The 144179-nt window shown below is 43.1% G+C and overlaps 2 protein-coding genes across 2 annotated transcripts; both read left to right on the top strand.

Moving 5' to 3' along the window:
• Positions 1-6476: 6476 nt before the first annotated feature.
• LOC126419765 (uncharacterized) lies at positions 6477-21796 on the top strand. Its single transcript, XM_050086940.1, has 2 exons — positions 6477-7298; positions 21674-21796. The coding sequence occupies exons 1-2, from the start codon at positions 6924-6926 to the stop codon at positions 21701-21703; spliced, it is 405 nt and encodes a 134-aa protein (XP_049942897.1). The 5' UTR covers positions 6477-6923; the 3' UTR covers positions 21704-21796.
• Positions 21797-54144: 32348 nt separating this feature from the next.
• Positions 54145-126546, top strand: LOC126418865 (uncharacterized). Its single transcript, XM_050085863.1, has 2 exons — positions 54145-55037; positions 126358-126546. Exon 1 carries the CDS (start codon positions 54218-54220, stop codon positions 55028-55030), a length of 813 nt encoding a protein of 270 aa, XP_049941820.1. The 5' UTR covers positions 54145-54217; the 3' UTR covers positions 55031-55037; positions 126358-126546.
• Positions 126547-144179: the final 17633 nt, after the last annotated feature.

The raw sequence follows: 144179 nt of genomic DNA, 5'->3' as shown, positions 1-144179 counted from the left end.
AAGATCACTTGGCAGATGGAATGGTGCCTAGTGGTCGTATACCTGGTGAGCACTGTCTCTTATAAGGCATCCTTTCAAGACGCAATGGCCCCATCCGAGGCTTTATGGTTCGGGTGCGATAAGCTACAACTCTCGTTCACTTCTGGTATTTCTGGAGGAAACGCTAATCACCACGTGATAGGTGCAAAATGTTGTCAGTCTCGTTCTTTTGTCGTTCTTGCATCGGTAAGTTTATGAGTTGTTCCAAACGGCTAATGCTTGCCCAAACACTTCCCATGAAATTCACTGTGCTATGCAACACGTGCAGAAACCTCCCTGCTCAACATAATCTTCAGAAACTTCCTGGAATATTACAACTGTGTGTCGGACCGAGACTCGAACTCGGGACATTTGTCTTTCACGGGAAAGTGCTATACGAAGCAAGACTCACGCCCCGTCCTCACAGCTTCACTTGTGCCAGTACCTCGTCTCCTAGCTTCTAAACTTTACAAAGCTCTCCTGCGAACCTTTACAGAAGCTCTCCGCTGCAGAGTGAAAATCTCATTATGGAAACATCCCCCAGTCTGTGGCTAAGCCATGTCTCCGCAATATCCTTTCTTTCAGGAGTGCTAGTTCTGCAAGGTTCGCGGGAGAGCTTCTGTAAAGTTTGGAAGGTAGGAGACGAGTTACTGGTGGAAGTGAAACTGTGAAGACGGGGCGTGAGTCTTTCTTGTGTAGCTCAGTTGGTAGAGCACTTGACCGCGATAGGCAAAGGTCCCGAGTTCGAGTCTCGGTCCGGCACACAATTTTAATCTGCCAAGAAGTTTCATATCAGTGCACACTCCACTGCAAAGTGAAAATCTCATTCTGCAGACTTGTCTCCAGTCGAGTACGTCTGGGCTATGATGGAACAAGAAGTAGCTGGTGGAACTGGTGAGCTAACAACTCTTACAGATCTACGTGAAGCAAGACGCAAGACGCAAAAAAAAAAAAAAAAAAGAAAAAAAAAGAAAGTGTGTGAAATCTTATGGGACTAAACTGCTAAGGTCATCAGTCCCTAAGCTTACACACTACTTAACCTAAATTATACTAAGAACAAACACACACACCCATACCCGAGGGAGGACTCGAACCTCCGCCGGGACCAGCCGCACAGTCCATGACTGCAGCGCCAGAGACCGCTCGGCTAATCCCGCGTGGCAGCATGACGCATTCAAGGATCCTAGGACGGTAATCGCGGCTGCACGCAAGAATCAGCAACTGCTTTGCCATCCGTGGAAGCTACAGCACGTGCTGACTTAGGTATTTCAGCATGGATCAATACCTGGTACCTCAGAACTGCTTGTGCTATAGTGGTCGAGCGGTTCTAGGCGGTTCAGTAGCGAACCGTGCTGCTGCTACGGTCGCAGGTTCGAATCCTGCCTGGGGCATGGATATGTGTGATGTCCTTAGGTTAGTTAGGTTTCAGTAGTTCTAAGTCTAGGGGACTGATGACCTCAGATGCTAAGTCCCATAGTACTTAGAGCCATTTGTACCATGTACTCCGTATGCACTGTTGCATCAATAATAATTATTGGAAGCCTCTAAAGGGTGAACTAATGTTTTTATAGCAGTGTATATCATTATAAAGTTGTTGTACATCGCTTAGAAAAAGCGTGAATAATGCGGAGACCTGATACCACAAACGCTATTTGTCTGGTGATTGCCCTGTAGTTTCATAATTGCATCGATTTCAATAAGTCCTTACGCGGAAATCAGAAGAGCTTGGGTTTCATGAGATAGCGCAGTTTTGTTACTCTCGACTGATTTATGAATCTTAGTTATGTGCTTGAAGATGAATCTAACTTAGAAACTGGTAGTGTGTAAACAGGACACCTCAGCTGAAAAAATTAATCCTAATTACTGTTCCATTACACAATGGTTGATCAAACCGTGCGATAGAAGTGTGTTGCTCTGTAACGTAGAACGCCAAAATAAAATTAGTTATATTTAAGACAGATGCCAGACTTAGATTCATGAGAAGAATGCTACAGAAATTTAATTTTTTCACGAAGTTGTATGTTTATGGTCGATGGATTATCATTTAAGCAGTATTAGGTTGGATAAATAGAAGAAACAGAAAAGATCAGAAAACAGAATCTTTAGTCACATATTAGCTTTGTCATAGCGAGACACCCAGAGAGATGTTATTTACCACCAACAGAAAATCAAAGCGGGGATTCATGCTGAAATGTGTGTTCTTATAGGACAACTATCCAAGGACTTCCACCCAATAATATCCAAACAGCAGACTCTGCACACAATTTATTAAATTGCCAATACTAAACTCTTTTAAATAACAACAAATTCGTATAATTTACAAAACTTAACAAATGGTTAAAGAGCGAGCTTTAAAAAACAATAATGGTGGCTTGCCACAATACAATCAACAGCCTTTTACAATAGTGCTTTTAGAGTTTACTCAAAAGACAAAATCCAATAATAAGTTAGCTTGGCATTATAATTTAAAGTGATTTATATAAAAAACCAGTGTGGATCAGACCACTATCTAGTTAAAATGAGGTCTTTCTGGCATGGAAGAATGCAAGGAGTGATACAAGTAAAATAAATTAAACGAACCAGACTGAGAAAGATGAAAATTTACCTTTTAATATTGACAGCCTACAAGACGAAAGTATCAGAACACTCTTTGCGGCCAGGATGGAAAGGAAACTGGTTGAATCATTTGAAGGAAGTACAGAGGAATATATGACTACATAAAAGCTAATGTGAATATCATAGCAACAGAGGTGTTGGGTAAAAAAGATAGCAAGCACAACCGTGCAGCAGAGTGGTGGTTAGAGGAACCAGAGGTCCTCGTTAGAGAAAAACGAAATGCGTTCCTTCAGTGGTTGAATGAAGTGATGAAAAAAATAAGGATGGCAAAAAATGAAGCATGGGAAAGAACATGCGCCAAGGTGAATAGCAAATTAGGATTTGGGAGAGCAAAAGAAGCATGGTCAGTATTGAAAGGGCTTCGACAGGATACTAAAAGCAAAACTAATCTCCAACTGTTAACACAAATAGAATGGGAAGAGTATTTCCAAAAATTATTAAATGAGGACAGAGAAGAATATCTAGAAGAAGGAACAGGGGAAGATAAAGGACATGAAGATGATGAGATCCAGATTTTAGAAAGTGAAGCACTTCAGGCGCTGAGAACAGGATAGAATGGTAAATCACCGGGACCAGGCAATATCAGTCTGGAGTGTCTGAAATATGGTGGTGAGAAAATTGTGAAACTGATAACACAGCTCTTCAACAAAATGATACATGGAGATTCAATACCCAACGAGATGAAACTAGGTTACATTAATACAATACTTAAGAAAGAGGATCGCAAAATTTGTTCAAACTATCGAGGAATTTGTGTTACAAACACATTAATGAGAATTTTTGCGAAAGTAATTAAAAACAAACTGGAAAAAAATCTTATAACCCAAGAAGAACAATGAGGATTCACGGCTGGGAGATCATGTGTAGACCATATTTTCACATTACGACAGATTTCGGAGAAACATAGGGAAAAATCAAAAAATATAGGATTAATTTTCATAGCTCTAGAAAAAGCGTATGATACTGTTCCAAGAAAATTACTTTGGAGAGCCCTACATATGTAAAACGTAAACCCTTCCTTGATTAAAATAATACAACAGATGTATAAAGATAACATTTGGCAAATGAAAGTTGGTAATAAACTTTCACAGAAATTTAGAACAAGCAAAGGCCAATTACAGGGCTGCCCATGTAACCTACATTATTTAAAATCTATATAGATATTAGCCTTAGAACATGGTCTCGTAAATGTAATAGTATGGGATTAGAAATAAGAAATGGAGTTTACCTACATCATTTATTATTTGCTGATGATCAAGTAGTCGTAGCACAAGATGGGGAGGATGCTAACTATATGTGCAATCAACTAGCAGTCGCAAACAAAACTTGAACTTGGGGTTTGAAGATTAATTACCAAAAAACAGAATACTTGACTAATGATTCAGATGAGCTATACATTGAAGGAAAGAAAATCAAAAAGATAAGCACTTTCTGTTATTTGGGATCCATTTTAGAAATCGAGGGAAAATCAGAGTCAGAAATCAATAAAAGAATTAGTAGCGGATGGAGGGTCATTGGGATGCTTAACTCAGTCTTATGGAGCAGGAATGTAATGAGCAGAACTAAAAAATTAATATACAAATCCATATTAGAGAGTGTGGTTCTGTATGGAACGGAGACCTGGACAATTAACATGAAGCACATTAAAAAATTACAAGCTCTAGAGATGGACTTTTGGAGAAGATCGGCAAGAATCTCCAGGAAAGAAAAGATAAGGAACACCGAAGTAATAAGGAGAATGGAAATAAAAGAAAGAATATATGACGTAATGGATAGGAAGAAATTACAGAGGTACGGGCATGTACGACAAATGGAGAAAACCAGAATACCAAAATTGATACTGGAGTGGGAACCGATGGGGAGAAGAAGAAGAGGACGCCCTATGACCACCTGGCTCCAAAATGTACAGCACACAATGAGGAGAATGGGCGCAGAGGAAGAAGACACACAAGATCGAAACACCTGGAGGAATATTTTGAGAATATAGTTTAAGAACGTTTATTGTTTGTATTGTAATTTCCAAGTAAATTATTATGTTGGTGATAAGCCTCTGTAATGAGGAAAAGCTCAAAATAATAATAAATAATAAAATAAAAAAAAACTTTGAGAAAGATAATGGCGCTTGGCACCATAAAATGAAGGAAGCGCAACACACAACCAATAAATATAATAACAAAGTAATAATTTGATACAACCAAAGGGCGAGGGCAACTCCCAACGAATCACAGACGAGCGAGCTCTCAACATTTCCGAGCCTTCCCACTAGAAACGGTCCTCGAAATGAACCGCTGAGAGCTCCCCGACATGCCTCCCACAACTGCCCATCACTTACGCACTTTGGTTATGTTCTAACACATCGAATACCAAATGTACCATACATGAACGCAACTCAGGGCAGGACTACAGATGAGCAAACAAATTAGTACCAACACATATCGTAACGAGCCACACACACAGCAAAAAGTTCAAACAACACCGCCCCACATCAGAATGAAGTTCAGAAACCGCTGCTGGAGCTTCCAGGGGAAAATCTGAAGAGCCAACCGAGCCCACACCCTAACCTGGCAGACGACTCCAAAATTCAGCAACTAGTTGTCTCCGGGCCAGAGTATCACAGGACCCCATCGGACCTCCACATCAGACAGGCAGGAAGAACAAGTACGCCGACTTCAATTAATCACCACCGCATGGCCAGCACAGCGGCGAGTCGCCTCCGCCTCAGACCACTCTGCTCACATTGCGAGGCACAACAACCTTAGCGCTAGTCACTAGCAGGTCAGGCAGAGCGAACTTCACATTCGGTGCAATACCCGGAAAACCAACTACCCTCTCGCTTTCCGCCGGTCACCGCAAACACACGCCAGCAACGTCATAGCAAATCGCCACCGGAGCGCCACCCGCACCAGGACAGCAAACTGTAATCGATGACAGTGCGCGCTCTGAACAAGATCACAGGATAGCGGCGCGCGCCATATCGCATGTATTACGGAAATAACTGGTGTCAAAATTCCGAGATACATTTAAGGAGCCAGCCGGACTCGCCGAGCGTTTCTAGGCGCTACAGTCTGGAACCGCGTGACCACTACGGTCGCACGTTCGAATTCTGCCTCGGGCATGGGTGTGTGTGATGTACTTAGATCAGTTAGGTTTAAGTAGTTCTAAGGAACTGATGACCTCAGATGTTGTCCCATAGTGCTCAGAGCCATTTGAACCATTTTTGAACATTTAAGGAGAATGAGGATAAAATCAAATAAATTGTAGCTGACAGCATATCGAGAGGTGAGGGTGGCGTTGGGAGATAATAGCGGACTAAAGTGAACACTCGACAAAAGGTATGGTAACGGATTGATCCCTAGCATAGCCTGACAACATTTATTCCACGCTTAATACAAGTAACTGCGAACACAGGTAAAAAGTGCTTAGTGATTGATTTTGTCACCGTAGTTCCCAGTGCACCCTGCGGAATCAGCCAATGGTGGCCTGCGGTCGTTCCTTGGGGATTCTTGGGGAGTGATATCACTGAATTCACCCTGGAACAGTGTTACGCAATATTTTCAGCGAGCAGCAACACGTACTCACATGTCAGACACAAACAGTTGCAGAAAAAGGTCATGGGACGCCAGAAACGCTGGGACCTAGAGACAACATCCAAACGGGTCACAGCGGCCGCAGCAGCTGTGGTGACGCCAGATACACAAGAAACTGAGGCAGCGGACAAACTTAGAAATAAAAACTAGCACAGTGACGCACGGCCGTGACGTAGGGATGCTGCATTTTTAGCACAGTACTGGGCCCACTGTCTGAGGAGTGGGCAGCGCCAGAGTTCAGTGCGCCACGAAGAGCGCGGGCAGGGCTTGCAGCCTCCTGCTGCTGACGATGGCCGCAGTGTCCAGCGGCCGCAACGCTGGAGATTACTTCGAGGAGGAGCAGTTCCAGTAGTCTCCTTCTAGGGCCGAAGATGCCCTCGTGTTTTTCGTGGCCAATGTCCCGCCCTTCATTTGGGAGCCAGACAAGGATCACGAGTGCGCCTTGGAAGGCCTCTTAGAGGCCGGGTTTTGTCTCAGTCTGCCACGAGGGTACTCTCCCTACAAATGCTCGTTCGAAGGAAACGCAACGATAGACAGTAATTTTAACCTAATTCGAAAGAGTGCACCGCGTCTTTTCGATTTCAGCGAGGGACGTCGCGTAAATTTTATGGGATATAGCATGTACTGCACTAGTCATTCACCGTTACCAGACGAATATTTCCCTCTGAGAGTAAAGCGCCCTCATGAGGATCATCCAGTGAAATGTCTTCAGCATTACGACAGAGGAATACTGTACCTCAGTTTCCAGGATACCCGACCATCTTTTGCCAAATTTTTGCTGAAGGAGAGAGTTACCAATCTGACGGGCGTTATCATTTTAACCTGCCGGGTATCGCCGATAACCCACTCAAATGCGCGTTCCGTGTGTATTCAGAATTGCCTCTACCGGGCACGCACACAGGGGAACAGCTGTACCGCTGTCTGATTAGCGGACTCCCCGCTCGGGAGGATGGCACGAGCCCGCGTGCCGTATGCTCCCGCCAAGCTACGTCTAATGGAACGGCGCACTTTGAGCTGCTGTTGCTGAATGACGTCACTTACTACTGCAGTTACCCCGACGATGCTTCTCGCTATCCGGTAAGTGTGAGCCTTAATGTTTTTTTATTTTCGCTCTCTCCCCCCATTCTCTCTGAATTCTCACGTCGAGCAGCAGCTACATTGTGGAAGCAATACGCCAGTTTGAAAAAAACCGTCTCTGCATTTGCATTTATTCAGTTTGCGAATCAAATGGTTCAAATGGCTCTGAGCACTAAGGGACTTAATTTCTGAGGTCATCAGTCCCCTAGACTTAGAACTACTTAAACCTAACTAACCTAAGGACATCGTACACATCGATGCCCCAAGAAGGATTCGAGCCTGCGACCGTAGCAGTCGCGCGGTTCCAGACTGTGGCGCCTAGAACCGCTCGGCCACTCCAGACGGCGTTTGCGAATCGAATCCGGATATCATTCATTCCATAACCTGTCGCCATACCCATTTGGCTCTCGGAGCACGCCTACTTGATTGACATCAATTCTCACTGGCCATTACAGCGTTCCTTACCAGCGTCTGAAATACTGTGGGGACACATTTTCCCATCGCGGAAGCAGCCCCACTGCAAAGGAACGCTGGCAGCAGGGACCCGGAAATACTGTAGATACTTCTTGGAATGGAGCCCTTTCACCTAACACACGCTACTATTCGATCACATCCAATTAATACTTTTATTAGTATTAGTATCTAGTAATTTTTAATTACATTGTTATTGCTAACCACAAACTTTTGCCCACATGACTGATAAGACCGGTGTATTAGAGGCAACAAAAGATGAGCTCCACAAGCACATAGAACGCCGATTTGGACCAAGTTAACATAACCATTTGACTGTAATAACTTGCTTGCTTTACCCAAGATTCTAAACTATAGATTTCGAGAATCTCAGAGCTTGTGCTATGACAGCTTCTACAATAGGGCATTTACAAGCAACTAATTTTACTGCTACAGCCGGCACCAGCAGATGGTGAATTTTCTCTTCAAATGATACATGACTTTAGGAGTTGTTATTAGACTTTAGCACACATCAACCAAAAGGAGAATGGTGAAGCAGTCACCTTAATCCGTAGTATAATTCCTTAGCTCGTTGGGAACACGTGGAAGTGCTTATTCCGCTAGTCGTATAAGCTAGCTAACGAGTACCTGGTAATTCAAGCCACATTAGTGCCCTTCGAGCGTTTTTTTTTTTCAGGGCATATAAAGCGTTGTCATAGTCACTAACAGATTATCAGTGAAATGGCTGAATAAAATGTTGTTTCTGTGTGACTGTGCAGAGGAAGAATGCGTTAATTGAGATTTAGTTTACTTACTTTAGGTGACAGTTTCTGTTATACTCTTCAGTCTGAAGACCACTTTGATGCAGCTCGACATGCCAGTCCATCATGTGGGAGCCTATTCGCCACTGAATAACTACTGCAGAATATATTGGGGCATCTAGGATTGCCCAGTCTGGAAGTAGAAGTTCAAGCCATGCGGCTATGCCTTCAATAATAAAAATTGACATTAAAACAATAGTTTTTTTGGTTTCCAGAATGAGATTTTCACTCTGCAGCTGAGTGTGCGCTGATATGAAACTTCCTGGCAGATTAAAACTGTGTGCCGGACCGAGACTCGAACTCGGGACCTTTGCCTTTCGCGGACAAGTGCTCTACCGACTTTTTTTTTTTTTTTAATCTCGTTTTGTTCGCTTCTGTTCGTTGCATTTGCTCGGGGCGGACGTCGTAAGACATCCTTTTATGTTCGTTGTTGGTCGATTGACTCAGTTTTTTATTACAGAGGGACCGACTGAGCTACCCAAGCACGACTCACGCACCGTCCTCACAGCTTTACTTCTGCCAGTACCTCATTCCCTACCTTCCAAACTTTACAGAAGCTCTCTTGCTAAGCCATGTCTCCACAATATCCTTTCTTTCAGTAGTGCTAGTTCTGCAAGTTTCGCAGGAGAGCTTCTGTTAAGTTTGGAAGGTAGGAGACGAGGTACTGGCAGATGTAAAGGTATGAGGACGGGGCGTGAGTCGTTCTTGGGTAGCTCAGTCGTTAGAGCACTCGCCCGAGAAAGGCAAAGGTCCCGAGTTCGAGTCTCGGTCCGGCACACAGTTTTACTCTGCCAGGAAGTTTCAGCTTTTTGGTTGTCTTGTTTTTTTCTGCTTTTAAATGATTTAAAAAGACGTTGGCTCGATGATAATATATTTTTATTTTTTATTTATTTTTCATTTTTTTATTTTTATTTTTGTTTAAATTTTTTAATTTTTATTTTTTTTCTCCCATCCTCTCACACATTCACACGATATATACATTGTACACACTCATACATATTACAGTTAACACATTCTCACACTCATTCATTCACCTTTTATTTTAATAAAATAATCTGGTGGAGGCCAGGTAGTGCACCCTGTGTCCAAGTTCTTGTACAAGTTCGTTATCTGACTGTTGTGTGTTTTCGTAAAAGGTTTTGGCAGTGGTTCTGAATCGGTCCCTCAAATAGGGTACCCCTGCGAGTTGGTGAAGTTCGTTCGTTGGGAACCGGTATGGCAGGTGGAGTGCCCTTCTCAGAGCACGATTCTGAATTCTTTGCATCCGTTGTATGTGGGTTGGAGCAGCATGGCCCCACACAACAGCGGCGTAGTCCAAGACCGGTCGCACCAATGTCAGGTGCAATATCACCCCCAGTCTAGATGGTAGTGTTAACGATGGGTTTAATAGTGGGTAAAACTGTACCATTCTTCTCCTGGCTTTCTCTCGAATATTTTCTATGTGAGGTTGCCATGTCAACCACCTATCAAGGGTCACACCCAAGTATTTTGCTGTTTTTAACCGTGGGACTGGGGTGCTACTTATGTTAATGGGCTGGATGTTAGGCGGGAGTGGCCTTCTACAAATAGCTATTGCCTGCGTCTTCGTGTCGTTGAAAGACAATCGCCATTTTGTCGCCCAATCACTCAGCTTATTACATGCTTGTAGCAGTCTTGCCTGGAGGTGTGCAGCATTCATACTTCGGGAGTACATGGCTGTATCATCTGCATATAAAGATAGGTGTGTTCTGGCCGTCGATGGTAGGTCGGATGTATACAAGATGTATAACAGTGGTCCCAGTACACTGCCCTGAGGTAATCCTGCTTTGACGGGTCTGGTGGACGATATACCATCTTGAGTGCGGGCATGAAATGTCCGGTTTTCTAGATAGCCCTTCAGGAGTGTTGCATGTGACATGGGGACCCCTTTATCTAGGAGTTTATACAGGAGTCCCTCGTGCCATACGCAATCAAAGTCACGAGAGACAACCAGAAATAAAGCCCCGAAGAATTCCTTTCTTTCCATGGCGCCGAATGTTTCCTCAGCTAGGCGTAGTAGCTGCTGGGTGCTGGAGAGGCCACGGCGAAAGCCGAACTGGACGTCTGGTATCAGGTGCTCTGCTTCCACATGCTGCTGAACTCTCTTTATATATAAACGTTCGTAAAGTTTCGAATAGCAGGTAAAAGACTGGTCTGTAGCTAGCAGGTGATCGAGGGTCCTTTCCTGCCTACGGTATGGCGACGACCTCGGTATGTTTCCATGTTAGGGGGAAGTCGCCAGTTGCCAGGATCTCGTTGAAAGCGGCCGCTATTAGTGGTACTGCGGTAGGTGATAGTTGCTTCAACAGCTCATTTGTTAGGCGGTCTGGTCCTCCAGCCTTTTTTCCATTTAGTTCTTCGAGCTGTTTTGTAACTTCTGCTGTCGTGATAGGTTGAATATGGTCATCTTCGGCTCGATTGGCGAGGAATCTTGGAAGTCTCTCGCTGACTAGGCCAATGTGGGCTGCGTCGGCGGGGTCATTCATCGGCGTAAAGTTTTTTGCGAATACATCTACCAAAGCATTAGCTTTGGTATCTGGTTCGCTAATTATATTGTTGGCCACGTGTACTGGGGGTAGCTTCTGTCCGTTCCTCAGTAGAGACTTCGTCGTCTTCCAGGCTGATTGGTCTTGTAGCTGTAGCAGTGCAACCTTTACTGCCCAGACTTGATTCTTATGTTTTTCTACTTCTGCCTTTATTTCTCGTTGCAGTCGATTTACTAGGCGCTTTGTGGCTGGATTGCACGTTGCCTCCCATTCTCTGAATGCTCGTTTTTTTCCCCTGATGGCTGCTATGATAAGTGAAGGCAGTTGGTGTTTTTGGCCGTGTAGGCCGTCTCGGAGGCGTGCCTTCTGTTGCAGCGTCTAGTGCTTTAGATGTTAGGGATAATAGAGTGGCTTCTGCTCCTGCTGTCTCTGGGTCTGGTGTGTCCGGAAGGCCTCTTTCAAGCAGCTGGCGATATGTTTCTCAGCCGATTCCTCGAATATCAAGGTGGTGTGTTGCCGGTTTATTGATGCCGACGAGGTCGACATCAAAGATGACAGGTTCATGATCTGATGTAAGGGCCGTTCTGGTAGTGGCAGTAACATCATTGGGAAATCCCTTAATGATGGCTATATCCAGCACGTCACTCTGGCCTCTGTTCGGAAAGCATGTGGAGTCGTATGGTGCCACAATGATGGCGTGGTTTCTTTCTGCAACTCGTAGGAGACGGCGTCCACTGATGTTAGTGATGCGGCTGTTCCAGTTGGTATTTTTGGCATTAAGGTCGCCAGCAAGAAAAAATTTCCTTGTTGTGACAGTAACGCCTCAAAGTCTGCTTCTTCTAGATGGCCACGGGGGGTCCTGTACGCTTTAATGAATTGTTTGCAGCCTCTTAATGTTTGGACTGCAACCGATGTGGCTTCTACTGTGGATAACCCTGGGGGTGGCAGTTGGTGATGCATCAAGGAGTTTCTTACATATACTGCTGTTCCTCCACCAGCAGTCGGCCGGTCCGTCCGGAAACAGCTGTAGTTGGCGACTCGTACTTGGATGTCGGGTTTCAAGTGTGTCTCGATGACAAGGCACACGTCGATTCTTTCATCTTGGAGGAATTGACCGAACTCTCCTACTTGATTGCGAATTCCATTGGCGTTCCACGTGCACACAGTTAGTCCAGTAATAACTACTGCAACATACACCCTTTTTAACCTGCTTATTGTACTCATGCCTAGGCCTCCGTCTACAACCCCCTCCTCCCACTTCTCTCCCCCCCCCCCCCCGCCTTACCACACTTCCCACAATTACACAACTGACTATTGTTTGATGTATCGTATTAACCGAACCCTTCTTTTAGTCAAGTTGTGCTATAAATTTCTTTTCTTCCCGTTTCGGTTCAGTGACTCCTCATTAGTTCCTCCATCTTTTAATCTACTTTTGTTTGAACTGCTTACTGCCCACGTTCCACGTTTGAACAAAGCCATAAACTTTATAAATACCCTTAGAAGAACTTAGTAACCCATGGATGTTAGTGATTTCCTCTTTTTCGGAAATACTTGTCTTACTATAACAAACCTGCACTTCGTATCTGCTCCTCTTCTCTACTTCGCACGTCATTAGTTATTATGTTGCCTAAATACGAAGGTCGTTCAGTAAATAATGCAACACTTTCTTTTGAAAGTAGGTTGGTTTTGTGCAGGATTCCAATATACCTTATTATTGCCTACTCTTTTGGCTGTAACACCCTGTTTCTCAACATAATCTCCGTTCAGTACTACAGCCTTATGCCACCTTACCAGGAGGACCTGTATGCCAGCACTGTACCACCCTACTGGTCTACGTCGGAGCCAACGTCTTGCTGCATCAATAACCTCCCCATCATCACGTACTGCTTCCCGCAGTGTGCAACTCATTAGGCCAAACAGATGGAAGGTACGTAGTCGGTGGGGAATCCAGTGGGAGCACCTTTGAGTACTCCAACTGCTGAACGACTCTGTCTGTACTACCAACAAAGACAGCCAGTTGTGCGGTGAGGTGTTTAATTGTGTTGCATCCATCATCTCGAATAGGAAAGTCCGCACGTCACAAGATTCCTGGAACAACAGCTGTGTGCAGCCGGCGGGAGTGCAGGAGATGAGAAAGGTTTGCGCGATCTCGTTGCGACGATGAAAGACTACTCGTCCAACGACTCACCGTGCTTTTGTTCACTGTCAGGTGTCTGTAGACATCCTGCAAACGCCTACGAATGTCTGAGGTGCTCTGGGTTTCCTCTAAAAGAAACTAATGACGGCTCTTTGCTTGGAGCGCTTCTCTGCTATAGAAGGCAATTTGCAAGCTACATAAAGCCGCCACCTACCGGAACCTCATGAAACTATAGCGGCTGAAGGTGGAATATTCCACTATGTACCACCACAAACTCCGCCGCTTTGTAATCGAACCTGACCGAGAAAAAAAATTTTAGCATTACTTACTGCACGCCCCTCGTGAGTAAACTCATATACCATTCCTAATGCCGTACCTCATATAATTCCCTCAGCATCGCCTGATTTTCTTCGACTATATTCCGTTACCTTTGTTTTAGTTTTGGTAGTGTTCGTCATATAGTCTCATTTCAAGACACTATCCATTCCGTTCAACTGCTCTTCCAAGTCATTTGCAGTCTCTTACAGAACTACACTGCCCTCGGTAAACCTCGAAGTTTTCATTTCTTCTCCCTAAATTATAATTCCTTTGCCAATCTTTTCCATAGTTTCCTTTGCTGTTTGATTAATGCACAGATTAAATAAGATTGGGGATGGGCTGCAACCCTGTCTCCTGCTGTCAGTTATGTTCACTTTTCTTTCTGATAACCTGTCAAGCTGTCAAGTAATTAAATTTGGCAGACATTGTTATCGATATGTTAGAGTGTTGTACCTTGGAATACATTTCAGTTGTTTGCTTCTACACAGCCGTCTAATAGAAGTTTAGTGTATTTTCTGATTCAATTTATAAATGACGACACTCACTTTTTATGTGTTGCAGTCTTTTCCTGGAATTGCAAAAATTACTCCAGAAGAGTAAGGTTTATCTGTCAATGGAAAACATACAGTTTGGTCATGCACCTCAGAACAAATATTCTAATAACATTTAAAAGCATTGCAATCGAAAAAATCTTGTCTGTTCTGTATTTAGTCGTCTATCTGTTACATAATATCTCTACTACACATTAATAATCAATAACTGAAATGAATTCAGGAGAAGTATTATCAAAAACAATACAAATTAAAAATGTTGAAACTAAAGCCATTAGAAACTAAGATAAATTTTCATCTTCAAGAAAGATTAGATTGTTAGGACATTAACAAGAGGCTGTAATTTTGTAAATGTCACATGTTCAACAGTAAAAGAACTTCTTCAGTTTAATGGTACGAGATAGTGTATAATTGGCATTGTGTGACTTAACTGCCCACATACTATACAAGAAGTTCTAATAATATATAAAATTTTATTCTCTTTAAACTGTGTAACTGAAGAATTAGAAATATATTCCAAATAGCTTGAATGTACTATACATCACCTAAACTTGCAAAAGCGACCCAAAATCCAACCTGATGTATAGCAACAAAAAACCCAGTAGGAAGTGTCAGATTTGCTTATGATGGCCTCCAGTGTGCATTCCTTCATATGTTTCTAAAATCAGTCACTCGACTAAAGCACAATCTAAAAACATCATGTGTTGCTGGGTTCACTATTCTCTAGTTGCAGCTCTCTCGCCCTATGATAACAAAAACATTGTTTAATTAAAGCTCATATTAGAATATTTCAGAACTTTGAAAATCAACTATATATTATATTATCTCTCATAGACTTAAAAAACAAAAATGAAGAGATTGGAGCCAATAGAGTATCTATGCTAATGTTTTGTTGTGAATAAAACTGTCCACATTGCTTAATATTTTACTTCCATTATCACATATTGCTTCCTTTATCAGATCACAACTCAGAACGTGAACCATGTTGTTCTTTGACAATAAATAAAACACTTCCCTAAGTAGAATGTCAACTGTCAACTTCGTTCAAAAAAGTTTCAAAAGATACAAGCTATACTCGAGAGATAGTGCTAGACTGGAGACCTTTTTTTCTGTTCTTACTTGTAATGATAATGGTAACTCTATGAAATTGCCATCATTCAGTGTCAGTTTATAAAATTAAAATAGAATAAAATTACCATTGGAGGTAGCAAGACTATAATCACACAAAACTGTGGAACATGCTGCACTTCTGGACTGTGAGGTAACCAACTCTTGTAATTTTTTTTTGTTTATTTATAGACACAATCACATTCTTATGACACAGTTATAACTGGTTTCGGTCATACAATGACCATCTTCAGATTCTAAAGGCGTCATACACTGAACACAGGTTCAAGCATTGTCAATACATGAACCTGTTTGACAATGCATGTACCTGTGTTCAGTGTGTGCCGCCTTCAGAATCTGAAGATGGTCATTGTATGGCCGAAACAGGTTATGACTGTGTCATAAGAACGTGATTGCGTCTATCAATAAAAAAAATTTTTACAAAATAATCAATCACTCACTCCATTGACAAAATGTGGTTTTTTCCATTACCAAATTTTCTTTGTCAAAATAAGGGACGCTTTGACCCAACAAAATTAATAGGCTTAACACAATTTATTTAAACCTCAAAACTGGTTTATTGCATGGACCAACCAATAACTTATTCATAACAATTATAAGCTGAAGGTCTACACAATTTTTTACTTAAAATTATATTTGTTTACACTTTTGGCAGAAGTCTGAAGTTTGCGATCATTCTTTACAAATTGGACAAATTCGTCACATGCGGAACCAGGATTATCACTTTTTTTAGTTCAGCTTTATTTAAATCTAGATTGCAACGGTTTCTATCATCAGACCGTTTGTTGTTCACCAAAGAACAAATTTTTCTGTGTGAGAATTAGATGCCAGTATACTGAGAACATAGCCAAGAATCTTATTTATCTCCCTGGATTTAATTCTTTTGGTCAATGCCCCAGTCATCACAGATATCCACTTTTAAACTGTACTACCGTCAGTGGCAACTTTTGCATTTATTATTTTTTTCAAAGAACAAAATTGATTGTATATGTTATCCTTATTTTATGTCTACCTGAAAATGAGTAAGCATGTTCTGAAAATCATTAAAATTAACCGAATTCTTTAGGAACATTGCGGGCAAGGACTTAATTGTAGCATTGTCAGAAATTTTTACATTTTTTACAATATATGTGTGAAAGATATTATAAAGTTCAGCAAAATTATTTTGAATTCTCTTCTCATTGGCAGGATTTAATCTTTTTCAAATGTTGAGTCTATTGCTTCCAGAAAATGAGTCATCTTTTCTTTGCTAAAAGTTTCTTTGACAATGTCCCAATGGCACTACAGGTCTCCATTATAGTTAAATCTAAAATCTTGAGATGTTTTAATGTTTCCAAAATAAGATTTCCAATGTAGGAAAAAATTGAAGATATGCTTCGAGAATTAACATTTTGGTTGGGTCCTCCTCATTAAAATACAATTTGAAAGCCTTACAAGTTTCATTTGTGCTTTTAAAATAACATATTATTGGCCCCCAGTTCTTTATTAGCCTACCAACAGCTTGTGTGAGGGACAGCCACCTAGTAGGTACAGGCCCTAAAATTTCACACCAATCAGTACCAACAAAATTTAAAAAACGAACTTAATTCTTACCTGCGTTTTTATGACACTGAAAACTGTCAATAAATCTTAAGAACTATCATTTATATGTCTACATATGAGACATCAGAAGCATATTTAGTGCCATTAAGGCTTATGTGATTTGTGCAGTTTGCCTTAAATATTTTGTTATTTATCTCGCTCAGCATTTTCATCACAGATTTAGTTTTGCCATAGCTGACATTAGCATTATCGGCACTGTAAGATGAAATGCACACTCATCTACTTGTCCCACATAAATTAATAGTTTATTTCTGATGGCAACACAGGGTTCAAAGTACCTGATTACTACAGGAAAAGTTTTCCTGTTCTTGAAATGCAAAGCATCTGAAGCCACAGAAAAAAAGGTGCTACACTTCTCTGGTTCATTAAGCGCATCTAGGAAATCACTTACACTTCTGGGTGTTCATACGTTTTATGTAATAGATTCTGCTTTCCTCCTACCACAACGTAGTTTTTTGGCCACATCCGAAACCATAAATACGTTCTTTGTAAGTTTATTTGCGCAGTCCATGCTAATATTACTTATGTTGTCTTTCACTGTATGGTACACAACCGATAACGTACTGTTGCCCCTTTTGCGGATTCACCACTACTGGGACTATCACTTAGGCACTGAAAATATCCGGACATCTGAGATGTGTTACCATCCCTAACTCTGCTTTTGTGTCCTTCGGTGTTGGCGTGCTGCTGACAATCTCTATTACCACCAAGTGCTACGTTGAATTCACACTGGCAGAGGGTGCAATACACTTTAGAACTGTTTCCTTTTACGGGATTAATCCATAAATGAGCTTCTTCCCATTTCTTCTGATATGTACAGAAACACTTTCCTCTCTTTTTATGTGGAGTTTTGGTTTCTTCCATTTTGCGTAAATCGGATTAGGCGGAACGACAAAGAAACAAGATAATAGCAACGTGACTCGTGACACCGTGTTACGTTTTGTGCTTCCTTCATATCGATGTAATAACAGTATATAAAATACTACGTCGTATCGATTAATCGATGTTGTAGGGACCGTCCAGCATCAAGATTTGAAAAATATGCAGCAGGACTAAATCTTAATCGGTGTCATTTTCTCAAACACAGGAGATTGTATCTGCTGTATAAAATAAAAACGGTATTAGGCTTAAAAATTCAGAAGAATACGGGAGTTGCCGTGTAATACGGGAGAGTTGGCAAACCTACTTGACGGTAGTGTGGCTCTCTCCACACTAAGAAGACGTACTCTTTGCCTGCATTTTGAGCTTACGTAATAGTAAACGCGAGTAACTTAGTGTATCAATTGACGACTGCGCTAAACAGTTCGAAGGCGTTGAATGCACACACTTTTCATATTCTTGTATCATACCAACAATAAGTTAAGCGAATCCGTCTTTCATAGACTCATCACCTGCTTGGTCATTGTTGTTGTTGTGGTCTTCAGTCCTGAGACTGGTTTGATGCAACTCTCCATGCTACTCTATCCTGTGCAAGCTTCTTCATCTCCCAGTACCTACTGCAGCCTACATCCTTCTGAATCTGCTTAGTGTAGCCATCTCTTGGTCTCCCTCTTGCTCTTGCTCATTATCAGACACTAAAAGCAACGCCTTGATGATATAACCATCTTTCTATGTCCCTCGCGTCTTTAACATTTGGCTGCAGTTGTCCACTGATAACACTGTGTGATGCTGATGTTCGTGGCCAGCCTCATGATTTTTTCCCAGGATTTTTTTTCTAAGATGCCTTTTATGAAGTTGTTGTGTTAAACTAGGTGCCCAGATAATTGAGTTCTTACATACTTTTCAGGAGGTGGTCATTTACATACTGTAAAAATTGTGGAAAAAATCATGGTTGCACACAGCTGCGTTAATCATTTTATTGCATAACTAGTTTCAGTGACTACAGGCCACACCTAGTTGTCTGAATACAGCGAAACACAAAATTAAGTCACAATGAATCATTACAAAAACAACATAAATGTTATACTCAGCGTTTATAACCTGCTGACAACTTACACTGCGAAAATGTCGTCAGACATGCGGCAACTCATAACCAACTACAAGCCATCATGTATTAAGCCAACAGCTCCAATGAAATAAAAATCTGGACCACATGCAGTGTCCAGTAATACTGTCGTGAAGCATTTGAAATTATAAAACGTGGCATGGAATTCTCAGTAATGACAAAATGGTCGCAAGTGTCATACTGGCAGGAAGAGACGCTCACAGATCCAAAGACTCTTTTATACTTATAATTTAAAGGCGTCGCTGGATTTGTGGTACCTTACTATTGTTCACATAATGGCAAAATTAGAACGAGTAAGTGGAGACATGAAGGCAATCCGTTTTGCAAGTAACAAACGGTCACCCTAGATTACAGCTTTCCACAAAATAAAATGTTTAGGAGAAATGAACATACTCTGCGGGCGATAATCTATCATCCTTTTGTTAATAACTTTCTGAGCATTCATGTCATCTTATATCATTAGTCACATATTTATTAGGGTAGGTGGAAACATGAAGACTTTTTACATTAACATAATGGCTGAAATCCCATGTTGTCAAAACCTTAAAAATATTCTGCTTACAATCTACAGTCATAGCAGAATACAACAAAAATAAAATGTCAAGAAGAGCGAACACACCATATTGACAACCAAGTAACAAATTTAAGTAACCAACTTACAAAGCATTGTGTGTATTACTTCATGCTTTATGTTAAATACAATCACTCCTAAGTCAATGGTGATATTAAGTCACCTAAATTAACTTCAAGCTCTGAGGAGAATGAAACTTAATAGCCTTGCACTAAAAGTGAACCCAACATATGTATAGACCTTGTAATCATTCTGTGTTGACATTAGCACATAAGTTTAATATCGGAATCAGAGGAGTTGTCACACATCTGAATAAGATTTCTGAATGCACGTTGCCAATAGGTTATACATGTTGAGTACTATATTTATTATCGTTTTTTTTTAATGACTCGTTGTTCCTTATTTTAATTTTTCGTTGTATACAGACACCTGAAGATGGTCTGTTGATGATTGGGACTGGTTTTGCAACAATTTGATTACTACGCTATGTGCAACTATGATTTGTCGAGAATTTCGATCGATTCTCTGTACCATGTTTATCTGTGCATATTTTATAAAAAATATAAAGCAACTCTCGAAATCGCAATTTTTTTTCGGCCTACTGGATGTAATTTGTTTCGGTTGTAACAACCATCACCAGATTAAGATTCCAGATCACATGAAGATCTAGTGATCTGAGCCGCTTTGTGATGGATAATTTATGGTTTTATGTAGCATCCAGAGATAACCTCATTAGGCTTTCTCTCCTTAATTTCTTTTTGAATTTTTACTGTAATTTTTTTTTCACTCTAAAACACTTTTGTGCATCTTCTCCATCTCTAAATCTCTGTTGCTTCTAATTTTTCCTTTTCTGTTTCATCAGAATCCATACTTCATAATCATAGTTAAAATGCTCTAACAAAATCTCGCAATGAATTTCTTTGCTCGTCCTGTATAAAAGTGGGTATCTGTTGATAAATGACTTTCATTTCTAAGGCTTGCTTGAGCATTGCAAACCTTATTTTAAAATATATTATTTTTTGTTATCATCTGTTGTCATCCATATCTACATCTGTAGTCCATAAGGCACCTCAAGGTGTGTAGCGGAGGAAGAACGAGAAAACGGCGGAGGATGGAAACATGAACAGACTTTTTGTATCATTATTTGGTAAACATAATTGGAGCCGTAAGGACTAGCGGAAGCCCTCTTAAAACACAGCTGTGTTTATGTACAACAGTTGTCTGCAGTCCGTTGCAAGTGCACATTATTGGCCTTTGAGAGTTCTCAACGTGTCTCAAGCACTTCTTGTCAATATTTCATATGCACATTACAAAAAAAAAAAAAATTAAAAAAATTAGCTTCTGACAGGACGTGAAAATAAAAGGAGATGGTAATCTTTCGTTTGTAGATTCACGTATAGAACACTTCAATTTACTGTGTGTTGTTTGAATAGCCCCCCTAAAGTAGAATATTATCACTACAGGATTTATGTACTTTCCAGAGATTGACTGAAGTAATTTTTAACTCTTAAACGGTCTGTCATAGGGCGGAGGGTAGTTTCTGCCAACCTTATGATAGCATTGTGAAGAGTTTCTGAAACTGTGGTTAGCAGTGAGTAATGCTTAAAAGTTTAAGGTTGCAGTGAACAACTTAAATTCTACGTTGATCAGGTAACAGAACATTAAGTAAATATTAATATTTCAAATCGCAAAGATGCGAATATGTAAAGACAACAGCAGCTTTCAGAGAAACTGAGGAGATGGGATAATGCATAAGGTAAAGAAAAAGTGAATACATTAGCATGTACATAACTTTTAACAAAATACAAAAATTTTCAGTAATAGTTAAACCTTACTTAAGCTGATTGATTAACCAACGAACCAAGTTTTTAAAATTACAGAACAATGAAGAAAATAGGGACTATTACAAATAAATTTAAACAAGAATATAACGTATCTCATGTGACAACACATTCCTTGTTTTATCGTTAATAAAAAACGTTTAGATCAAATATTTAAACAATATATTTTTATTATTATAAGTTATATTATCATAGCCTTCTTCTCCATTATTAATAAAGAGAAATTAATAATAATAATTTATTTATACAATTTATACATTAACATATTACACTGATTACACAACGAAGCGAATTACATAATAACTATATTTAAAATAATAGAGCAACAAATTCGATGGCTTTTGCACCACCTCGAAGGGTCCAGCAGATTCAACCCCCAGTAACTTTTTACTTGTGTGACTTACCTGTGCTCTCTTACTTTGTAAGTTTGTTGTTTCTCTGTTGCAGCCCCAGCCAGAAAATACGCCACAAGACTGAAAGACAGGTCACTCATGAAGGCAGAAGACGACAAAGCAGGAACACTTAAGAAATTAAAATACTTTGTAGTATTACAATAAATATGAATAATTGATCTTCAGAGTTTGTGTTACGTAACTTTATTCCACCTTTAAAGTCCCTTCTGCGGTGTTAATTCCATAGTTGTACACTAATCAATACTCTTTCTAGAAATATATGATTCAGGTAAGTGCATTGCATAATTACAGGGAGCCAAGATAAATAAAATGGCTCTGCGCACTATGGGACTTAACATCGGAGGTCATCAGTCCCCTAGAACTTAGAACTTCTGAAACCTAACTAACCTAAGGACATCACACACATCCATGCCCGAGGCAGGATTCGAACCTGCGACCGTAGCAATCGCGCGGTTCCAGACTGAAGCGCCTAGAACCGCTCGGGCACAATGGCAGACGATAAATAAAATGCGAAATATGCAACTCCGATGACCAGCATTACCCAGAGGACAAATGTTTATTACAACTATTGTTTGCCTTCAGTATTTCACTGTTGATCGAAGGAAACGAAGGATGATTCGGACTTAACCTCTTGTCGTTGACATGATGTCAGAGACGGAGTGCAAGCAGTGTTTGGGGAACTGTAGGGACAGACGTTGGCCGTGCTGTTTCTCAGGGACCACCCTGACAAGTGTCTTAAACACTTCCGAGAAATGGCGGTGAACCTGAGTCAGCATGTCGTAAGGGGTTACAAACCAGCGTCCTCCAGCCTGCGAGTGCAGTGCTTCACACACTGAGTGGTGACTGCGGACCTCGCCCTTCGCCTACTCTATTATCAGCGACGCAATGTCTGCCTGCTGTCATCTCCATAACTCGTTTTCATCTTCCCCGTTTAATTACCTGTAATATCCTAGTCCTGTCATCGTATCCTCTCTTGACGTTTATTATCTGTTTCCATCTCTGTTTGAGAAATGGCGTTTGTGTTGTTAAGAATCTTTTATTTGCCCCAGATAAGAGAGAAATATTTAAATTCTGATGATAGTATGCTATGTATGAAGATAGGTTTGCTCCAGGAAAGAAACGCTACAAACGTGATGGCACATTGTGGTTAATAATAGGACACATATCGGCATACAACCGAAATTTCTACTGAACTGAATCAGCGTCATTCAAATATCTATGCCTCCGCGTATCTTGATCTTTTGAAGTATCAGCCTTGGTATCAGCCTTTGTGGCTACTGATATCATCATTGTTTGGAGGATCTTTGATCACATACATACAATACTATGAGGACATCCATGTAAAAAGTAGTGATAAATATTATTTCGGAGTTCGTAAAAATAGATTTGAAGATTCGACCTGATTCATCTACCTGAAACACACGAGATCATTAAATAAAATTAATATGATGATGAGAATAGTTTCTATAATAATTGCAGACACCAATAATCAAAGATAAGATTATTATTCCATGAACCAACACGTACTTCCTAATACATTGAGATTCACAAATGAGAAGCCAGAACAGTATGTCTTCGCTTCCTAAAGCGTCGTTTGTTTCCATAAAAAAAGATTTTTTGTTACACTTTCTGCATATTGTCTTCTATATTTGATATGCAGGTTGATGGTTTCTTCGAAGTAATAAAAAATAAAACCTCTTTTTCGTTTCCTCCACGCTTGTTAATATCCAGAACTGTACGTTCTGCGTGAGAATTATTAGGAGAACTTCTGATGAAGTGCGTTCGTAGTCATCAGTATTAAATATTCGTACACATTACATTCTGCGATGCTTCAACACACGTGCTTAGAGAGAGAGAAAGATGCTAAATTATACAGCAGATTGAGATTCCACTTTTATTCCTTTCCATGGTCCAATATTAATTAAGCTTGCATGCAGTTGCTTGAAATATGAATTTCAAGTCAATATCTTTTATAAATACAGGCAGTTCCTTAAAGCAGAACGAAAAACCAATCCAAGCTGAAAATTTTTACTTTTTATTCATTCGATGACTAATTTCGGGCCGAGACCCATTTTCAGAACATCATACCAAAGTCTAAAATGGGATTTCCGGAGATGTCAGAAACGTGCAATGAATATTTACAGCCCTTACAGTTATGTGTATCAACTGTAAATATTCATTGCACGTTTTTAACATGTTCAGAAATGCCATTTCCGACTTTGTTACGATGTTCTGAAAATGGATATCGGCCCGAAACTAGTCAGAGAATGAATAAAAAGGAAAAATTTTCAGCTTGGACTGCTCGTCGTTCTACTGATTAAAAGAAGTTCCTGGCCCAAGTTATTCCAGCATGCTGGAAGTTCGTAAATTCCTTAAAGCACAAACTTACAAATTGTTAAGAGCAAATAACAGTTGGTATGTTATTCGAATGTGTGTGGAGTAAATTGGAAGTGTATGTGTGTAAAGAATCTTTAATTTGTGGGTAATAATGATTAAGAGTGTGAAATGTTGCGCAGTAGTGAAATAATCACATATACAGAGTTAACTGAAAACTGCAGAACAATATGATAATTTTACCGGGAAAGGAGCATATTCACACCGTACCATCACTGAATATGTGCTTGGCAGAAGTTAATTTACCATTTAAAAGTTTTGAAGTTGATGCATTAATTTTTTCTGAAAGCTGTGCTGATATTCAAGACAATAAAAGCGGGTTAAAAGCTGTGAGCTATGTGGGGAAGTTAACCTTGCATTACTGAGCAACTACTTCACCAGGTATCCAGTCTAGCTTACCAAATTCCCAACCAGACTAACATTAATTATAATGTTTTAGTACTCATCTTACAATAACCGGTGATATATATATAAAAAGACAATTTAAATAAAAATAAATAAATCAGTTTATATTTGGACATTTGTTTTAACATTGATCATTGTTCCGTTAAAATGTCAGCATATTAAACTTGATTCATAACAAAACTGGTGCCTTATTTAGGATTGTGAAATTGTGAGTTTGTAATCTTACAGAACACATCAAATATGGAGCCAAGATTGGGAGACTGCATACAACACTGCATTCATAAAATAACACACGAAGAACGTTGAAACATATGCCAGAGGAAATTAACCACAACCAACCGATTCAATTTTCACCCAAAGAAGTTACGTTTGTAGCGCAATCCTGTCCGTCATGAAATTACCACACACTGGTATACTAAATTCATACTAACTCTCTGTGAAATCTTCCCGAAAAGAATAGCTGAGGGCTACTTTGATGATAACACTACATGCTTCACGTGGTCAACTTGGTTTACCCAAAGAGTGTAACTCCACAATAATTTTGATAATTAAAATAAATTACATCGAAACACAAATTACAAAAGAAAACCCTCGAACTGGTTACTATCGTCTTACTATTAACCTGATGGGTCAAACAATTGTATAAGCATGTGGTACTGGTCTTACAAAGTACACCGCACGTGGGTTGAACATAAAGAAAAGTTGCTATATTGAAAAATATTGTCAAGACGAGACGTTACAATCTCACGCACATTCGCATTTAAGATTGATGATTTTACTTAGAGTTGCGGATCACCACATGTGGTTCCACTTTACTCACAAAGTAGTGACAAAGCAACTACTGGAAGATATTCTGAACTTCATACTCGAATTACACTGCTTTGCAATTTAAGATAGCATTAGATATTTTAGATCTAAACCTGAAATAAAGGTGATTAAATTTTGAGTTAGGCTGAACTTAAGAAATCATTGTCCTACGAACTTAGCAGAGATGCGCTTAGCCGGAGATCTTACCACGCCAGACGCTCGCCGCGGAGAGACTGCCTCAGCCCCTACCGAGGATGCTTAACAGAAACAAACAGAAGTGACCAGAGAGGCAGCTTCCTATACCAACATGACAAGGGATGGACAGGACCATACTAAGCATAGAAACCTCTTTGCTTTTAGGAAGCGTAGCTACCTGTTCCGGCATTGGTCCTACTGTTCTCTAGCAGACAGGCTTGTCTGCTACCATCAAGCATGCTCATTCATCGTTTCACACATAAGGGAAGGGGGATGACAGTATCTTATCATATACAGCATATAAAAGAAAGTGGATGTAGGTTCTGTATGAGACTGTGTGGCATGAATTACATATAGGCTGTGTTTTAAAGTGTAGTAGTGTGACAGATCGTTCTTGTTTATGTGTAAAAGTAACACGTTCCACTATTCAGTCTCCTCCCAGATAGTCAGAAACGCCACAGTAAATTTAGAAGGGGAATTTATGCCGTAAATGACAACAGATTTAAGAAATTAAACATGAAAGGAATCCAAGAGAGACATTTCAAAATATATTTAGGTATTTATCATAAATTACATTCAGGAGGAATGATTACTCACTTAAATGTACTTGTATTTCCTTAATAATGTTGGAATAGGTATACATACCACATAACAGTGCTAGATTCAGCCGATCAGAGGCTCACACGGTCCCGTGTTCTGGAGCCAGGAGGTGTACTGCACGGGACACAGATGGTGCGTCGCGACTGAGTCACCAGCACGTGTATGTAGTGCCGTCTGTATGATGCTTGCTGTACTGCTTGAAGGCGTGATCATTGCGTGTGAAATTAGAGGTGATATATAATCAGATATCTTTGAAATGTACACCAGGGAATTGCACATTCTATTAGTGTAGGGACTTGTGAGTTGGTTATCCTTAACAATATGTGCCACTTATCTTCCCGACTTTCAGCTATTTCAGATTATGATGCAGTCTAAGGAAACATCCAATGTCTTCGTAGTTTTCTGCAGCTTTTTTTGGGTGAGTAGCATTGCGTGTCACCTAAAACAGATAACGAAACGTTTGGAGAATAAGGAAGTTTATATGCCCTGCTAAACCTGCAGGACAGGACAAGTAGTAGGAATTGTGGAAGGGGGGGCCAAAATGATCGATTGTCAGTTACATTCCAAACATAACACTTTATTTAGTTGTCCAAACATTACAGTGCAACTTCTAAACTTGACTGTCGACGTCATTAATGCTAAAATGGATGAAGGCCCATGAGTCAAATACAACAGCTAAATTTTATTTTATTTATTTATTTATTTATTTATTTGAGACAGAAGGCTCTAGGCTTTAACCTTCAATGGTCTTTAAGGCCAAGCGATGTAAGACTTGAGTAAACAGATTAAATTCTTAAAAGAGGCTGAAGGCCCATAAATTTAAAACAACGCAACTACAATAATCTTTCAATAGGCAGAAAGCCCAAGCTTTATGACCAATAAGAAACTTTACTTCAAATTTCTGAAGGCCTTTGTTTTTAAAAAAAAAACTGCAAGCAATTTTCCAAGGCAGAAGGCTTTTATCCTTTAAATAGTATATAAGCCCAAGTGATGTAAGACCTGATAACTAAGAATCCAAATATTTAAAGAGGCTGAAAGCCCATCATTTAAGAACAACACAACTACAATAAATTTTTAACAGGCAGAATGCCCCAGCTTTATGTTCAGACAACGTAAGATTTCCCCAGTTTAGAAGAACATACTTTTAAAAGGGCTGATGGCCTTTGTTTAAAAAAAAAAAAAAACACAGATTCCAACCATTGGCTATGAGCCATTAAAAATACACAATTAAACGCTAATAAGAATGCTTTATAGGCAACGGCGCTCAGAAGTTTTCAGGGGGGGTCTGCCCTTGAAATCTTAACGTTTGCTTAGGGGAGACAAGAAGTCGGCCCAACTATACTCGATCCGCCGGCAACACAACGGATAGACAGTCAGCGACCCACCGACAACACGACTTGCTAACCACCGACCACTATACGAGAATTCCAAAGCCTAAACGTTACAGACATAGCCGCTCACAATCAAAAATACATTAAGCGGTCAAAAACTGCACACCATGTTGGACAGCGATAACAGCTGAGGAAAGGACACTGCCTGAATCTACGTCAGCGAGCAGTGCAGGTAACCGGAACACTAACGGCCACAAGGCAGAAAATTCCACTTGTGCACTTGAATTTCAAACCGACAAATATAATTAATTCCACCTCATGGCGAATAAATCTTCACCAACTCGAACACTCGCTGTTGCTTCCAGGAATACCGCCAACAGCGAGCCACCAAACAAGGGGACAACCTGAACAGACGTGGCTTCGGTAATAAAATTACCACTCAACTTTCATGTCCTGGGTCGGTGAGCCATGAACCTTGTAACACTCGCAACAGCCCCCGCACTGCGTAGGGACCGCCAGCGTGGCCGGCCAACTGTGCCGCGTAGAGACTTGCTTCCTGATCTGCTCCAACCGACCGGCTCACTGCCAGTACGCCGGCAACATTTAAAACAAGTTGTCAGTCGAAATGACACCCGCTACACACACAGTTTCACAAACACTTGCACGAAGACTTGAACAACCCTCAGCAGTGACTGTGCAATCATGAAGACAAATCTGGAGTCGGTACACACACACAGCCAACCTATAAACGATCGGCTAGCCAATTCTCGTCGTCCAGTAGGACGACCGACCAACGATCCACGAAGACTGTCCCCGGCTCAAGTGATGCATGGCGGAAACTGTCGGGTGAGCCATGGACCTCCAGGCCTCACTGCTGCTACAGCCCGACTGAACTTGTGCCGTGTTACAACTCCACGACTGGCAGGTCCGAACTGCCCTCCTGCCACGTTCCAACTGACTCCACGACAGACGACAACCGGGAAGTAATAGCAGTGCAGCAAAGATAACACATGAGGGCTATATCGATAGGCGCTGCTGCTGCCAATGACGGACAGACAAAGCAGCAACTCAGTGACAACAGAAACTGAAACTAACATAACCGGGTGACAACACGAAAAAAACAGGATGTAAAATAAGAGATGGCACGAGCGTGAGCAACGCATGGCTCAAAGTGACTGAAACCTTTCTTGCAGAATTACAGCCAAGTATGGCATTTTCTACTAAGGAATAAAACTGTACAATAAATTACTAAAAGAGATTAACGAAATTAGGAAAATACACTTATTTAAAAAGACAGCCAAAAAGTACCTGTTATTCAATAAAATTTATACATTGAAGGATTACTTAGAGTAGGGATTTGACAAAACATGATATACAAATAAATAATAATACAATAATGATTATAAAATATCCAACATTCCACATAACACCATCGATTTATGTTTTTTCTTGTTTTTTTTTCATTCTAGAAATACTTACCCCCAAGCTATGCATGCCACAATACTAACACCTCGTCCTCTTTCTGAGCTCAACATCTCACTCATTATGGAGGGATGCTGACTCAGTTTTTCAGGATAGCAAATGGAAAGTTCCGTTACAGAAAATGGCCCAAAAATCACCAGTGTGTGTGTGTGTGTGTGTGTGTGTGTGTGTGTGTGTGTGTGTGTAGTGAGTGAAGTGTTATGAAACAATGTGTGTATAGTGTGTGCAGTGACTGATAGTGAGATATGGGTGAACAATGTGGCATTACATTATTTAATAAGTTATTTGTAAAAAAAGTGTAGTATAACAGGAGTAAATCTAATGATTGTCTTTAACTATAAGTCTGTAAATATTTGTGTATACAAATTAGCGTATTTTAAATTGGTCTAAATTTGTAAATACTTTGACATGACCTACATCCTTGCAAAAAGAGGTCTACGAGTGAATAAAGCTACTACTACTACTACTTTCACAATCGTACTCTGCACCTGCAGCTACAAAATTGCAAGAAATCCTGTTAGGTTTGTGGCAGCGTCGTGATATTCAAAATAACAGTCAGTCACAAATGTATTACTTGCGAATCCTGTATGGCCGGACTGGGACAAAACATCATCAGACTGTTTTCATCCATTTGTCCGTTGAAGTAACGTCCTGAGAACCGATGGTGATGTGGCGACATGGGACACGATCCCGATAACGGAAAGGAACATTTGTATAATGATTGCTGCTATGCAGTTCATTTAAACAGAACCGTTTCTCATGATAGGATAACCAGTTTTTTTTTTAATTTCGCTACATGTTCTTCAAATTCATAATAAAGCCTATGTGAATATTTTTTCGTTGACAGACGTGTGCCAAGTGAGAATGCCGTTAACAGACAAGCACACAAAAACCGACTGCAGGCAAATTTACCGATATAGACCGACGGTGGTACATTCTTAAATATAAAAATAAAACTAAATCTTTCTCATCATAAATGTATATGATAAAACAAGCACTAAGCATATGTATTACTTCACTATTTACTTACAACAATAGGTGGTTCTCCACTGGAGTCAGTAGTTAGTCTAGCGGTTTAGCACAGCACATCACCGCCTAGAGTCGTATTTAACCAAAGTGGGAAGTCCGTCTCATCGGCACAGAAGTATCTATAAAGAATACAATTACGTAAGTATCACTCAAAAAATAATTTCAAGATAAAGCATTTGTGGGACCCTTACACTGTCCCACTTCATTTAGTAGAATTTCAACATTAGGTTACATCCAGGTCTTAGTCTTAAAACGCCCAACAGAGTACTGTATGATGCACACACTGGTATGGATAATGTAACAGCAATGTAATCCCTCATCATGCTATTCAATCAATCGTTTGACAACAGCCATCCGAAAAAATTCATGCATTAGGCACTTAATGTGGTTCATTAACTTTATCTCTTCATCACCCTAATTGAGACTGACAAATTTTCCAATAACACTATACTGCAAACTGCTACTAAGTTAAAAGCAGTGTCAATAGCACGAATGAGTGACTTTTTTGCCTATGTTGCTCAACATTATTAAAGTGACCTGGACTGAAAGAGTATACCTGGGAAGAACTGTACAAACTATAAGCAGAAATGGTACCAAGATTCGTGAGCTAATTCATCCTGCAAGCTGATCAAACAAGTCTAGTGATCACAATTGCCCAGAACAAAGCTTCCATTTAGACACTGTCAAAATACAACAGATGTCTGCTTTGGTCCGAAAATTACGTATACACAATCTCTACAATCTGACTGACTCTGTTCGAACACTGCAACCCTTCCTCATTTCCATTCTTTTAATTTTAACTGGATCACTGGAAATAATTTATGTGAACAAATCAAAGACCATGAAAATTTCATGTTTCCTATACTTGGCAGCACGACACTGTGAATGGAGTAATACACATTGTACATATGATAATACTAGACAAAATATTATTTTATACAGTTTACATAAAGCTTTAGTTGGAATTAAAATACTAGGTGTTTACTACTAAACATCACATGTCACTCAACTCTGGCCAGAGGTAGTAATTCTTCATGAAATAAAATGAAATGTCGTGTGGCTAGGGCTTCCCATCGGGTGGACCGTTCGCCTGATGCAAGTCTTTTCTTCATGATACCAATCATTTAAATATGTTGCACAAGACATCAAGGCTCCTGCAGAAATTGTCTTCTTTACTTTGCACACGAATTTATTCTGCAACATCTATGGGCAATCTCCCCATTACTAAACTCAACAATTTTGATTTTATACATTATGCTGTGAGGCAAAGACGCTTCTGTGTTCGATTACATTTTTATTACTATAAGCCTATTTCGGCTTGATTAGCATTTTTAGGTTATATCAGGTGGTCTTGATATCCATATGATATCGCTGTTTTAGTTGCTGTCACTACAGTATAAGTTTGCTCCTTTGATGGTGGTGGAGGTATGGTAGGTTGTAACTGCAGCTGTATGTTGCTTCTGGAGTTTATCAATTATGAAAATTTATTTCATAATGATGTGAACTGACAGCTATATTGACAGTTGAGCCAGCAGTATCTGTAGCGACAGCAACTAAGAAGCGATATCATGTGGACATCAAGACAACCTGATATAGCCTGACGATGCCAATAGCGCCGAAATAATCCTATAGTAATAAAAATATAATGGAACACAGCAGCGCCTTGGTATCAAGCATAACGTATTATGTCCTTACGTGATATGTGTGATGCAGTTAGACAAGATGAGTGTAAAGTTAGATACTTCTTACAAAAATGGCTCACAATACTTAAGCAGATAACCAGACAAATTAGACTGAAAACCCTTTCCAGTTTCGAATGATATATCCTTTATTGCATATTAAGTAGTTCTGGGGAAGCTAGAGCTCCATCATCTGGTGCCACACCATGGTTTGTTAAGTCATGGGTGTGGTACTTGTGGGCAAGTTAATCACAAAAGATCAAACTTGCGTGTGTGCAACATTTAGAAGCAGCACAACAGAGAGGGGAGTGCATGCCTCACCGGTACATAAGGAACTAAATGTCCCAGACATTTCAATCTAATCAACAGCAAACACAATATATCTCCTTAAGCCAATTTACTGAAATAAATCATTACAGGGTTATACTCGATGGGGAGTACACATCAACATTTACCCTTCATCTGTATCTGGTCATATTGCTACAGGCAGAATGTCATGCAATTAAAAAAATCATACATACAACACTGAAAAAAATCCACTTGTCATGACAAACATGATAGGAACTGTCTGTCAGCATCTCATCTTCAATCAATTGTGTCCTGTTTAGTATCTTTCAGGTTAATTTCAGACACACACACACACACACACACACACACACACACACACACACACACACACACACACACACACTAAGTTTTGGTATTATTCCAAGTTTACCTTCTAAAAATAGTTTTCTGAAAACATATCGTTCATTTACATTTATTACTACACCCCTAACAATGTTCACCATAACACTACTCACATATTTCCACAATATTCACAATCATTGACTCTGAACAAACGAATTAACAGACAGTAACCAAATGAAATGGTCATACCCCAAAGCATAAAAGAGCACTGTCGTTTGATTCCTTAACAGTTAAGCAATAACATAAGAAAAACTACTAATTAAGAATGTAACCATACCAAAAAGAGCACAGCTTCGGAATACACAACCACACTCTGCTACCAGTTGTGGCAGAGATTAAGTTGGGAGAGGTACGTGCAAACGGTTTCAATTTACTCCTCTGACTCTTCTGACTAAGCCAGTCCGCAAGTGATATCATTGGTACTGGTTTAGTTTAAACAGTTTTACAAAATTTTAATTAAGTGTGGGAAATCCTGATGTAAACTATAATACTTCCTACTGTTACTGACTAATATTGCTGGACACAATCCTCTTTCTTTAATATCTAAAATGTTTCCTTCTGATAGTGGGTTCTATGTAAAGACCCAAATACTTTTGCTCACTTTAATTTAGTAGTGTGTCAAAACTGTGTTTTTCACAGGATGTAACAATGAAGCTGGCCCCTGAATGATAATCGCTAAATGGATAATATGGCTCACCTAGAGATGCATGGCAGTGGAGGAAGTTCTTTGCCGCTTGTGCAATGCTGCTGTTCTTTGAAGACTTTTGGACATAGCAAAACGGTTGTTGCGGCGGTTGCTGTTTATTCAATTAGAAAATTTATCACCGAAATTCTAATAAAATTTCAGCTATGGTGCAACACGTTGTTTCGTGGATGAGCACACTGTAAGACTTTGGAAATAACTATTTCGGAGCAAGGATCCTCACACTGTTAGGTCTAATATTTAAAGATAATACATAGTTCAATACACAGAACCATATTGGACAGCCTCCACTTGTAAAATACAAGTCCAAAGACGTAATGTGATAAAATAACTCACTGGTGGTCTAGGGGTAGCGTCTTTCATTAGCAATCAAAACGTCGGCAGTCCCACGCTCGAAACCCACCACTGCTTAAACTTTGATTAATAATCAACACTGGTGGCTGAAGACTTCGGCATAATCAGTCACGCTCATTCTGCCAAAGGCCTTGTCAAGGAAGGCGGAGGGGCGGGCAGAGGTTCAGAGCACTCGCTTGTCCTTGGGTTGGGAAAATGGCCATAAAGGCGGAAGAATCAGCAACGATAAACGACATGAGGATGCAGAAGGCAGTTGCAACAATGGATTTCCGAGAGGGGACTGCCCAGGGGGAGGTTACCATCAGAAAAATGTTGACTAACCAAAGTAAGGATAATGTTCTACGAGTCGTGGCGTGGAATACAAGGAGCTTGAAGCTGGTAGGGAAACTAGAAAATCTGAAAATGGAAATGCAAAGGTTGAGTCTAGATACAGTAGAGGTCAGTGAAGTGACAAGGATTTCTGGTCGGTAGAGTATAGAGTAATATCAACAACAGCAGAAAATGGTATAACGGGAGTAGGATTCGCTGTGAATAGGAGGAATGTGGCACAAAGTGTGTTACTGTGAACAGGTCAGTGATAGTGTTGTTGTTATCAGAATCGACAGCAAACCAACATCGATAACTACAGTTCAGGTATACACGCCGACGCCACAAGCTGAAGATGAGGAGACAGAGAAACTACACGAAGATATCGAAAGGGTAGTACAGTGCCTTAAGGGAGATGAAAATCTAATAGTCGTGAGGGACTGGAATGCAGTTGTAAGAGAAAGAGCAGAAGAAAAGGTTACAGGAGAAAATGGGCTTGGGACAAGGAATGAGAGACGAGAAAGAATAATCGAGTACTGTAATAAATTACAGCTAGTAATAACGAATACTCTGTTCAAGAATCACAAGAGGATGAGGTATACATTGAAAAGGCCGGGAGATAAGGGAAGCTTTCAATAAGAGTAAATAATGGTCAAACAGAGATTCCGGAATCAGATACTGGATTGTAAGGCATACCCAGGAGCAGACCACAATGTAGTAGTGATGAAAAGTAGGCTGAAATTTAAGATATTAGTCAAAAAGAATCAATACGCAAAGAAGTGGAGTACTAAGGAATGACAAGACACGCTTGAAGTTCTCTAAGGCTACAGATAAAGCAGTAAGGATAAGCTCAGTAGGCAGTACAGTAGAAGAGGAGTGGACATCTCTAAAAGGGGCCATCACAGAAGATGGGAAGAAAAACATTGGTGCAAAGAAGATAACTTCGAAGAAACCATGGGTAACAGAAGAAATACTTCAGGTGATCGACGAAAAAAGAAAGTACAAAAATAATCAGGGAAATTCAAGAAAAAAGAAATACAAGTCGCTGAGAAATGAAATAAATAGGAACTGCAGGGCAGCAAAGACAAAATGGTTTCTCGAAAAATATGAAGAAATCGAAAAAGAACTGATTGTCGGAACTGACTCGGCATATAGGACAGTCAAAACAACCTCCGGTGAAATTAAAAGCAGGGATGATAACATTTAGAGTGCAATAGGAAATCCACTTTTAAAAGCAGAGGAGAGAGCGGATGCGTCGAAAGAGTACATTGAAGGTCTCTGTGAGGGTAAAGATTTGTCTGATGTAACAGAAAAAGAAAGAGGAATCGATTTGGAAGAGACAGGGAATTCAGTATTAGAATCAGAATTTAAGAGAGCTGTGGAGGACTCAAGATCAAATAAGCAGAAGGAATAGATAACATTCCATCAGAGTTTCTAAAATCTTTGGGAGGAGCTGCAACAAAACGACTATTCACGTTGACACGTAAAATGTATCAGTCTGGCAACATACCATCTGACTTAACATCCGGATTGATGGTCACGAAGAAAATGAAGGTAAGGAATTCTGCTACCTAGGCAGCAAAATAACAGATGATGGACGGAGCAAGGAGGACATCAAAAGCAGACTAACACTGGCAAAAAAGTCTTTCTTATCCAAGAAGAGCCTACTAGCATCAAACATATGCCTTAATTTGAGGAGGAAATTTCTGTGAATGTAGGTTTGGGGCACAGCATTGTATAGTAGTGAAACATGGACTGTGTGGAGAATCGAAGCATTTGTGATGTGCTTGCTACAGACGAACGTTGAAAATTAGGTGGACGGGTAAGGTAAGGAATGAGGAGGTTCTCCGCAGAATCGGAGAGAAAAGGAATATGTGGAAAACACTGACAAATTTACTGATAAAATTTTGATAGTCGAAGTGCCTTTACTCTGAACACGGTCTGATAACGCTATATGCGCATTGGTTGGCGAGTATTCCGTCTAGCATAAAAAAACCAATGTGCAGTCCGCAAGTATTCTCCTACCGGCGTAGCTGTACAACAGGGGACCCATGACTTCCTGTCAACGGGAGCCCTACTAATCCTCACGCACGTCCAGAAATCTGCAGCCAAGATTTGGCCTTCGTTGAGATCCTCTCCTCCGCTCCAAACCAAAGACCCCAATCAACTCTGGGAACAGTGTTTCAAATTGCGAGCTCTGCTTGCACTCTGTACGCAAGACCAGCGTCCTTCTTGCTAAGCCATGTCTCCACGATATCCTTTCTTTCAGTAGTGCTAGTTCTGCAAGTTTCGCAGGAGAACTTCTGTAAAGTTTGGAGGGTAGGAGACGAGGTACTGGCAGAAGTAAAGCTGTGAGGACGGGACGTGAGTCGTGCTTCGGTAGCTCAGATGGTAGAACATTTGGCCGCCAAAGGCAAAGGTACCAAGTTCGAGTATCGGTTCGGCACACAGTTTTAATCTGCCAGGAAGTTTCATACTGAGTGAACATTTTTTTCCAGCCCGAAGTGATGTCTTCCTAAGGAGCTGAATACTTTAGGAGATCCCGCTGACCAGCAAACCTCTGCCCAGGTCTGCCTACTGAGACCCTGCTGAAGGAATGGCCCCCACCTCTTTACTCACAGGGCGAATAGGCGAGGACGGATGGTCAGCCTGCTCATTGGCCCTCCGCCTCGAGCGACACGAATGCTTTACCATCCGCCACTCACCCTGCTGTGAGAGTGGATCCACTGGGTACACCAGGTGTTTTCCTAAACACTATCGAACCCCAGAAGCATCACAACTGTCATACGTGTAGTTAATTAACTTATCCACAAACTTCTCATGCCAACAAATTGTCCAGTCAGAATCTTCCTCCTTTCTTCTCCAGAAGTGGGTCTCCCCGTGAATGAAGTAGTGATTCAATACTTTATTCTTCTTGCTGAATTCTGTCTCGTATTATTCTCAAACAAGTGTCCTGTTCTTTCATTATGTGTAGCTTCTTATAATTCTTTTAATTTTCACTTTATGTGGAATCCCTTTGAAATACATAATTTTTAATTTTCTTTTGGTTTTTAGTATGTTATCTTGCAGTTCTGTATCTCTTGGCATTACGGAAGTGCATCTGCTACCACACTGTGTTCTCATTTTACATTTATAATATCAGTATGTAATTGCTGCAGGAACAATGACTACCTGACCAAGCATCCATTTAAGAAATGTCGTCCCTTCAAGTATCTCAGTGTTTTACGATCTGTGATGACTACCGTATGTTGTCTTTAAACCCTAGATAACAGATGGAGCTTCCGTTTCAAAATATTGTAATTCCCTTTGCAGGTCGTTAGATCATGACTGAAAACGATAATATTTCCTGTTGTTTCTCCCCACTCTCTTCTGTTTCTTGAAATAGATGGCATGCTGTCCTACGGTCACCTGATTCTGGTCCAAGACAAGATGGTACATAAAATTAGGCCACTGCAATGTTAGGATGTTGTCTAACGTTCCTTTAATCTGTTCAAATACTTGCTGGCATCGATTCTCCATAGCAAAATGCTGTTGATCTTACATAATGTTGCTAAATTCTGACTGTACAATGCATGCTTGATTCAGTATGAATTCGCGATATAGTTCCCACATTATGAATTGTGATTTTAACTGCCTTTTATCTTTCGGATGAGGTACTTCCTTGATTGCTCTTCCCTGTTCTGAATTCACTTCAGTTCCCTTTTGAGAAACGTAATGCTCAAAAACAATGGTTCTATCTTTTACAAATTCTGATTCAGCAATTTTCAGCGTCATGTCTGTCTTAATTAAGTGCTCTGAACAGTTCTCCAGGTATCTGACAGTGCCCCTCCCATTGTCGAGTAGGTATCAAAAGATCATCTACATAGATGGAAACTTTTGAATTTAACTCATATTGCAAGAGTGCATCCAAAACTATGAAGGATTCTGACATATATATATGCTGATTCTAAATGGTACAACTTTCAACTAAATAACAAAGTTTTGTACTCCCGACTCTCTTTTACCGGTGGTGCTTGACGTTACCCACATGTCAAATTCTAAACTCCGTCCGAACAGATCTCGGAGGAACCATCGGTACTGACAGACCGCCGTGTGAATCCCAGTCCACAGGAGCCACTGGGTGCGGATATGGACAGACGTCACACTAATCTCGCTGCCGTTTTCAATTTTCGTGACCGGAGCCGCCACTTCTCAATCAGGTAGTTTCTCAATTGGACTTAACAATGACTGAGTGCACTCCGCTTTCCAACAACGCTCGGCAACCCAAACGATGACCCATCCAAGTGCTGGCCTAGCCGTACAGCGCTTAAATTCGCTAAAGCAAATACAAAATGGCAAATACCTATTTTTATTCAGCATTTGAAACATTATTTTTCGAAAAGCATTTCATATGTTATTTGAAACACTTAAGAAATAGAAATTTGTAAAATGCAAAGTGCTTCTCTTGAAATTTTTTATTTCATACTTCGTAGTTTTCATCCACGACAGATACAAATGGCGCAATAAGCGCCTAAGGTATACCTGTCGAGTGAATATGTCGATGACCCCAATTATTAGAAAAGTCTGTAAGACTTGAGTACATGTTATGTGTTTATCATTATTGTTGCTTTAATGTAAAACAAACAGAAATGATCTGATAACGCCATGGGACTGGCTGAAGGAGGAAGCAACGTCACACACATTACATTTAACAACCTCAAGAGGTAAGGATGAGGCCAGACCTAGTTGTAATCCATACAAGAAAGTTTCTGATACATTTACATCAACATAGGAAGACAATCGAAGTTTTTGTTCAAAGTCTTCTAAGGCTTATGAAACCTACTTAAGAGCAACTGGAAAATCCCCTACTTGTACATGTCCAACACGATGGAATTCATACTATAATTCTTTTCAAGATCTACTGACACTCAAGGATGCTTAAACGAAACTCAAATTAGGAGCTTTTAAGGAAACTGAAATGCAGTTTATTAATGAATACGTGAGTTGTTCTAAATATGTTGCTGACAGTATGAGAAGCTTAGAAGGGAAGAAAGATACCTCCTACGGATGTCTTCTGCCAGAACTAACGAATTGTTAAGCAGATTGCAAATGGATAAACCTGCGCACTGTGATGTAGAAGGTATTAATAGACTTTTTGAAAGAGTCTATAATGTAGAGGAACCAAAAGCAAATGATGGCATATTACCATATTTGTATTGTCCTTTTTTTAAACTGATATGGGTGCCGAAAACTAGCGGAGCGTACGCTAAAGAGCAGTTTATTTCAGAAGTGCAGAAGAAGAAACAAGAACGAGAAGATGGGAAGAACTTTCTACAGTCTGATAAAGAAAAGGTTGAAGTTTATTATGTTCTGTTTGAGGACTGACTATTTTGTGGCCAGGGATAGTGGCCACACTATAATAGATCTCGATACCACTACAATATTTAAGGATGACGACAATAGTCTAGGTTCCTTGAAGAGATATCAAACTTTTAAAAATATATTTATAATACTTCTTTACCAAATTCTGCTCCTGTTGAACGACTACTTGCCTTCTGTGGAATAATAATAAGGCCACATACGTGTAACATAAAAGATGATATATTCGAACTATTGCTAGTGTTAAAATCGGTGAAACAAAAGGTTTGTAAATTGTCCACTAGCTGAAGCTACACTCCTGGAAATTGAAATTAGAACACCGTGAATTCATTGTCCCAGGAAGGGGAAACTTTTTTGACACATTCCTGGGGTCAGATACATCACATGATCACACTGACAGAACCACAGGCACATAGACACAGGCAACAGAGCATGCACAATGTCGGCACTAGTACAGTGTATATCCACCTTTCGCAGCAATGCAAGCTGCTATTCTCCCATGGAGACGATCGTAGAGATGCTGGATGTAGTCCTGTGGAACGGCTTGCCATGCCATTTCCACCTGGCGCCTCAGTTGGACCAGCGTTCGTGCTGGACGTGCAGACCGCGTGAGACGACGCTTCATCCAGTCCCAAACATGCTCAATGGGGGACAGATCCGGAGATCTTGCTGGCCAGGGTAGTTGACTTACACCTTCTAGAGCACGTTGGGTGGCACGGGATACATGCGGACGTGCATTGTCCTGTTGGAACAGCAAGTTCCCTTGCCGGTCTAGGAATGGTAGAACGATGGGTTCGATGACGGTTTGGATGTACCGTGCAACATTCAGTGTCCCCTCGACGATCACCAGTGGTGTACGGCCAGTGTAGGAGATCGCTCCCCACACCATGATGCCGGTTGTTGGCCCTGTGTGCCTCGGTCGTATGCAGTCCTGATTGTGGCGCTCACCTGCACGGCGCCAAACACGCATACGACCATCATTGGCACCAAGGCAGAAGCGACTCTCATCGCTGAAGACGACACGTCTCCATTCGTCCCTCCATTCACGCCTGTCGCGACACCACTGGAGGCGGGCTGCACGATGTTGGGGCGTGAGCGGAAGACGGCCTAACGGTGTGCGGGACCGTAGCCCAGCTTCATGGAGACGGTTGCGAATGGTCCTCGCCGATACCCCAGGAGCAACAGTGTCCCTAATTTGCTGGGAAGTGGCGGTGCGGTCCCCTACGGCACTGCGTAGGATCCTACGGTCTTGGCGTGCATCCGTGCGTCGCTGCGGTCCGGTCCCAGGTCGACGGGCACGTGCACCTTCCGCCGACCACTGGCGACAACATCGATGTACTGTGGAGACCTCACGCCCCACGTGTTGAGCAATTCGGCGGTACGTCCACCCGGCCTCCCGCATGCCCACTATACGACCTCGCTCAAAGTCCGTCAACTGCACATACGGTTCACGTCCACGCTGTCGCGGCATGCTACCAGTGTTAAAGACTGCGATGGAGCTCCGTATGCCACGGCAAACTGGCTGACACTGACGGCGGCGGTGCACAAATGCTGCGCAGCTAGCGCCATTCGACGGCCAACACCGCGGTTCCTGGTGTGTCCGCTGTGCCGTGCGTGTGATCATTGCTTGTACAGCCCTCTCGCAGTGTCCTGAGCAAGTATAGTGGGTCTGACACACCGGTGTCAATGTGTTCTTTTTTCCATTTCCAGGAGTGTATTTTATTTTAATAAAGGTATTCGAGAACATGTAGTTAGCATTTAGTATTTAAATACTTTTACTGACAACCGTTTTGTATTTACATTTGAAATAGTAAAAATACTGGAGTATATGTATTTAGAATTTAAATACTTTTAATAACCTTTTTTGCAAATCTGGTCAGTCGTAACTTGTGTCATACTGAAACCATTGAAACTTTTTTCTGAGTTTTTCTTCTATTACAGTTCTTTTGGCTTGGGGTAGACTGGAAAATTAAATGAGAAAAAGTTGAAGAGCTTTTATATTCAGCTTGTATTGATACTTTCGTGTTATTATGTTTGTATGTCAATCAAAGCAGAACTAAATCTCCTCTTTCCCTGTTTCTCTTATTCATCTACATTGCTACATTGTACTGTGAATGCGTACTTAACATATTCGGCATTATGAAATCGTCCTTCAACGAGAAAATTTTGATAATATGGTCTTAAGAGAAGTGGGTATCTCGTTAGCATCATTTAGGTGGATATGGTGAATTCTTTGAATGTGGATAATATAGATTAATGGATTCGGATATGTGTTTTGTCATGTTTTTCTTACAATAGTACACCAAAGTAAGACATACGGTTATCCATTTCTCTGTAAAAGTAATGTACAGGTCCTGAGAGATGTTTCAATAACACGTGTGAAGTGAATAATATAGGAATATATTATAGAAGCCTACATATGTATGCATTAAGGTGCACTAAGACAAAATTAGAGAAATTATGGAGCGTGCAAAGGCTGTACAGAGTGACAAAGTTAGGAGTGTGAACGAAATGATGGGCTGGAAATTTAGGGGTAGGGAGAAGAAGGTGTAACTGACACGAAAGTGTTTTATAGGAAGAGGGCTGCAGACGTCCTGCGCAGGGGGTGGTATCTCATGAAGTCGATCTGTGGCACGTCGCGGTCAGAAACAGAGGGAATGAACGGCCTGCCATTCCCGCCACAGGTAAAAATCGTACTATCTGAGTGCTGAAAGCTTATTGGTCGCCTGGTCAGCTCCGTTCCATAAGAGGTGGCAGCGCAGCTTCAGCGCTGGCGGTACGGCACGTGGGACGCCATCTCCCTGCCTGCCTGACCCACATGGAAGATCGATAGTAACGAGACTGTTAGAATGGTTGCAGTAAAAGTTCTCGGTTTACTTGCCGCGTCAAATTTGGATAAAATCCCAAGCTTTCGGTGACTACCTCCGTCATCTTCGTCAGGGGAAAACCTGGACCGGTGAGGCTTCTGCTTTTATATGCAGTAGACGGCTTCTCATTGGCTGGATGACGTCACGGTGAAAACGGCCCGCACCGAGGTGGCGATCTCTATATCCATAGATTTTCTTTTTTCTTGGCGCACTTTATCCAGCGTTGCTTGCAGCGCCATCCATCGCAACAGGCGGAGAACTGCGAGGAATGTAAGAAGTCTCTCTCTGCGCTCTTTCTTTATCAATTGCGCGCTTCCATGTATTTCTGAGTGCATAACCGGAGTCTCTGATGAAATTATTTTCACAGAGTCTAATTTCAACTGCTTCCCTGATGACAGAGTCCCAATAGGTTGAAGCGTGAGCAAGTAGTGTTGTTTCATCGAATAAAATCTTATGTTTATTTAACAAAATGTGCTCACCCACCGCTGATTTTTCTAGATGCCTGTTTCTGAGGTGACGCTGATGTTCCACACAGCGATCGGCAACAGTTCTTATAGACTGGCCCACATAATTTTTGCCACACTCGCAAGGCATGCTGTAAATTCCAGCCACTCTCAGGCCCAGATTATCCTTCACGGCTCGCAACATCTCCTTAATCTTCCTGGGTGGCCGGAAGACTGGTCTGATGCCCTGCCGGCTCAGGACTCTGCCGATCTTGCTGGTCGTTGCACCGCAGAATAGTAGCCGCGAGATGAGCTGGTCCTCTTCATCTGTTCGAACAGCGTCCTTCCTAGGTTTCTTCGCCAGAGTAGATCACGATCGGAATATCCATTTTTTCCGAATGCCGTCGTCAGGCGTTTAATCTCGGAGCCAAGATGATCCTTGTCCGAAATAGTCTTGCTCTGCGTACCAAGTTATTCAGCATAGCTCTCTTCTGAGCTGAGTGGTGAAAACTACGCGCGTTTAGATATAACTCTGAATGCGTCGATTTTCTGCACACAGAGTGTACTGCCTAACAGTATACATCCGTTCCGGCCATTTAAGGGAACACAGTAAGAATTGATTGAATACCTGACTCAGTTCCAAGCACACTGTCAAGTTCATGGTGTTCGAGGTATTGTAAAGTTACAATACTTACATAAGATTACAGAACCCCCAGTGTTCAGGTTAATAAGAAACTGATCCCAACAGCATCTCCCAACGAACTCCTCTACGACCAGGTAATCGCTGTAGTAACTCAATACTACGATCAGCAAGTCCAAGTAGCTGCACCTAGATATCAGTTCTTTCGTTTGTATAAAAAGCCGGAACAGAGGTACCGCCAGTGGTTCACAGAATTAACGTGAACGACTGTGAAGTGTAAATTTAAGTTTAGTTGTGGCAAGTTTAACATTGGTATAATGATACACAATTTAATCACATCCAATGTTCCAAGTAGTAGAATATGGGAACAGGTCTCCGATCCATCACTTTCCCAAGTATTGCAAATCTCAGAGCAATGTGATTAGGGTGCCATAGTGGCCGATAATTTTGACCAGGCCGCTTGCTCGCGGCCGCCCAAAGCAGCCACAACGAGCACGTACACAGCCGCGCGGACTGCCACGTAGGACTGTGAATTTAATGAAGTCTTGCCCTAGACGTTTTGTTTGCCATAAAAGACAGGATTGCCCATCACGTAACGGAACATGTCGAGAAAAAGGCCATGTCCAAGCAGTTTGTTTGCAACGGCACAAAAACGCCAATTTTGCCCGCTCCCAGAAAAAAAGGCTCGTGCTCATGGAGTGAACGCTTTGTTTTCAAAACGTAAAACAGGTTGTGACAAAAGTAAGATTAAGGTCTCGCCGTAGTGCTGTGCAACGACGTTGTAACAAACTATTTGTCTCATTACGAATTGCCGGCCGTTGTGTGAACTGTCAGTTAGGCACAGGTGCCTCAGTAACTTTACTTAATCGTGCCACATGCCAACAGTTAGACTCACCACACCTTTCTAAATCTAGTAAGCGCCTCACTGCTTGGACAGATTAGTTTGCCTGTCACTTACAAATCTCACACCAGAACAGTGAAATTTCCTGTGTTGAAACGTATTATGTTTAGATGGCTTTGATTTGTTCAGACCTAGCATCCAAGACAATGTATTCAGTGTCTGGTTTTAAGCCAACAGGCAGTCTAGCTAGCCTGCTCAAAGAATTTTTTTTTAACTATTTTCAGAAGGGATGGGAAAAGCTAGTAACTTTGTAGCGCATGGTATTTTGAAAGATAATGGGCAGCCTACATTTTCAGGACCCACCCCGTTCCTATTTCTTTCAGAGACAAAGTAGCCGGTGAATTGAAAGACTTGCCAGATAGTGGTGTAATTGCTCCCATTCAAGCTAGTCAATGGGCTAGTCTTCTCGTTTTATGCCTACGTATGTGTGTTGACTTCAAGTCTAAAGTCAACCCACAGAGAGTAGTAGACACTTATACGTTACCTCGCCCTCAGGAACTCATGAACAGGCTTGGTACAGGACGTTATTTTTCTACGATAGATTTGCGTCATGCCTACTTGCAACTTCCATTAGATGAAGAATCACAGAAAGTGTTTGTTGTAAATGCACACTTAGGAATGTTCGAATATTTGCTTTTGCCCGTCGGCAGTGCCTCCGCACCACCATTCTTCAACGTTACTTGGAACAGCTGACGGCGAAAGCTCCATTTTCTTCGAACTACCTTGACGATGTCGGCCTCTCAGGTCGTGCACCAGAGGAACACACTGCCCATTTGCGTACTCTTTTTTCGAGTGTGTCAGAAGCTGGACTCAAGTATCGTCTCGAAAAGTGTGACTTCTTTCAAACTGAACCACAGTACTTAAGTCATGTGAAAAACAGGGCGGCTGTGCACCCTCCAGCCCTCGCCCAGTCTCATATGCTTGCAATCCACGACCTGCCTGTTCCTCGCAATGTAACTAAACTGCAGTCAGCACTAGGCAAAATGACATACTACACGCGGTTCATACCGAACGCCGTTCAGATCGCGGCTCCATGGCATCGCTTGCGTTGGAAAAATGTAACTTTTGGGTGGACTAAAGACTGTCAAGGCCCATTTCAGAAACTCGAAAATGCTTTGCTGACAGACGTTTAGTGCATTTTGAGCCTGCCAAGCCAGTAGTTTTGCAAGTTGACGCTTCTTCCTACTGATTCGACGCTATGCTTTCGCACAGAATTGGTGCCCAAGACAGGCACATTGTTTTTGCCTCAAAGTTGTTAACACAAACTCAGTGCAATTATTCACAAACTGAAACAGCACCTCTCGCTGTTGTGTATGGCGTGACGAAATTCCATCAGTATTTGTTTGGTTGAAAGATCTATTTAGTGACAGATCAAAAGCCTTTGTAGGCCTTGTTTCATACGACAAAGCCGGTCCCTACACGCACTGCTCAAAAATTGCAACGATGGGCTTGGTTGCTTTCACAGTATCAGTATGACATTGTGTACACACCTACAGCAAAGCATGGCAAGGCAGACGCCCCATCTCGCCTTTTGATTGACCCATGCTCTGATATTGATGCATCTTCCGCATCTTGTTGCAATATTGATGTGCTGTACTCTCATTTCCTGGTATCATTTCCCTTGCACTACAGAAACATTACACAGACCACGGAAGCAGACCAGACTGAAGATTCTGTTGCATTACATTCGGACCGCTTGACCTCACTGGTTGAACAGTATCCAGAACCAGTTGTGTGCTGATATTTTGCATGTTGGCATAACCTTTCAGTTCAACAGGATGTGATTCTAGTTCAAAATGACAGTGGACAATCGCATGTGCTTATTCCAAAAGTGTTGCAAAAAGATGTGTTGCGATTGCTCCATCGAAGACATTGGGGAATTGTTCTCACTAAACAGTTAGCGTGACGGCTCTGTACTGGCAGGGCAAAGACGCCCATGTTGAACAGATGACGTCGCAGTGCCGCACGTGCGCGCAAAACCAATCCGCTCCGCCACAGACATTCTCAGCTTGGCCTAACACTTAGTCTTCATGGCAACGACTTTGCAGGACGATTTTGGAACACTCGTTGGCTCATAGTGGTTGACTCTTTAAGCAAGTTTCCATTTGCGGTGCCTAGCACGTCACATAGCCCATTCAAGCGTTGTCCTCCATATTTTGCACAAAAGTTTTCCCAGGAGTAATTGTGTCAGAAAATAGACTACAGTTCACTTTACATGATTCTGAAAGCTCATCATCCAACATTCGTCATATAACAAGTGCTCCGTTTCACCTCCCAATCCGACAGAGAAGTAGAACACTTCCTACGCACTTTCAATGAAGAGATGGGCAAGGTCCGCACCAGCCACACACGGGAACAGGCGCAGCAACTTTCTCGCCTCCTGTCGCTCACAGCCACAAGACGGACCATCACCGGCGGAACATCTGCATGGCCGCCGCCATCGAACGCTGCTACACTTCCTGCACCCAGCGCAGCACCCGGTACTGCCAATGGTCCGCTGGTATCACATTGCATCACGTGATCTTGTTCTCTTCACGGTTTATGGCAAACAAGGGCGGTGGGAAAGAGGTGTGATAAAGGAACGCATTGGCTCTTTTATGTACTTGATTGCAGGTACCGATTGTTTGCAGCGCCACCACCAGAACCATATTCGTGTGTGTCATTTGCCCCGTGTTTCTGCTGCTATTACTCACCCAGATACACGGACTCACGGAACCGCCTGCTCTTTGAAGAAAGCCGGTGGTGCCACCAGGGCACCCCAAGAGGAGCAGATGGACGGTGTGCCCTCGCCCCCCACCGTACCCGCTCGCCGACCCAATGGACGTTGACCCGTCGTCTCCGTCGCTGTCGCCATCATCGCTCCAGGACACGCTCTCAGGCCTCGATGTGTACCCTGGCAGCAGTCTTCCGAAGGATGTTCCCTATGCGTCGCAAGCCATATTGCAGGGTAGGGTCGAAAGAACGCCGTCCTCCAGTCACGGTTGCTGGCTCATCTCTGTCTCCAGCATCCTGCCTCCCCCACCCGTTATCATTTGCATCCTCCATACATGTCGACAGTCTGGCATTACAGGGGCGGAGGAATGTGATAGCGTTAGCTGTCGCCAGTACACTGGTCATCAAAGATGAAGCTCGAAGATTGGTGGTAGGGGCTGGATCAAGCGCACCTATCATCAGTGAAGCCAGAGACACACCGAAAAGCAACACGCGGCCAACGCCCTTTCGACAGCATGTAGTTAGATCGCCGCCGTTGACTGGAGCGTTTCACGGACTTATTAATCGACTTTGGTGTCTGTCGACACATTCACAGAGCAGGCTCAGTCCACATCACAGGTTACGACAGTTCACAGCGACCAGATGAGTGATGATAGCTGGACTAACACTGAGACTAAAGTTTGTAATAGCAAGATTGGTTCAAATAGCTCTGAGCACAATGGGACTTAACATCTGAGGTCATCAATCCCCTAGAACTTAGAACTACTTAAACCTAACTAACCTAAGGATATCACACACATCCATGCCCGAGGCAGGACTCGAACCTGCGAACGTAGCAGTCGCGCGGTTCCGGACTGAAGCGCCTAGAACCGCTCGACCACGACGGCCAGCCAATAGAAAGATTACTGATGTTGTCTGCAAGAGAACTATTACAGATGAGAACGTATCACAACACACAGACTGTATTCGAGATAAGTAAATGTTCATGTAGATAAAGAACCACATTAATCCACGATTGCATTTGTGTTGTAAAAAGAGGACACTAGCCTCTTGTAACGTCCTCTCCCTTACTCCTTTGCGGTACAAGACACTACAGTGGCGACATGGGTACTCCAGGACTGATGAAACAAATTATTGATGACTGTTTTCAACTTAATGAGAGAAAACATAATTGATACAAATTCAAGTTTAGATGAAAAAACAGGTCAAGGTCTAATAAAGAAATGTTCAGAAAAACAAATCACGTATGGCTGGATGGATGATGTCCGTAATTTAATCAATAAATTGTCAGTAGTTTATGGTGAAGAATTGTCTGGAAATAAAAGTTATCATATTGAAAATGTTGGAATAACTAAAGTGTTACTAAAAAGTTTACTGATTTCATCATCAACAATGTAAAAGGAATTCTATACCTGATTAGATTTTTGAATAATATCCCTCCCACTTTTCGAAAAAGTGAAAAATATGAAAAAGGGTTAGTAAATTCTTTGGTTAGCAAATTACCGCTTGAGACGCATCTTCCTAATTATAAATATACTGTGACCCTGGAACAAAATTAGAAGAGAGATTATCTAGAGGTGATAAAGGAGCTAATCCATCAGACGAACCTTATGAAAAGCATGATATTACCTGTTGAGATAATAAAGAGTTGGAAAAAAGGAATGAAGCAGATAAAGGACTTACTTGCAAAAGAAAGAATGCATTCTAAAGATGCTTCACTTTGTGAAAAATCGACGGCACCTGCAGTCCGAGGAACAACGTATGGAAAACGAAAATTAATAAGAACTGGTGGTGAGGCTGTAATAAAGGAACTGCACACATTAATATCAGATATGTGGGAAACAGAAACAATGCCAGATAACAAGAAAACTGGAATAATAATCCCTATTTATAAGAAAGGGAACAGAACAGCATTTGAAAACTACAGAGGTATAACACTCCTAAGCACAGCTTCTAAACACTTCTAATTAATCCAGGACGAGATTTTCACTCTGCAGAGGGCTGGGCGCTGATATGAAACCTCCTGGCACATTAAAACACCCCCCAGGCTGTGGCTAAGCCACGTCTCGCAATATCCTTTCTTTCGGGAGTGCTCGTTCTGAAAGGTTCGCAGAAGAGCTTCTGCGAAGTTTGGAAGGTAGGAGACGAGGTAATGGCAGATTTGAATCTGTGAGGACGGGTCGTGAGTCGTGCTTGGGTAGCTCAGATTGTACAGCACTTGCCGGCGAGAGGTAAAGGTCTCGAGTTAGAAACTTGGTCCAGCACACAGTTTTAATCTGCCAGGAAGTTTCACTTACAATTAGTGATCAAGACTAATAAGTAAAAACTGAAAGCTTACCAATATATTTTGCGCAAATGAAAAATGACAGATATTTTTTATCATAGCCTATCTACTGCCTACCACCAAAGCGTTGCAAAACAAATTTGTAAATAATCATCTTGTGGTGTTGCAGTTCTTCTTATGTCCACACTTGCTACGAAAATAGGACAAGGGATTGCGCCTTATGCTAGACACCTTTTCAGTTTCGTTTTACCCAGACTTGTTTAAGCACTTTTGTGCTACGTTTAAGGGTTCTTTTATTTTCTTACATAAATGAAGCTGTTGTGTATTTATGTTGGTAACTAGTCTGCTACACAGTCTACAAATTCAAATGGCTCTGAGCACTATGCGACTTAACTTCGGCGGTCATCAGTCGCCTAGAACTTAGAACTAATTAAACCTAACTAACCTAAGGACATCACACACATCCATGCCCGAGGCAGGATTCGAACCTGCGACCGTAGCGGTCACGCGGTTCCAGACTGAAGCGCCTAGAACCGCACGGCCACACCGGCCGGCCACAGTCTACAATTTGTCATGGCTTTGATGTTGTAGTATTTTCTCATATGTTTTGTCGAGATGAATACGCTGATTTCTGTGACGTATGGTCGTTTGACAATGCGCTTTCTACGAATTTTCAGACATGTTTGAAGACACTACATCATCAATGCCAAGGCAAGTTGTAGATTGTGTAGCAGTTAGCTACCAACATAAATACACAATATCTTCATGTAAGTAAGAAAATAAAGTAACCCAATGAAGATAGCACAAAAAGCGCTGAAACTTGTCTGGGTGAAACCAAACTGAAAAGGTGTCATGCATAAGGTGCAATTCCTCATCCTATTCAAATTTGTAAAATTCAACCCTCGTTTTGTTAGTATTATTTGCACTAGTAGGTATTAGCCAGTGTACACTGGTCACTGCGCCGAAGAACAATAGTTCATCTATCGTTGGAGAAGTTTACGACATACTGTCGTTCGACATATGTGGTGAGTTCTCGTAGGAGGCAGTATCGAAGTGAGATAACGAATGCTGGCGATGTTGCTTTCGATATTTCCAGCAATATACCCCCAGAGCGTGAGACCTTTCTACAAAAGTAATTCCATGTCACAAGAAAACGAATGTTGCCTTATTCTTGTACAGTTACAGACTACTACATAGACATCATATACTGGCTTTATTAGGGTCTAGATATCAAGGTGAGTCAAAATTACATAAACAGTCTTAATTTTGTTTCGTTTTCTACTCCAGATTATTACCAGTGGCTGAGTCAAAATTATGTGAACAATCTTAATTTTGTTTCATTTTTTATTGCAAGCTGTTAGTACCCATGGTTGAGTGACTCACGTTGGAGCAGCGAAGAGTGATTGCAAGCTCAATGGAAGTTCTGTAGTGGGCGGCAAAGGGGCGTTGGCATGCAGAACGGCTTTCAGATAGACGGCTCAACTCGTTTGGTAATTTATCGCTTTTACTAGAAGGTTGTGTCAACTGGATCAGTAGTAGACCATTATCACGTGAATGATGGGTGACCGAGAACTGGCAGAAGTGAAGTATACATTGCCACATTTTAGAAAGCCATACTACGTAGTCCATCAAAATCGACGACACCTTGCAGTCTGGAAATAAGGATTACACGGAGGACAGTGAACTGAATTCTATCCAAGGACCTTAGCATGCGACCGCATCCCCCACAAATCGTTCGGGGTCTGACTGCTCGGCAGAAACAGGTACGAGTGGAAAGCTGTAAGATTCTGGTAGCCGAGCATTATTAGCCAAATGATTTTCCGTGACGAAGCTACCTTTGAGATTAGTACATATGAAGGTTGTGTCTGTTCCCGAAAGAACAGTTACAGTTGATGACCATGCAGCTTTCGCTAGAATGAAATGATAATAAAATGGACACCCTAGCTGCAAACAGGCTTCCCAGCTATTGACCATCTTGTGCGAACGCACCCGCTATGCCCAAACTCTTACAGGACTTGGTAGATTAATCTGCCACGAGTAATGAGTGTGATGGGCAAACATCTATTAGGCGCACTACGAATGTTGTGCTGTGGACATGTGAATGTAGGTCCCACGGGGAGTGTGCAAGGGATAAGTCCCTGCAGGCGCACTGTCCTATGTGCCCTCGGTTGCTCAGATGGATAGAGCGTCTGCCATGTAAGGAGGAAATCCCGGTCGGGGGACACATTTTCAACATGTCCCCAATGAAGTAGATCAACACCTGTTTGCAGCTAGGGTATCCACTTAATTATCATTTCATTTGAGATTCGTGGTTAATCGTCATAACACAATTTTATGGTGTGCTGAAAATCCGCGTATCACACGTGAGCATGAGCGTGCGTCACTGAAAGTAAATGTGTGGTGCGCCGTGACGGCGTCTGGTGTACATGTCCCATTTTTCTTTACAACCTCAACAGTGAACGCACATGATTACTTGTAAATGCTGAAAGAGTTTTCCTTGATAACATGCTCCTACAGCTTATACGAGAAGGTTATTTTCAACATGATGGTTCACCGCTCCATTTTTCTGGTTCCATTCGTGCTTATCTTGATGAAACGTCCCCACAACTTTGGCCTTGGCTGACCGTTGTTATGGCTTCCCCATTCTTCAGATCTCACACCCTTTGATTTCTGGTTATGGGGTAGATAAAGGAGCGCGTATGTAGCGCACAAACGATAGACCTCGAAGAGCTCAGGGACTGAATAAAAGCTGTGATATCCAATACTACCTCATAAATGTGTCTTCTGGCACTAAACTGTGCTGTCGAACGAATGTTCGAGTGCATTAATTGTGATGGTGGTCAGGTTGACTCTGTATTAGGAGTGCTTTCTCCCGAATAGTGTTCACATAATTTTGTCTCACACGGTATAATATCGAACATGTGTCGTGATTCCGCTGGCACACACGAAATGATACCCCTCGATGAGCACTGTTCCACTTCTGGTTGTCTCAGTGTCTCAGGGAGGTCTCTCGCGACTCACCCTCACTCTCTCGACATATAAGGGAGGGTTTTCACAGATATTGCTAATACACAAACAAGATGTAACTTTGACACAAATTAACTTCTATACTAAATCCCTTGTTAAATCGATTTTTATGTTTATATATATTTGCACTGGGGAAATGCTACACATGTAAAATCGTCACATTAGCCCCGAGAGCTGGGACCGAACGAAGTGGCCCGCAGTACATTGGACATGCGTTCGACACGACCAGGATTCAAACCCACGTCCAGTCATCCAGAATTCGGTTTTCTGTAGCTTCTCTAAACTCTACGCAAAAGTCGGATGGTACCTATGATACCGGGAACGATCAGGTGACCTTGGTCCCCATCGTAGATTTTAGCAAGAACGAAGATAAGTGGTAGGAACTGCAAGCGTGTGTGGGCTGGAATTATCTTCCTGAAATATAATCCCATGGTGGCTTGCCATGAAGGGCAAGAAATCGGGGAGTAGAATATCGTCGACGCATCACTGTGTTGTAAGACTGTCGCGGATGACAACCAAAAGGGTTCTGCAATGAAAAGAAACAGCACCCCAGACCGTAATTTTTGGTTGTTGGCCAGTACGGCGGGCGACAATCAGGTTGATATTTCATCAGTGTCTGGGACGTCTCCACTCACGTTTTCAGCCTGAAACGTCATTGACCGGAGTAGACATGTCTTCAGTGATGAGTCTCGCTTCGAACTCAGCCCCGATGACCACCGAAGACGTGCCTGGAGACGCCCTAGACAGCGGTGGAATGCCAACCTGACTGTCGACCGCCGTACGGCGCGACAGTCCGGAGTGATGGTCCGGGGTGCCGTTTCTCTTCATAGCACGACCTCTTTGGTTGTCATCCGCTACAGTCTTACAGCACAGCGGTACGTGGCGATATTCTACTCTCCGATTTCTTGCCCTTCATGCAAACCACCATGGAATTACATTTGAGCTATAGTTTCTACTGCTTATGTTCGAGCTAACCAAACTTTACCTTGGCCAGCAGGGTCTTTGGATCTCTCCCACATTCAGAACGTTCAGAGCAGTATGCGCATGTCCCTCCAGACATTTCCGGATTTTGAAGATCTAACACGCCAGGTGGCAGTTCGACAGAGTTTGGAAAGGTATTCCTCAGGAGGACATACAACAACTTTGTCAATCAACGCCAAGTCGAATAACGGATTGCATAATGGTTAGAGGTGGACCAACGCGTTACTGACTTGCAAAGTTTGTGAAGCTCTTTCTCTTGAATAAATCATGCCATTTTTCTGCACTTGCAACAATTTGTTCGTCTGTAAGTGTACATCACATTTACTGATTTCCGTCCCATTCAGATGATTCGTACTTGGTGTTTCATTCTTTTTTGTCTTAGAGTGATTCTGGGATTTCTGTGAGAAAGCATACGTTAGCAGACTGATTCATGTGATACGAATGCTTCCAAAAAGACTGCATGTAAAATTTGCTCTGTTAACAAAGAAGAAGAAAAAGTAAAGAAGCCATTCATCATTACTGTGTGACTAGACGTCTGCTGAAGAGTTGCTGGAAGGCCACAGCCGCAAGATAGTCGTTCACAGTAGTTTAAGGTGAAAAAACGATATGGTGCTTAGCTGCAGAAGAGGCAGATTCCAAATGAGATACGTTAAAAAATCTCAAGGAAATGTAATTCGCTCACGAATTGAACATATTCAGTTCGGGCTATTGTTACGAAAGGTTTACAAAATAGTGTTAATAGTGAGGAGGGAAAAGAAATTTTTCACCTCGTATTGTTTTAGGTAAAGAAAGAGCACCTCAGAGATTCATAACCGTGTCTACTGTTAGAAAATACCAGAGTGGTAGTATGCATTATGGAAAGAATTATTCTCAAAAATCAGAGACTTGAAAAGAAAACAAAGTCTGAGAAATCCCTGCTTCATCAGGAAGCTTACCACAATCGTTCTCACGAGGATCTGCTGGCGTTAAGGGTTATGACGGCGAAAGAGTGGGCGGGTTGGAGGGTGAAGATTGTGGTTCGCAACTGGCTGACCGCTATCCACAGAAAGTGACTTCCTGAATATGAAGCAGATTTAGAAATGATTATTCTTGGAGGATGATGCCACTGAATTCAATCTACTGCGTCTGTCGACAAGCATCGACACGTGCACACGTGTCAGTCGCAAATAGGAAACAAGAAAAGACACTCTGAGCCTGGGTGACAGCAGTCAGAGCGGATCACGGCCGTCGCAGCAGCTGTGGTGACGTCACCGCAACACTTGTTTAATTACTGCGCGAGCGGTCAATCCGAGAAACAAAACACACCGTGAAGTACGGCTGTGGCGTTTGGGCGCGGTGTTTGTTACACAGCGCAGTCTGAGGAGGGAGCAGTGTCGGAGTGCAGTGCGCCATGAAGAGCTCGGGCGGGGCTTGCAGCCTCCTGCTGCTGACGATGGCCGCAGTGTGCAGCGGCCGCAACGCCACAGAATACTTCCAGCAGGCGAGATTCCAGCACATTCCCTCCAGGCCCGAGGACGCCCTCATCTTCTTCACGGCCGCTGCTCCGCCCCTCATTTGCGAGCTGGAGATGGATGGCGACTGGGCAGGGGGAGACCGTTTGAAAGCCGACCTCATTCTCAAATTGGCATACGCCAGGTCGTTCTACACGTGTTCGTTCGAAAGAAATGCTACATCACACGCTGATTTGAAATTGATACTTAAACGTCTAACACGAGTTTTCGTTTCCGAAGGGGAGCGTAAATTAGTCTATATCAGCAGCGAAGTCAGATGCACTACCGATTCACAGCTGCCAGAGGAATATTTCCATGTGAGAATACAGCGCCCTAATGAGGAAGGTCAAGTGAAATGTCGTTTCCGTAGCCTGGACGAAAAGTTGTACGTCAGGTTTCCAGGGTACCCCACCATTATATGCCAAGCATATTATCCTAACTCGCCTTATCGTTTTAAGCTGCTAGGTATTGTTGGTGACTGGCTGGAATGTGCATTCCAGGTGTACTCAGACCTGGACACAAATGACAAGCACTCAGAGAAACAGCTCCATCATTCCTTGGTCAGCGGTCTCCCTACTCGTACGGATGGCAGACTTTCAAATGTCGTATGCTCGCGCCATTCAAGTCTTTATGGAACCGGCCATTTTCAAGTAAGACTGCCGGGTAGCACAATTTACGACTGCAGTTTCTCAAACACTACGAGCCACTCCTGATCATCTGGTAAGAGTAACTCTCTGTGTTTTTGACTACGTTTCATTATTTCGCAATTATTGTAAGATGTGTCACATCTGTGGAATACTTCTCATAGCTGTGTGTACTTTAAAAAACTATTTATTGCCTCTGTTACCATGCATGTCTATTCTCCAGAGGCCAACAACATGCAGCATAAACATTTTTATCCTCATATAGTAGGTGAATAATAGGATATACACCAGATGTAAAAAACGTAGAACTAAATACAAGATAAAATCCTACAGCCTACAGTTACGCCAAAATATAACGTCTGTATAACGAACTTATACGCCATTGCTGTGCGACTATGAGACAATTTCAATAAAACTCTAATCACTTTGCTCTCTGTATTTCTTTTTCTACACAGAGTCGTCGAATCAAATGTATTGTTTTATAAAAAATAGTATGAACGAAATAAATTAAGGGATTAAAAGTTATTGCGCAGCAAGAGAGTCTCTGTACACTAACTACGAACAGAATATTAAATCCCGTTACAGCAATAATACTAAAAATAAAAGGAATTTCAAAACAATGTTAATTACACAGGATGTTCAGATAATGTGGTTCTCTCTCCAACTTACAAAATAATAAGTGTAAGGAATATTTAATCATAAAGTTGAACATGAGAAATTTTACTCGTTTTATCGGCGTTACGGGCATTAGTTATTACCTAAACAGCTATAGCAATCAATTTTGATTTTTCAAATAGAGCATAATCTTTTACGGAATGAAATTTTCACTCTGCAGCGGAGTATGCGCTGGTATGAAACTTCCTGGCATATTAAAACTGTGGGCCGGACCGAGACTCGACCTCAGGAACTTTGCTTTTAGCGGTCAAGTGCTCTACCAAGTGAGCTACCCAAGCACGACTCACGATCTCTCCTCACAACATTACTTCTGCCAGTATCTCGTTTCCTACCTTACAAACTTTACAGAAGCTCTCCCGCAAACCTTGCAGAATTAGCACTTCTGGAAGAAAGGATATTGCGGCGACAGGGCTTTGCCACAGCCTAGGGGATGTTTCCTGACTGAAATTTTCTCTCCGTAACGGAGTGCGCGCTGATTTGAAACTTCCAGACAGATTAAAACTGTTTACCGGTCCGAGACTGGAACTCGGGGCCTTTGCCTTTTGCTGACAAGTGCTCTACCAGCTGCGCTACACAATCACGACTCACGACCCCTCCTCACACCTCTAATTCCTTCAGTACCTCGTCTCCTATTTTCCGCCGCAGAGTGAAAATATCATTCTGGAAGCATCCCCCGGCTGTCAAAGCCATGTCTCAGCAACATCTTTTCTTCCAGGAGAGCTAGTTCTGAAGGTCAGTAAAACTTTGAAACACATATCTATGCTAGCCGGGGTGGCCGAGTGGTTCTGGGCGCTACAGTGTGGAACCGATCGACTGCTACGGTCGCAGGTTCGAATCCTACCTCGGGCACGGATGTGTGTGATGTCCTTAGCTTAGTTAGGTTTAAGTAGTTCTAAGTTCTAGAGAACTGATGACCTAAGAAGTTAAGTCCCATAGTGCTCAAAGCCATTTGAACCACGTATCTATTTTGTACGAACTGTAAAGAAACAGATGCCACTATTAAAGTTCCAACACTCACATTTGCACCAAGTTGTTTTGAATTCAGTTACCATTTCACCTTGAAGTTGGTTGTAATTATATCAACCCAAATATCGAAAGAAAAAATAATTTGGTCCTGGTCGCACTCCTGAAGGATTATAGAATATTTTATATACCAATAACACTCCAGGAAATTGTTTGGTTGCCATTTCTCAAGGTGAATTTAGAAATTCAGAAAGAACGTTACCTACTGTAATGGTCCAGATCCAGACAATAAAGTCGTCAAGAGAGAGCCAGGTGGGATTCAGTAGTGAGGACCTAGCTAAGCTCGAGAGGACCAAGAAAAATTCATTGACAATATCGTGTTTATTGGGCATTAACACAGGACTGTTCTCCAAAGCGCCGCGCCACAGTCGGGCCGGCGGAACAGCGCCTCGTCAGCAGAGGAAAGCCAGCGTGCGCTCGGCTCACAGTACGACCAGCACAGCGAAGTGTTGGGGGGCGGGCGGCCGTCGACCCACGGGATCCGGGCAAAGTGCTCTCGCTGACGTCGAAAATCTACACTCAGGCGCCGCGACCCACGTCCATCTGAAATCTTCACTAGCTAACAGGGGCACCTCTCAGCTCCCATATCGGAGACAGATGCTGCTAGCATCAGTGTCAGCCACAGGGATGGGATGAGCAGCACCAGTGCCCTCTCTCTAGAAGGGAGATGACGGACAGCGATCAGACCATGCAGGTGAAGTCCCCAACAGGCCTGCAGGGTGATGGCTGCCTCTGCGTGCCATCAGTGTTGCTTCAGAGGTTGGCAGTGCAGCTGGCAGAACAACTGGACTCGCGGTTCCAGAGACGATCGAAAACAGCCAAGTGTGCTGACGATCGACCTCTATAGCCTCTCCTCTCAGTGCATAGCTGCAACTGACCAAGTGCTGAGACTATTCATTGGGCAGTCGGCGATCACTACTCAGCAATCAGCAATGAAACTTATGTTAATAAGAGTGGGGTATTTATGTCGGCGATTCCTGTGCACTGAGCGGCCGTGGGGATGGCTATGACATCACGTATCCTGTTTCTTACCTCGCTATCTGCTCTCCTAGTGACTTCAGACATTGGTAGTTTCACCTTTCAGAGACTCTTTTCTGCTGGCTCGACACCTGAATACTTATTGTTGCGTTGTACCTAGCATTCCTTACGAAACTCTGCTTTGTTACTATTAAGACGGTATCCTTCGACTTTATGCATCACTTGCAGATGTGGGTGCTCAGTCGTCCCCTTGTGCTGTGATAACTTCGGTGTTTGCCACAACTCGCTCAGCATTTCCCACTACCTGGCAGACTACTTGTCACTGGCATAGGTAGTCCAGCTTCCGGGAGCTGCCAAGGTAGAACTTGGACAAATTTTTAGTGAGCTTTTCAAAGCTGTCTCGATTTCTTTCTTTTTTCATCACATTAAATTACCTAAAATGTATTATGACTTTTCTGTATACTGAATCAGTTCCTCTGTCGACCACATTCTTCTTGATTTCTTCCCATTTTACCTGCAGCTATTTCACTGCAGCTTGTTTGCAATTCTTGCTGAATACATTTTCGTATTGATTTTTCTTAAGGGGCATTTATTTCATTACCTTCTATCGTCAGTCGTATGAAGTAAGGATTTTGCTTTTACAAAATGTTTTTGTAATTACCTTTATTATACTCACATATAAGTAGGGTGTCCAGCGAAGGAGTCTCTGATTTCAAGCTTAAATATCTCGAAAATTAAAATCGGTAGACGAATGCAACAAAGGGTGTATTTATTGCGAAATTTGTAAGAATTTTATACAGATGTTATACAGAAGTCTCGAAATAGTTCAAAAAATTGCTAACAGATGGCCCAGTAATCGAAATGCGCAGTGTCCATAATTAGTGTGACACAGCTTAAATCGAGCATTTCACCGTCGAAACGTGAAACGGGATTAGCGTACCGAAGGAAGAGGTAGAAATCATGTTATCCATTAAACAATGTGTTTCTGTTGGTGGAATGGCACAGGTCAGAATACAGTCCTACGGCAACAGGCAGCAGCTTGCAAACACGATTTAGTGGAGCAATAGGATGGTTCAAATGACTCTGAGCACTATGGGACTCAACATCTTAGGTCATAAGTCCCCTAGAACTTAGAACTTCTTAAACCTAACTAACCTAAGGACATCACACACACGCATGCCCGAGGCAGGATTCGAACCTGCGACCGTAGCAGTCCCGCGGTTCCGGACTGCAGCGCCAGATCCGCACGGCCACTGCGGCCGGCGGAGCAATAGGACCCGATGTGAAAAACGTTTGCATTTTTCGCCAAATTCCAACGGAAAGGCAGCGAAACTGGATTATCCTTGAAAATATCGCCCAGTTTCTAGATTTATTGAGCAAAGCCGAAGGATATTCGTCGACAGAATTGCAGCAGAGACTGGTTTAAAGCATACCAACGCCCTGAAAATATTGGGACAGAGCCTACACACATTTCCAATCAAAATCCAAATCCACCAGGCCGCACCTGTACGACAGAGGACTAACTTAGCGAACCAGATTCTCATAATGATTGATAATGAAGGAGTTGATGTTGCCAGCCTCTGGTTGGCGGATGAAAGACGCTTTCACCTGAATGGAGGTGTGAATAAACGTAATAGAAGATTATGAGGTTCCGAAGATATCCATTTGTGTGAAGTGAGACCACTGCATTCTCCCAAAGGGCTATGATATGCAACAGAGGCTTTATTGTCCATTTTTTCACGTGAGAAACGTTCTCTTGTGAACGTTACGTTGCAATTTCGGAAAAACTTTCTGCCATACAGCTGGCGTTGGACGTTCTAACAAACACCACGTGCTTTGTGCAAGGTGGGGCCAGACAACATCGCACCGAACGAGCGTTTCGCTTTCTTGTTGATTACTTCTCGAACAGAGTCACTGCGTTGCATTGTTGCAAATTTACTGGGGAGGTGATGGATTGACTTTCATATTCGCCCAAGATGAATCCTGGCTACTTTTTGTATGACACATTGAAAGATACTGTTTATCGGAACATCGCACTACACTGCACGAGTTGAATCGGCGATCCGTGTGGCTTCCGAATCATTTTCCGCTGAAATACTTCACGATGTGATGGAAAATTCCTTTGTTCCTTTGGACCGGCCGCGTACTGCGAGTGGTGGACATTTTAGAAAGTTTGTGATGTAATTGCAAAGGCTGCTCCCAGAGGAAAGTTTTAATTATACAAAGCTGGTACCATACGAGTTCCACAGCTTACAGCGGCATCTGTTGCAAGCTTTTCTAACTATTTTGATACTTCTGCACAACTTCTGTATAAAATTCTTACAGTTTTCACAATAAACGTATTTTTTGTTGCACAAGCCGATCGATCTTTATTTTCGAGATATTTAATTTTGAAACAAGGACTCGTTCGCTGCGCACCCTGTGTTATCCTATTTGGAAATAACTACTCTCCCATAAGTTAATTATCTACTGCGTATTCAGCATCTGTGCATCTGCTGCGTTAAAGATCTTCGAACGCACACTATTCCACCACACATTTATATGCTGCTATTTCGGTTCAAAAAAAGAAAAGGGGAGGGAATATTGGTGGTTAACGTCCCATCGACAGCTCGGTCGTCGGGGACGGAGCACAAACTCGTATGAGAAATTGGTCGTGTCCTTTCAAAGAGACCGTCTCGGTCTTTACTCATATCTTAGCTGATTTAGGCAAATCGAGAAAAACCTAGATCTGGATGGTCGGGTGAGATTTCGAACCGCCTTCTTCCAGAATGAAAGTCCCACGTGCTGTTGCGACGTGGGGCGGTGGGGTTGCATTGTGAGAAGGAGGCTGCACTCGGCGTCAGGGGTGTGTGGTGCAGTTTACATCCGGAGGTGTAAGTGGCACCGTCGTATCTGAGATAACATTTACACTACGGACCATTAAAATTGCTACACAATGAAGAAATGCAGATGATAAACTTGAAACCTTCCCGTCTCCTCTATATCGTTTTTGTTAATGGTAACCTTCCCTTTTACAATACCTATGTAACCTTCCCTTAGGATTTCCATCTCTTGCTTAATACTAACAAATGAAATCTTCCCTTTGAAATTTATTCTCTTTCTCTATCTTCGCATAAAAATTAAATTGCTGCTTATTAAAAGTGATTATCTGATTATTTCGACGAAACATAGAATGTGTCGTCGTTATCTGCGATAACCAAAAACTGTTCCTTACGTTTTTTACAATTACTGGATCGCCATCTGACTGCAACATCGAACTGCGACATGAATATACTTACTCTGTTTTACTATACTCTATTAGCTGCTGGTGGGCTTACATAATAAGTGGCTGTATTTATTACCAAAGCTGACGTTATTCTTTAATAAATTTGACTGAAATTACGTAATTCATAGTTAAACTTTTTCTTGACAACAATAAAATTTTGCAAAGTTTTATGTTGATGATTTTTGGGATGGACTCTAATTAGAAATGCAATATTGCTGGCAAAAGTTAATTATATTCTAAATGAAATGATTTTACAAACGTTCAAATAGGACTTACTTTTTACAATAATCTTACAACTAGCAATGCGCAAACATACCTTCAGTAGTCTTGAGTTTCTCAAAAATTGATTCAATAATATTAGTTCCTCTTATTATAATAGTTATCTGATGTCTCTGTACATCCGTTTATAATCTCTCGTAAATCATAACTAGTGGCTGGCAGGTACACCGCTCCTCTCAACCATTCGCTTCGGACCTGCTACCGACTCGCTTCACTTCTCGCTTACTACTGACTTCCTACGACCGCTAAAGTACCGTCTCTCCTGCCAACAATGCTTTCTGGTGTAGACAATCTCTGCTACCATTACAAAATGTATCATTACGCGGTCTATCCCACGCTTTTCTTAAAATGTATCCATACGCGGTCTCTCCGGCCCTTTTTAAAATTGTATCAATTTGCAGTCTCTCTTGTCAAAAATACTTTGGTGCAGACTCGCTTCACTTCTCGCTTACTACTGACTTCCTACGAACGCTAAAGTACCGTCTCTCCTGCCAACAATGCTTTCTGGTGCAGACAATCCCTGCTACCATTACAAAATGTATCAATACGCGGTCTATCCCGCGCTTTTCTTAAAATGTATCCATACGCGGTCTCTCCGGCCCTTTTTAAAATTGTATCAATTTGCAGTCTCTCTTGTCAAAAATACTTTGGTGCAGACATTCCCTGCTACCACAATTATTTCCAACATGACAAATAATAATTATTCCTACTTAAGCCTTTTAATAAAATATAAACATCTTTCATAAATTGTGCTTTGACAGTAAACAATGGAAATATACACTTCTTACATAACCCTCCACTGGATTTCCTTAAAATTTTCCTACGTCGTTATGTCATTTGGACTTGACGTAAGGAGAACATTTGATTATAGAAATATGTGTAGTAATAAGTAAGTTAAGATAGAATATTTCTTTCAACAAAGTACATACATATACTGCCATAAGAATTTTTTTTTCCTAACTCTAACAAAGAGAATATTCAAAAGAGTATACATCAAAATGTACAAATAATATGAGTCAGTAAGTTGGAAGTGTACATCAGGTAGTAAAAGTTATTAATGGATGGCAAAAATTAGAACATAGTTTATGTTTCATTATGAATTGGTGTCTATTCATACCATATTCAAGGAAGGGAAAAAAAGGAATAGGATAGCATGGTCAAAGCACTGGAAACTGTCTGTGAATGCACTCAAAAGTCCGCTTCTTTCCCTCACATAGCACAACACCAGGATTCGCCATGTGATTCCGTCGTCTCTTTGATCCATAGTTTTAGTGTAAGCAAACACTAAGTTAACCATCGAATTGCCTGAGTTGCCACAGCTACATCAGGTACAAGTTCCAACTTCAATTGTCCATTAGTAGTGATGGTGTACATCTTGGTATGCAAGCACCTATTGACGTACATCGTGACTGTGGTGTGCATCCTTGTATGCCAACATCTCATAGAAAACATCGTAGATTGAAGTAACATGGTTCACTATTCACTTTGTTCGTGCTCCATAACCGTGGGGATACACAGGAATTAAGGTACAGGTATAATCAATTGGTCAAAAGGTTCACTGATATGGTTGATACCATTATTACCAAATTTTACATCATCTCTTTCCTCTGTGCTCATAAAATTATATATTTTACGTTTAAAAGGGCAAAATATTTCACCTTGTGTGGATGTAGATAAAGTTTATAGTTTTAAACCCTTACATAAAGAAACACATTTTCCACCTGTAGTGAATTCAGCCTACAATACGTATCACATTACGTGACACTCAATAACATAAACAAATATTTCTGTAAGTGGAATTTAGAAGTACATTTAGGCATCAACATTTTAAATAAAATAGACAAGTACCTTTATACAAACTATGTCACTTTCTGTGACTCTAAATAAATTACAATCTGGTGCTCATATAAATAATTACATAAAGACACTGTTATATTACTTCACAGGTTGTGAATTCACAATTTTTGAAATATGAAAACACATTTTGACAAAATATGTCACTTTCTGTGACTTCAGTATGTTCGGTAATGTGTTCGTCAGTTATGAGTCATATTTTCAGTCGACCATATATTATGTTTGAGTTGTGTAACACACATCGCCATAGTTATTTAAGAAAAACATTTGTATTTTACATAGAGTGCGAATCGCTATTCTGACATTTGGTGTGATCTGTTTTTCCTATGTATGTATCTGATGTAAAAGATATGTTCAATGCAGAAAAAAATTTTCGAATAGCAAAGTACATGTAGTAAGCAATTTAATGTGGTTTCTCCCTCCGTAGTGCTGCGCTGTGGCACCTGTTATCAAAATAAACCATTACTAAATTATACTCCTTACATACTAAAGTCTTCATTCTCCTCTCTCCTTTGTACCACGTGTCATCGCTCTGTATTACCTATAACAAAATATTCATGGTTAATAATCGTCAGTGCACGGCATGACTTCAACATCTCTCTGCATCTGGAAAATCGCGTCAGCTCTCGGCATGACCTATAAAGCATTTATCCACATTTCTCCATATTCAATACTTACATTATAATTAAAACTACGTTTATTTTGGTGAACTATGACAACAATGCTTCATGCATGGGTTAAAGAATACATCTAATTGCTACTACTGTATGAAAATTATTTGTATGTGTTATACACTTAGATTTAAAGTAGTCCTGTTAATTGCTTCACTTACCTTACATAATGTGAAATAAATGTCCTGTGAGAACACTTCTAAGACTGCTATTAATGTTCAGTGTATTCATCTGCGGTCGAATCGAGGTGGCCTGTTGTGCACATAAATAACCCATTAGTAGCTCACTGTAGTCGGTGTTGCTGGACTGTGTCAAAAAGCTCATTGTTATACTCTGTCTATATGTATCCCTGTAAGAAGATTTGTCTATTTTAAGAATTTCTTTATGTTTGACATATGATGGTTTCCTCTCGATTTTTTTGTTCTGAGTGTCTCAATGTGTACTACATTAGCGTGTGGAATATTTCGAATTCTGTACGGTCCTGCATATAGAAGTTCAATTTTTTTGCATCGGTTCTTCCCTTTATGTGACAAATAAGGGATGCGGACTAGTACCTTATTGCCAATCTCGTACTTGCGTGGTCTACTTACCTGCTTCTGCTGTCTCTTCCGACGATCTGCAGCTCGTTTAATGTTCGCTAACGCCGTATCTATTATCTCACAATGACGAAGTCTACGCTTCTTTGGAAAAGTAATCACTTCAGTAAGTTTATTCGATGGGTCTTTATTCGTCAGTATTACAGTTGGTGAGAGCATCGTTAACTCATTAGTTACTGCATTTATTACTTCCTGAAACTGTGAAATGTATTCGTCCCATGTTGTATGCTTTCTGTGGCAATAAATTGTACAAAGTTTCCCGATCTCTTTCATTATTCTTTCTGCGAGGTTAGAGGAACTGTGATATCTTGATATATAAATTGGTGTTATGTTCTTACTTTCTAACATGTGTTTCCATATGTCTGACCTAAACTGCGGTTCGTTATCTGAAATAACCTTCTGTACATGTCCTACTATTGATAGAAAATCTCTTACAAATGCTCTTGATACTGATCTAGCTGTTGCTTTCCTTAGTGGAGAAAATGTTACAAATTTGGATGTCAGTTCTACGGCTACTAGAATATAACTATAACCTTTACTTGTTCTGGGGATTTGACCGAAAAGATCTACTGCTGCCATGTGTCTTAACTTACCCGGTATGATGGGATGCAGTGGTGGAATATGTGACACTGTGGATGATTTAGCTTTCTGACATATCTTGCAGGATGCTATAACTTTGCGAATGTGTTTTTCCATATTGTTGAAGTGAGAATTTTGTCGAAGAATTAGAAAGCATTTCCCAGCTCCGTAATGTGCATAGCTTAGGTGCGTATACCATATCAATTTGTTTCTGATCCCTTCTGGAATGCATAAAAGCCAATTGTTGCCGTCTGGGCACGAGCGAATAAACAGAATATTTTGATGTATAGTGTAATTATGTCTGATTTTTGCGTTGCTTTAGTCTCGCCAAAGCGTTAAAATCTCTTTTAGTGTTTTATCTTTCTGCTGTTCTCTCTCTATGTCCTGTAATGCTGATGATATAAAGTTTTCGAAAACTACTTGTTTGATATACATGATACTATGGTTGTTGTAGCAGAAGGTATTTTCTTTCTCTAGTCGTTTATGCTGAATAGATCTCGATAGTGCGTCGGCAACAATATTCTGCATGCCTGGAATGTGTACAATAGTAAAGTCGAACTCTTGTAGGTATAATTTCCAACGGCTTAATCTATCATGCGTAAGTTTTGCTGATAATGAAAACTGGATTGCTCGGTGATCGGTATATACTGTGGTGTGTTTTCCATATAGATAATGACGGAATCTCTTAAATGCCCTTACTACACATAGCGTCTCTAATTATGTTACAGAGTAATATCGCTCTTCTGGAGAAGGTATCCTGCTTGCAAACGCAATATGTTTAACGATTGTGTTACCGCCCTCCTCTACTTCCTGGAAAATATGTACTCCTAGTGCTGTAGTTGAACTATCTGTTGCAATGGAAAAGTTTTGTGTTGGGTGAGGATGCGATAACAAAAGTGCCCTTAGTAAACCTTCTTTCAAATTCTCGAATTCAGCTTCAGTGTCCTCATTCCATGACCAAATTGTGTTTTTACTTGTGAGCTGGTATAGCAAGGGTGTGTCTAATGCATTATAATGAATGAATTTTCTAAAATAATTAATAAGGCCTAAAAAGCTCCGAAGTTCCTTCTTATTTGTTGGCACGTCGATATCTTTCAATGCTCGCAATTTGTCGGAGTCTGGTGCAACACCTGTTTGTGAAATGATATGACCTAGAAATTTTATAGAGGATTTTCCAAATTCAGATTTACGGAGGTTTATAGTTATACCATTTTGCTCGAATGTATTCAGTAATTGTTGAAGGGTGTGTTTGTGCTGTTCCCAGTTTTCTGCTGCGATTAGAATGTCATCTACATATATAGTAATTTTGATTTTAAGATCCTTTGGGAGAATTGTATTAATGCCTCGTATAAAGGCTGCAGACGAAATCGTTAGTCCAAACGGAAGTTTACAAAATTGGTAACATTCACCAAAGCAAAGGAATGCTGTATACTTTCGGCAATTTGGATACAACTGGATTTGCCAAAATCCTGATTACAGATCGAGGGTGGTATACATGGAGGTGCCATGAAACTTTTGCAGTAGCTCTTCTAACGTCTGTGGTCGGTCAGTTTCTGTAATGATTATTTTATTAACTTCACGTGAATCTAAAACTAAACGGAGTGATCCATCCTTCTTTTCAACGATGTGTAATGGATTTATATATTGGCTTGCTGCTGGTTCAATTACACCCTGATCAATCATTGCTCGTAACTCTTTCTTAACTGCTTCTGTGTATATATGCGGGATTGGATAGTGTTTTGCTTTGAAAGTCTCGTGTGGTTTCTCCTGAAATTCGTACATAAATCCTGTCATCGTTCCTGGAACATTGTTAAAAACTGTTTCATATTGCACAAGAATATTTTCTAATTCTGTGCGCTCTATGTCGTCTCTTGCTATATTGTCTCCAACCTTGAGTGTAATTGTCTATAATACATTATACTCCTGTTCCTCTGCCATGTCGTTATTATGTGTATTCGTGTATAGTGTGAGATAACAATCGTTATCTTTAGAATCTGCAATAATCTCGATCCTGTGCATATTTTGTTCTTCTGAGGATACCGTATTTTGAAATCTCACTACCACTTCACAGTCTTCCTTCTTTAATGTTAGGTATGACGATTTAAAGTCAATCTTTCCATCGTACTGTACGAGACAATTCATTCCTAGTATTGTATCAGTTGTTAAATGTGGAACTATCCAACAATTTCTGTGGTAAGTTTGCCCTGCAAAAACAAATGTTAATTGTGTCTGTCTTTTGACTTCAATGATTTTTCCTGGAAATGCTCCCTTAACTTTAGATTTGTGTAATGGGAATACTGGATAATCATTATCGCTATTCCATCTGTTAAATGTGTCTTCATTAATTACGCACATTGGTGAGCCTGAATCAATTATTGCTAAAATATTTTGTGCCTTTAAATTTATCTGAATTGTTGGGTGACATATAGTTTTTTGCATGATCGGTTTTTCTTGTAACAATGTGTCTCACACGTCGTCGAATGTAATGGCATTCTCTATCGTTATCTTTTCTCTGTGCTTATCCATAGTGTCGTCATTCAGAGATTCATCACAGGCTATCTCTAGTCATAAATGTTCTGCCATTTCATTTTCTGTTGGGGAGTGTTGTGTGTTTTCAGTGAGCTGCACTGTTCTACCGTTTTGATTATTAGCCGTAGGTGGTGGATGAAATCTTCTGTCTGGTACATTCATACGATAACTTGGTTGTTGTGCACTGTTTGAATTTCTATGAAAATTATTATTGTAGAATGTCCTTTGCGGTCGGTGTTCGTTTTCTCTCCTTCTGTCGTCATAACTGTGGTTATACGGCGAGACACGCGTGTTTCTCTGAAAAGGCTGTCTTTGTTCGTTTTGTTTATTTTGCGGCTGACCCATGTAATTGTTTGCACCTGTCACCTTTTCTTGGTGGTGAGTCATGTGACAGTTCGAGCGGTTCGGCATTTCCTGTCGTATATATGTCGTGTCATTTGGAAGGCTTTGTTGTTGTCTTGAATTGTAATGTACATTGTTATTATACTGCTGTTCATTGAATCCCTGTGTGTATTCTCGACTAAAGTTTTCATTTTCGCTGCGAAAGCGTTTATTATGATTGTTATTGCCAAATCGTGTTTGTTCAAAATTATTATTGTTTGTCTGGTTTGCGCTATGTCGTGAAAAGTTCTTATTAACAAACGCATAATCTGCCTGGTGCACCTCTAGCAATTGCAGGATGTCTCTAAATGCGTACAAGCTGTCCTTTTGCTGCCCTCTTAATAATGACACTTTCAATGCTCTGGAGAGTTTTGAAATGTACAACTGTATTAATGTGGGTTGACTGTATGGCTCATTGAGATATTGGTTTTGTTCAACCATATACTCGAAAAAATTGTGTGATTGTTGGGAAAGTAGAATTCTCGAAATTTGGTAGACTAATTAGCAGATCTTTAATGCTACTCTGTGTGGTATCTGACCAATATGCTGCTAGAAATGCTTCCTGGAATGCTTCTACTGAAAAACACTGTCTAGCAATTGGTCACATTCTTCTCGCTGGTTCCTCTTCAAGAAAACTAATAATAAAATCTAGCTTATGTTGAACTGGCCATGATGGTGGGAGTGCCGCATGGAATTGTTGGATCCAGTCCAGTGGATGTATTTGCGTCCTGTCATTTTGAAATGTTTTAAACTTTCTCACTGAAAGGAAATGCTTGTGGTCGAAACCGTCATGTCTTTGTGTGTAATTATTTTCGTAATGTTGTGAATGTGAATTTGTGTGTCTTTCTGCCTGGTTAAGATCTCTTCCTCTCTGAAGTCTACCGACATTATATGTACTGTGCATCTGAGGCATGTGGTAATGGTGTGTGTTCTGTCGGAATTGATTATTTGCAGTTGTTTCTTGTGTGTCAGCTATCTTTTGCTGTAAAGAAGTGATTTTCACATGTAACAAATTATTACGTGATTCTAGGTGCGAGTGTTTGTTGCACATTTGTAATTTGCGTCTCTTTACTATTAGAAATCTGTTGAACTGAGACTGGTGCAGTGTCATCTGATTTACGGTCATTGGTAGTATATTAACAGGCCTGTTCTTGTAGTGAGTTCGTTGATCTTTTCTGTCAATTCGTTACGTAATTTACGATTACTTGTAGTTACTTTCTTAAAATCTGCTTTCAAATTTTCTGAGTTTTGATTGATTTCTATGTGTTCCATTCTGTCAGTTAGTGTCAAAACTTCTTCTGTTAATTTATCCTTAATATTCTGGGTTTCAGTGTCTGTAGAAATTTTCGCCTCAATTGTGTGTGATTGAATTTTCGTGAGCCTCCCTTGTATTTGAATATTTGTTTCCTTAACCGTTTCGATTTCTTCCGAAATCGAGTGTATGTAATTATCCACGTAAGTTTTTCCCTGAGGAAACACTTTCTTCTTGTCGTCCTGTCGCTGTTTATTAATTGTTCGTAATAGTTCTTTTCGTTCTTTATCCTGCGATCGCACCAGTTTGCGGTGACGTATCAAACAGTTTTCTGTGTGATTGTTATAACGTTCATCAATGTGAGCGTTTTGTTTACAAAAGTTCTCTGTCATTGTTTTTCGTATGCTAACCGCGAATGCTTCTTGTTTATCTGTTATTTCTTGAATCTTGGCGTGTAATTCTTGGTTTGATTTTTCAGCGACTACCTTGATTTCGTTTTTTAGGTCTGCTGATTCTTGTGCCCTTCTGTTAAAGTTTTGATTCATGTCTTGTCTCATTTGTAGCAAAAATGCCATTATTGGATCCGTTTCGGATTGACTTGTGTGTGTATTTGTATTCGTGGTTAAAGGTTGTAAATCTGCGTTCATCTGAACATCCTTAGACGATTTTAATCGTGCCACCTCTTCCGGAGTTTCGGAATTTTTGTCAATAAAACTGTGATATCTGCTACGCAGATTGTGTATCTGTGTACCGTTTGAATCTGTTTCGGCACGTAATGGAGGCACACTGTTTGACTGCATTATAGTGTTTTTGTTACTGAAACTATTATGTCTTCTACGCGTAATTTATAGCTGTGGAGCGTCTGTTGTATTTGAAAAAAAATTATTTTGCACTAATGTCTCATTATTAGTTGGCATTTCTGAAGTTTGTTTGACTGCATTATAGTGTTTTCGTACCTGAAACTATTATGTCTTCTACGCGTAATTTGTAGCTGTGGAGCGTCTGTTGTATTTAAAAAAAAATATTTTGCACTAATGTCTCATTATTAGTTGGCATTTCTGAAGTTGATTGTTCGGCAAAAGATTCCACGTTATTACTGCTTCTGATTATTTCGACGAAACATAGAATGTGTCGTCGTCGTGACCCTCAGTCGTTATCTGCAATAACCAAAAACTGTTCCTTACCTTTTTTACTGTTACTGGATCGCCATCTGACTGCAACATCGAAGTGCGACATGAATATACTTACTCTGTTTTACTATACTCTATTAGCTGCTGGTGGGCTTTTATAATAAATGGCTGTATTTATTACCAAAGCTGACGTTATTCTTTTATAAATTTGACTGTAATTACGTAATTCATAGTTAAACTTTTTCTTGACAACAATAAAATTTCGCAAAGTTTTACGTTGATGGTTTTTGGGATGGACTATAACTAGAAATGCAATATTGCTGGCAAAAGTTAATTATATTCTGAATGAAATGATTTTACAAACGTTCAAATGGGACTTACTTTTTACAGTAATCTTACAACTAGCAATGCGCAAACATACCTTCAGTAGTCTTGAGTTTCTCAAAAATTAATTCAATAATATTAGTTCCTCTTATTATAATAGTTATCTGATGTCTCTGTACATCCGTTTATAATCTCTTGTAAAACATAGCTAGTGGCTGGCAGGCACACCGCTCCTCTCAACCATTCGCTTCGGACCTGCTACCGACTCGCTTCACTTCTCGCTTACTACTGACTTCCTACGAACGCTAAAGTACCGTCTCTCCTGCCAACAATGCTTTCTGGTGCAGACAACCCCTGCTACCATTACAAAATGTATCAATACGCGGTCTATCCCGCGCTTTTCTTAAAATGTATCCATACGCGGTCTCTCCGGCCCTTTTTAAAATTGTATCAATTTGCAGTCTCTCTTGTCAACAATACTTGGGTGCAGACATTCCCTGCTACCACAATTATTTCCAACATGACAGATAATAATTATTCCTACTTCATCCTATTAATAAAATATAAGCATCTTTCATAAATTGTGATTTAACAATAAACAATAGAAATATACACGTCTTACAAACTTTTATTCATTGAACAAATATATTATACTAGAACTGACATGTGATTACATTTTCACTCAATTTGGGTGCGTAGATCCTGAGAAATCAGTACCCAGAACAACCACCTCTGGCCGTAATAACGGCTTTGACACGCCTGGGCCTTGAGTCAAACAGATCTTGGAAGGCGTGTACAGGTACAGCTGCCCATGCAGCTTCAACACGATACCACAGTTCATCAAGAGTAGTGACTGGCGTAATGTGACGAGCCAGTTGCTCAGCCACCATTTACCAGACGTTTTCAATTGTTGAGAGATCTAGAGAATGTGCTGGCCAGGGCAGCAGTCGAACATTTTCTGTATCCTGAAAGGCCCGTTCAGGGCCTGCAACATGCGGTCGTGCATTATCCTGCTGAAGTGATTGGTTTCGCAGTGGTCAAATGAAGGGTAGAGCCACAGGTCGTAACTCATCTGAAATGTAACGTCCACTGTTCAAAGTGCCGTCAATGCGAACAAGAGGTGACCGAGACGTGTAACCAATGGCACCCCATACCATTACGCTGGGTGACACGCCAGTATGGTGACGACAAGTACAAGCTTCCAATGTGCGTCCACCACGATGTCGCCAAACACGGGTGCGACCATCATGATGGTGTAAACAGAACCTGGAATCATCCGAAAAAATGACGTTTTCCCATTCGTGCGCCCAGGTTCGTCGTTGAGTACCCCATCGCTGGCGCTTCTGTATGTGATGCAGCGTCAGTAGTGGGACAACCTTCGCGTCAGCGCACTCTGCATTGTTGCCAAATTTATTCAAGGTGGCGGCGATGATGTCATCCAAGATGGCTGCATGTCGACTTGGCAACAGCGGATTTATGCGGGTAAATAGGCCAATTGTGTATGTCCAGTAACCTAACCTCAAGAATAAATGTCGGGAAATTTGAATTTCGGCGGGAAAATAGACCAATTGTGCGATGTCCCTAAACTAAGCCTCCAGAAGAAATAATGGCAGGGGGTTTGAATTCCAACAGGAAAACTGTACTTATCATTATTATTATTGATTATCCTTTATTAACATTCATTACCATTTATTATTATTTATTATCATTTATTATTGTTTATTATTACTGCCCTGCCTCCACTAGAAAATTCCCTCCAAATTCAAATTCCAACACGATAATGGCTGCAAAGCCTTACTTTTGTTTTTTGTTATTCATTATCATTCATTGTCATTTATTATCATTCATTATCATTTATTATCATTTATTATTATTATTTATTATTATAGTCCTACCTCCACTAGAAGATTGTCTCAAATTCTAATTCCAGCACGATAATGTCTCGAAAACTGTACTTCTATTTGTTATTATCATTTATTATTTATTCAAGATGTCCGATTTTCTCGGAGAGAAAGCCGTTTTCCTTACATCCATAACAAAAATCTATCACAAGTTCAAATCCCAATACCATAACTGATCACATGTACGAACTTTCTCTGTCACTTATCTTTTTTCACTGATAGCCTGTCATAATCGTGTCAAATAATAAACTGCACTTATAGTAACGTAAGTCACGTCCCTTGATTTTGCTGGGGGGAAGGGAACTGAAGACTTGATTTCAAGCAGCACGGTCATCACTTGTTCTCCAACACAGTCAGCACACATCTTTGATATCGCAGTGCAGTCGCCACTGCGTCTGTGCTCCAACGGATTTAGTTCAAATCCTCGCCACCCCCTGGCCAGCGTGCAGAGGTACTGCCGATGCCTGTCACGTTAGGCAGCCGGCCTCTCGCGCTGGACTGGCGGTACGCTGGGGGCGAGCCCAGCAATCGCTCCCACGTCGTAAACATGTTTTCGCTGGACACGCTGGAACTTGTCGAGTTTGACGTCACAGCGGTCCCTTGTCCGCTCGCCACGTGTATTCGTTTCCCACCAAAATTGTTTGCCTCGGAGCTGAATCACACAACGGTCGGCCATTCCCTGCCACACTTTTGGCGCCAAAGTTGTTTTCCTGGCACGTTCAAACCTGTCGATGCCGACCGCTCACCGTCCACCACGTATCCTTGTGCGAGCGGAACGCAGTGCTACACTTTTGGCGGCAAAGTTTCCTCGGCAGTGGAATCCGCCATGACTATTTAACAGCACGTTTGGTCCGCAATAGAACGCTCGCAAATTGACTCTCTCTCGCGTGAACGCGTAATAACTGTACAATCGCTGCGCCGCTTATGTCACACACCCTCCATACACGCGACGGACATAGTCTTCTGCAAATACCTAAGTACTTAATTCCATTTCGATTTAATCATATTAAATATTTACAATTTCATGTATGTATGCGAAGGTGTTCAAATTCCTAATTTCAACTACTTTTCGAGGACCAGACAGCCACCTCTCCCTAGGAACCAGCGCCGAGTTTGAATTCTGGCAGTAAAGAAAGGTCACTTCTGCTTTCTGTACCAACCTAAGAAAATTGTTGGAAAGAAAGGATACCTGTACGAACCTCAGCCACCCGACCGCCACTCCCTCCTAGGAACCAGCGCCAAGTTTGAAATCTGCCAGTAAACCAAGCTCACATGTGCTCCCACCACCAACCGAAGAAAATTGTTGCAAACGATGCTCATCACCACTAAACTAAGCCACCACCACTCAACCTCGTCCTACACGTTTCAGCTAAAAGGACTCACCCTGCACTAGGCCCGCCGTGCGGGATTAGCCGAGCGGTCAGAGGCGCTGCAGTCATGGGCTGTGCGGCTGGTCCCGGCGGAGGTTCGAGTCCTCCCTCGGGCATAGGTGTGTGTTTGTCCTTAGGATAATTTAGGTTAAGTAGTGTGTAAGCTTAGGGACTGATGACCTTAGCAGTTAAGTCCCATAAGATTTCATACACATTTGAACATTTTTTTGCACTAGGCCCAAGGATGGAAGAACCAATTTACTTTATTTAGGAATGGAGTGTATGTATCACACCGACTTGTTCCGCACCATACAGACCTGCAAAACACTCCTACATAACTCGTTTATAATGGTCTAGACACACGCTTGTTAATTGTAAACAGTCAAAAATAACTCATAGCACATCCTACAGACATGCGAACCGCTCGTAAATAATGCAAAACATTTATGTCCAAATAGCCAAACAACTGCTAATTTGAAACTTCCTGGCAGATTAAAACTGTGTGCCCCACCGAGACTCGAACTCGGGACCTTTGCATTTCGCGGGCAAGTGCTCTACCAACTGAGCTACCGAAGCACGACTCACGCTCCGTACTCACAGCTTTACTTCTGCCAGTACCTCGTCTCCTACCTTCCAAACTTTACAGAAGCCCTCCCGCGAACCTTGCAGAACTAGCACTCCTGAAAGAAAGGATATTGCGGAGACATGGCTTAGCCACAGCCTGGGGGATGTTTCCAGAATGAGATTTTCACTCTGCAGCGGAGTGTGCGCTGATATGAAACTTCCTGGCAGATTAAAACTGTGTGCCCGACCGAGACTCGAACTCCTTTCTTTCAGGAGTGCTAGTTCTGCAAGGTTCGCAGGAGAGCTTCTGTAAAGTTTGGAAGGTATGAGACGAGGTACTGGCAGAAGTAAAGCTGTGAGTACCGGGCGTGAGTCGTGCTTCGGTAGCTCAGTTGGTCAGTCCGCCTTTCGCCGCGGAGCAGCTCGGACTTGTTTACGTCTCGGCTGCGAACGGTCGCGGAAGAAGCGGTGTTTACACCGTCGTCACTCGCGTGTGTTACTGTTAGAATCGAACGCAATGGCACACAATTTCCGAAAAACCACGATACAGTTCATGTTCTGTAACGAGTATGCAAGACCGAAGGCTTTCGAAATCGAACGTTTCTTGAGGGACGAAGTGCATCTCAATTACACGGAGATTATTGGAATTCATTTATCAATCGTGAGCAGCACTCTGTACGTAAAGATGATTGACGACGCAGCATGTGATAGGATCATTGAAGCCGCCAAACGAGGATTCCAGTTCCGACACTCCGATGGTCATATTGGCGAAGTTTTAGTCGCTCTTTCGGGCCTGGGCGTGCGTACGATTCGAATCTTCGAGCTGCCTTTCGAGGTACCCGAATTATTGGTCACTGAATCACTCCAGCCATATGGCAGAGTTATTAGTCATACAGCCGAACGCTGAGCAAGTTTTAGCACGTATCCAGTGCTCAATGGTGTCCGACAGGTGCGAATTGCCCTTACGAAACATGTGCCATCGTACATAAACATCGGCGGCTGTAGAGCTATTGTCATCTATGATGGACAGCCCCGGACATGCTCCGGGTGTGGTGGTGAAGGACATCTTTGATCAGCGTGTATGCAGAGGAGACTCGTGCAACTCCCCAGCGGAGACTTCCAGAATCCGACTACACCAACGTCACTGCCGATGACTTACGTGACGGCACTTCGCGGGGAGGTGACTCCGAGGTCGGAGCGCACCATCGAACCAACGCCGCAGTTGATTGAGGCGCCCTCGCACGCCGCTGAAGAAGGAATGGCTCCGACCAACCTCCAATCTCAGACACTACAGGTGGGGCAGAAAGAGGATGAGAGCATCACAATAGGCATGGAAGCTGAAGTGGAACGGACCCAGGGCATTGTGGCGGCGGCGGGAACGCAGGAGATGCAAGATGCGCCAACACCAGAGGCCGAGGTTAGGGCCTGCAAACAACGCTCGCCAAAGCGCCGCAAGAAGCGCCGACTAAACTCTGCGGAGACGCTCCCTTCTCTTCTAGGGAGCCCAGACGAGTCTAACACTATGGACCTGTCTGACATGGAACCACAAGCTTCGGATGTCGCAACTCCCCAGTGGAACGGCGATATTCGTCCGGGACGGGATTCCGGTCCGAGACCTGGCTTATCTACCTTCGGCACGAGGACTGGCGATAACTGTTAATGGAATTCATATGAATTCGGACAGTGAAATGATGTCATATCGTTCAGACGACGCATCCGCTCAGGGGCCTGCTACCCCTTCGGCGATGGAGTCTACAGCTGCGAAAGAACAACAGATGTCACACATCAATGCCGCACAGGAAAATTTGGAGCACACCAATAGTATCAGCTGGTATGAGCAGGACGACTACATCACCGATGCGGACCATTCTATTGGCGGGGCCTTGCATCCGTCCGCATCTCAAGAAACCTAATGCCGCAGGGACACGTTCCTCGGGCGACCCTCGGCGGATGTGCAAAGGGACTATCGACACAGTGAAACTTTGTCATTTTAACATCATGTGGAGATGACAGCTACTCGACCCCAGGCATACAGAATAGGGACAGTGAATGTAAATACCATTAGATCGCCCGTGAAACAGCAGTTGTTTAGGGACATGATATACGCGTCGGATGTGGATATACTGATGGTGCTGGAAATTTACATTCCTGAGTTCCAGGAAGTACATGGATACATCTCCTACACCTCGCCGCACTCGAACAACGACAGTGGAACGGCGATATTGGTCCGGGACGGGATTCCGGTCCGAGACCTGGCTTATCTACCTTCGGCACGAGGACTGGCGATAACTGTTAATGGAATTCGCATTCTCAATGTTTGTGCCCCTTCCGGCACAGAAAACAGACGGGCGCGTGCGAGATATTATTCGGAAGAGATTGTGCCCATATTTACGGGCAGATTAGATCATTTCATTATAGGTTGTTGTTGTTGTGGTCTTCAGTCCTGAGACTGGTTTGATGCACTTCTCCATGCTACTCTATCCTGTGCAAGCTTCTTCATCTCCCAGTACCTACTGCAACCTACATCCTTCTGAATCTGCTTAGCGTATTCATCTCTTGGTCTCCCCCTACAATTTTTACCCTCCACGCTGCCCTCCAAAACTAAATTGGTGATCCCTTGATGTCTCAGAACATGTCCTACCAACCGATCCCTTCTTCTGGTCAAGTTGTGCCACAAACTTCTCTTCTCCCCAATCCTATTCAATACTTCCTCATTAGTTATGTGATCTACCCATCTAATCTTCAGCATTCTTCTGTAGCACCACATTTCGAAAGCTTCTATTCTCTTCTTGTCCAAACTATTTACTGTCCATGTTTCACTTCCATACATGGCTACACTCCATACAAATACTTTCAGAAATGACTTCCTGACACTTAAATCTATACTCGATGTTAACAAATTTTTCTTCTTCAGAAACGCTTTCCTTGCCATTGCCAGTCTACATTTGATATCCTCTCTACTTCGACCATCATCAGTTATTTTGCTCCCCAAATAGCAAAACTCCTTTACTACTTTAAGTGTCTCATTTCCTAATCTAATACCCTCAACATCACCCGACTTAATTCTACTACATTCCATTATCCTCGTTTTGCTTTTGTTGATGTTCATCTTATATCCTCCCTTCAAGACACCATCCATTCCGTCCAACTGCTCTTCCAAGTCCTTTGCTGTCTCTGACAGAATTACGATGTCATCGGCGAACCTCAACATTTTTATTTCTTCTCCATGGATTTTAATACCTACTCCGAATTTTTCTTTTGTTTCCTTTACTGCTTGCTCAATATACAGATTGAATAACATCGGGGAGAGGCTACAACCCTGTCTTACTCCCTTCCCAACCACTGCTTCCCTTTCTTGTCCCTCGACTCTTATAACTGCCATCTGGTTTCTGTACAAATTGTAAATAGCCTTTCGCTCCCTGTATTTTACCCCTGCCACCTTTAGAATTTGAAAGAGAGTATTCCAGTCAACATTGTCAAAAGCTTTCTCTAAGTCTACAAATGCTAGAAACGTAGGTTTGCCTTTCCTTAATCTTTCTTCTAAGATAAATCGTTCCTGTATTTCTACGGAATCCAAACTGATCTTCCGCAAGGTCGGCTTCTACTAGTTTTTCCATTCGTCTGTAAAGAATTCGAGTTAGTATTTTGCAGCTGTGACTTATTAAACTGATTGTTCGGTAATTTTCACATCTGTCAGCACCTGCTTTCTTTGGGATTGGAATTATTATATTCTTCTTGAAGTCTGAAGGTATTTCGCCTGTTTCATACATCTTGCTCACCAGATGGTAGAGTTTTGTCAGGACTGGCTCTCCCAAGGCCGTCAGTAGTTCCGATGGAATGTTGTCTACTCCGGGCGCCTTGTTTCGACTCAGGTCTTTCAGTGCTCTGTCAAACTCTTCACGCAGTATCGTATCTCCCATTTCATCTTCATCTACATCCTCTTCCATTTCCATAATATTGTCCTCAAGTGCATCGCCCTTGTATAGACCCTCTATATACTCCTTCCACCTTTCTGCTTTCCCTTCTTTGCTTAGAACTGGGTTCCTATCAGAGCTCTTGATGTTCATATAAGTGGTTCTCTTATCTCCAAAGGTCTCTTTAATTTTCCTGTAGGCAGTATCTATCTTACCCCTAGTGAGATAAGCCTCTACATCCTTACATTTGTCCTCTAGCCATCGCTGCTTAGCCATTTTGCACTTCCTGTTGATCTCATTTTTGAGACGTTTGTACTCCTTTTTGCCTGCTTCATTTTCTGCATTTTTATATTTTCTCCTTTCATCAATTAAATTCAATATTTCTTCTGTTACCCAAGGATTTCTACTAGCCCTCGTCTTTTTACCTACTTGATCCTCTGCTGCCTTCGCTACTTCATCCCTCAAAGCTACCCATTCTTCTTCTACTGTATTTCTTTCCCCCATTCCTGTCAATTGTTCCCTTATGCTCTCCCTGAAACTCTGTACTACCTCTGGTTCTTTCAGTTTATCCAGGTCCCATCTCCTTAAATTCCCACCTTTTTGCAGTTTCTTCAGTTTTAATCTACAGGTCATAACCAATAGATTGTGGTCAGAGTCCACATCTGCCCCTGGAAATGTCTTACAATTTAAAACCTGGTTCCTAAATCTCTGTCTTACCATTATATAATCTATCTGATACCTTTTAGTGTCTCCAGGGTTCTTCCATGTATACAACCTTCTATCATGATTCTTAAACCAAGTGTTAGCTATGATTAAGTTGTGCTCTGTGCAAAATTCTACCAGGTGGCTTCCTCTTTCATTTCTTAGCCCCAATCCATATTCACCTACTACGTTTCCTTCTCTCCCTTTTCCTACACTATAGGTGGTGACTTCAATTGTGTTTTAGCCCAAAAAGACCAGACACCACATTACAATACCTGTCGTGAAATGCATGTGCTATGCCGGGATCTGGAGTTAAGCGACACCTGGGACATGATTCATAGGAACCGTGAGGGATATACTTTTTTTACCAGTCACTTGGCGAGCAGACTCGATCGAATATATGTTTCGGTTGGCCTACAGGATAAGGTGGTCGACGCGGAACGATGGCCTGCGGCATTCACTGATCATCTGGCTTACATTTGTACCATGTCACTCCCTAGGCAAAGTGTGTGGAGAAGCCGCGGGACATGGAAGCTCAATACGTCCCTTTTGGCGGACCCCGAATGTCGTCAGAGAGTCGAGGAGGTATGGGCCACATGTCAACGCCGTCTACCAACGTATATCTCCGTGCTTCAATGGTGGCTCGAGTGCACTAAGCCGGCAATAAGAAGAGCTCTAATACAGTATGGTCGGGATAAGGCGAGATGGCAGAGAGACACTCTTGATTATTATTACACCATGCTTCGTGAGCTGTCCTTCCAGGTGCCGTCTGCAGAACATCATGCGGAAGTTCATCGTGTCAAGGCACAAATCCTATCGATCACGGGACGACGACTGGGTGGCATCCCAATACGGGTAAGATGTCTTGACACCATCACTGGGGAACGTACCTCGATGCACCATGTGTCGCGGGAACATAAGCGTTACCGCCGGGCATTGGTAACAGTGCTCCACGGTTTAGATGGCCGTCAACTGACAACACAACAGGACATTGCAAATGAATTTTTAGAGCATTTCCGCCATCTCTATGCCGGTACACCGACGGACCGTCAGGTAGGGGAAGAGATACTGCAACATCTGCAAACGACACTGACAGAGACGGATAAGGCAGCGCTTATGGAGCCACTCACAGAAGACGATAGATATAAAGGTGGCACTCACAAAAGGAGCGGCCCATAAATCACCGGGTCCAGATGGGATTACGCTAGAGTTTTATCGAGAATTCGTGGACATGATGATGCCACAGTTGGTGTTGATGTACAATGAGGCGATGAGTCCGAACATGCGCCTACCGTCGGATTTTGTGACGGGCTTTCTTCTTCCCATCCCGAAGATGGCAGGGGGTCACAGTGTTAATCAATATCGACCTCTCACTATGCTAAACACCGATTATAAAATTTTTGCACGGCTACTAGCGTCTCGTCTCAAGCTGGCGATATCCAGGACAATATCCCCTGATCAGGCTTGCCTAGGGGTGCGAAGCAACATCTCCTCGGCGTTAAGTGAATACCGTGACGTTATCGCCCTTGCGGAAACTTGTAAAATGCGAGCAGCGATGATATCTGTGGACTTCGATCGTGCGTTCGACAGGATAAACCATGACTTCTTGGCGTCAGTCATGAGCCAAATGGAGATTCCACCTGTTTTCATCTCCATCATTATGAGGTTAATAAGAGGGGCTACATCGAAGGTGATTGTAAACGGTCGGGAAGCGGGCTCGGTTCCTATTAACAGCTCCGTCCGACAAGGGTGCCCACTCTCCATGATGCTGTTTGCGATAGCGCTTGAGCCGCTGATGTGTGTTATGAGGCGCTCATTTACTGGGATAGCGCTTAATGAGACCTCCTTCGTTTGTCGCGCATATGCGGACGACCTGATCCTTCTTGTCAGATCAGGTCATGAAGTGCATCAGGCTGTTGAATATCTAGACTCTTACGGGACGGCAGCAGGCAGTGTCATTAACATGACGAAATCCAAAATTATGCGCATTGGACGGGGTCTGGAAGACGTACCGGGACCGTTTCAGACGGTGGAAACGCTGAGATGTCTGGGGATCACATTTACCCGTTCACTACGGCGGTCAGCGGCGGCGAGTTCTCGGCGGCTTCTGCAAAATGTTCGTCTGGCGATACGGAACAACTCACTGAGAGCCTTTGACATGATCCAGCGTGTGACATACACTAACGTTCACATAGCGTCACGACTGCCCCATTTAGCGCAGATCCTACCAATACCGAAGGGTATTGCAGACCGCCTCATGGCTGCCTTTGGTCACTATGTTAGTACTGGGATGTTATTTAAGATCACATATGCCACGTTAACGCTACAATTCCGGAACGGTGGCCTCAACCTCACAAACGTGCGAAACAAAGCTCTGGCGCTTTACATGCGAGCGATGATACGAAATTGGCAACAACGAAAGCACACCATAACGTCAGCTCTGATAAAAGTACTTGTTCCGCCTTCGTACGAATCCCCTATTGCGGTGGGCAATATTTCGCCTTCTCTTGCACACATTGCCTCATTTCTTGTTGATTACAGTTATGTTCGTCTGAAAGTACCTTCGACGAGAATACCCACGACTCGGGAGATCTATAGGTGCTTGATGGATCACCATGCCCGCAACGTAATGAAATTCAAATACCCGTCGAGAACGTGGAACCACATTTGGTGTGCAGTGCATACTCCATTACTGTCAACAGCAGCGAGATCGATGTGGTACATTCTTATAAACCGTAAACTTGTCACCAGGAGTCGATTACATACAATTCATATGGTCGATTCTCCTCTTTGCGCAAACTGTGGCCTGTTAGCAACGGAAGAACATGGTTTAGTGTGTGGCGCAGCGAGGAACGTCTGGATGCTGACGCGTCGAATATTGGCCTTCCTTCGGCGCACTAACTACACAGAAATCACATCGGATGTACTTTTTCTACAGGACAAGACCTTTTTTCCCAAACAAAAGACATATGCGGTCAATTGGATCGCTGGACATGCGACGAAATATTTGTATTCGTACGATATTAAGTCCGTGATGGATTATTGGAGGTATTTACAAGAACAACACGAGCTCATACGGAGTCATACGAAATACAGGACTTACTTTTCCAATTTTTTAGGAAGTGTTTTTCACAATCCGCCCAACAGCTGGGGTGTCCCAGAACTCAGAAGACTCCTGCAGCAGAACGACTAGAGACAATACTGCGCGGTTCAGTTATATTGGCATACAGCACACTGAGAAGAAAACTGGCCCCTACATGGTCGACGCAGGAGAAATACATAAATATATGCCACCCACAAAGGCAGAAATGGTCAAGATTATATGGCTGTCTGCCAGATTTATGATGCGACACCGTGTGCTGCAGGGATTGTGATGCAGATGATAACTTCATTTTCACTCCCGCCCGTGTCTAGGATTGTCATTTACTTTATTCATGTTATACAAAAAAAGTACGGCCTTTACGTTGATTTTCTGGTTTCCAAATTGTTTTTGCTTTGTTTTTGCTGTCTCGATCTTTTTCTTATCCCTAAAATGATACAATTGTACGAATAAAGATTGCTTATTTACCCTGCCTTCCTGCTCCCACAAACAAGATAAAAAATCAGCTTGGAATACGGATTTTTATTTTTTGTTATCACCTTCATTTAACTTGTATGTAACTCTTATTTATATATTTGTATAAAATAAAAGCGGTTCCGAAAAACAAAGAAACAAAAAAAAAAAAAAAAGTTCGTAGAGCACTTGCCCGCGAAAGGCAAAGATCCCGAGTTCGAGTCTCGGTCGGGCACACAGTTTTAATCTGCCAGGAAGTTTCATATCAGCGCACACTCAGCTGCAGAGTGAAAATCTCATTCTGGAAACATCCCCCAGGCTGTGCCTAAGCCATGTCTCCGCAATATCCTTTCTTTCAGGAGTGGAAGTTCTGCAAGGTTTGCAGGAGAGCTTCTGTAAAGTTTGGAAGGTAGGAGACGAGGTACTGGCAGAAGTAAAGCTGTGAGTACCGGGCGTGATTCGTGCTTCGGTAGCTCAGTTGGTAGAGCACTTGCCTGCGAAAGGCAAAGGTCCCGAGATTGAGTCTCGGTCGGACACACAGTTTTAATCTGCCAGGAAGTTTCATATCAGCGCACACTCCACTGCAGAGTGAAAATCTCATTCTGGAAACATCCCCCAGGCTGTGGCTAAGCCATGTCTTCGCAATATCCTTTCATTCAGGAGTGCTAGTTCTGCAAGGTTCGCAGGAGAGCTTCTGTAAGGTTTGGAAGGTGGGACACGAGGTACTGCCAGAAGTAAAGCTGTGAGTACCGGGCGTGAGTCGTGCTTCGGTAGCTCAGTTGGTAGAGCACTTGCCCGCGAAGGGCAGAGGTCCCGAGTTCGAGTCTCGGTCAGGCACACAGTTTTAATCTGCCAGGAAGTTTCATATCAGCGCACACTCCGCTGCAGAGTTAATATCTCATTCTGGAAACATCCCCCAGGCTGTGGCTAAGCCATGTCTCCGCAATATCCTTTCCTTCAGGAGTGCTAGTTCTGCAAGGTTTGCAGGAGAGCTTCTGTGAAGTTTGGAAGGTAGGAGACGAGGTACTGGCAGAAGTAAAGCTGTGAGTACCGGGCGTGAGTCGTGCTTCGGTAGCTCAGTTGGTAGAGCACTTGCCCACGAAAGGCAAAGGTCCCGAGATTGAGTCTCGGTCGGGCACACAGTTTTAATCTGCCAGGAAGTTTGATTTCAGCGTACACTCCACTGCAGAGTGAAAATCTCATTCTGGAAACATCCCCCAGGCTATGGCTAAGCCATATCTCCGCAATATCCTTTCTTTCAGGAATGCTAGTTCTGCAAGGTTCGCAGGAGAGCTTCTGTAAAGTTTGGACGGTAGGAGACGAGGTACTGGCAGAAGTAAAGCTGTGAGTACCGGGCGTGAGTCGTGCTTCGGTAGCTCAGTTGGTACAGCACTTGCCCGCGAAAGGCAAAGGTCCCGAGTTCGGGTCTCGGTCAGGCACACAGTTTTAATCTGCCAGGAAGTTTCATATCAGCGCACACTCCGCTGCAGAGTTAATATCTCATTCTGGAAACATCCCCCAGGCTGTGGCTAAGCCATGTCTTCACAATATCCTTTCTTTCAGGAGTGCTAGTTCTGCAAGGTTCGCAGGAGAACTTCTGTAAAGTTTGGAAGGTGGGAGACGAGGTACTGCCAGAAGTAAAGCTGTGAGTACCGGGCGTGAGTCGTGTTTCGGTAGCTCAGTTGGTAGAGCACTTGCCCGCGAAGGGCAAAGGTCCCGAGTTCGGGTCTCGGTCAGGCACACAGTTTTAATCTGCCAGGAAGTTTCATATCAGCGCACACTCCGCTGCAGAGTTAATATCTCATTCTGGAAACATCCCCCAGGCTGTGGCTAAGCCATGTCTCCGCAATATTCTTTCCTTCAGGAGTGCTAGTTCTGCAAGGTTTGCAGGAGAGCTTCTGTGAAGTTTGGAAGGTAGGAGACGAGGTACTGGCAGAAGTAAAGCTGTGAGTACTGGGCGTCAGTGGTGCTTCGGTAGCTCAGTTGGTAGAGCACTTGCCCACGAAAGGCAAAGGTCCCGAGTTCGAGTCTCGGTCGAGCACACAGTTTTAATCTGCCAGGAAGTTTGATATCAGCGCACACTCCACTGCAGAGTGAAAATCTCATTCTGGAAACATCCCCCAGGCTTGGGCTAGGCCATGTCTCCGCAATATCCTTTCTTTCAGGAATGCTAGTTCTGCAAGGTTCGCAGGAGAGCTTCTGTAAAGTTTGGACGGTAGGAGACGAGGTACTGGCAGAAGTAAAGCTGTGAGTACCGGGCGTGAGTCGTGCTTCGGTAGCACAGTTGGTAGAGCACTTGCCCACGAAAGGCAAAGGTCCCGAGTTCGAGTCTCGGTCGGGCACACAGTTTTAATCTGCCAGGAAGTTTCATATCAGCGCCCACTCCGCTGCAGAGTGAAAGTCTCATTCTGGAAACATCCCCCAGGCTGTGGCTAAGCAATGTTCCGCAATATCCTTTCTTTCAGGAATGCTAGTTCTGCAAGGTTCGCAGGAGAGCTTCTGTAAAGTTTGGAAGGTAGGAGACGAGGTACTGGCAGAAGTAAAGCTGTGAGTACCGGGCGTGAGTCATGCTTCGGTAGCTCAGTTGGTAGAGCACTTGCCAACGAAAGGCAAAGGTCCCGAGATCTAGTCTCGGTCGGGGACACAGTTTTAATCTGCCAGGAAGTTTTCATATCAGCGCCCACTCCGCTGCAGAGTGAAAATCTCATTATGGCTGGCTGGCTCTGAGCACTATGGGACTCAACTGCTGTGGTCATAAGTCCCCTAGAACTTAGAACTACTTAAACCTAATTAACCTAAGGACAGCACACAACACCCAGCCATCACGAGGTAGAGAAAATCCCTGACCCCGCCGGGAATCGAACCCGGGAACCCGGGCGTGGGAAGCGAGAACGCTACCGCACGACCACGAGATGCGGGCTCTCATTATGGATCTGCTAACTTTCCGCGATAATTTCAGTGCATAGGCTGATGGAAGGAGGAACGAGTGTACTTTATTTATTTGGGACATATCTTTTTGAAACTTTTGCATGACATAGGTTTCGATATGTAACGCTGACATAAGGCAGATTCTGAACTCCAGTAGTGCACTACACGAGGCAACACAACCACACCCATCAAGATATTCATCCCAATCCAGACCTCTAACTCCTCTACAGATAAATTTGTCCAGTTATTTGTTGACTCACTCACAGTCTGACCAGGTTGCAGTTTTTGCGCAAAAACCACTCATACGGCGCTGTGCTGCTAGGAGAATTAAGGAAGGGCTGCCCTCTATTTATTTGGAGCCCTTTTAATTAGTCGTGGAGTATATTTGTCACAGAACACCCGCACTGATCCGACTGTGGTCATCTGACCCAGGCCACAAACACGTAAACTACTCCTAATTTCACCACACAATAGCAAACAGCTCTTAAATAATGCAGTACACAATATCAGCAGACGAGCTCTGTACTCTTAAACTCTCCAAACAAAGCACCGCACAGTGCACAGTCATGCCCGCAAAATAGTGCAACAGACGCGCCCAACCACCACCAGCAGCCAAACTGAACAAATGTCTCTGCTCGGCCTCCCCCAAACATGACCTCAACACAGTCGCATTCGCACCTATCACCGGAGAAATTGATATCGCCTATGCGCCTTAGATTATGCTCCAAGGCAGGCCGCGCGCAGGTCCCGTGCAAACTGCGACGAGCTAAATAAATATTTCTCACTTAGGTATTTGCGACCTAGATGTGGGGAAGGCTCATCTGCTTCGAGTAAAATAGCGTTAGTCGTTGTAGGCTCCATTATCATCATCTACACCCTACGTGCTTCGAACAGATATGTGTTCAGAGCTGACCCGAAATAAAGACAAGCATAATCCATCTATGGGAGAACCAAAGCACGATACAGTCGTAGACCACAGTCTGCAACCGCTTCCATGATCACTCTCATGTTAGCACGCAGTATATTGGTGGACGTTTCGCACTTTACGACAGCTTCTGTAGTATGTGTCTTCCACCGCTATTTGTGGTCGATATGGGACTACATATTTGATTACTATCTCAACTGATAGTTTGTACGACCCAAGCTTCAGTGTGTCTGGTGAGCAATAGAACCAAAGACTTGCTGGGTGAGATATCGAAACGATTCTTCTGTACATTCAGGCTGAACATTAATAAAACCGACAAACTGCAGGGACGTATACCCGATTGGAAATGGAGGAGAAAAGGCCATATGAACATGTGTCCAGAAATTCAGCGTTGCCACGGTAGATGCTGCAGACTAATGATTGTTCCTCTGTCCACGTGCCGTGTGTTCCATGTGTGTTGCAGGCTGTGCGGCTGACGCAGCATATTCTAAGGAGCATAAATGGTCCGGCCTTCATGTCGGGTACAAGCAGAGATAGCGCATGTGTACGGCCACGCAGATCGAAGCGGTCGAAAGGAAGCACGGCTGTATCAATACAAGTACACTCACAGACACCAACCACATCACACAACATCTCGATTCCTTTTTGGGCGTCTGTGTGACCACGGGTCCTTTCAGACAGACGAACGCGCATGGAGGCGGCGGACTGCGCGTGTACCAGATTTGGAGGACCATGTTCTACAGAATATTGAGACGAACCCTAGTACAAGCTACAGGAAAGTGGCCCACCAATGTGGTGCAAGCCGAAGTATGGTGATGTGTATCCCGTATGACAACTGCTACTCTCCCTGCCACCTGCAACACACAAGAAACACGCGGTATGTGGTCAGAGGAGCTGTCATTCGTCAGCGCCATCTGCCGTCGTAAGGATGCATTTCCGGACACAAGTTCACAGGACCTCTTTTTCTCCATCTCCAGTCAGGAAGCCGTCCCTGCAGTTTGCTGGTTTTATTGATGTTCACCCTCTGTGTGTGAAGTCTAGAAAAAGACTGATTCATCGTCTACAACCTCCATGACCGGTGTCACTCACTAAACAAACGCCCGTATATTGAAAATCAGGAGAGATGAAATTGATCATTGCCACAGCCTTTCGTTTGTCATCTTCGATCCCTCATAGTCAATTCTCTTTCTTACTCTCAATGATCGTTAAGTAAGGGGAAAATATTCGTTTTATATGTAAAAAGCGCCTTTTCTAGGTGCACTATATTTTATTTCTTCCAGACGCGTTTCGCCTTTCACCTTAAAGCATCTCCAGTGGAGCCTATAATGATACAGTTTTGTTTTCATAAGCGATATTAGCAGATTATAAATCAGTTCACGTCTCGTTTCTTACGTAAATAAATGAGTAATTACTGTTCTTCGCGTTTTTGGTTGGCAGCCGAGTTTTCTCGCATTCGGCCATACGCTGGAGGTCGCACTATAACTTCACTTACGAAACATAAGCACGTTTTCATGTTACGAACTTTTTTTCACAATTTCTTCACAATTTTCGTATTGTTTCTTTTTATTGGTGTGGTGTATTATTAGTCTTCTGTCGCTAGTTGTAGATATTTCACCGAAACCAGTGGTTTAAAGTCGTAACAACTGTGCATATATACTCTTTCTCTCTCATCCATACGTGCACACGCTCTCTCTCTCTCTCTCTCTCTCTCTCACACACACACACACACACACACACACACACACACACACACAGATATAAACAGTGCAGAAACGAACAGGCGTTAGTTTTCAACGTATACTTCCTTGGGTTGGCAACATCACCGTAAACAACCCAAACAGAATGACACATTAAGTGAACACACAATAGCTACAACTTTAAATCACAGTTTTCGGTAAAATATCTACAAGTAGTGACAGAAGACTAATAATGCTCCACAGCAATAAGGGCAAACAATACGACAATTGTGAAGGAAAAAGTTTGTAATATGAAAATATGCTTACGTTTCGTATGTAAAGTTACAGTGCGATTTCCAGCATGTGACCAGATGAGAGGAAACGCAGATTCCAAACAAAAACACGAAGAACTCTAAGTACTCACCTATTTAAGTAAAAAATAAGACATGAACTGCTTCATAATCTACTAATACCTCGTATCAATATAAAACTGTATCATTCTAGATTCCACTGAAGATGTTTTAAAGTAAAAGGCGAAACGCGTCTTGAAAAAATAAAAATATTGTAGCAAGTGAAGGTGGTTATCATTCACAAAACGAATATTTGTGTGCGTGCTGTGCATGATGGCCACAAAGCTAACGGGGATGTTTTTGCAGGCAGTATCAATTAAGTGACGTTATCATACACATTCCTTATGTCAGTAAAAGCAGAAATGTCATATCCGCTGTGGTGAGTCTTATATGGACGTCGGCTACTGACTGTATTATTATTCCAAAAGCAAACGTTGTTTTGGGAACAGGCTGTGTTGCTCATACCACGTGAGTGGTCAATATTTCAGCATCCCTTCCAACACTTCCTCTACACATATCAGCATCGTTATTGGCCTACACGAATTTTTTTCGTTATGTGGCCTACTGTGTTTTCCTACCGTCACTATTCATGACAGCTTCCAATTGGGACATCTGTTCTTTTGTTTCAAATATTATTAAAGTACTACAGAGATGGGTCCCTGCCCGTTAAAGAAGGTAGCATACGGTAAAGTACACTGATGGAAAGAAATCCCACTACCAAAAAATAATTAATGTAGGGTAATGAAATTTCGGGAATACATTTTTCTAGGTAATATGGAAGTGATTAACAGTGCAAGATTACAGATTAATATGATGCGGGATAATCCATTGCAAATGTACAGATAAAATGCTGGTATGCTACTAACTGGCGTAACCGCCAGCATGCAATCAAGTATGCATTGTACTGTATAGATAACGGAAATCAGTTTCTGGGATGAAGTTCCATGCATGCAGCCCTTGGTCGGTCAATGCAAGGACGGTTAATGCTGGTCGTAGATGACACTGAAGTTGTCGTCCGATGATGTAACGTTTGTGCTCGACTGGAGACAGATCAGGTGATCGAGCAGGCCAAGGCAAAAATTCGCTGTAGATGTTGGCGAGCTTTGTCCTGTTGGAAAACACTCTTTGAAATGTTGATCATGACTGGCAACACAACAGGTCGAATCATCAGGATGACATACAAATTCGCAGTCAGGGTGCATGGCATAACCACGAGATTGCTCCTGCTGTCATATGAAATCGTACCCCAGAAAAAAAATCTCCAGTTGTAGGTGCAGTGTGTCTAGCACGTAGACAGGTTGGTGTCCTTCTAACCAACACATGACCATCACTGGCACCGAGGCAAAACCAGCTTTGATCAGAAAACACAAAACACAACAGACCTATACCCTGCCCTCCAATGAGTTCTCGCTTGACACCAAATGGCGATGGTTTGAGGGCAGCGGATTGCACGTTGCTGGGCGTCGGGCTCAGAGCTGTCCTTTACGTAACCGATTTCCAAGAGTTCGTTGTGTCACTTGAGTGCCAACTGCTGCTCAAATTGCTGCTGCAGGTCCATCAGCACGATGCGCCAGGGCCATACACCAAACACAATTGGCTTCCCTTTAGATAGCGCACGTGGCCGTCCGAAGCCCGGTCCTCTTGCGACCGTACATACCCGTGGCCACCGCTGCCAGTAATCATGTACAGTGGCTGTACTCCTGCCAATTCTTCCTGGAATATCGCAGCGTTCTTGAACAGTCTCGTTCAAACTTGGTAAGGTGTTGATAGTGACGTCTTTGTCGCCTTTAAGACATTCTTGACTAGCATGAGCATCCATGTCCAGTCCCAAAAGTAATTAACACACACGACCGTTACAGCGCGTATTTGCACCCTCATAGTGCCGCTTCTAGCGCCACTCATATGCGACAGGAGCTGAATCTGAACAGGCATCATATTTCATATGTACGAACACGTCTACCAACATTCGCTTATGTCGCACAACTTCTTGTTGGTGATGCGATTTTTTCCACCAGTGTATATTGCCAGTCGATGGGACACTACTTTTCCCAGATGACAGGGCAGTACACCTCCGTTCAGGAAATAGTCTCCTCTCTCCGCTTGCTCATCAGTGAGTTGTTCAAATCATTTTGCTGCCAATCAAGAAGTTACCCACTAATTTGGTGGGAAGTTTATCCACGCAGATATTTTCTTATTTTTTATCGCTTTACTTTTAGTTTGAATCTGTTGAAGTATGTGTAAGTGCGCTGCTTCTGTGTAGCGCTTTGCATTGGATCTCTGACTGCACTTTTTTTGTAAGAGACTCTGTGGCTGGTTGGACTCGTTGTTGGAAGTTAATTGCCAGAAGTGTTGGGCAGTTGGAAGTTAGTCACCAGTAGTGAAGGAAGTACTGCTGGGCAGTTGGAGGTGAACAGCTGCAGCGATGGATGTTTAATTTGAGAAGTTGGAATTCATGTAGGGTAGAGGTCTGAAGTGTTTGCGTAGGCTAACGATCTGGAAGTATCCGACTTAGAGATTCAAAATTATTCATGATTATATAATCTTTGTACTGGATACCAGTGGCGATTAATATTTGTGTTTGAACTGGATGTCACATTATTAAGGTAAAAAATACATTATTTGGTTTGCAGAAAAATCTTTCCTTTACCAACCACATGCCTATTAGTAGTTAGTGGCTTCAGCAGTTAGAATATTTTATTCAGCTGGCAGTACTGACGCTCGCTGTATTGCAGTAGTTCTCATAATGAAGATTTTTGTGAGGTTGAGAAGTGGTATGCCTTTACGATGCACACAGTGACTTACCCCCTCTCATATTTATACCTTACTCTGAGTAATTCGATTTAGGGAAGTATAGCCGAGTATGGTCATTACAAGGCTGTATTGAGAAGTCAGAAGATATGAATATTTTCCTCTCTAATTGCATGCTGTGAAAAGTTGCTATTCCTTCACATGCGGACTTCCCACGCAGCGTCTCTCGTCACCCAGGTGGTCCGGTGACAGGCGGGTTCTGATCATCTTGAAAGGGTTATGCCGACGGATGTGAGAGAGTCGAGTGGATGCTGTCCAGACGCTGACATTGTCATAAGAGCGGGGGCGACACGCCCACAGGTGCCTGAAGAAGCGGCTCGGGTTAGAGATTCTGTTACTTCGCAGAAACTTAGTGAAAACACTTTCTGATGGGCTACCAGCGAGGCGTGGGAATGACTTATGTTCCCAGGCAGTCTTGGAGGGCAAATTCCCGCGTTTTCTGCAAAATCATAACTGTGATTGGCTTGCTCAGGGGATAGCCCCGTGACGTAGCAATATCGGCGCAGAAATTGGCGCCAAGTACCTCCATTGGTGGAATAGTAGTGCTTCGGCAATAGAGAGAAATTTTTCACCGGCTTTCGAGTTGCTGATTGGCACATTTAGCCTTGGCCACTGTGGTGGGGGCGGTAATGTTCTGTGTTCGGCTTGTACCGGTGTTGTTGGTAGAGTCGGCTCTGATCTTTCAGTCGGAGTAGGTTACAAGACTCTCTCGCTGCACTGGACAGCCTGACTTCCGTTGGCTGTCTAATATATCTTCATTTAATTTTAACTGTTTGACGAAGTTGCTGAAGTTTCGACTTCAACGTAATTTTACGAGTACAGTTGGCAATTGAGCGTTCTGTGTGCAAGTGGCCTATGTTGTCCGTCTGGAGCAGTTTTGGCTAAAGTTGACTGTACCGGAGTTACTGTGCGACTTCGCTTGTTAAAATCAATCACCGTACCGTCAGTGATTGTGTGGCGAGCCTTCTTTGTGTCCCTCAGAGGCGCATTTGTGTTGCTAGGAAGTCTTTAGTCTGGAACAACCAGACCGGGATAATTAGTTTCGGGCTATACTCGCGACATTATCATCACCACGACGGCACGTCAAAGCAACCGGTCACCGCCTCCAGTACGCCAGATCGTGTCCTTGCAGCTAAGAAGACAGCTTGGTAATGTATGTCGCAGCACCGGCAGACTAGGGAATTTTTCTATGTGATAACACTGTTCTACAAAAAAAACTTTTCTTCCATTTCTGATAAAAAATATTGTGATCCTAGTTGTATTTTGAGTGCTGAATTGAAAACTGTTTTTCGTTTTTTTCTGTCAGGGATAGTTTATGAGTAATCGCAATTTTATTTCTCTTTTCAGTTTCTATTATAGTGCAGCAAACGTGAGGTGAAATTCGACAAACAAATGCACATCTTTATGACGTTATAAGTTCATCACACTAATGGAGGATGGGATCTAACATATAACACAGTAACCTTTGTGTATACACTTTGGAGCATTTATTTGACATGAGAAATTACAGAACATTGTCAAACAATGAGCCACTGTCTTGTAATGCACATCACTTTTTTCTCTTGTATTGTGAATCTTTCTTCTCTCGAATGATATTCCAGCAATAATCTGCTAACATAGAAGGTACCCACTTCACTTCATAGCGCCTTTCTATGGTAGAAATGTCTTTATGGAATCTTTCCCCATGTTCATCCGAAACGTCACTACAACTCTCTGTGAAGTAGTCCAGATGAGAGTCCATCATATGTATCTTCAAAGACATATTGCACCCCAAATCCTGATATGCTTTGATCATATCCTTCACCATTGCTTTGTAGTTAGTAGCTCTTCTTCTTCTGAGGAAGTTTTCCGACGCCATCTTGAAACACTCCCATGCGGTTTTTTCTTTATCAGTTAAACATGCTTTGAAATTTGCATCTTTCTGCAGCTCCCTGATTTGTGGGCCCACAAATACACCTTCCTTTATTTTTGCAGCTGAAAGACGGGGGAATTTGGTAGCTAGATACGCAAACTGACAGCCTGTTGGATCCATGGCCTTCACGAATTGTTTCATCAGGCCAAGTTTGATGTGAAGCGGTGGAAGTAGTATATATTCAGGAGCTACCAAACTTTCACGTTGTACATTCTTTTCGCCAACTTTCCATCTTCGCCTAGGCCATTTCTTTTTCAAGCAGTGAGAATTTCGGTCTCGACTATCCCACTCGCAAAGGAAACAGGCATACTTTGTGTAGCCTTGTTGCATTCCCAGTACCATAGCAATTATCTTGAAATCTTTTCATTTGTGTTCATTGAATTTTAATGAATTTAGCATCCTTTGTACGAATTCGTAATTCTCTTTTGTCAGACTAGCATAAGCTATTGGAACAGAGGGTATCTTATTTCCGTTGTGGAGCAAAACGCCCATCAGACTTGTTTTCGATGCGTCTATGAAAAGTCTCCACTCCTGTGAAATATAAGTGAAGTTCAGCACTTTCATCAGGCCAGCAACTTCATTGCAAAATATCAGTGCTTCGTCAGTTGAAAAATAAGAAATAAAGGCACGTTCTCTGTGCCTGAACACACTGATTTTAGTACTTTGGTGCAGTAGATTATACTCTTGTAATCTTGAACCAAGCAGTTGCGCCTTTTGTTTACTTAGTCCTAGATCACGTGCTAAATCATTTAAATCTGCCTGTGTTAACAAATGTGGCGATGACTCACTTGTGCAGTGATATAAAGAATCATTATATGTGATTTCTTCAGTGCTACTTATTTCACTGTCACTCGGAATTTGACCTCGAGCTCTTGGAGGTACTGGAAGATTGTCGGAATGCTGCACTGGCATTCTCGCTGAAAGCAGATCTGGGTAAACAGTGTGCCTCTTTGACTTTTTGTTTGTAAAACTGTGAATTTTTGCTAGACAGAAATAACAATCAGTAACATGGTCCTTAGGCTCCCTCCACACCATGGGAACAGCAAACAACGCCACATTCTCTTTACCTTTCCACCACTGAATTAGTTTGCAGTAACATGTAGCACAACAGAAATGTGGTGCCCATTCTTTATCTTGGTCTCCTACCTCTACTCCAAAGTAATGTTTGTATGCTTTCTTTATGACTGAAGAAATTTTGCTTCCTATTTCTGGCAAAAGTGAACTTCCCACAGATGTAGCAGACGTCGTCCGGCTTATATCGACATCCACGACGACGTGGCATTTCTGCAAATTTAGAAATACTACTTTGGTGTTAATAGTAGGGAACTAGAGGAACGCTGATGTATAAAAACAAGCAGTCGTTTTACCTTCAGCACCAGGCTCAATCAGTTTACACACAGAAACTAAAAAATTCAACCGTGCTCGGAAATATGACAGACAGTTACTTGGCAGCCAAAACACCCACTCGTTAAGACTGACACAAATTGCGGCTAACACCACTGTTGAAAACTCGATGCACCTGTCCCTAGGAGGCGTGAAGCTTTACTGCCAAGGCAGCGACCGGCTGTCACCGTTCGAGTTAATGAGATGTTTAAGGTGGTTTTAATGACATAGGTGTGGCGGGGGATAACCTAATGATGTCTGATTCTTCCCACCTGCTGTTGCACAAGAAATTATCACGTTCTATCACTACTGGATGCGGCAACATACCCGTATTTCTCTATAACGTCTCTGTGTTTGCTATGAATTGTGAATATACATATATACACATATTACATAAAAAGTATCCCTGAGAACGATATTTTATTTACATATTTGAATTTCCCACGGTAAAATGGTCTAGAAGCACATACTTTAATATCAGAAATAGAATTTTCTAATGTGGTTCTGTCTTGGGTGTTCTTTGTCTGAGTTCTCACTGCTGTAGCAGCAGTTAATGTTGGGTTCTCTGGATGTTTCTCTTAAGATTTGAGTTGCAAGGAATTGGCTCCACATACCACTTGGTCATAAATGTCAGAAGCTAGTTTATGTACAACTTCACCTTCACAGCATTTATTTGAGTATCCAATTTGACGTATTGTAAATGTTTCATGTGTTTTGTTTATTATTTTCAGTTTAGTCATAATAAATCAAATTGGTAATTTCGGACAGAACTTTCATTTTGTAGATCGGTAGAGCAACCCTTTCATTTCTCACTACGTTAACGAAACTTTCCTTTATCAAATTAACTTCTATCAAGTTAAATTACTGCAGGTATCAAACTCTTTTCTACTCCACTTGCAGGGTCGATTACAGTCAGTTCGCGTTTCTTCTTAATCCATGTGCAACAGCAAAAGTCGGAGTTAGAAAAGGGGGGGAGGAGGCTTAGAGCATCATTTCCATACGAAGATTCTAGAAGAATTTAGTGTTAAATACACTGCTAGCCCCAGCACCTCGAAGGTAAGTGCTTAATGATGAAATGCGTAGGTTATTGTCAGGATTGCATCTTATTCAGGGCCATTCTTTTGTATTAATTATTTGAAGTGACGTTGTAATTTTTTTTTTTTTTTTTTGAGCAGTCAAATTGTGTTGCTCTATAGTATTGTGGATCAGTGTTGATATGATAACAAAAAGTAAAGAGCAAGTAAAGTTCAGTTTTACTCAGCTGTTTCAGAATCAAATAACGTAGAAGTTTCATCTTGTCAGTCATTCAGCAATTTAAGTACAGACACACTCACTTAAATAAATAAATTTCATAATCTTCTTCCGAATCGTGCCAGTTTTGCGGTTTTAGTGTGTTCCTTTCGTCCAGCAATGCATTATTGCATCCCCAATTCTACCACACTGGTAATATTTTAGGTTTCGGGACAACGATTTTGTTTATAAGATATTTACTGTTGCTTCTCTTGCCATACAAGCAACTAAATTCGCTTACTCTGTTCTCGTTTCTACAGATTCTGCCATCTTGTGTATCTATTCCGAAAGTGTAGTTGTGCATTTGTTCAAGCCCGTTTTCCGAATGATCCACTTGTTGACAGGCTCACCACAGATCGATGCCGCGCGACCAGATCATAGGGGTTCTGTTACTAGGTCCCATGTGAAGCCTAATGTTCAACTAGATAAAAATAAACATAAATCTATATATTTCTACACATATTTGAATAATGACTGTGTGGACGATGTGGCCTATTCTACACATTATTTTAGATCTATGTGACGATGCTGTGCTGAATATACGTATATGTTTTGACGATGCCTTTATGGCCTTATCACTTTAGGACATGGTATAAAAAAGATCTGAGGATGGTCATCACGGACTGAAACCGGTCATCGTCTAAAGGATTGATATTGTGGTCAAAGACTGGAATAAAAAACAAATGTCTACAGCGCTCAATCGTGGGTGTGGTGCAGTTACCCTCGTCGTGGAACCGTCCTTTGAAACGACAAGAAATTATCGTCGTCGACAATTTGTGCTGACATTTTGCAGCTGACCCCTAAACAAGGTTATGAACACGAAAATCACGTAATATCTTCGGATGCGCTGCGGAATTAATCAGCATACTATGTTATTGTTTCGTTACGGTCTCCTTTTGCGGTCTGTAAACCAACATTATGTTTGTTTGGTTCTGATTACTTTTCTAATGTAGCTGTAGCAGCTTGAAGTGGCATCTCTTGTATATCATCTCATTTGGTTCTATACGAGATTCCATTTCTTATATGAAGTGCGCTCTCCCCAAATCCATCACGTCTTTACAGTTCATTCTGATATCATGGAAGTTATTCCCTGATATTTAACATATGTCCCATCATCCTGCTACTTCTTCTAGTCAGTGTTTCTCACACACTATTTACCTGGCTGATTCTGCTGAGCAGCACGTAACTTCATACCTCATTAGCCCACTTAGTTTTCAGAATCCGTCTGTAAACCACATCTCAGACACTTACATACAATGCTGCAATACTGTGCTCCAATTGTGTATTCTCAGAAATTTCTTCCTCATATTCATACTAGTGGACTTTTCTTGGCAAGAAATGCTCCTTTAACCTCTTATCATCTGCTTCTTATGTAACTTCCGATATGTCTGACTATGTTCCCAAACTAGCAAAATTGCTTCGCTTCGTCTACTACACGGTTTCCAACTATAATACTGAATTAATCAAAAATGGTTCCATTGGCTCTGAGCACTATGCGACTTAACTTATGAGGTCATCAGTCGCCTAGAACTTCGAACTAATTAAACCTAACCAACCTAAGGACATCACACACATCCATGCCCGAGGCAGGATTCGAACCAGCGTCCGTAGCGGTCGCTCGGCTCCAGACAGTACCACCTAGAACCGCACGGCCACTCCGGCCGGCCTGAATTAATCACAAATTTTACTACCAATTACTAAATTCGCCTTTCATAGATTTACAATCATTTCATTCTCTGTGTTCTGTAGACCGTTCATTTCGGTCAAACTGTTGTACAGTTATTCCTCCTTTTTCACAGATAATAACAATATCGTCAACGAATCTTAATACTGCTATCCTTTCAACCCGAATGTAAATCCCACTCCTGATGTTTTACCTCCTTTATTGCATCTCATGTCTACAGTTTTAACAGTGTCGGAGGGACAGTGCATCCCCACCTTATGTTGTTTCTAATCCTATATTTGTTCTTTGTCTCCAAACCTTATTGCTACATATTGGTTCTTGTGTGTGTTGTACGTGGCCGTGTTGAAAAGTAATGAGTCCGAATTTCATGTGTGAAAACTCTTAACACTTTTTAGAATGAAATAAAAGTTATTAACAGAATGAGATTTTCACTCTGCAGCGGAGTGTGCGCTGATATGAAACTTCCTGGAGGATTAAAACTGTGTGCCCAACCGAGACTCGAACTCGGGGCCTTTGCCTTTCGCGGGCAAGTGCTCTACCATTTTTTTTTACTAATGAGCCGCTGCAGGAGCAGGACGACGGGTAGTGCAGGGGTCGACACCCGAAGCCTGGCCATCCCGCCGCCACGCCCAAGCAACGTGTTCGAGTTCGAGGATCGAAGGATCAGGATGAGGATGGAGTGGGTTTATCGATGTTGTTCTTTTTATTTATTTATTTCTTTAATTTTTAAAACTTTTTTTTTGTATTATAGTATTATTTTTGCTTCATTACAAAGAAAGATCCTACAACTGCCGTAGCCGAGCGTCCGAGTCGTCTTCTCGTCTGTTGGGAGGGGCTCCCCCCTATTCCGTCCGTAGAGGATCAATATGCTCCAGGATTCTTCTTCATTTTCAGCGTCTCATACCCGGAACGCCCCAGTGAGCAGGAGGATCCGCAAATAATGAACCTAAATAATTTGCGAAACGAGTTCTGTACTTCGGGTGGCGGCTGAAAGCTGGATGTGTCGTCATCAATAGGGACCAAAAGTCGAGTGTGCCTTTGGGAGCATCGCAAAATATGTAGTAAACGGCCATGCCTTTTAGCCAGTTAACAGCATTCGTTCTGATTGATGGAAAGTATACGACGTCGGGGCGCAATACGTCATCAGGGGAGATAGACTCCGGCAATCGCCGCAAGAGTAATGCCAGCATGCGCTGCGTCAGTAGCCAGCACTCGCTGGTCGAGGCACACGTCAGACGGTGTGCATCCGAGTCAGCGACTGAGCATGTCGGATACAAAGGGTCGTCCGTCAGATGTATGGAATGTAACCTCTGACGAGTAGCGAACTTCCCATTCACAACCACGCACTACAATGAACCCACCGTCGTAGGTAGAAAAGGCGTGTGTACCGCTTGCCACACCGTGTTCCAGGCAACTTCAGGATGTCTGTGGGTGACCGTATTTACAGGTTGCCGCTGCTGATAGAGGCGATAATAGTCTTTTGTGCTGGGCTTCCGTGTCGTCGGAAGTTCTGACCGTAAGTAGCTGAAGTCAATAAAGAAGTCTCTGATGTGGGTGAGTGCCGGTGAAATGTGTCCTACAGAAACCGGGGATGCAGAGAGTGTGGTGCCACTTCCGCTATCAGGGTGCCCGTCAGAGTGGCGTGGGCAGAGGTCCACGTGCGACGCATAGTGTTGAGATAAAGCGATCGCGCACGGTTATATACGTGAATTAAACCGATACTGCCCGCCCGCTGGGGCAGTGTCAGGGTGGCGTATCGGACTTCAAAAACCAGACCGGTGCTTACGAAATGTCCATATGCTGCTTGAAATCTGTCGGTCATCGCAGCTGTCATGGGAAGGATATGCGCAAAATAGTTCAGTTTTGAGACAAGATAGGTGTTGACATAACGTGTTCTGAGGAGCATATCCAAGCGACGCTGTTTGTTGTCCTGCAGCAGAGCACGTGTCTGGTGTAGGAGCCGGCGGTACGCAGCCGCCGCCGAGCGGCGGACATTGCTATAGAATTGCACTCCTAAACACTTGAGTACGGGCACCTTGTCAAAGGGCACCGCCGTTGTGTGGGAAATCCCCCCTCCGACATCCATGTATTTTGTCTTCTTCACGTTGATGACGCTCCCAGCGACCGCCCCGTACTGGCGTAGCCACTGTAGCGCCATATGCATTTCATCCTCTGATCTGGCCAGGAACACCACGTCATCGGCGAATGCACCACAACAAAAGGTCACGTCCCGCAAGGAGATACCAGTTAATCGCTGCCGTAGACCATGTAAAGCTGGTTCAAGCGCTGAAGCAAATAATATGCCCGACAGGGGGCACCCTTGTCGCACTGACCGTCCAACAACAATGTGACCAGACTGATAACCGTTGACCATCATGCGTGAGCGCGCTCCGTGGACCAGTCGAAGGACCACCTGTGCAGACTCCGGAGAGAGGGCTATGTGTTGCAAAACTGCGCGTAAAAAGCCGTGATCGATGCGGTCGAATGCGTGGTCAAAATCTACGGGGACAAGGGCGCCTCGTATTTTGCAGGCTACCGTCAAAGCAATTACGTCGCGGTATGCTCCTAACGCCGTATGAATGTTGCTGACACCGCCTAAACATGTCTGATCAGTGTGGACTGCTTTCCCGATAGCGGTGTGGAGACGCGCGCGGAGGATACGGGCGAAGATCTTGTAGTCGCTGTTGAGGAGTGTGAGTGGGCGAAAATCCTGCCACCTACAACCACCATTCGGTTTCGGAACTGGGATCAAGATGCCTTCTGTGAATTCTGTGGGGACAGTGAAATCAGGGCGGATCAGGTCTTGAAACATTTGGAGCCACTTGTCACCCATAAGGTGGCAAAAAGTGCGGTAGAATTCCAGGGGTAAACCGGCCGGTCCAGGCGACTTGTTCGGTGCTCCACGTGCCAAGGCCGATGTCAGCTCGTCGGGTGTAATGGGCAACAGCAGACTATCATCGGGTGCCACGTCCCGAGGGGCGGGAAAATCGTGCAACAGCTCGTCATAATCACGTACATTTCGCGGATCTTCCATGTACAAGGTCCCATAGTGTCTGGCGAACGTGTGCGCGATGTCCGTTTGTGTCACTGCGCGCCCGCCGTCCTCCGTGTTTACCGCCGTAATGAGCTGACGTTTGCGGTGGCGCCTCTCACGCACAATGTGATACACTGACGCTGTTTCGTTGGGGATACAGTCTTGCACTCGCGCACGGATGCGGACACCGTCTTGCTGCTCTGTCCTGATGCGAAGTAGACGAGCTTTGATGCGTTGTACGGACATCTGACGTTCGGGAGACGGCGGTTGCGTCGCCAGCTCACGTAACGCTGTATAGTAAAATTCCGATGTTGCCCTTTGCCAGTTCGATCTGTCACGCCCGTAGGCCATCAAGGTCTTTCGGAGGGCAGGTTTGACACATCCCAGCCACCACAGCAACGCGGAAGCATACATAGGCAGGCGCCTGATACATCGACGCCACGTGTCAGTGACTGCTCGCCGACACGCTTCCTCGCGAAGGAGGGGGACGTTGAGCGTCCACGGGCCCCTGCTGCGTCTTGTGAGTTGTCGGGGCAAGGCGACAGTGCAGATGTGCGCGAGATGGTCCGTGAAGGCCGTCGGCCAGAGTTCTGCATCACGGGTTGCTGTGCGGAGGGCACGCGAGACGTATATCCGGTCCAGACGACTGGCAGAATGGCTGGTAAAGTGCTTATATCCACTCTGGGTCCCATGATGTAAGAGCCATGTGTCGTGGAGCGCGAGGTCACGTATCAATGCTTGTAGAACCGGGCATGGGACGTAATGCGGTATCTGGTCCTCGGGCTGCAGAACACTGTTAAAATCGCCGCCCACTATGTAATGGTCCATATTTCCTTGCAAAAGTGGGGCCAACTCCTCCGAATAGAAGACATGCCTGTCACCACGGTGCGAATTACCGGAGGGAGCGTAGAAGTTAATGAGGCGCACTGCGCCAAGTGTGAGTGCGATGCCTCGCCCGTTCGGCAAGTACGTCGCGTCCGTCGCGTCTATGCCATCTCGGAGAAGGATGGCCGTTCCTCCTGCGCCATCACCTACGGGTAGACTGTACGTGGTGTAGCCATATAGGTCTAAACACAGCTCGGGACGGACCTCCTGGAGAAGGGCAATGTCCAAGTCTGCCACTCTGATCATGTCGTGTAACATGCGGGTCTTGACAGTGGAGTGGACACCATTTACGTTGACTGTTCCCACACGGTATGACTGAGACATATCAAGTGGCGGAGGCAGTGTGCCGGTGCAATCCCACAGTGATCTCACACACCACACACCACACAGCCGTCCATCTGCATGCTGTGCATTACTGTGCCGTAGGAGTCCCTGACTGGCAGAGCCCTCCGGGCTCAATGTCACCCATGGGCTCTGGTGGAGATATCGATGTTTGCTATGCATCATCTGCCTCCACATCGTCTGCCCAATCACCAAGAGACGATTGTGATGTCATTGGGGGCTGGACGCTTTCACAAGAGCCCACATTTTGGGAGTCGACGCAGTGCGCCTCGTTTTCTGGGCCACCAGATTTAGGAGAGTGTTCCTTGTCTTCAGGCACCTTCTGGTGAATGATGCCACTGGAGTCCGTTGCCATTGTGGGCGAGTCAACGAAGTCGATGTCTTCCGCCGGCTTCACATTCCTGTCCTGTTCGTCAGCTGACAATCGCCTCTTCTTGTGTCGCTTGAGTGATTTTTGCTTTCGGGTCCGAGATTCGACATCCACTGGAGGGCGGGGCTCGACACAGTCTCGGTCGCTAGGAACCCCTGTGTCTGATCCCGACAGTGACGGTGGCTGGGTGCCCACGACGCTGCGGCGGGCGGAGGCTGTAGGAACCTCTGCACCGTTGGGCTGCGGCGTCGTCGACGGCGCTGACTCTCCAACGGAGCTGGCAGTGGCTTGAGGAGGTAGCAGGTTTTGATCATCCATCACATCATGTCGTGCCGCCTCCACATATGTTAGCGGGAGAGAGGTCATAGTGAATCGTTGGGGAAGTTCATTGCGGGGCACCTGAACGAGGCGGCGCTGCAGACACTCAGTTCTAACATGGCCCTCCTGGCCGCAGCCCGAGCAGGTCCTCGGTTGTCCATCATATATAACAATTGCGCGGCAGCCACCAACGAAAACATACGATGGAACGTGCTTCTTAAGTTCTATGCGCACTTGTCGTACCCCGTTAAGGACAGGGTACATTTCGAATGTGTTCCATTTCTCCCCTGTGTGGCTCAGAACTGTGCCGTATGGCCGCAGCGCATCAACGACTAGGTTGGCAGGAACTTCGAACGGTAGTTCAAAGATGCGCACGGTACGCACCCCCAGACCAGCATGGTCAACTCCTACCACGCTCACGTTACCGTCTGCGTGACAGAAGCGAAAGCCGTTTGCAGATCGTTGGAGTAATCTGTCGCAGGCCACTTCGTCAATCAGTTTGAGGTACACTGTGCTGGTTACAATAGACAGATGAATTCCTATCAGTTCTTGTGGTTCGATGTGCATAATGTCTCGTAGAAACCGTTCAATTTCATGGGCCTTCGGTCTCGTGTACGATGCGTTGAACGTTAGTTTGATTGTAGCTTTTCGATATGAGAGCGCCATGTTGGGTCGGTACAGGTACTATACGGCAAGACAACGACGCGACCGCGCGCTAGCGGGTAAACAACAACACCTGCGGAGCACTGCCCGGCGCGCCGAGCCCGTCCGCACGGTAACACGGCTGAAAGCCGACTGTTCCAGTATGAGATTTTCACTCTGCAGCGGAGTGTGCGCTGATATGAAACTTCCTGGCAGATTTGAGGAGTGCTAGTTCAGCAAGGTTCGCAGGAGAGCTTCTGTAAAGTTTGGAAGGTAGGAGACGAGATACTGGCAGAGGTAAAACTGTGAGACCGGGCGTGAGTCGTACTTCGGTAGCTCAGATGGTAGAGCACTTGCCCGCGAAAGGCAAAGGTCCCGAGTTCGAGTCTCGGTTGGGCACACAGTTTTAATCTGCCAGGAAGTTTCAAAAGTTATTAACGTTCTACATTTCTGTTCTTCATGTCTGCATACTGTATTCGCAGCTGTCTGCCGCTAGATGTCTCCGAACTGTAGCGTGTAACTAGACAGTGTAACGTAACTACACTGAAGCCCCAAAGAAACTGGTACAGGCATGCGAATTCAAACACAGGGATATGTAAACAGGCAGAATACGGCGCTGCGGTCGGCAACGCATATAAAAGACAAGAGGTGCCCAGGGCAGTTGTTAAATAGGTTACTGCTGCTACAATGGCGGGTTATCAAGATTTAAGTGAGTTTGAAAGTGGTGTTATAGTCGGCGCACGAGCCATGGGACACAGTATCTCCGAGGTAGCGATGAAGTGGGAATTTCCCCGTTCGACCATTTCACGAGTGTACCGTGAATATCAGGAATCCAGTAAAACATCAAATCTCCGACATCGTTACGGCTTGAGAAAGATCCTGCAAGAACGGAACCAACGACGACTGAAGAGAATCGTTCAACGTGACAGAAGTGCAACGCCTCCACTGATTGCTGCAGATTTCAATGCTGGTCCATCAACAAGTGTGAGCGTGCGAACAGTTCAACGAAATATCATCGATATGGGCATTCGGAGTCGAATTCCCACTCGTGTGCCCTTGATGACTGCATTTGGAGTAGTATGGGACCCATGATACGTCTAGATACAGCTCTTACAGGTGACACGTACGTAAGCATCATGTCTGATCACCTGCCACCATTCGTGCCCATTGTGCATTCTGACGGACTTGGGCAATTCCAACAGGACAACGCGACATCCCACTCGTCCAGAATTGTTAAAGAGTGGCTCCAGGAACACTTCCGCTGAGCAGCAAATTCCCCAGAGATGAACATTATTGTATATGTTTGGGATGCCTTGCAACGTGCTCTTACCGATTTAAGGACAGCCCTGCAGGATTGATAGTGTCAGTTCCCTCTAGCACTACTTCAGACATTAGTCAAGTCCATGCCACGTCTTGTTGCGGCACTTCTGCTAGCTCGCGGGGGCCCTGCATGATACTAGGCAGGCGTACCAGTTTCTTTGGCTCTTCAGGGTATGTCGCTGCTTGAGAAACGGGGTGCTGTAATCCAGTTTCGAAATCGAAGAGTTCGTCCATACACCGAGCACCCTCTTCTTTAGCATGACGTTGCAGGACCACACACGAGTGTTGCGACATTTCAACAATCTCACCCTTTGTGTTCACTATCATCGATCATCATTTTTGCAGCCCCGACTTAGCCTTATCCAATATTCATCTGTTTCCAAAACCTAAAGAACCATTCGAGGACTTCATTTTGATAGTGATGAAGCAGTGCAAGCAGATATCAGGTTGTGTCTTCGTCAACAAAGACAAACACACTACAGTGGTGGTATCAACACACTGTCTCTTGTTGAGGGGAAAGTGGTCGTCACCAGGATGGCTGTGTTGAGAATTGAATGTGTAGACATAAGAATAAAGATGTAGAAAGTGAATAACGTTTGTTTTATTAAAAAAAGCTTTAGATTCTTGACATAGAATATCAGCGGTATTACCTTTCAGCACGCCCTTGTGTATTTTTTGTATTTGTCTACAGCACATTGCTACTCCTTTCTGAGTATTCCGAACATCTTGTACACTTGAAACTGTCGAATGCTTTTTTAATTCGATAAAATGTATTTACTCCATTCAAGAGTCCATAGTTAGAAAAGCCTTGATCTCTGCTAAGATGTAAATGATCGTCGCCTAACAGATACTCAGTTTTCTTTACTTTATATATTATGGACATCTGATTTAAGGCATTATGTACAAAGCTCATTGCATGGTGACTACGGCGTTTATTTGCCATTGCTGTCTGCAGCACTGTGTCGGTAATATTATTCAGAAAGTCTGACGATCTGTCTCGATTGTCACCAGTTAATACAATTTAGCTTTGCTGTGTCGTCGGAACAAGACACGGCCAGGGAAAAAGCACCATAGGAGCAAAGGCGTGAGCTGGTGCCAGTGACCTGTCTCGCCACCTGCGCGAGTTCAAAGAACGCCACGGACGGCGCTGAGGATGAAGAGATCGACTTGACGTCGGCCAATTGCCGGTCGAATCCGCCAATGACCGGACGACAACGGGCAGAAGCCGACTCGAAAGATAGAAGAGCAGCTCTTGCGCACTTGGATATAGATGATCGTTCAGGGCCAACTTAGACACGGAACATCTCAGAAGTGAGCAGACAGTTGTTGTGGTTTACATTTGCTATGTACTGTGTAGATTACATACGATTATTTGTACTTAGCCATTGAGGGCCTTTTCTGTGTTACATTACAAGCAGTGTTGCAGACTTCATTGTTCAACAAGTCACAACGATAAGTAAATATTTTTAATTCATTTGTGTGACTTTGTTACTAATTTTTGGAGTATTGTTGACTCCTATGTATCCTTAACACATATTCGATCCCACGTCTGCAGCAAGCAGTGTAATTTCCATGCTCTCCCAATGTTAACACCTATGTTTTTCCCGTTTCTGGAAGTTACTTTTACTTTTCTGTGCAGTGTGTGTCGTAATTAATAGTGTAAACTAACACAGTATTCGACAGTAGAAACCTCTGAGCAAACAACGTTCCGAGAACGAGCCGACGCGAGATAACTGTTTAGTATTTACGCGTCGCCATTGGCTTCAGTTTGAAGTATAGCCTAGTTAGTACAAATGTGCTCAAAATGGAGACTTTTCGGCGAAATCCCCATGTAATCTGGCTGAAACTTTTACTCCTGACCTATCCTAACGAGCAGTACGTTGAGAGAAGAGCTCTGACAGCTGCAGCGCAGTTGCCAGTATTCGACACGCTCGGGCAGCGAGCCAGTGGTGGGGGGTGCGGGGTGACAGACCTTCCCGTCCCACCCTTCGGCCCGCGGCAACACCCGGCCACTTCAGAACCTAACAATGCCGCGCCATTCATTGCAGCATTCCGGTAGGCGCAGCGCTGGCCGATGTGTTCCTCGATGGAATATTTTCCCATGCGCTACCAATGTTTATCACCTTACAGGCTTACACAAACGCACGCACAAATGTTTTCTTCAGTGATGTTCCAGCCATTTGATTCAAATGGTTCAAATTGCTCTGAGCACTATGCGACTTAACTTCAGAGGTCATCAGTCACCTAGAACTTAGAACTAATTAAACCTAACTAACCTAAGGACATCACACACATTCATGCCTGAGGCAGGATTCGAACCTGCGACCGTAGCGGTCGCTCGGTTCCAGACTGTAGCGCCCAGAACCGCACGGCCACTCTGGCCGGCCCATTTGATTCCATCAGTTTTTATTTAATTGTTACACGGTTCAAATTTCGCTGTATTTCGTACCAGTCCGATATCTTTTGACATGAATAAGTTACTGTACTTGAAAATGGCCTATGACCGAACTCTAGATCCTATAACAATAAAATAAAAATTATTACCGTCAAACGGCGGTAACATCATAAAAAAATTTGCATGACTATGGTTCCAGCCAAAATAAAAATTACACACAATCAGATTTTCAACATTAACAAGGTAAAGCAAATTACACAAATGTTACGTGTAAAATACCGAATAACGACGTTACCTTTACTTTTACTGCGGGAGAAAGGAAACTTGAAGATCATCGTCATCTGATTGGTCATCTCTCGTCATGACCACATAGTCTTCGGTATCTTTGCTGCTGCTGTCCTCATCGTCTGATAAAGAAATTATAGCATTATGAACGGATTCTACTCTTATACCTTCTTCTATGTTTGAACGTTGTAATCTCTTTCCTCACTTGGTTCACGACGTTTTTCCAATTTCCTGGCGTTATTCGCGTGACTGCCTCTCCTACCAGCCTCTCTGTGTCTCACAACGTAAAGATTTTGTTTCACTCCGCAACATCTGCTTTTATTTGACTCCAGATGAGTTCAGTTACAATGTAATGGCAGTGGCACGGTGGGAGACGGATAACTTTGTAGCTGTGTTCTCTGCTGATGTATCAATCACATACTGCGTCTTCTGTGGCTTGTATCGTTCCACTAATTCCAGAAGTTTCGCTTTCCGCATATTCTGTTCAAAGCCTATTTTACTATCTTTCAACCGGCTGACTATTTCGTCTCTCCTTGAAGCAGCCGTTGGTGCCTTATTTAACTGTACAGAATGGTACAGCGCATGGTCCATTAAAAAAACCCTATCAGAAATGACGTTTGGCGTTTGGTAGCAACCGAGTAACGGACCTGTCTTTGGATGTATCTGCATTCATCCCCTTATGGTAGTAGACAGTTTTTTTTTCTTTTTGATTGAAACATCATCATAGCACCGGGCAAAAAATCGTTCATAGAGCCAGCGTGAAGTATAATTAGTTGCCCTTCCTTACCAGTTGGCACACTAATAGTTCCGTGGCACGTGTCGTCTGTCCATCCGACAGAACGGGTGCATGACGCACGTTGATCCATGTTTCGTCAATCCATATTACATTTTTCGGAGTCACTGCTAGCACCTCGCACAGGAAACGACATCTCCATGCTACAGTGTCTTCACGTTCCATTAATACCTTTCGTCCTGAGAACTTTTGCCAACGGAAGACAATTTCTTTCAAAACAATGGAGATACTTGTCGTTCTGCCTGTGACCAAACCACTGTTCGACAGTGATGCCATCAACTTCTTGTGTTGGATACTCCTTCCTGCTGTAGTACGCGTATATGTGTTACCTGATAGCACTTTACTCAAAGGCGCCTGTTTCAGTCACAAGACACGATCTCTTCTTTAACTTTCCAGGTCTCACAATAACAGTGCTCACAGCTGAATTGACAGCCTCTCTAACATTTGTGACTCTCTTCACTGTCGCTGTAGAGATATTCGATACTTCTGCCCCTCTGTCAACCACTTTACCCATTCATATCAAAGGCCCACCATTGTCTATTTCCCTTTCAAAGTAAACACGCAATCTGTATAGAAATCCGTGTGCTTGAGATTTCAGTGCAGTTCCTTTCCCAAAAGTCCTGTCCTCTGCACTACACGTAACCATTTTCCATTCATACACACGGCAAAAAACTCACAGAAGTAGCGGAATGCACAGGTATACACACAAGCCAGAACGTAGCACGTGGCGCAACTGACTGAAAGCAGCGGTCGCCCAGCACTACGGAAACACTGGGGCGTTTCCACAGTAACGTAAACAAAAGCTCACAATCTGATTGGCCTTCTTGATTGCGCAAAGCAAGTGCGCCAAGGCCGTGTCAACTGTCCGAGCTCTTCTCTCGCCGTATGCAGTATAGCTCAGTTTTACATGTTGAAATTTACTGTACACACATATTTCTTGAAGGTGATGTTTCACATGCCGTTCGTGTCTTCACAATGACTTACAACCCCACTGAAACATTGCCAGATCATCACTTATGTCTTGAAAAGGCTGTTTAATTCGATGCTACGATTCTTCAACTTTATCAGCGGCTTTTTTATACACTTTACCTTTGAGATGACCTTAGAAAACTCGTGAGGATTCAGGGTCAGGTGAGATTAGACGCAAACACAGTGGGCAATCCATCTCGGCCTATGTTTGAGCAATAGATGTCTGTCATCAGCATCAAAACTCGTAAGTCCATCTATGTTAGCATGTTCTACAACCACGGGGCATGGGTGAAATTTGATGGAGACGTAATAGAAAAGCTTATATCTGAAATACATTTAGGCAGACTAAGACACATTTCCAGTTATATCACATATGTACGTTTTCTGGAAAGCTTTTGTTTCTATTGCTGTAAACTCTCACCGGTGTCAGTTGTTTCTATCAATTATGTTACGCCCTGTATACTAATTTTGACTTTCTAACAGACATAATATTTTAATACGTTTCTTATTTTTTCTCCAGCACTTACTACTGATTTCAGTGCTAAGTCACATACACTGAGGTGATCAAAGTCTTGAGATACGACCGAATCTCGTGTCGGATCTCCTTTTGCCCGGCTCAGCAATTCGCTGGGAGTCCCCTGCAGAAATATTAAGCCATGCTGCCTCTACAGCCGTCCATAACTGGAAATGCGTCGCTGGTGCATAATTTTGTGCATGCACTGACTTCCCGATTATGTCCCATGTATTCTCAGTGGGTGGCCGTAACATTCTCTGGAATTGTTTAGAATGTTCTTCAAACCAACGACGAACAGTTCAGGCCCAGTGACATAGCGCGGTTAAATCCATAAAAATTTCATCGAGTGGGTCGTCTGCTGGTATAGCCCATTAACGCCACATTTCGTCGCACTATCCTAAGAGATAAGTTCGTCGTACGTCCCACACAGATTGCTCCTCTACGCGAAAGCCACTGCTCTAGATTGTTTAGTGGGGACCGTTGGCCACTGCGTTGTCCGTGGTGAGAGACACTGCCTGCATTGTGGTATTCTCGACACGCTCTTGGCACTGTGGATCTCCGCATATTGAATTCCCTAAGGATTTCCGAAGTGGAATGTCGAAGGCGTCTACCTCCATCTACCATTCTGAGTTCAAAGTCTGCTAATTCCCGTTGCGCCGCCATTATCCTGTCGGAAACCTTTTCAAGCAAATCATCTGAGTATACATGACAGCTCTGCCAATGCACTGCCCTTTTATACACTGTGTACGCATTGCTACTGCCATCTGCGTACGTCTGTGTCGCCATCCCTGACCTTTGTCACCTCAGAGAATATTGCTGTTGTCCTCTATTTTCCTCAACATTTTTGTATTCCCTTCCTTTATCCATCAATTAAAGACTTTTGTAAGTCCTTCACAATTTTTCGCAGTAGCCATTCTCATAACAACATTTGCGTACCCAATTTTGCCGCCTAGTCTTCTCCGGTGCTTTCGTTCAGCGTCTACCGAATTACTCACTGTAACAAGCATTATCGCAGTATCAACAGCCGCAGTGAAACTCAACCGCAATAGATCAGTGTTCGACTCCCTTTCTCATTGCTTCTTGAACCCTTAAATTTCAGCCTGCTCTTCGTCGTTAATAAAATTAGATCTAAATCTCTGTGTGCCCCTGGGTAATATTATAATATGTGATTTAGAAATCTCTGTCTCATCATGATGTATTTAAGCCTGCCACTTCCTATGCCTCCTTGTCCTTTGCAAGTACACCTCTTTCTCTTGTGATCCCTAAGAATTATAGTTCCTATTAAAGACAAAATTTACTGCACATTTTAGTCAGCATTTCTCATTTCTCAGTTCTGTTGCCGAGCCCGTATACTGCCTTAGCTCTGGCCACCATGTCTTCCCATATGTAGTGCTCCAATTCACCATCGTTATTAGATATTTATTTTCATTTAAATACAGAAACTCTTTATGAAATGTCTCAAAATTCTTTCTGTTTCGTCACCTTTAGACTTTGACGTTGACATGTGTACGTGACCTATATATTTTGACAGAGATTTTGTTTTCATGGTGGACAGGAAAATCCCAACGTTGAATATTCATAACAATACACTCTGCTCTACCTTGCTGTTAGCAACAACCAATCCTACTCTCGGTGCACCATTCATTATGCTGTTGTTGTTGGTATGTCTGCCCATATAACTTTATCCTTATTTTCGTTTCACTTCACCGGTCACTAATCTGAAATTCTTTTCCAATGGAGAGATCATCATTGCATAAGTCCTACTGAGACTTCCTTCTACGCTATCCACCAAAGACTGCAAAAGGACCATTGCCTTACATCTCACACCGGTTGACTGGATGTTTAGTTGTAGATGGAGCATTGCTGTCAGATTCCTACTCCGATTTATCATCGACGTGGGCTGTCTCTTTTTGGAGTGCGCCAGTGTACCTGGCAGCTGTGCATCACGCCTACAACGTCTGGTTGATTTTTATTGCACTTTATCTACTTATCTGATGAATTGCAGGCCCTCATCCTCTTCGTGTTGTCATTTCGTAGCCTGATCCGTGACAAGAAAGACTGGTAAAAGAACTTCGCAGAAAGACCCATCCATATGCATTTCGCCTGCTCTCAGGTACTGCAGTGCGCTTTAAACAACACTGGACACATCACACAGCGCTCTAGGCATTTTTTTATGCGAGCGTAGCGGTTCTTCGCCTTTACCAAGCTGGCCACGGAAGGAGAATCGCCTCATTCTTACAGCTGTGTTTCGAACAACTCTATAACGCAGAAGCTAAGTACTTACAAGAAGAAAACACTTCACCTGGCTGTTAGGTTCATCGGAGAGAAGTTCCCACCAACTTTAACTGTGAGCTGTGGAAGACTAATTTTCGCATGATATCTATCGAGGAAGTCAAGTCCGAGAATAGTGGAATACCCTTGTCCCACAGTTGGCAACAGTTCCATGTACTCTCGAAACTCTGTAGTTCCAATTATAAAAACGAGCTGTGTTGCCCCCAGTGATACCAAATCAATGATTTCATTCCCCGCAATTTATAGCTTTAAGTGCCTAGTCTTCTCCTATCCCCGAGATTTAGACTAATCACAAAAACACGAGCACCGGTATCGACCAAAAATTAACATTCTTTACCATCTACAAAGCCCATCAAATAACAGTCCGTCTCTGCGTTAGTGTTTGCAGTGCTCTGTCTGCACTAACCGTTACGTTTTCCGACGGATGGACTCCCCCGCCTATGTTTAACGTTTTCCGTTGTTCGTTTCCATTACCCTGCTTCCTGTTCTTTTTCCTTATGGCCCCTCTGGATTTTCCATTCGTACTCTTCACAGAAACTCTGCATGAATTTCTCACAGAAACACGTCGGTAGCTCTGTTTTCTGCGTCTCTGCGTACGATGCGATCCGTTTCTGGATTCCCTGTCAACTCGTATGCCTAGCATGTACTATACGGATTCTGACTGAAAAAAATCTCCAAAATCTTATTTGAGTTCTGTATCAACCCACTCAACCTTTCTTTAAAATCCTAGCACTATTCTGCTTATGGTATCTCTGCCGCAAACCTTCCGCTAATTATTCAAATGTATTTGCTTTGCTCAGCGTTTCGTGATACATTGCGGCCTTTCTATGAAGTGTTTTAAGACTTGTTTTTCAGTGAACTGTTATTAAATCAGTAATGTTGTGGAAGCAGTTACTGAAGGCACTCATCTCCGTTAGCCAATCAACCATGGCCAGTTGGGAACGTTCATTGAACGTTCAAGAGACTAGAGGATATTGTTAAGTTGTGGCAACGGTAATCCTGTTACTTGTTGTTCTTGTTGAAGTGTCTAGTTACCTCTAAATTAAATACTAATTCCGCACAACCTCACGTACACTGTGTGATCAAAAGTATCCGGACAGCCCCCAAAACATAAGTTTTTCATATTAGGTGCATTCTATTGCCACCTACTGCCATGTACTCCATACCGGCGACTTCATTAGTCATTAGACATCGTGAGAGAGCAGAATGGGGCGCTTTGGGGAAGTCATGGACTTATTTGGATTTAGTACTATTCTTATTAGTGAAGTGCAACCAGCGGTGCCTTGTGGCCGCTAACGCCCCAGTTACCTGCTCTGGAGGTCAGCATACTTTTGCGGCAGTCTACCTTTCCTCGCCGTGTTGATGCTGTCCAACACGGCTTGTAGTTCCAAAGCCTCTTGAATTGTACTGTGCATATGTTTCGGGGAGACCTTGGTTCTAGTGTATCCTTCGGCCTTGGGTGTTTTCATGAAAATGTAGTGCTGTCCGTCTCTTCGGCCTTGCCTAAAAACATTCCATCATTGTACCACCGAGCGAGGTGGCGCAGTGGTTAGACACTGGACTCGCATTCGGGAGGACGACGGTTCAATCCCGCGTCCGGCCATCCTGATTTACGTTTTCCGTGATTTCCCTAAATCGCTCCAGGCAAATGCCGGGATGGTTCCTTTGAAAGGGCACGGCCGCCTTCCTTCCCCATCCTTCCCTAATCCGATGAGGCCGATGACCTCGCTGTCTGGTCTCCTTCCCCAAACAACCCAAACCCCCCAACCTCATTGTACCGGTGATCGGACATTAGGCGGATTGGTTAGTCGGTCGGTCGGTCGGCGCTTAAGCTACCCCTTGTGTGTGTTGCCATCCTGTTACGTGAGCACAACTCTTGGCTGCCTGCCTCACCGCTTATACAGCTGTAGTCACCTTCCTCAGGTCGATTCTTGGAGCACTGTCTATGGATCACTCCGTCTTATTTGGATAAGTTGTCATAATTGTTTAAGATTTATCCTAATGTTTTAACATGCTATTGCCTTCCTCATTTGTAATTCCGGTCTTCAGCCGTTAATTGTTTGTAACACTACTTGTGGTCTTCAGCCGACAAATTATTTTCAATTTGCTCTTAATAAGGTCTCCAGCAGTCACTATAGCCTGTTACAGTTCGTTAAGATCATTTTAAAAGGTTTTAGTATTTTAACATGCAACTGCCTTCCTTACTTGTAATCGAGGCCTTCAACCGTTCAGTATTCTGAAAATTGCTTGTGGTCTTCAATCCCCAATAATTTTGAATCGTTTCTTAATCAGGCCTTCAGCCATTAATTGTTTGCAACAATGCTTTTGGCCTTTAGCCGACAAATAATTTTCAATCCTGTTTTAGTGAGGCCTTCCGCCATCACTATAGCTTGTTACAAGTTATTAAGATTAAGAGGGTTTTTTGTATTTGTAAAGTGTAATTGTCCACCTTATTTGTAATTCAGTCCTTCAGCCCTTCTGTATTCTGAAATTGCTGATGGCCTTCAGTCCACGAATAATTTGTAACCTTCTTAATCAGGCCTTCGGCCGTTGATTGCGTGTAACATTGCTTTGGGCCTTCAGCCGACAATAACTTGCAATTCTTCTTATAAAGCTTTCAGCCGCGAGTGTAGCAAAATAAATTTAAAAATGATTGTTGAGAGTTTTTTTTTTTTTTTTAAATAAAGTGTTTGTGTTTTCTGTGCAACCAACCGTAACTGATTAGGCCCCGTCCATACCTATCCTGCTTTCGCTAAGTCCTACGTTTCATCGTCTTCAGTCATATTTCAGTTAAAAGTGCCCGGTCTGCACTGGTAATGATCCGGTGGATTTCTCGAACGATCCTCGCCCTCGGAACAAGTCGTTGAAACGGTCTTCGACGTGGCATTCTTCGTCGATAGCCTGTTCCCGTCCTTGCCAACGAGATCCCGTACTTGTTTGCTGTTTGCCCTCTGTCTACCCCCGTGCATGTGGTGCAGCGTGGCAGGTTCACCTTCCATCTCCTCCTTTGTCTGGCTGCGGGGGATGACACCTTTCATTTGTTCTCTTTTCAGTCTCAGTATACGTGCCTCGAGCCTTCTGATCGGCGGCAGAAGCAGTTCGTCTTCCGCAGAGGCGTCCATTGCGTCTTGTAAGCATCTTGTGTAGAAGTCTGCCGTGTTTCGTTTCCAAAAAGCCTTCTCAGCGCTGTATCTTATCAGTTACATTTTTATTTGCGTTTGGCGTGTTCTACCCACCAATCAGTGGTAGAATTATACTCGCCTAGCCTCTCTGTGCACGCATGAATCGTGTCAACAATTTCCTGCCTTGCGTCCGTGAGGTGGCTTTTGTTGAGCTTCCACGTCCCTCTTCCTGCTGGCAGCTTTCTTCTTGGTAGTCGGAGATTGCACTGATATGCGCAGTGGTCTGAGAAGATTACAGGGCAGACTTCTACTTGTGTCACAGAGGCGGCCACCTCTCTGTTTACATAGACTCTGTCGATTCTGCTTCTGCCACAGTTATAAGGTACGTGAATTCTGTGTGGTCTTGGTGAAGTAGACGCCAAGAGTCTGCTAATTTTAGACTCTTGCAGTTCGGCGCACAAGTTAGGTACCGGGATCTGGTCTTCGGGTGCAATTCCAAAGTTGAAGTCAACTGCCAGCACGACGTTCTTGTGGAGTAGCAGCTCGCAGATGTCCTCGTTGAAGAACTTGCTTCTGGCACGCTTGTTTTCAGATCCCGACGGAGCGTAGATATTTACAAATAGAGTGTCTTCTACCTTCACCGCTAGTCCGCGTCCGTCGGACATCAGTTTCACGTCGGCAGTTTTGAAGCCGTGTCTGACGAAGGTAGCAGTTCCGCAGCGAGTTTCTACGTCAATTTTGCAGATGACGTAACATCCCCGTACCTGTTCTATTGCCACCGTGACCACCTCCTGCGGCTTTGTGCTGCAGGAAGTCGGGAAGGACGTCTAACGTTAGTGCGGCGGTGATCCGGTTCACATTGCACATAATTACGTTGTATACTGAGCCCAGTTACATTTGGGCGGTTTGTGGAGGCGGATCTGTGGCGTGCTGTGGCCGTTCTGGCCTGAGGACGACGTCCTCTGCTTTGGGGGTTGGTGCTGGCAGATGTCGTGTCTGACTCCTCTGCTTCAGATACGTCCATCTTGTCTTCCTTCATCTTTTTCTCGACTGAGGCTTCGTCGCTTGCTTCAGCACTTTTCAGTTTTTCGCGAAGCCGGGACGCTTTCAGAATACGTGTCAGTTTCGTGACTTCTTCTTGATGGTAAGCTCACGCATCGGGGTGGCGGCGTCGGCGCTGGGCCCGGCCTGGGCTGTAGGGCTCTAGGGCGGGGGCCATGGCTGCCTCACTCTCCACTGTACTTTCGCCGTCTGAGTCGGAGCTCAGCTGGCGTTCCTCTCCCACGCTCCCTGCGCCGGCCGTGGCCAGAGCAGGGGCGGGGGCAGCCGGCGGGCTTTCCGTGGCGGCGGCTAACGGTGCAGCCGCTTCCGCTGCGGCCGTCTCGTGAGCACCGGCAGCGTCGCGCGTTTACCGCTCCCGCGTGGCTGGCAATGGCGTTTCCTTGCGGTGCCTCCGCGGCTTCTGTGAGCGGCAATTGCGCCGGACGTCTGAGTCGTAGTTGTGTCCGGCTCTTCGCAAAGCGCGCCAGGCGGAGTGCTTTCACTTCGCGTCTAGTGTTTGCGGTGGCGCTTTCGGTTTGGCAATTGCGCCGGACGTCTGAGTCGTAGTTGTGTCCGGCTCTTCGCAAAGCGCGCCAGGCGGAGTGCTTTCACTTCGCGTCTAGTGTTTGCGGTGGCGCTTTCGGTTTGGCGCGCTGTTGGGATCGCTACCGGTCTCTGGCGGGAGGTGGAGCAAGTGTACGGTCGCGTGTGACGATCGGGGAGTACGTACTGCGCGGTTATCGAGAGAGGTGGTGCCGCGAGCGGGGCCCTGTTGTTGGTGGTCGTCAACTGCACGCCACGTGCTTCCCCGACCTCTTGGCTGTCAGGGGCTAAGTCTGCCTTACCCGCATGTACGTGGCTTATGAAGGTTAGAAGCCGTAGTGCAGAAATCAGCGCGTGGGACCGTATGTCTTCCTATCGACCGTTGAAATCACTGGCAGCGGTTGGCTCTGACAAGCATTTGGAAGTGCGACGTGTTCACGGCGCTGTGTTGGAGTGTGAGACGTTGAATACTGTTTTGTTTTTCAAGTTCTAGTGAAGTGTATGAGTTTCTTCATTAGTGGTTTTGTTCGGGTCTTCACACCACAGTTTTCGTTTGCCTGTCCGCGGGAATGTGGTAATTGCTTCTTGGTCGCACCGTTTAATTCACACCTTGATTGGGTGATTTAGGGTGAGTGTCGCATGTCGCTGTGCTTCGGTGTCTGTGTAGGCGCTGCCCTTGTTACATCTTCTGGTTTTGGGTAACCCAGGGAGGTGGTGGCTTGTAATGGAAGTTTCAGGGACCGATCTGCTGTGGCCCTGTAGACCACCAGTAACTATTCCGCCTATTGTGATTCGGGCCCCTTTAGACGTGTCACTCACTCACCGAGCTAAGGAAAATTTTTTTGGAAACTGCCTTTAGTCTGAGGGTTTGCGTGCTGGCTTATTCACATTTATCTTGTAACAACTGGCATGTGTAATATAAGTTATTTAACTGTTGAGAGACAATTATTTTAGCTTTAGTACAAACTAGCTACTTAAAGGTGTTTTTTTTTGTTTTTTGTTTTTTTTTTTAAGGAATTGTTCTGTTATAGATATAACAAGTTTAAAATCTTGTCATTCTGAAAAAAAATGGCTCTGAGCACTATGGGACTTAACATTCTGGTCATCAGTCCCCTAGAACTTAGAACTACTTAAACCTAACTAACCTAAGGACATCACACACATCCATGCCCGAGGCAGGATTCGAACCTGCGACCGTAGCAGTCGCGCGGTTCCGGACTGAGCGCCTGAACCGCTAGACCACCGCGGCCGGCGTCATTCTGAAGTTTTTTTTCTGGTTTTAGGGCGCATAACTGCTACGGTCATTAGCGCTTGGTCTGTGACTTAGGGAAAGCTAAAAGAAACAAAACTGGAAACCAGTAGCAATGGGAACATAACTCAAACAATTGGAGAAACTAAAAACAGAAGGAAAGCTTAAAAAACCACTGTAGAGGCGGGTTGGTTGTCCCCAAAAAGAGCTTCAAATGACTGACGTCATCTCACTGGCACTAATAAACTCGAGAACGCGATCGGCTGAGCATGTGTCATCTGCTAAAATGGAAGACATATCAGGCGACAGCTGTAGACGGGCGCGTAACGGAGTAAAATAGGGGCACTCAAGTAAAAGGTGTCTTACCATCCACAGCTGAGAGCAGTGGGGAGAGAGTGGGGGACGATCCCCACTTAAAAGATGTCGATGGATAAAGAGACAGTGCCCTATACGGAGTCTAGTTAAAATTACCTCCTCCCGACGACGCGTTCGGGAGGAAGAGGTCCAAGCACAGGGAAGAGCTTTCATGTCCAGCAATTTATTATTGGGAAGTGTTGACACGACGACATAAAACACTCCGTAGATTGGCGAAGGGAATCATGCGAATAGCTGGCTGAAGAAGAGAGACTGCAGCCTTGGCAGCTATATCGGCCGCCTCATTTCCACAGATACCAACGTGTCCTGGGATCCAGAGGAACGCCACAGAGACGCCCCCCAAGTGGAGCAAGTGGAGGCAGTCCTGAATCCGGTGGACCAGAGGGTGGACAGGGTAGAGAGCTTGGAGACTGACGAGAGAGCTGAGAGAATCTGAACAGATAACGTATTGTATCCGCTGATGGCGGCGGATGTAGTGGACACCCTGGAGAACAGCGTAAAGCTCCGCAGTATAAACCAAACACTGCTCGGGAAGCCGAAAGTGATTTGGGGTGTCGCCAACAATATAGGCACTCCCAACACCAAATGATGTTTTTGTGCCATCAGTGAAAATAAAAGTGGCTTCCTTCATTTGTGCACTTAGAGCAGCAAATGCCCGATGATAAACAAGTGAAGGTACCATCCTTGGGAAACTGACAAAGGTCACGGAGCAGGTAGGTCTGGGGATGGAGCCAAGGCGGTGCTGTACCTCAAGTTGTCAAGAAAGTTTTAGGAAGGCGGAAGGAAAGAGAATGGAGCAGTTGACAGAAGCGGACTCCCGGTGGTAGTAGGGAGCAAGGGCGGCCTGCATACCCTAAATCCAAGGAGGTGTCGAAAAAAATGTCATGGGCCAGATTAGCAGGCATGGAAGACAGATGGCTAGCATAACGACTTAGAAGGACAGCTCGCCGATTGGACAGCGGAGGCTCAGCAGTCTCAGCATAAAGGCTTTCGACAGGGCTGGTATAAAAAGCTCCATACACTAAACGTAATCCACAGTGGTGGATAGAGTCTAGACGGCCGAACAGAGGAGTGAACTATGCTTCCATAGTCCAATTTCGAGCGCACTAAGGCGCGATAGAGGCGGAGAAGGACCACTCGGTCCGCTCCCCAGGAGGTACCATTCAGGACACGGAGGCTGTTGAGGGATCGCAGACAGCGAGCCGAAAGATAGGAAACGTGGGAGGACCAGCACAGTTTTCTGTCAAACATAAGACCCAAGAATTTAGCGACGTCCGAAAACTTAAGGTTGACAGGTCCTAGATGTAAGGAAGGTGAAAGAAACTCCGTACGACGCCAAAAATTAACACAAACGGTCTTACTGGGAGAAAAGCGGAAGCCGGTTTCGATGCTCCAAGAGTGGAGGCGATCGAGACATCCTTGAAGACGTCGTTCAAGAAGGCTGGTCCGTTGAGGGCTGTAGTAGATCGCAAAGTCGTTCACAGAGAGGGAGCCCGAGACGTCAGGAAGGGGACAATCCATAATGGGATTTATGGCCATGACAAACAGTACAACACTTAGCATGGAGCCGTGGGGTACACCGTTTTCTTGGGAGAAAGTACAGGAGAGAGTAGTGTTCACCCACACTCTAAATGTGCGCTCTGCCATAAATTCGTGAAAAAAAGGGGCAGCCGACCTCTAAAGCCCCAAGAGAACAGTGTGCGGAGGATGCCTGTTCTCAAACAGGTATCATATGCTCTCTCCAGATCAAAAAATATCGCTACTGTTTGGCGTTTCCAGAGAAAATTGTTCATGGTATAAGTGGAGAGAGCAACATGATGGTCAACTGCAGAACGATGCTTTCGGAAACTGCATTGGCCAGGTGCTAAAAGACTGCGGGACTCCAGCCACCAAGCTAAACGGCAATTCACCATACGCTCCAAAACCTTACATACACTACTCGTGAGAGAAATGGGGCGATAACTAGAGGGGAGATGTTTGTCCTTTCCAGGTTTCGGAACAGGAACTACGATAGCTTCCTGCCATCGTCTGGGAAAAGTACTGCCGGTCCAAATTCGATTATAAAGTCGAAGAAGGTAACGCAGACTATGGTATGGTAAATGCAGCAACGTTTGGATGTGGATACCATCCGGTCCTGGGGCGGAAGAGCGGGAAGAAAAGAGTGCATGTTGGAGGTCCCGCATGGAGAAAACAGTGTTGTAGCTTTCTCGATTTTGAGAGGAGAAGGCAAGAGGATGCATTTCCGCTGCGCGTTTCTTCAGGAGAAACGCTGGCGGGTAATTTGAAGAGCTCAAAATCTCAGCAAAGTGTTGACCCAATGAGTTAGAAATTGCGACGGGGTTCACTAATGTATCATGCGCGACAGTGAGCTCAGAGACCGGGGAGAAACTAGGCGCGCCAGATAACCGTCGAATCCGACTCCAAACTTCCGAAGAGGGAGTGAAGGTGTTAAATGAGCTAGAAAATAAGTCCCAGCTTGCCTTCTTGCTATCGCGGAAGACGCGACGGCATCGCGCACGGAACTGCTTATAGTTGGCCAAAGTAGGATGGTGTCTGAAAACGCGAAGAGCACGTGGCCGCTCACATATTGCGTCACAGCATGCCTCGTTCCACCAAGGAACTGGGGCGGGGGGGGGGGGGGGGGCGCCGGGGCAATTCGGAGGTGCGAGGTATTGAACGTTGCGCAGCTGTAAGAATAACGTCTGTAAGATAAGTGACCTCATCGTCGACGCTAGGAAAGTGATGGTAATCGAATATCGCTAGAGACGAAAAAAGTGTCCAATCGGCTTGGGCAAACTTCCAGTGTCGAGGGCGCATATATGGCAGTTGTGGCTGCAATCGAAGGACACATGGAAAGTGGTCACTCAAGTGTGTATCAGCAAGGGCGAATCATTCGAAGCGCCGAGCTAGCGGAACAGTACCGACCGAAACGTCCGAATGAGAGTAATTTGTCCTGGAGGCAGACAAAAATGTAGGGTCCCCAGTGTTGAGGCAAACAAGATCCGCTTGGTGGAAGACGTCTGTCAATAGTGAGCCATGCAGACAAGGATGTGGAGATCCCCAAAGCGGGTGGTGGGCATTGAAGTCCCCAACCAGCAAATAGGGGGGTGGAAGCTGACCAAGAAGATGAAGGAGATCAGCTCGTGCCATTGGTGTGGACGATGGAATGTATACAGTACAAAGAGACAAGGTGTATCCAGAAAGGGACAGACGGACAGCGACAGCTTGGAAGGAAGTGTTTAAGGGGATTGGTTGATAATGGAGAGTATCATGGAGAAGAATCATGAGTCCTCCATGTGCTGGAGTGCCTGCAACAGAGGGGAGATCAAATCGGACTGACTAAAAATGGGGGAAAACAAAGCGTTTTTGGGGACACAGCTATGTTTCCTGAAGACAGAAGATGACCAGCGAGTAGGATCGTAAGAGGATCGACAATTCATCCCGATTGGCTCGAATGCCGCTGATATTCCGATGGATAATGGACATAGGGTGGACAGAAAATGGAAGAATGTGACCAAGGTTGCCCTCAAATGCTCAGAGCTTGCGACCGACAGCGTGGAACGGCATTCAGCCGAAGGCAGTAGATCCTGATCCATAGGTTGTTTAGGAGCAGCTCCTGCCACCAGCGATCGGCCGGTTGATCGGCCGCCAGCAGTGCGCCTCGGCGACACAGGAGACAGGTGAGGGCGCCTACCGACAGGTGGTGCTGTAGATGAGACACGCCGTGGCGGAGAAGGAGAGGAACTGGGTTTTTTATTAGCCTTCTTGGAAACAGGATCTTTAGATGAAGGAGGAACTGATGATTGTGATGTTGGGGTACGTAAAAAATCTTCACGAGTATGCTCTTTTTTGGAAGTCCGGGTGTCTGACTTTTGGGCTCGAGATTTAGCAGAACCCAATGAAGGGTGAGCCATAGAGTGAGCAGGTGATAGTGGGGAGGTTGAACGGGCGATCTTTGCGCTGGCCGATCTGACGACCGTGGCACTAAAGGTGAAATCACAAGCCTGCGTGGCCGCCTCCTTTGTTGGTCAAGGAGAGGCAAGGACAGTGCTGTATTTACCTGTCTGAGGCACAGTGGGCTTTCGACTGGCGAATAATTTTCGAGCACCAAAGGTCGACACCTTTTCCTTCACTCTGATTTCCTAAATGAGCTTTTCGTCTTTAAAAATGGGGCACTCTCTGAGGAAGCAGCGTGGTCACCCATACAGTTGATGCAACGAGGGGATGGAGGTGGACAAGCACACTAATGGGCATCCTTGCCACACATAACACATTTGGCCGGACTGGAAGAGGACTGGCTGGTATGAATGAACCGCTGACACCGATAGCAATGCGTAGGGTTAGGGATGTAAGAGCGAACGGAAATTATCTCATAGCCCGCTTTTATGTTCGATGAGAGTTGAACTCTGTCAAATGTCAAGAAGACAGTACGGGTTGGAACGATGTTCGTGTCAACCCTTTTCATGACTCGATGAACAGCCGTTATGCCCTGGTCAGACAGGTAGTATTGAATTTACTCGTCGGACAATACGTCGAGGAAGCGTGTATAAACGACCCCACGTGAGGAATTTAAAGAGCGGTGCGCTTCCACCCGGACAGGGAAGGAGTGTAGCAGTGAAGTACGCAGCAATATATGTGCCTGGAGGGCACTGACTGTTTCTAACAACAAGGTGCCATTTCGTAATCTGGAACAAGACTTTACAGGACCTGCAATTGCGTCAACACCTTTCTGTATAATGAAAGGGTTGACCGTGGAGAAGTCGTGACCCTCGTCATACCGAGAAGCAACAAGGAACTGTGGCAACTATGGAAGAACTGTCTGTGGCTGAGACTCATTGAACTTACACTTGTGAGCAGACATAGTAGAAGATGAGGAAACCATTGCAGTAGTATCCCCCATGATTACCGGCGTCTCCAATGGCGCGCTCCTCCCTTGTGGGGGCCCTCTCTGAGGGCATTCCCACCTTAGGTGATTGTTCACACCTCAGGTCACACCTCCCGACAAACGGACGGAGGGACCAATCGGCACTTTCGGAAGGTATCAGCTCGGGTAATCACCCCTCCCTGGGCCTGGCCGTTACCAGGGGGTACATACGTGTCCTACCTGTCTACCCGGGGCGGGGAATTACGCGTTACCCCGTCACCGGCTACGCATGGAAGTGCGTGGGTTGGCCTTCAGACACGCACAGGGAGGAAGAAAGAGAAAGGGAAAGGAAAGAAGAGAGGTCTGAAACGCTGCAGCGGAGAAAAGGGTAAAGAGAAGATATAAGGAAAACAAGAAGGACAAAGGAAGGACAAAGACTTGCAAGCAGAGAAAGCCAAGAATGTGTTACATTTTCGAGCGTCCGTCTCCGGACGTAGGCACAAAACACACTCCCAGAGTGGGGGTAATGGAAGGAAAGAGACAGAGGAAAGGGGGGGGGGGAGAAGAAGATGGGGGATGCGGAAAAGGAAGGTATGCAGCCCGGAAAGGAAGGAGGGCCACATTAGCTCGGGGTCCCGTTCTCGCTACGCACGTATCCGCAAAAGAGTTGTGGACCCCCTGGGGGGGACATTCTGAAGTTGTTAACGTCATACCTTGCAATATCCTTTACATAGAGAAAATTTGCCAGCTATTTAAAAGAGTTTTTTATTTATATATATATATATATATATATATATATATATATATATATATATATCACATTAAAATCTTACTACTGGGAAGTTGTTAACGTCATACCTGGCAATCTTCCTTCACCTCGTCGTCGGAGCTGAATCGCTGGGACCACAATTGACGCTGACAGGTACTGTGAGTTTCTGAAAAAACTCAAACGGGCAACTGAGAACCGGAAAAGAGGAATGTTGAGCAAGGGCATACACATTCTCCATGACAACGCTCGCCCACACATCGCTCGTAAACCGTTGCTCTCCTGCAACAGTTTCAGTGGAACAAATCACCCACCCACCCTATAGTCCTGAATTGGCTCCCCTATTCCCTAGTTTAAAAGAACATTTGGCCCGAAAGCGATTCAACTCCGACGACGAGGTGAAAGCGTAACTTTGTAGCCTTACTCTCCAGCTACACTATGCTACAGTTTAGGGGCACTGTTTTATAGAAACAGGCAGTTGGCTCTAAGCAGCCATCTTGTAGCGTGCCGTGGTCGCTCTCACTCAGGACACCCGAGCTTTTCGCCCGACGCTGCTGCTTGTCGCTGAGTGTCGCGTATCCAGAAGTCGCTCGCTGTCGGTCGCTTCTGTCGCTCACGTAGGACACGGCCTCAGTGAGCAAGTGTAAAGTACTGTGACTAAAATTAACAGGTGTTGCACATCAGGGTTAAACTGTTTTGTACTGAGAAGTCATTTCCTATGTACTAGTATTCAAAGTTATTTTGTATTTGAAAACATCTGAAACTCAGAGTGCCTGCAGGCCCTTTAAACTGTCTGTTGTGTGGCTGTGGTAGTAGCCGATTGGTTCTTGTTCCTGATACTTTTCAATTCAAACAGTTGTGGCTCATATAGTTCGGTAATCTAATTTAGCAAGGAATATTTTGCACATGTGTGGTATTGGTTGACATGTGAGAGCCGCCTACTTGAAATATTCTCTGTTTATATTATTCTTACGGCCACTTTTAACATATTCTAGCACTATTGCTGCCATATACGTTGATTTAGAGTAATATATGGCAGTAAAATGGTCTATGTCTAGCCTCAAATCACACTTCTGTGTTTAAATTGTTATCACTGAATACTTTCAAAACCTTTCACATGTTATGATGTAGGATACAAGAGCTTATGAATTCACAAGTCGTAGCCATATGTTGGATTAAGTATCAAGCATGTAGCTCCAAATTATTTCATGCTACTGGCTGGACTTAAATTACCAGTTAATGCAAGTTTGTTTCCATGTATTGTGTCGATCCAGGCCTTTATTTGAGGACATCCTGCTAGACGATTAACTTCATTAGAGCTTTGAACTGGAACTTCCAAGTACCTGTAATTGCTCAGAAAAATTGTTAACCTGCTTACTTTAGTGGCGGCTAGAGCCGTGAAGTTGTTTTAAAAAGTTTTTTGGTGTTATATCTGGCCAAGGGATGGATTTTAAAAAAAATTGATCTATTCCTCATATTAATACGGCTAGTGCCGATTTGAAGCGGTAATTTGATTGTAGAAATTAAAGACAGCTAAGCGCCGAGTTAAATTTATAATGTAATATGTTTTTATAAGCTGCTCGAATAGTTCGAAAATTTAAACGGTTAGTGCCGACTCAAATTATGAGTTCAAAGTCGGCTAAGCACCGACTTAAACGACATGTTTTCTATGTTTGCGCCATCTTTGGACCATTGATAAATTTATTTTGTATTGTACATAGTGTGCAATTTTAGTGGCTACTGTCAGTTCAAGTAAGAAAATCGAATTAAGTATATCAAAGCGGGTACACACCGATTAAAATTTTAGTATTTTGAGCGTTGTGTACTCATGCGTAGACGGTTACACCCTTTGCTGATTTGAATTATTCTATGGCTATGTGGTTATTCCCATAGAGCGGTTAGTGCCAATTGGAACCTAGAATCATAAATGATCCCTTTAGGTGACACTGCTGGGAATTGTGGCGAATATTGAGGTCTCATTGTCTCGTAATTATTAAATGACGAAAGGCCACTTGAATTTGGATTGCCTTTTAGCTTGTGCCGTTTGTTCTTAAGTCGGCGTAGGCCGTTTGAAACTTAAGAACCCTGACTGATCGGGCCTCGTTCAATTATGTGTTTTTATGCAATGTAACTAACGCCAACTGACATAGAATATGTTTCAGGCACTATAATAAAATCCTCAAGAACGGCTGGCTGTTATGTGCCTAGCCACAAAGAACACGATCCCAGTCCGTCGAGACCACAGTTCATACTAACGTCGTTGATTGACATCTGTTGTGAATGGAATGAAAATTCGATCAAATAATGTTGGTCACATACTAAACATATCCACAAGGTTCCACAGATATTTGAGTGGTGCTTCGTAGTTCCGTCGGAGTGTATAAGAGTAAAACGTGTCTCCTAGAGTGTGTTGCCCGGCAGGGCAGCACAAAGCGAGACCACTCACTAACTTGAATGGATGGACGAGCTGTGCAATGGGGAAAGCATTCCTCACAGGACAGATTGTATTATTTTCCGATGTAATAAATGGTTTTTCAATAAGGAAGAACTGACTTTCATCTGTCCTCATAGAAACTTCTCTGCTTCTTTCTCACTTTCTCTCTTTTATTCTTCATCTCTTTTCCTTTCTCTCTCTCTTCTGCTTGAGTCTACAATTTATTGTTTGATTGACCATTCAGCAGAAAATTATAGATTTAAAGCTCTCTACTTCCGTTTGCACTCCCCATATTTAGTGAGGCACATCCTCAGCTTAATTAATTTGTTATTTCCCTGTTGTTTCAGGAACAACACATGTGAGGAAGACTGACGTCTCGTTTCCACGTTTCAGTAGAAGAATTCTGATGATTAATCAGAAAAATTCATGTACTGTAAAAACTGTCAGCCAACAAACATAAATTCGTGTATCGTGACAAACTCATAACTGGCAAACACCTTTTTTGTGAAAGAATAAATATCATCAGCAACCACAAATGCCTGTATCATGATAATTGCTACGTTTCACCCACACCTCCTTAAACTGTCCTGCTGAGATTAAATGTCCAAGCACACATAAGCCCGATGCCGTAGCCGAGGTGACTAACGCATGCCTGCTCTACAGTTGGGTAAGCTTGTTCGAATCCTGCTGATGGATGAAATTTTCACTGCCAGTACTTGGCAGGCAAGGGCAGGAGAGGTGCTAGCCTAAGGTCTATATTAACCAGTTCTGGCGCCATTATCTTGGATTAATTCCATACCTTTCCCCAATGTGTCACAAAGTGAGGGCATGCGACACTTTCCTTCTTTTTCACTTTCTTGGCTTTCGGGGCTAGCCCATCCAGTCACCTGAATATTAATGTGAGTTACGACAGTAAAAATGGAAGGACAACACTACACCCAGTCTCCGAGCAGAGAAAAATCTCCGACCAGGCCGGGAATCGAACACAGACCCCTTCGCGTGGTTAGGGGACGTTAAACTCGACTGTCCCCTTTCTTTATTTTTTGTTGCCTTTTTTTCCCGAGATACCTTTTGAATTATTAAAGCTTGGTACTATTCGAGAGGAGCAGACGATGTGACGGCCGGTGGCGTGTTTCACCCTCTCCTTTCTTTCATCATCATCCAACACGAACATCACACTATATTACACACACACACACACACACACACACACACACACCACACAAATCATTATAGTCACCAAGACTTTAGCAGATACACTTACATACACAGCTCATATTTCGTGACGGAATGGTGTCTTCGGGCGCGTAGACTAGGGAAAACATTTCCTATTACGAAGCTGAACCTGCCTTTTGCGGTCTGGGAGCCATTCATGCCATACGACTTTACTTTAAGTTTTTACCATACATTAAGATAAAAGATTCACTGATGGCATATGATAATATTATAATTCCTTTTTTCTTTTTAGCTTCAGTAGCACCACTCTATTAGCAAAACTAATTTCATTTGGCACTCACCGCTACAATCTTGGAAAAAAAAATTAAAATAATCTTAGGATAGGAAATGTTACCAGTACTGAACAAAAGTAACGCTAATTTGAATCATATGTAATTAATCTAAGTTTTAGAGTGATTAACAATACCTTCTTCTGCTTTCCGTGCAGACAGGAGAGGAGACAAGAAGTAAGTGGTATAAGAAAGCTGAGCTAGCACAGAAAAAGTCTTAAACTAAAAACATAACGAAAAGTTTACGTAGAGATTACTATTTATCACATCATTTGATATCTAGGAACGCTGTGGATTCTCTTTCATGATGTTCTGTTACACAATATCCTTGAATGACGGTGACAAAACTTTTGTAGTCGACTTGACGACGCCGTTCAACGAATCATCACTCTACACTTACACTCACGTAGGGGAGTTCATTACTTTTTATTACTACTGTCACAATTCACTCGCATTCATAAGTAGTGTAATTCTTTCTTCTTCTCATGTTTTTGAAATCAAACAGATTTACTTAATTGTCATGGGTAAAGTGTGTGTTTTATAGATCATGAGTTTCATTATTTTTCACTTCGAGTGTAGCGTTTCTGTAACTGATTCTGGTAAACAACGGCTCGATTTTCATTTGGAAACGTTAAATATTGGCGTTACTGTTCATTTACAAAGAAGTTGAAATAATTTGGTTGAGAATTGAAATAATTTACTTAACTCATTTTCAGTATTCGACAATTGGGCCATCGGACAGGCGACAGGTGGCGTCAGTAGTTGTGGGATGGCGGCAATCAATAGTGCAGGAAGCAGGTGATGAGTAGCGCTGAGTTGGAGTGGCATGGGGCATCACGAATCAGCTGGGGGATCACTCGCTCAGGCGTCATGGAACGATTGTGTGGTGGAAACAGACATGCCGTTGCAGAAATAATAATAGTTGTGATCAGATAAATTTTATTATTATAATAAATCAGTTTCTTACTTACAGGTCAATCATAGATGATGTAAGAAATATACACTGAATTAGGAGATCCACGTGTTATTATAATTGATATGGAGACATCGTTTTAGAGTTTATTTTATATAAAAACTGAACTCTATCCGAACAGGCCTTGGAAGGTCCAACGGTTCCGTTTGGCCGCCGTGTCACCCTCAGCCCATAGGCGCCACTGCATATCGTCAGCACACCGTTCTCCCGGCCGTATGTTAGTTTGCGAGACAGGAGCCGCTACGTCTCAATCAAGTAGCTCCCCAGTATGCCGCACAAGGGTTGAGTGCACCCCACTTGCTAGACAGACCGGATGGTTACCATCCAAGTGCTAGCTCAGTCCAACAGCGCTGAACTTCGGTGATCTGACGGGAATCGGTGTTACCACTGCGGGAAGGTCGTTGGCATTTTAAATAACAAACTTTTGTTTTATTCTGTAGCGGAATTCGTTAGTTTCTTTTTTATTACGTACTGCGATGGGCGTTGAATCAGTCTCTGTCGTCACTAAGGATCACAACAGACATAATAAGCGTCCTTCGTAGACTTATTTTCGTATCAACTCTGATCCTGCCGTTTGAACGTCTTTCAGCGACAAGCAAGTACCTCTCGCGCCGCCGTGACTGTCACCGGGTACGTGCGCTGCTAGGGCTCTCAGCTGGCGCCAGGGTACAGTACGTTTGCTACTGCGTTCGTCGTCTGTTTGGTGGGATTCCTGCTTAATCAACTCAACGTCGACCTTCTTCTGCACACCAAACCACGGCCAACTAGCGACTCACGGGACTGAACGCAGGTAAGTGAAGTTTTCACCTCTTTGGGGCTTTTGCAACAGCTAAATTGTCTGGTTGCACTATGCACACATGACAGACCCAGGAATTTACTCAAATATTGCCCAGTAGGCTAAAACTTTTTTTATTCCAGTCACAAACGTTTAATTGCTTTATAGGTGCATGGACAAATTTCACAATAACTTTGACACTCGTTTTCACTCTAGAGTGTGCAGAGAAAACCAGATTTCAGGCAATCCCTCTCACCACGGACAACGCAGTGCCGATGGACTTCACTTAACAAAGCAGCGGCATTTGCGTAGACTTGTCAGTACTAACAGCCAAGCAACACTGCGTGAAATAACCACGGCAATCGATATGGTACGTACGGCCATCACTTAACAACCGGGAGCAGCGATATTTAAAATTTACGTTTTTATAACATTTACATAATGTAGAGGGTAACTGAGAAATTTTTTTGTTGAACATTAAAGTTATTGTTGTATTTTGGCCGCGCGGGATTAGCCGGGCGGTCTTAGGCGCTGCAATCATGGACTGTGCAGCTCGTCCCGGCGGAGGTTCGAGTCCTCCCTCGGGCATGGGTGTGTGTATTTGTCCTTAGGATTATTTAGGTTAAGTAGTGTGTAAGCTTAGGGACTGATGACCTTAGCAGTTAAGTCCCATAAGATTTCACACACATTTGAACATCTTTGTTGTATTTTGTGATCTCACAACTTAATTAGACTGAAAAAAAAAGAATGACTAAGAAAAAATTCGCTTGTCCTTTCATCACATTGTAATAACAGGTCCAGCATGTTTTTTTTTTTTTTCTAACCAGAGTGGGGAGTAATTAAAAAATGCCAGTCAATACACACACCCTTGATGAGATTTTTGTATCTGTATCAAGTCCTGCAGTCTCTTCTCCGCATGTGTTTTCTCATATTTCCATTATGTCATGTAGGGGGATCATGCTGAGAACAGTAGTGATTGATTTTTTTGGCCTCATTTCTATTATGGCAGATATTAAGTATCCCCTGTGCTTTAACCAACTATCCTAAACATGGATTTGAGTGGAATTAAAACCCCTAAACATTGGTAAATTCAAGTACAATTTCTTGGTTTATATTCATAGCAGAGCCTGGGAATAACCGTTGAATTTAATTTTTCGAAGTTGACTTGGGGCTCCAGTCTGGTAGGGTATGAGTGTAGCAAGAAAAACTTCACTAGTGGCCACGCAGTTGTTCCCCTCATAGCCACACACAAGGCAACCATTTGTTCAAACTTTAGACTTTGAACCGATGAAAAATTTTGATCAAAGGAAGCAGGCACAACAAAATAAATAGTATTATTGGACTCCCTCACCCTAGAGTCAACTACTTGGTGGAGTGCTTGAAAAAGGAAGCAGAGCTCACAAATTGCATGTACATGAAATTGGAAATGAATCTTGAAGGTAAGAAGAGGAAGAAGAAGTACTTGAAGCTGGACAACAGGATAGAGAGAATCGTAAAGAATTATGAAGAGAATGGCATCATTACGCCTTGCTTGGAAGCCATTGCCCATAATCAGAAACTGGACTAAAATACGTTAAAATAATATATTAAAAAACTATGAAGGCCACTGAGTCCCTGTAGATTACTGAGATAAAATTATTAAAGCATTAAAGTAGTATTATCGGAGCTAATATTAAGTTGTAATTTTAAATAGAGTGTACATTAGTTCAGCGTGTTTAGGCTGATTTTACACACCCCGGAATGGTAAAGGGTCAATTATCATTTTGACGATCCAAAGCCTGTGCAAAGTGTGATGCGAATCAGCCTTTAATGAAAAAATTAAAAAGTGTTTCAAGCCTCACAAAAGTATCCCTATTGTTATCACGTTAAGATAACTTTTTTTCTACCTTCCAATATTATGGCCATACTATTAAATAATTGCGAGTTCTAAAATTATTTTCTGAAGCTTCAGAGTCGCAACTATCACCTAAAATATCATGGTTTGTTAAACTGATAGTATACGCTTTTGTAAAAGAAAATGGGAACTGAACCTTTGAATTGCACCTAAAATTGATATCCCAAAACTGATCTGATGCTAAGGTTGACGATTTTGGCAACCCTATAAATTTTTTTATTTTAGTTTAGTTGCAAACATTTATAGTAGATGTAAATCTGCTTAAGTACATTTAGATATAGTCCTTTAAAAATTAAAATTTCTTACTAAATTGTTGATTATCTTCAAATAGGTCAGTAAAAGCAAGGAGCTTACTACTGAAAATTAATTCTTACTAAAGAACATCAGAAACAAATGTATTAGACCTACTTTTCTTATACATTAGAAACTTTTTGAAAAGATATTTGATCGTTTCCTCTGTCACTGACAGTGTAATTTCAGTTGCTTTGCAACACCAGGGATATCTACTTCTAAATTATGTTTGCAGCTGTTCTCATTTCGAATTCTGGTATATTTGTTTCGTCTTCTTTGGTGAAGGAATTTCGGAAAATGCATTTAGTAACTCCACTTTAGTGGCACTGTCAACAGTAACATTACCGCTGTCGCGCGGTAAAGGTACTTACTAAAACTTTCCGCTGGTTTACTTAACATGGGACCAGAATCTCTTTGGTTTTTCCGCCACATTTCTAGAGCGAGTTTCGTTGTGGGGCTATTAAATGCATCCCGCATTGAAATCCGCAACAAATTTCGAGCCTCAGTAAAACTTCACCAATCTTGGAGATTTTGAGTTCGTCTAAATTATACGTGCCTTTTGAGGTGCTTCTGCAGCAGTTTTCTGTCCTATTTTGTGTACCATGGGGGATCAGTTCCGTCTCTTATTAATTTATTTGGTATGAATATCTCGAGTGCTGTTGATACTATTTCTTTGAACTTAAGCCACATTTGGTCTTCATTTACATAATTTGGAAGGATTAGAGACTATCTCTTAGAGAGATGTCAACCGAATTTTTAGCTGCTTGTATTAATAGACATATTTCGCGTTTAGTTTTGGTGAATTTCTTTGTTACGGAATTGAGCCTCGCTATGACTGCATGTTCACTAATCCCTGTATCTGTCGTGATGCTCAGGATTATTTGCGGCTAAGAGGTCAAGTGTGTTTTAGTAACCATTTACAATTTCAATGGCCTCGTCAACTAAATGTAAAAAAATAATTTAAAAATAGCATTTAGGACAATTACTGAAGTTGTTTCTATTTACAATAGGATATGAAAATGTATTTTTGTCAACATACGGAAGGTAGATTGAAGTCACTGCCAAGGGTACGTATTTACGATGATACTCAAGTTTTTTTGGAACTGTTCAGCAACTGTTTCACCTGAGACAGGGAGTCGGTAAAACGAGCCAGTTATTAATTTATTCCGGTTGTCGAATATAACCTCTGCCCAAACTAAGTCACAGGAACTATCTGATTCAATGTTGATTGTGAGCTTGAACACATATTACATTATTTTTCCTTAAGTTGTCCTTCTTGTTTGTGTTGTAGTGCAGATAATTACAATTACGGCTTTTCCCTCCAGAACCCAGAATTATTTCTCTGTGACCCTGTAAATACCAGAGCTAAACAACGTAGAACAACAACGTACGTTACAAGGGTAGCATTCTGTATTACTTCATTTCCTTATTTCTAACGTTTTAAAATTGTACATCGACTTTAGATGACATGTGAATCATAGATTTTCTTATCTCTATTTAGAGAACGCGTTTTCAGTTATGTTTTGAACATTGTCTCGCCACACTTTATTAACTAATGTGGAGTATGTCGTTCTTCTTTTCAAACATTCACAAACTCATTTATTCTTTCCTTATTGTCTTCTGGGTATGCAGTTGTAGTAATTAAAGTAGGCACAAATGCAGTGATCAAAAAGAAACGATTAGCGTACATTCGCATTCTCTTTACATAGTTCCTTTCTTGCTGCTCCCATGGCGATGGACTGTTTCTATCGCAATCAGTAAGCGTGAAAGGAAGCTACCGTACAGACGGAGGGATCTATATTTATACTTGGCAGAACTAATTACATACTGATATAATCGTCGGTATTTCTTCCGTTTCCTAAAAATTATAAATATTTCGATTTCGGAAAAGAAGCTCTGTATTTCGCCAAGATGAAGAAGAAGGCCCCTTACGTGCTGGTTGCATCGCGTAAGATGTGGAGACGGCGGTTTGAAAGCGGACAGAAGAAGTACGAGGAATAGCGTCCTTTACCTGAGGGATCGCTACTCAAACTACCTGGCGAAGGGGCAAGTGTGGCAAATGTCCGGCGTGGCAAATGTCCGGCATTCGTTGGCAGGCGCTGCTGCCGGCTGGGAGAGGGCGCTGACCTCCGCGATCCTCGGCCGCCGCCGGCGGGGGAGGGGCTGCCCCACCCTCCATTGTACTTTCGCCCTCTGAGTCGGAGCTCAGCTGGCGTTCCTCTCCCACGCTCCCTGCGCCGGCCGTGGCCAGGGCAGGGGCGGGGGCAGCCGGCGGGCTTTCCGTGGCGGCGGCTGACGGTGCAGCCGCTTCCGCTGTGGCCGCCTCGTGAGCACCGGCAGCGTCGCGCGTTTACCGCTCCCGCGTGGCTGGCAGTGGCGTTTCCTTGCGGTGCACCCGCGGCTTCTGTGAGCGGCAATTGCGCCGGACGTCTGCTCCTCGGACAGTTGGCTGCTCAAGTGCTCCGTGGAGCTGCAGATTGAGCACGTTCGTGGTTGGCCGTTGTACTGCACAACCCCCCTATGTCGACCGATCATCACAAAGGAGGGCGCGTTCTTTTACGGCATCATCGTCACGTCACTGGTCTGATGCCTGAGTCCACCTTGTACCAGTGTCCAGTATCCCAGAACTCTCGGTTCACTGACAGTAGTTCCCCACAAAGACGCAAATAACGTCCCACTTCGTCGTCGGGAACTTCAACGGGCAGATTATACAACATTAACCTCTTCAGTCCCGAAGATAAACAAAGAATGGAAAAATATTTCAGTCACTTTTTTTTTGGTGCTGTTGATCTCAAAGTATCTTAAAAAACTAATTTAGAAATTTTATTTTAAATAATGTTTGTATAATTGAATTTACACATATGTGTACGCTAGGTCTTAACAGAGAAAAAATGCCGATCTCGTAGTATTTTCATAGTTTTATTTACAATGAAAAATGTTCACATTACTTCTCATTTTTATGTACACATTACATGTATGAACACATTACTTCTCATGTTTATGGAATTTAGCAAACAATTGTTTTTTAATACGCACAAATAAACTTTGCACTTTTCACACATTATGCGAGAACCTGACTTGCACCCTGGTAACCGATACCCTGAGGCAAAAATACTCTCGCTGTATTCAGGAAGGTGGCGAACCCTGTCACATTCGCTTTCTCTAGTTGCCTTTGGCACAATTCATCTTCGTTTTGTGTGGTTTGATGCTCCTCATCTTCATCATAACTGCTGACATTCTCCTGTGTTACACTCGGAGAAATTTCCTTCGACAGTTCCAGTGAGTGCTACAATTTTTGAAGACTTCACCAAGCCGTGGGCCAAGTGAATTCTGAAGTTAATGAGAGACATCCACTTTTGTTTTGGTGTCCCTTCTTTTTGACAACACCTTTTGTACATAATCCATGAATTAACAGTGGCACACCAATACGTTCAGGCGTAGTTAGAAGTTCATCAACAGTATCCTCGTCTTCACCTGACAAGGTACTCAAGTCACTTATCTCAAGTAATTTCATAATATAATCGTCTGTCAGAGCTGAGAAGCGAAAATGAAATAAAGTGAACGTAGCAGTTGAAGTAACTGAATAAAGAATTGAAAGTGAACCTAATAACAAAATTAAAAATTTTAGAGCTTTTACTGAGATTATTACCAAGGACCTATAGATTACATGTCCATCATGCTTCCCGTAACACCTAAAACGACTTTGCTCCTACTCTACCGTATTAGTACATAAACTCCTATATTTTAATTTAGATAAAGATTTAAATTCCGATTTCGCAGTGAGACCAGTCTTAGCATCAGTACCACTACATGCTGTGAGCTAAGACCAGATGCACACAAATGTGTACTTCAAACTCAACAGTCGATGTTTGAAAAACTATCGTTTTAATTGCATGCACAAATCATTTCCTTGATGTCTTGTTTGGAGTAAGACACGATAAAAACAGCAATACAATTAAAAAACGAATATTGAAACTGAATTTACCTTTCTCGCTTGTCGCAGATGACGCTATCCTTAAGATCGGAATTTTCACGATGCGAGAAAACCTGCTAAAACTGACTTGCGCGCGACCTAGTGGCAAAAACAGAAACCGCAAGATATACACAGTGGTGCATATCAGGTCTTAATTCGGGAAAACGACACTTGGCAGGATGACACTACGAAGACCTGATGTGCACGTGTGTGTACGTCGGGACCTTGAAGAGGTTAATTGCCGCACTCCGTATCCGGCGAAGGAGATTTTTACAACACTCACAGCGCCGTCTCTATGTTTAGATTTTCGTATTCCCCCATGTGTGGTGACGAGAGTCTCACACCGTTTCAGTCTGTAACCTTAAAAACAGGTTGTACACAGTAAAATCGAGCATGAGTCCTTCTAGTTCCTCCTCCTCTACAGGGTGTTACGAAAAGGTACGGCCAAACTTTCAGGAAACACAAATAAAGAAAAGGTGTTATGTGGACATGTGTCCGGAAACGCTTAATTTCCATGTTAGAGCTCATTTTAGATTCGTCAGTATGCACTGTACTTCCTCGATTCACCGCCAGTTTCCCCAATTGAAGGAAGGTAATGTTGACTCGGTGCTTGTGTTGACATGCGACTCATTGCTCTACAGTACTAGCGTCAAGCACATCAGTAAGTGGCATCAACAGGTTAGTGTTCATCACGAACGTGGTTTTGCAGTCAGTGCAATGTTTAAAATGCGAAGTTGGCAGATGCCCGTTTGATGTATGGATTAGCACGGGGCAATAGCCGTGGCGCGGTACGCTTGTACCGAGACAGATTTCCAGGACGAAGGTGTCCCGACAGGAAGACGTTCGAAGCAATTGATCGCCTTCTTAGGGAGCACGGAATATTCCAGCCTATGACTAGCGACTGGGGAAGACCTAGAACGACGAGGACACCTGTAATGGACGAGGCAATTCTTCGTGCAGTTGATGATAACCCTAATGTCAGCTTCAGAGAAGTTGCTGCTGTACAAGATAACGTTGACCACGCCACTGTATGGAGAGTGCTACGGGAGAACCAGTTGTTTCCGTACCAAGTACAGCGTGTGCAGCCACTATCAACAGCTGATTGGCCTCCACGGGTACACGTCTGCGAATGGTTCATCCAACAATGTGTCGATCCTCATTTCAGTGCAAATGTTCTCTTTACGGATGAGGCTTCATTCCAACGTCAACGTGATCAAATTGTAAATTTTCACAATCAACATGTGTGGGCTGACGAGAATCCACACGAAATTGTGCAATCACCTCGATTTGAACCCCTCCTGTGAGTCCAGTTTTAGATTCCGATGCTTCTCTTCAGGTTTACTGTATACCTTGGACCTTCTTATTGACGATGATACACAGGAATTGCATCCGAATTTATTACAAAAGGCACAAGGCAGACTTAAGAACAAGAGGACTGACACTCTAACTTTCTATGAATTGAAAATATCCTGTGAGTCAAGTTTTAGATTCCGAAGCTTCACTTCAGGTTTGCTGTATACCTTGGACCTTCTTATTGACGATGAAACACAGAAATTGCATCCGAATTTAATACAAAAGGCACAATGAAGACTTAAGTACAAGAGGACTGACACTACAACTTTCTATGATTTGAACCTCTCCTGTGAGTTGAGTTAGCACGTTATCACGATTTCATACGGGATACTCTACCTGTGCTGCTAGAACATGTGCCTTTACATGTACGACACAACATGTGGTTCATGCACGATGGAGCTCCTGCACATTTCAGTCGAAGTGTTCGTACGCTTCTCGACAACAGATTCGGTGACCGATGGATTGGTAGAGGCGGACCAATTCCATGGCCTCCACGCTCTCCTGACCTCAACCCTCTTGACTTTCATTTATGGGGGCATTTCAAAGCTCTTGTCTACGCAACCCCGATACCAAATGTAGAGACTCTTCGTGCTCGTATTGTGGACGGCTGTGATACAATACGCCATTCTCCCGGGCTGCATCAGCGCATCAGGGATTCCAAGCGACGGAGGGTGGATGCATGTATCCTCGCTAACGGAGGACATTTTGAACATTTCCTGTAACCAAGTGCTTGAAGCCACGCTGGTACGTTCTGTTGCTGCGTGTTTCCATTCCATGATTAATGTGATTCGAAGAGAAGTAATAAAATGAGCTCTAACATGGAAAGTAAGCGTTTCCGGACACATGTCCACGTAACATATTTTCTTTCTTTGTGTGTGAGGAATGTTTCCGGAAAGTTTGGCCGTACCTTTTTGTAACACCCTGTAAACGCAATTCGTTGAACATCCACTCTTCAATATCAAAGTCTGTTGGCCTGACGTGTTCACGTCCGAGTTGCACTTGAGAGGTCGTGTTCGAACGGTAGTCATGGTGACTTACCGGATCGTTAAGTTGAAAGTTAAAGCCTGTAGCTACGGCTGGTGCGGCGCGGGAGCCGGCAGGCGCGGTGGAATGCCGGGCGGCGACGGCTTGGAGTCCGGTGGTCCTCGCCTTCCCGCGGCGCACAGTGGGCAGCTGGAGCCTCGGGGCGGGGTGCGCGCCCGGCGACGGCGCGGCGTCCCAGAGGCGTACGCAGGACCTCTCCGACGCACACAGCCACTAACTGTAACGCTACCGATACACCATACCTAGCTATTAGCTTCGGATAGCAAACAGTGTATTTCTGTGTGCATTGACGGTAGTTAGTCATGTAATCAGTCATTCTTCCGCATTTATTGGCTGTTAAAAGTCTTGATCATGTAAAAAACATTCGTATGTTATTTATTGATGACATAGTCGAATGCTCCTCTGCTCATTCACGTGTGTTCGAAGAATTTGTCTGGTGATCTTCGTAGTTGATGATATTTATGAAATTATCCATCGAGATTTCTCCCTTTGTAAATTTCATGCACAGCATTCCATTTCCCTTTATTTTCTTCAGTAAACCTATGAGGTTAATCCCAAAAGTAACTTCTCCTGTTTTTTTATAAGTACATAGACCTGTTTATTTCTAAAATGGTTTACATCAGTTTACAGCTTGAACATTTAGCTATTTTTCGACATAATCACCATATATCTCGATGCATTTTTGTAAACTCTGTGGCAGTTTTTGTATGCCCATGTCACACCAGCTCGCCGCCATGCTGTTTGGAAAGTTATGAACCTACGTCGGCATTGTGCCTTTTGTATCAAATTCGGATGCAATTTCTATGTTTCATCGTCAATAAGAAGCTCCAAGGTATACTGTAAAACTGAAGAGAAGCATCGGAATCTAAAACTGGACTCGCAGGAGATGTTCACTTCATAGAAAGTTAGAGTGTCAGACCTCTTGTACTTAAGTCGGCATTGTGCCGTTTGTATTAAATTCGGTAGCAATTTCTGTGTTTCATCGTCAATAAGAAGGTCCAAGGGATACAGTAAACCTGAAGTGAAGCATCGGAATCTAAAACTAGACTCACAGGAGAGGTTCAAATCATAGAAAGTTAGAGTGTCAGTCAACTTGTAATTAAGTCGGCATTGTGCCTTTTGTATTAAATTCGGATGCAATTTCTGTGTTTCATCGTCAATAAGAAGGTCCAACGGATACAGTAAACCTAAACTGAAGCATCGGAATCAAAAACTGGACGTACAGGAGAGGTTCAAATCATAGAAAGTTAGAGTGTCAGTCCTCTTGAACTTAAGTCGGCACTGTGCCTTTTGTATAAAATTCGGATGCAATTTCTGTGTTTCATCGTCAATAAGAAAGTCCAAGGTATGCAGGAAAGCTGAAGTGAAGCATCGGAATCTAAAATTGGACTCACAGGAGAGGTTCAAATCATTGAAAGTTAGAGTGTCAGTCAACTTGTAATTAAGTCGGCATTGTGCCTTTTGTATTAAATTCGGATGCAATTTCTGTGTTTCATCGTCAATAAGAAGGTCCAACGGATACAGTAAACCTGAGTGAAGCATCGAAATCTAACACTGGACTCACAGGAGAGGTTTAAATCAAAGAAAGATAGAGTGTCGGTCCTCTTGTACTTAAGTCGGCATTGTGCCTTTTGTATTAAATTCGGATGCAATTTCTGTGTTTCATCGTCAATAAAAAGGTCCAAAGGATACTGTAAAACTGAAGTGAAGCATCGGAATCTAAAACTAAACTCACAGGAGAGGTTCAAATCACAGAAAGTTAGAGTGTCAGTCCTCTTGTACTTAAGTCGCCATTGTGCCTTTTGTATTAAATTCGGATGCAATTTCTGTGTTTCATCGTTAATAATAAAGACTTAAGTAGAAGAGAAATGACACTCTAACTTTCTATGATTTGAACCTCTCATGTGAGTCCAGTTTTAGATTCCGATGCTTCACTTCAGGTTTACTGTATCCCTTGGACCTTCTTATTGACGATGAGACACAGACATTGAATCCGAATTTAATACAAAAGGCACAATGCCGACTTAGGTACAAGAGGATTGAAACTCTAACTTTCTATGATTTGAACTTCTCCTGTGAGTTGATTTTTAGTTTCCGATGCTTCACTTAAGGTTTACCGTATACCATGGACCTTCTTATTGATGATCAAAAACAGAAATGGCATCCGAATTAAATACAAAAGGCACAATGCCGACTAAAGTACAAGACGACTGACACTCTAACTTTCTATGATTTGAACCTCTCCTGTAAGTCCAGTTTTAGATTCCGATGTTTCACTTCGGATTTACTGTATACCTTGGACCTTCTTATTGACGATGAAACACAGAAATTGCATCCGAATTTAATACAAAAGGCACAATGCCGACTTAAGTACAAGTGGACTGACACTCTAAATTTCTATTATTTGACTTCTCCTGTGAGTCCAGTTTTAGATTCCGATGCTTCACTTCAGGTTTACTGTATACCTTGGACCTTCTTATTGACGATGAAACACAGAAATTGCATCCGAATTTAATACAAAAGGCACAATGTCGACTTAAGTACAAGTGGACTGACACTCTAACTTTCTATGATTTGAACCTCTCCTGTGAGTCCAGTTATAGATTCCGATGCTTCACTTCAGATTTACATTATACCTTCGACCTTCTTATTGATGATGAAACACAGAAATTGCATCCGTATTTAATACAAAAGGCACAATGCCGACTTAAGTACACGCGGACTGACACTATAACTTTCTATGGTTTGAACCTCTCCTGTGAGTTGAGTTTTAGATTCCGATGCTTCACTTCAGGTTTACTGTATCCCTTGGACCTTCTTATTGATGATCAAACACAGAAATTGCATCCGAATTAAACACAAAAGGCACAATGCCGACTTATCGTCCATAAGAAGGTCCAAGGGATACAGTAAACCTGAAGTGAAGCATCGGAATCAAAAACTGGACCCACGGGAGTGGTTTAAATCAAAGAAGGTTAGAGTGTCTGTCCTCTTGTACTTAAGTCGGCATTGTGCATTTTGTATTAAATTCGGATGCAATTTCTGTGATTCATCGTCAATAAGAAGGTCCAAGGGATAGAGTAAACCTGAAGTGAAGCATCGGAATCTAAAACTGGACTCACTGGAGAGGTTTAAATCAAAGGAAGTTAGAGTGTCTGTCCTCTTGTACTTAAGTCGGCATTGTGCCGTTTGTATTAAATTCGGTAGCAATTTCTGTGTTTCATCGTCAATAAGAAGGTCCAAGGGATACAGTAAACCTGAAGTGAAGCATCGGAATCTAAAACTAGACTCACAGGAGAGGTTCAAATCATAGAAAGTTAGAGTGTCAATCCTCTTGTACTTAAGTCTTCATTGTGCCTTTTGTATTACATTCGGATGCAATTTCTGTGTTTCATCGTCAATAAGAAGGTCCAAGGGATGCAGTAAACCTAAACTGAAGCATCGGAATCTAAAGCTGGACGTACAGGAGAGGTTCAAATCATAGAAAGTTAGAGTGTCAGTCCTCTTGTACTTAAGTCGGCATTGTGCCTTTTGTATAAAATTCGGATGCAATTTCTGTGTTTCATCGTCAATAAGATGGTCCAAGCTATACAGTAAACCTGAAGTGAAGCATCGGAATCTAAAACTGGACTCACAGGAGAGGTTCAAATCATAGAAAGATAGAGTGTCAGTCCTCTTGTACTTAAGTCGGCATTGTGCATTTTGTATTAAATTTGGAGGCAATTTCTGTGTTTCATCGTCAATAAAAAGGTCCAAAGGATACAGTAAACCTGAAGTGAAGCATCGGAATCTAAAACTGGACTCACAGGAGAGGTTCAAACCACAGGAAGTTAGAGTGTCAGTCCTCTTGTACTTAAGTCTTCATTGTGCCTTTTGTATTACATTCGGATGCAATTTCTGTGTTTCATCGTCAATAAGAAGGTCCAAGGGATACAGTAAACCTAAACTGAAGCATCGGAATCTAAAACTGGACGTACAGGAGAGGTTCAGTTAGAGTGTCTGTCCTCTTTTACTTAAGTCGTCATTGTGCCTCTTGTATTAAATTCGGATGCAATTTCTGTGTTCCATCGTCAATTAGAAAGTCCAAGGGATACAGTAAACCTGAAATGAAGCATCGGAAACTAAAACTGGACTCACAGGTAAGGTTCAAATCATAGAAAGTTAGAGTGTCATTCCTCTTGTACTTAAGTCGGCATGGTGCCATTTGTATTAAATTCGGATGCAATTTCTGTGTTTCATCGTCAATAAGAAGTTCCAAGGAATACAGTAAACTTGAAGTGCAGCATCGGAATCTAAAACTGGACCCAAAGGCGAGGTTCAAATCATAGAAAGTTAGAGTGTCAGTCCTCTTGTACTTAATTCGGCATTGTGCCTTTTGTATTAAATTCGGATGCAATTTCTGTGTTTCATCGTCAATAAGAAGGTCCAAGGGATACAGTATACCTGAATTGAAGCATCAGAATCTTAAACGGGACTCACAGGAGAGGTTCAAATCATAGAAAGTTAGAGTGTCTGTCTTCTTGTACTTAAGTCGGCATTGTGCATTTTGTATTAAATTCGGATGTAATTACTGTGTTTCATCGTCAATAAGAAGGTCCAAGTGATACAGTAAACCTGAAGTGAACCATCGGAATCTAAAACTGGACTCACAGGAGAGGTTCAAATCATAGTAAGTTAGAGTGTCAGTCCTCTTGTACTTAAGTCGGCATTGTGCCTTTTGTATTAAATTCAGATGCAATTTCTGTGTTTCATCATCAATAAGAAGATCCGAGGGATACAGTAAACCTGAAGTGAAGCATCGGAATCTATAACTGGACTCTCAGGAGGGGTTCAAATCATTGAAAGTTATAGTGTCAGTCCTCTTGTACAAAAGTCGGCATTGTGCCGTTGTATTAAATTCGGATGCAATTTCTGTGTTTCATCGTCAATAAGAAGGTCCAAGGGATACAGTGAACCTGAAGTGAAGCATTGGAATCTAAAACTGGATTCACAGGAGCGGTTAAATCATAGAAAGTTAGAGCGTCAGTCCTCTTGTTCTTTTGTCGGCATTGTGCCTTTTGTATTAAATTCACATGCAATTTCTGTGCTTCATCGTCAATAAGAAAGTCCAAAGGATACAGTAAATCTGAAGTGAAGCATCGGAATCTAAAACTGGACTCACAGGAGAGGTTAAAATCATAGAACGTTAGAGTGTCAGTCCTCTTGTACTTATGTTGGCATTGTGCCTTTTGTATTAAATTCAGATGCAATTTCTGTGTTTCATCGTCAATAAGAATGTCCAAGGTATACAGTAAAGCTGAAGCGAAGCATCGGAATCTACAACTCAACTCACAGGAGAGGTTCAAATCATAGAAAGTTAGAGTGTCAGTCCTCATGTACTTGAGCCGGCTTTGTGCTTTTTGTATTAAATTCTAATGCATTTTCTGTGTTTCTTCGTCAATAAGAAGGTCCAAGGGATACAGTGAACCTGAAGTGAAGCATCAGAATCTCAAACTGGACTCACAGGAGAGGTTCAAATCATAGAAAGTTAGAGTGTCAGTCCCCTTGTACTTAAGTTGGCATTGTGTTTTTGTATTAAATTCAGATGCATTTTCTGTGTTTCATCGTCAATGAGAAGGACCAAGGGGTACGGTAAATTTGAAGTGAAGCATTGGAATCTAAAACTGGACTCACAGGAGAGGTTCAAATCATAGAACGTTAGAGTGTCAGTCCTCTTGTACTTAAGGCGGCATTGTGCCTTTGTATTAAATTCGGATGCAATTTCTGTGTTTCATCGTCAATAAGAAGGTCCAAGGGGCACAGTAAACCTGAAGTGAAGCATCGGAATCTAAAACTGAACTCACAGGAGAGGTTCAAATCATAGAAAGTTAGTGTGTCAGTCCTTTTGTACTTAAGTCGGCATTGTGCCTCTTATATTAAATACGGATGCAATTTCTGTGCTTCATCGTCAATAAGAGGGTCCAAGGGATACAGTAAACCTGAAGTGAAGCATCGGAATCTAAAACTGGACTCACAGGAGAGGTTCAAATCATAGAACGTTAGAGTGTCAGTCCTCTTGTACTTAAGGCGGCATTGTGCCTTTTGTATTAAATTCGGATGCAATTTCTGTATTTCATCATCTATAAGAAGGTCCAAGGTTTAGAGTAAACCTGAAGTGAAGCATCGGAATCCAAAACTGGACTAACAGGAGAGGTTCAAATCATTGAAAGTTAGAGTGTCAGTCCTCTTGTACTTAAGGCGGTATTGTGCCTTTTTGTATTAAATTCGGATGCAATTTCTGTGTTTCATCGTCAATAAGAAGGTCCAAGGGATACTGTGAACCTGAAGTGAAGCATCGGAATCCAAAACCGGGCTCACAGGA

Source organism: Schistocerca serialis, chromosome 9 (genome assembly GCF_023864345.2).
Source record: "Schistocerca serialis cubense isolate TAMUIC-IGC-003099 chromosome 9, iqSchSeri2.2, whole genome shotgun sequence".
NCBI classification, from domain to species: Eukaryota; Metazoa; Arthropoda; class Insecta; order Orthoptera; family Acrididae; genus Schistocerca; species Schistocerca serialis.
This window is presented reverse-complemented; position numbering and strand designations above follow the sequence as displayed.

Coding starts and splice junctions, on each gene's coding strand:
- LOC126419765 (XM_050086940.1), top strand. CDS start 6,924: ATGTCTTCAGCATTACGACAGAGGAATACTGTACCTCAGTTTCCAGGA. Junction 7,299..21,673: donor ACGATGCTTCTCGCTATCCG/GTAAGTGTGAGC, acceptor TCTCTGTTGCAG/CCCCAGCCAGAAAATACGCC.
- LOC126418865 (XM_050085863.1), top strand. CDS start 54,218: ATGAAGAGCTCGGGCGGGGCTTGCAGCCTCCTGCTGCTGACGATGGCC.